At 42.4% G+C, this 123,209-nt stretch overlaps 1 protein-coding gene across 1 annotated transcript; it reads left to right on the plus strand.

The window, feature by feature from the left end:
- The first annotated feature begins 40,311 nt into the window (after window positions 1–40,311).
- TBC1D19 (TBC1 domain family member 19) lies at window positions 40,312–110,718 on the plus strand. Its single transcript, XM_083755007.1, has 21 exons — window positions 40,312–40,529; window positions 45,532–45,604; window positions 46,839–46,884; window positions 48,200–48,275; window positions 50,806–50,880; window positions 51,050–51,113; window positions 53,919–53,965; window positions 56,968–57,078; window positions 59,189–59,261; window positions 60,694–60,732; window positions 63,940–64,052; window positions 77,561–77,635; window positions 81,119–81,181; window positions 88,702–88,786; window positions 91,903–91,947; window positions 94,514–94,546; window positions 96,025–96,134; window positions 98,149–98,240; window positions 100,243–100,358; window positions 101,399–101,469; window positions 108,775–110,718. The coding sequence occupies exons 1-21, from the start codon at window positions 40,431–40,433 to the stop codon at window positions 108,847–108,849; spliced, it is 1,581 nt and encodes a 526-aa protein (XP_083611133.1). The 5' UTR covers window positions 40,312–40,430; the 3' UTR covers window positions 108,850–110,718.
- Window positions 110,719–123,209: the final 12,491 nt, after the last annotated feature.

Genomic DNA, 123,209 nt, shown 5'->3' on the forward strand with positions numbered 1-123,209 from the left:
GCTCCTGCCAACCTAGCAGTTCGAAAGCACAACAAAGTGCAAGTAGATAAATAGGTATCGCTCTGGCGGGAAAGTAAATGGTGTTTGCGTGTGCTGCTCTGGTTTGCCAGAAGCGGCTTAGCCATGCTGGCCACATGACCCGGAAGCTGTGTGCCGGCTCCCTCGGCCAATAAAGCGAGATGAGCGCCACAACCCCAGAGTCGGCCACGACTGGACCTAATGGTCAGGGGTCCCTTTACCGTTATCATTTGTCTGCTGCAGAAAGCAAAGGAACATTTGAATTTGGTGAAATAGGATGAAGTGGTCCCTCCTCACCTGCTGAAGTTATATCACCTTTTTACCTGTTTTTCAGAGAGAGGGGGAGAGAGAGACTGTTGCTGCATTACATCCAAGTTGACCCTTAGAACTGCTCTTCACATTACACACAGAACTAAGGTGATAAACTGATGTACAGTATTGGACTGTATCACTTCGGATTACAGGTGAGGGTTGATCATATGCAGTGCTTTTCCCCCTAAAAATATGTTTAGGGGTACTCTCATTTTGACTCAAGACAATCACCATTTTATAATTCAAATCAGGTAAATAAATACAGTAAATGGACAAAAGTACAAAGATTCACAAAATATTTAGGGGTACGCGTACCCCCAGAAAAAAGCACTGTTCATATGTCTGTATGTTGTCACATGTTGATTATATGTTTGTATGTTGCCACATGTAGAATGTTACCTTTATGAGATACTGAACTGCACTGTATCACATGCAGTCTTTCTGCTGGGTGTATAAATTTACCACATACAGTACATGTCAGTCCCACTATCCTAACACTTTTGGCATACGAAATATTCACTTATCCAAACATGAGGAATTATTATCCAAACATTGTTATACCTACCACCAATTCAGATATCCAGACTGCAAGACTTGTGTGTAGTACTGAGAGAGACTGGATAAATAAGAGTAGTTTTCCTTTCCTCGTTTGCCTTTTGTAAGGTTTTAGTAGGTCTTCTTGCTTCTTCCTTTTATGTGTGTGTGTGTGTGTGTGTGTGTGTGTGTGTCATTTTGGGGTCAAAATTTCATGGGGTCAAAAACAGGGGTCAACAAACTTTTTCAGCAGGGGGCCAGTCCACTGTCCCTCAGACCTTGTGGGGGGCCGGACTATATTTTGAAAAAAATATATGAACGAATTCCTATGCCCCACAAATAACCCAGAGATGCATTTTAAATAAAAGCACACATTCTACTCATGTAAAAACACCAGGCAGGCCCCACAAATTACCCAGAGATGCATTTTAAATAAAAGGACACATTCTACTCATGTAGAAACACTCAGATTCCTGGACCGTCCGCGGGCCGAATTTAGAAGGCGATTGGGCCGGATCCGGCCCCTGGGCCTTAGTTTGCCTATCCATGCATTAGAATCTCCCTATAGGAATCAATGAAATTCGTCAAACTCATTATGCAAAGGGCTCCCCTAACGAATGATTCCCTGAGAACACATTGTGTTCAGATAGCGGGAGCTATGTGTATAAGGATTATTATTCTTTTGTAATAATAACCCAAAAACCATTCATTTAAAATCACCTGATTGTAAGGCAAGTGTTTAAGTCAGCAAGTGGCTCCTCCATCTCCATCTGGGCAGAAAACTGTAAAGTCTGTACTGGATCAAAGCTGCAAATGCTTTAATCAATTTAATTGGTGGATTAAGCTTGTAAAACTTTCGTGGAGGCAAATTGCAATTAGGGTGGCTGAGACTGGAGGAAAAAACTAGATGGTTCATTTTGCTCTAAATGAAAATGTTAGACAGTGTTTGCGTCTGACAAGGAGATACAGATCTTTGTTTGTTATGTCAAATGTTAATTTTGCTTTAACAGAAAATAGCAGACAGTGTTTACTTCTAACAAGTAGAAATAGGTCTTTGTTCGTAATGCAAAATGTTATCACCCATATTCTTCAGTGTCCATAAAAAGCGCTTGTATCAAAGATTTGGCAACATGCAAGGACATTAGAATTTAATTCATTCAGATGACTAATCAACTGAAAGACTTTGGGACAGCCTTAGAAATGTATTAACTGGTGCTTAGGGTGGTCACTTGTGCATTGTCAAGAAAGAGGAAACATGCCACCAGAAAACAGGACAAATGAGGACACAAATTTACATGACAATGGCAATGTATAGATAGTTTTAAGACCCCTTCTTGTCTGTTTTGTGGTTTCATCCAGAATTCTATTAAAATCAAATGTCTCCAAATACAAGACTCAGCCTTTCAAAACACAGTTCTGTCTTCTGTAACGGATGTCACCAAGAAGTTCTTTTTTATAGTTTTTATAATTTTTTTCTGATTTACATTTCAAGACAACCTTAAATCAGTGACTTCCCTTCTCCTTCTGTAGTACATTTTGCATACCATACATCCCTGCGTATTTTACATGAACTAAACCATTCAGCATTCCATTATTACAGCTATCAAAACTTATTTACACTCTTGAATTTATCTTAATGGTACCAGCGTTTTAAAATCTACGCAATGTTCACCCAAATAATCCGTAAACATTTTCCGGTCTTCTTTAAATATATATTCTTCCCGTTCTCTTATTCTATATGTTAAATCTGCAAGTTGGGCGTATTCCATCAGTTTAAGTTGCCATTCTTCTTTGGTTGGGACCTTGCTCGTTTTCCATTGTTGGGCTAACAAAATACGAGCCACAGTAGTAGCATACGTAAATAATCTTTTTTGACACCAGGGAATTTCCCTCTGAATTATCCCCAACAAAAAGCACTCTGTGGGGTTTTTTTGGAAACATTTTTTTTTTCAGTTATTATATATCATTTCCCTATACTCTTTTACCCTTTTACCACATATGATAAAACGGTAAACCACAGAGCCTAGGACTTGCCGATCAGAAGGTCAGCAGTTCAAATCCCCACGACGGGGAAGATCCCGTTGCTCGGTCCCTGCTCCTGCCCACCAAGCAGTTTGAAAGCACATCAAAGTGCAAGTAGATAAATAGGTACCACTCCGGCGGGAAGGTAAACGGCGTTCCCGTGCACTGCTCTGGTTCGCCAGAAGTGGCTTAGTCATGCTGGCCACATGACCCGGAAGCTGTACACCGGCTCCGTCGGCCAATAAAGCGAGATGAGCGCCGCAACCCCAGAGTTGGACATGACTGGACCTAACGGTCAGGGGTCCCGTTATTTAATAATGATAATTTTATTATTCATACCCTTATCTGATTGGGTTGCCCCAGTCACTCTGGGCAGTTTCCAACATTCATAAAAACATAATTAAAAATTTAAAAACTTCTATTGAATATTTACAGATAAATTGTAGGCAGATAAAAATGTTGGCAGGATTATTGTAACAACCTGCAGTTTTATAAGAGTATATATTTAAAGAAGATGGATAAATGAGTAAATTAAATTAATTAGGATATGCAGAAGATATTTTTAAAAAATTAAGGAGCCACAGAAAGAAGGGGAAGTCAGGTTTTGAAATATCAAAACAATTGTGAAATCAGTGAAATGTATAAATCTGAAAAGTATAAATAAAAATGTAAAATTAAAATTAAAAACTTCCCTATCAAGGGTGCCTTCAGATGTCTTCTGAAGGTTGTATAGTTACTTATCTCCTTGGCCCAGGGGTCACATAACTCCATATCCTCCAACATTTCCCTGATGAAAATAGGGACACCCTAAGGAAAAGTGGGGCATTCCAGGATCAAATCAGAAACTGGGACAGCTTCTGTAAATCTGGGACTGTCCCTGGGAAATAGGGACACTTTTTTTTTTAATTTTTTTTTATTGGATTTTCACATTTTATAAAGACACAAACAAAAAACACACATAAATGCTTTCATATCCTTACTTTCATAACCCTCTTTCCCTGACTTCCCCCCCCCCCATACATCCCAATTTCCATGTTTAATTCAGCAAGTTCTTATTCCTCTCCTTAACCTATTCTTGTTATGTTGAAACTTAATTCTTTTTGTTAGGCCCAATTTTATTGTCCCGTTCTCTTATATACATTAGATCCTTTTTCTAAGATCGATCAAGGTTCTTATACCATAAATTTCCCCTTTTTTATATTAAAATATAAATCAAAATTACAAAACCCAAAAATCATTAAAAAAAAAATTTAGATTCTGTTTTCCCCCTCCCTCCCTGCCCAGGTATCTGCCCCTTCCCAAATAACTGTCCTCCCATGAAACTCCTAGCCCGGATTCCTCACATCAGAGGCCTTTAAGTCTCTTTCAGTCTCTCTCTGTCTATTCTGTTGGTAGTCCTTTTTGTTGGTCTTCAGATCTCGAGGGATGTCTGTCGCAGTCAGTTCATCTTCTCTCAGTTCAAACCTAATTGAAGAAACTTGCTGCCAAGGTTCTGCCATGGATCTCCCAAATTCAAAATCATAAAGGCCAGAAAAGAGGAGGAAGTCCCAGTTATGTTTCTTTGCTCTTTTAACTTCCAATGTTCCATAGTATCCGGCGACTTCCTCCTTTGCTTTTCTCCTCTGTCTCGTCTTTTCATAGTTTATAATCCAAAAAGCTTCTTCTTTGTTTCCTGACCGCGTAAATTTCTGTTCAAAATTTTTTATCTGTACTTTTTCCCCTCCGACCTCCTTTTCCACCAGCTCCAAAGATGTCTTTTCTGGTTCAGCTGCAGAATCTTTCAGAGTCAAATCCTTATTTCCATCAGCAGGATTGCTTGTTTTAGAGATCAAGGTCGTGAGTTGTTGTCCATAACCATAGCCTGCTCTTGCAAGGTTCCCACGAGAAAAAAGGCTCTTTCTATTTCTGCTAGTAATTTTCCTTCTGCAGCCATTGTAATGTCACTGGTTCCCCCTAGGGGGATTGCCATTATTCAGAGTTCTTTGCCAACAGTCTTTTACCCTGTTATTTACTTTGTTTCCAACCACTTCTAGTTAAATGTAACACCTTTAAACCAAAGAGATATAAAGTAATACAGTTCTTATCTTTATCCAACCGTTTGACAGCTCGATTGACAGCTGTCAAACTCCTGTTCTTTCACGCTAGGTTCATGCGGGACGCTCCCGGATCCAGGGGGGGGGTGCACAAAGGTTTTCAAAATTCACCTCTTCCCTCCAGCACAACTTAAAAAGAGATAAAAGCTTATTCTTACAAATTAATGGAATCTCTTGTCAGTCTCAAAAAACACGAGGTTTTTTTTCCCGATCTTAGTTTTTCGCTCCTTGCTTCAAATTATCTGTATGTAGGGGGGGTGCGGACTTCCCTTTAGCACATCCCCCCGTTCGTTCCAAGTTAAAAGTATAAATTTCTTTTAAAGTCCGAATTTCCTTCTACTCACGGGGTATTTGTTTCCAGTCCAAATATCGGGAAGAAAGTTGACGCTCTCCGGCAATGGCTTGCGGCTTCACTCCACTGAAGTAGCGGTCTACTCCCAGCACCACGCCGCTCCTCGTACCCTCTCCGCAGCCTTTAAAAAGGCTCTTCGATTGTCGAGGAGGGCGCTTAAGGTGCCCACTGAGTCACCAAGTCCACAGGTAACAGCACCTGTGGTTTCTGAGGGTCCCCGCGTCGCCGGCGCGGCAAGACCCGTCTTCAGCGGAGCCGATTCCCTCCGGAGCTCGGAGGGAATCCGCCATTAGACCGATCGCGTCAACCCGGAAGTCGGAAATAGGGACACTTGGAGGGTCTGTATCTCCACATTATTCTGGATAGATCATCTAGGCCATTTAGTGGCCCTGTGAGTTCCCAGGCGCCATTGTGTGGGACACCTGGTTTCATGAACTGCCTCATTCTCTCTCTCTCTCTTTCTGAAATAATTTTTATTTGATTTTACAAGTATAGAGTTACGATACATATCCATATCTGGAGATTTCTCCGAATCTCTAGACTTCCCACCTTCCCCTCCTTGGGTCCTATTATAAACCTTTTCAACTGCATATTATTATTTCATCATCCAAATTTTATGTCTCTCCATTTTGTCCATGATATCTTCTTCATTACAGCTGTTATTGCAATCCTGCTCATGTTTTCATCTGCTTCAGTGGCGAAGCGTGGGGGGTGCAGGGGGGGCCGGCCGCACCGGGCGCAACATCTGGGGGTTAGGGTTAGGGGGCGCAAATCCACGGGTTAGGGGGCGCAAATTACTTGCCTTGCCCCGGGTGCTGACAACCCACGCTACGCCACTGATCTGCTTACAGTGTTCTCTCAAGTAAATTATAACTTTTCCCCATTCTTTATTGAAGCTTTGGTACTCTTGGTTCCTGAGCTTTCCGGACAGTTTTGCCATTTCGGCAGAACTGCCTCATTCTCTTCTCCTGCTCTGTATCTCCTCTCTCCCCCTAAGTCATGGGTTGCTAACTTGCCATTTGACCTTCTCCTTGGCCTCTAGAGAGACCTTGTTACCAGGCTGCTTTGCTGCCGATGTCCCTGGAAGGTCTCTACCATGGCTAGCTTTCCAAACAAAGACCTAGATACTTCTGGCGAGTCAATAAAGAGTCAAATCCTGCAAGACTAATTAACGGAAGATCCGTTTATAACAATCCTTTGGGTCGTCCCCTGCAGAATGTCTGCTTTCTTCTTAAGCCCTGCTTTTCTCTTGTCACTGACCGATGTCCATCTCACTTTGGCTGCTATTTAAAAAATGCCGAAACATAAATGAAGGCTTGCTAATGGGAACAAATATAACATTTACATCCTCCCGGTCCTACTTATTGCCTGCACAATATAATACTGTATAAACACAGAACACAGTCCAGATTACCTAGGGCTGCATTTTCTTAAGAATAATATAGACAAAAGCATTACTGTGGAGGCCGATAGTGTAATCTACAAAATTAATCCATAGCGAGACTCTGGAAACTTTTGTTCTTGACAGCTGGTGGATCAAATTCTATTATGATGTTACGTGGAAATAATTTAGCCTGATTTATTTTATTTCTCTCCCCACCCCACCCCCAATCCATGGGAACATGCACTGAGGTGGCCTGGAAATAGTGAAAAATTCCATCCTGAATATCTAGCCGTGAAGGTAAGACTGAAGCTGAGGGGGTAGGTAAACATTCGCCCCAACCTCAACTAACTTTACCACACATCCCTCCCCCCATAGCCCCTATTACCTCCCATTTTCTTCTCACTCTCTCCTTCCACTGCCCCATCACCATGGCGGGTTCATTAAAAACTTGGTAATGATGTAATGAGGGTAAAAGGTAAAGGTAACCCCTGACCATTAGGTCCAGTCGTGGCCGACTCTGGGGTTGCGGCACTCATCTCGCTTTATTGGCCGAGGGAGCCGGCATACAGCTTCCGGGTCATGTGGCCAGCATGGCCACAGTGCCACCAATGTTACATTATTAAATAGGTAAAGGGACCCCTGACCATTAGATCCAGTCATGGCCGACTCTGGGGTTGCGGCGCTCATCTTGCTTTATTGGCCGAGGGAGCCGGCATACAGCTTCCGGGTCATGTGGCCAGCATGACCAAGCCGCTTCTGGCGAACCAGAGCAGCGCATGGAAATACCGTTTACCTTCCCACTGGAGCAGTACCTATTTATCTACTTGCACTGGTGTGCTTTCGAACTGCTAGGTTGGCAGGAGCAGGGACCGAGCAGCGGGAGCTCACCCCGTCGCGGGGATTCGAACCACCGACCTTCTGATCGGCAAGCCCTAGGCTCTGTGGTTTAACCCACAGCGCCACCCGCATTCCATTATTAAATAGGACGTCCCTATTTTCATCAGAGAAATGTTGGATGGTATGGAGGTATTTAGCACACTGGTGCCTCCAGGTAGAGTGACATGCCGCTGCCGCATTTTGTAGACTCACGCTAGTTTAAAAAACTGCTGCTGATACACTGAAGATGACACTGATGATGATGATGACTGTTTGTTGTTGACATGCAGAGGGCCAGGAGGCCAGCTGGTAAGCCCCAGCTGTACCGTCTCCATGCATCGGCCCGTGCTCTGACGTAAATCAGCGACCCGGACTTCAAAAGCCAGGGCACGCTATTAGCAGAGTTTACTGCGCCCACAGAATAGGCATGAGGCTTGTGAAGTCATGCTACAGCTACAAATTTATTAAACATACATCAGAACAAAGAAACATGTCGTATCTCTCTCATGTCGTCTCAGAGAGAACAGCAAAAACAAAAGCTATACACAACGGAAGTTCCCAGCAAGCTGTGCTGGAATGTAAACAGATATGTGACACGCAACAAGTCCACATGTCTGATCCTTAAGGTGGACTGGAAATGTCAACACTCTTATTTGTCCTTTCCAGCTAAGTCAGGTGAGACAGAAGAAGTGTGGAAATGGTGCTGGAGAGTCCTAATGGACTTGAGCGATCAGCTTCAGAGATCACTGCACTTCCCTAAAGGACTGGGTGTGCATTCTGAGACTGCATTTTGGTTAATCTCTATGAATTAAAACTCAAGTAGTCTTGGTGGCACAAAGGACCTTCAGTCTGTCAAGACTTACATGCAGACTGCAACCCTGACCTAGGCAGAGCTAGTCTGGCCACAGTTATCTATGCCCTGGTGTTGAATTATGATGCTGGAGGAGACTCTTGAGAGTCCCAGGGACTGTAAGGAGATCAAACCTCTCAATTCTGAAGGAAATCAGCCCTGAGTGCTCACTGGAAGGACAGATCATGAAGCTGAGACTCCAATACTTTGGTCACCTCATGAGAAGAGAAGACTCCCTGGAAAAGACCCTGATGTTGGGAAAGATGGAGGGCACAAGGAGAAGGGGACGACAGAGGACGAGATGGTTGGACAGTGTTCTCGAAGCTACCAGCATGAGTTTGACCAAACTGCGGGAGGCAGTGGAAGACAGGAGTGCCTGGCATGCTCTGGTCCATGGGGTCACGAAGAGTCGGACACAGCTAAACGACTAAACAACACAAGTCTTGGTGGCACAAAGGACCTTCAGTCTGACCTTCATACTGACTTACATGCTGACTGCAACCCTGACCTGGGCAGAGCTTGTCTGGCCACAGTTATTTATGCCCTGGTGTTTCTAAGTTGCAGATCTGCAAAGAGGTCGATGTAGATCTGCCGTTGAAGGCAGTCCAGAAACGGCAGCTCATCCCAGAGCACTGCAGCTAAAGGCTGGTTATTCATTGATTCACTTATTCCATTTATCTTCCAAGGATCTCAAGGAAATGTACTTGGTTTTCTTCCTCCCCATTGATATTGATCCAGAGCAGATTCCAATGTATAGTTAGCAGAGTAAAAACTTAAACACGTTGCAGGATTCCCAAAAAATAGACCAGAGGCAATTGCATTTCATCCAGCAGAGCTTTACTGCTCCTGAAGGCAAATGAGCATAATGGTCACAAATCCAATACAATCAGGATTGACACTGTCCAGTGATTTTTTTTTCCTTAAAAAATGTTTAGGAGTACAGTGGTACCTCAGGTTAAGTACTTAATTCGTTCTGGAGGTCCGTACTTAACCTGAAACTGTTCTTAACCTGAAGCACCACTTTAGCTAATGGGGCCTCCTGCTGCCACTGCACCGCCGGACAATTTCTGTTCTCATCCTGAAGCAAAGTTCTTAACCTGAAGCACTATTTCTGGGTTAGCGGAGTCTGTAACCGGAAGTGTATGTAACCCGAGGTACCATTGTACTTTCATTTTCGTACTCATATTGAAATACTGCCCCTCAATGAGGTCAAATTTAGATTTACAAAATGTTTAGTCGTATGCGTTCCCCCAGAAAAAAATGCACTGGCACTGTCCATAAGAAATCCAGTTGCAACGGACTTAACTTAAATTTACAATAACTTATAATAAGATTAAACCTTAACATTATAGCGTACTATGTACAGAACACAACACCAGAAGGAAAAGAGATAGAAAGAGTAAAGTGAAACCCAGGCTCCTTCTGGCCTCTTATTATAGTCAGCATGACCTTGACAGAAGAGAGAAGAGAACCAGTTTAAGCCATGTGTACTCTGCATCTCTGAAGGAATAACCCAAGTATCATGAACCTTCTGCTTGTTTCTTTCACGTAGAGAAGCTTCCAGAACCCGAGGGGGCCACTAGGGGGCGCATCAGAAGATGGCTGACAATAACATCTCTCCGACCCACACGAGGTAATTTGGAGGCTGTGATGGGAGTAAATAGCCTCCCTACCTCCCCCCCCCCCCAGGATTGTGGGGTGGGACTGCCCTTGCCTGCTGTGCCCTATACCACCCCCGAATTTGTGGGGATGGGGGTACTAGGCACAATGCCCTCCTGTGGGATTTCGGCGCTCCTGGATGCCGTCTCTGATCCGCGCCACTAGCTGCAAGAACTTCAAAAGAAACAATTTGGATGAAGCGAATGCACATATTTCAAGGAAGAAGGGGGAGTAAAGACTGCTAACAGAAGAGATCTCTGATAAAACAAGAAGAGTCGAAGGAGCAAGTATAAATCACGAGAAGATACGCCAAGACTCGGTATGGCAAAGGAACTGATGGGGGAGGGGGGGGAAAACCTTACTTTTTTCTTATATGTGATTAAACAAGAACCCCGCCCCACAAGTCAGAAATGTCGTTTTAAGGACTTAAGCTGTGGATTTAAGGCTGTGTGGAGATAAACCTTCGAACCAAAGCATGTTTTGAGAAGAGCGTGGAATGTATAAGGGCTTTGGAATGACGCAGTTAAAAGTGCCGTCGCCATATTGGGAAGTTCTGTCAGAGGACTTAAGTCTGAGAGGAGAAATAGAGAAATAGAGCTGTTTTTATATCGTGGGTGAAACTCCTCAGTGGGACTTAAGAACGACAATTCTGTAATTAACGATGGAAAGAGCGCTGTTATCTATGAAGGCAATGATATATGGAAACCATCTCGATTCGAGGATTGGAAGAACGGAAAAATCCACACAGGATTATTATTGGTGTTTATCGGCTTAAGGAGACTATCAGAAGAGACAATAAAGAAAAAAGAGAAAATATATGAACAAGAGGTGATGTGGAAACAGCAAGATAAGACTGGATAGAATTATGAACTTTGTTTGGACTGATTTGGACATTAACGCAGTAGCAAGAAGATGATCAGAATCCCCCTTCGGATCTTGAAATATGGGTCCCCTCAACAAAATTTAAAATTCGGCTTTGTAATTCGGAATTTATGTGATATGATTTGATTTGATTTGATTGGCCGGTTAATAAAAATTATTTTAAAAAAGAGAGAGAGAGAAGCTTCCAGAACCCTCTTGAACTAATTAAAATAGGAAAGTTCTCTACCCATCAGATTAATACTTTCTGCGCTAAGAAATGCAAACTGACGAGGTTAAGAGATGGCGACTGGCCCAAGGTCACCCAATGAGTTTCATGGCTGAGTGGGGATTCAAAACCTAGACTCCCAGTCCAACTCATAATGAAACATCTCCCCTGTCTCCTGGTATGTTTCTGATTTCGGTTCCAAGGGTTGGTCTTAACCTTTAAGCAGCTTAGGGACCAAATACCTGTTGGGCTGCCTTCTCCCAAACCTCTTTTCACTTAAATAATCATGTGAGGCCTTTCTTTGGGGGGCACTGTCATGAGAAGTGGAGTCCAGGGAGAGAGAGAGAGAGAGAGAGAGAGAGAGAGAACCTTCTTCATGGTGGTTCCTTCCTAAGAGGTCCACCCTCATGGCTGCCAACAAAAACATCTCTCTCCCCCAGGCTTTTTAGAGCTGCTAACTTGTTTTTTCCCCAAACCTGGTTTTACCCAGTAGCTGAATGGAGTTGCTGCTTTCGTTTTACTTCTTATGCCTTGCACGATGATTTCCTGTTGTTGTTGCTGTTTTTGTTGTTTTTAAATTGTGCTCTTATTGCTTCTTAATACAGTGGTACCTCTGGATGCGAACAGGATTTGTTCTGGAGCCCCGTTCGCATCCTGAAGCGAATGTAAGACACGACTGTGCGTCTGCGTGTCGCGTTTCGCCGCTTCCGCGCATGACGTCATTTTGAGTGTCTGCGCATGCGTGAGCGGCAAAACCCGGGAGTCCGTTGCTTCTGGGTTGCCGCAGAGCACAACCCGAAAACATTTAAGCTGAAGTGTATTTATCCTGAGGTACTTAGCAGTGCTGGAAACTTTTTTTAAAAAAAATATTTTTTATTGATTTTCTTTCCTCATAACAAATATCCAATATCATCACTTAGCATTCGTTTTCCAGTTTTTCCCCTCCCTGTTCACTTCCCCCAACTTCCATTTCTGGTTTGTTACACCAAATGTTACATTCTGCTGTTTATACATAATGTTCTGTTATCACCTGTTATATTTCTTGTTCTCTGTAAATAAAGTTGTAAATGTTTATTTAAATCCTGCCAATGAGTCCAAGGTGTTTTTTTGTTTTGTTTTGTTTCTGCAAAGCAGTGCTGGAAACCTAAATCGATGTCAAAGGTGTGAGAAATAAATTATGTCACTAAATAAAGAAGAGTCGCCGCAAAACTATAAATCACGCCAACTGCATGCCTGTTATTATCCCGTGGAGGGCACCGGTTCATACAGTTGGTGCCTCTGCATGATTCTGGCTGTATCTGGGCGCTCCCAGAAGATTACTTCATGGTGCCGCCAGCCGCAATTCTTCCTTTTCTTTTCCTCTATGGAACAGCTAAACACAATAAAACAAAACAACTGTGAGTGTTTGAAAATGAAGACAGGCTGAGAAGAGAACATCCTTTTTAGTTTGAGAGTTAATCACCTGAAAGTTGTCAGTCTGGCAGGCCAAATGCTACACAGAATCATAGAATTGTAGAGTCAAAACCAGCCATGAGGGTCATCAGTCTGACCCTCTGCGATTCAGGAATCTTTTTGCCCAATGTGGGTCTCAAACTCATGAGGCTGAGATGAAGAGATTCATGCTCTATTGACTGAGCTACCTTGCTGGAATAAAGATATTGCAGCGTTGAGCCTCCCTTTTCGCTGCGTGCATCAGATCACCCGCCCACCCTCCCTAATCTAGGGCTTGTGTGTTTGACCTTGCTATGCCTGTCATGGGGTCATCTGCTTTGAGGCAGGGGCCTGGTAGGAATTTTCCCCACTTGGCTGATTGGCTGGTGCCATTTGGTTTTTGCCTACTGCGTAGCAAATCGTCACAACTTGTAAGGTTGCAGTTAGGCATTGGTTAAAAATTGGTTGGTGGAGGGGTAAGGATTGGCTGTGCCTGCCCCTCCAATGCTGCTGCTGCAAGGGTCTTCCGTTAAAGGAATCCAGGGGCTTGCCCATAGCTGTCAACCGTCCCTTATTTGGCGGAAAACTCCCTTATCCCAGCACCGTGTCCCACTGCTGTCCCTTATTGATGATGTCCCTTAAATTTCCCAGGTTTCAAAGGAAGCAGCTCCTCTCCCTCCCTCCCTGCCGGCCAGGGAGGAGGGAGGCTCCAACTGTGTTGCTTGGCTGCGTTGCTCACCCAATAAGGAGTCTAAGAACGACTGGGGGGTGGAGCTTGCATGCCTTGTGCCGATCAAATCGGCCGCGTTGCCTGGGGATTCGCCTTTGCTCAGCACTTCCAGCGGAGAGGTGACGGTGGTTTTCCTTGCTGCATCCCCTTTGCCGGGTTGCTGCGCTGTGGGAACCACCACTTGAGGCTTCATTTGGCTGCTGTCTGGGCTTTCTGCCTTTGGCTCGGAGGGGCTCAGAAGTTGAACATACCTGTGCCCAGAAAATCCCTTATTTTGGCTATTAATCCCTTATTTTCGAGGCTGCTGGTCCCTTATTTTCAAATCTGTAAGTTGACAGCTATGGGCTCCCCATGCTTTTGTCTGAACCCCTGGCATGGGGCTAGGGCCGTGCAAGAGCCCCTGGGAGCATTCGGGGAAAGGTGAAGGTCTGGTGCCCAGCTCCATTCTCTTCCAGAAATGTTTTCCCTTACTGACTTCCGCAGGCATGCGAATGTCAGTTCTGTCCCTGGGCAGGGACAGATAGCCGTAACCAGTGCCGAAGGAACCACTCACATTATGTATTTTAATAAAGTTGTGGCCAAAATTATGCCAAAAACCTTAAACAAAAATCTTGGTGTGAATTGTGATTTATTTAGGGGGGTGGCTTGGAGACCCCAACACGCAAGCGCCGCTGCTGGCGCAGCGTGTCTTTGGTAAATGAGCGCCCAAAGTCAAAAATCCTTTAGTGAAACAGTAGATATACATTTTGGTAATACCTAGGTGTTAAGTTGTGGGTGGACATACCAGACGACGCAGCGATTCTTCAGACTGCTCTCGTTTATTCACAGGCCAGAACAGAACTGGGCTGAAGTGTTCCGCCAACCTGCTTATATAGAGCTCAACTACAAAGCAACAGTAACAACTTTCTGTAACTATCCAATCACTGAACGTCACTTTCAATTCCTTATTTCCATATGTGGACCTGAGTGAAAACCATCTACAGTATCCCCCTGCTGGCCCTGGGTGAGAACTTCAGTACATAAGACTAGGTATATATGTATTTCGTTTTTCTAGCTTGATCAAAATTATTTCATGACAGGTAAATAGTTAAGAGCTTAGGAGGCTTCAGCGGCGGGTGCCCGGTGCCCCCCAGAATTCGGCGCCCGGGTGCCCCACACCCCTTGTACTCTCGGGTAAAAAGCCCTGGGAGGTCGAGCCAATGATAGGCAGTGCCAACTAATTCTACTTTTGTACTCATCTGTGCAGAAGGCAAGCTCCAAAACAAGCCGAACAGTTCACTGGCTTCCCTCAATGATGAGTTACTGCATTTGTTGTCCAGCACTGAAGCATTTTCCCCAATAAGGGAAGGAGAGTGCCTTCATGGAGGACTACTCTATTTAGTTATATTTCTGTTATTAAGTTTTACCTTCGAAGCAATCCTAATTCCCCTTTAAAAGATCGAGTGTAGCCCTAGATTTACAGCAGAGAATGTCTGGGAAATCTTGATTGCAGGAACAATTATTTTTGTTTTTGTCAGTGTTATATGACCTTTCAGACGTTTATGGAAGCTGGTCATTCTCCAAACTGCAGTGTCGAAATTGGAACTACCTAGAGAATCAATCAAGGTTCCTTTCTCGTCCACCAAAGGACCATTAGAAATCCAGTGCTTGGCAAATATTTTGGTAGATTTTTTGAAATATACTCAGAGTCCTGTAGTGATTTCATGCTCTTTATTGCAGCTTGTAAAACAGTCAGTTGTTGCATTCTAGGATCCTACTTGCCTATTGTTCTAGGATCCAAGCTTAGTACATAACATTTTTATTCAGTAAAAATGGAAAGAAGGTAGACCCCTTGTCCCATTGAGTCCTGGTGTGACATTCACAGGGCCAAGCTAGACCATAGCTGTCAACTTACAGATTTGAAAATAAGGGACCAGCAGCCTTGAAAATAAGGGACCAGCAGCCAAAATAAGGGATTTTAGTCAACCAGTTAAAAGGGACCAGATAATTTTGGAGAGTAGCGCCGGTTTTTTTGCCCTTTGTTTCCAGAGGTTGCTGCTCAAGACACCAGCAGATGAAAAACTGCAATTAAATAACTACAAGCAGCAATCACTTTTCGCGCAAAACAAAGTCCAAGCTACGAAGATGCTGCTGCAGTTCTGTATCTTTTCTCTCGTGCTCCATCTGCAGCTCTCAATTCCATCAGGTGGGGAGGGAGGAAGGGGGGGGGAAATAGCGCCCGAAGTAAACCCGCAGATCAGACCATCTATGCTAGTCTACCACTACAAATCTATGAGAGAAGCGCTTGCGGTCCTTCACTTGTAGCCCTTGGAACACCTGCCCGCGCCTCCGCCTCCTCCTCCTCTTCCTCCTTTCTCTGAACTGCTTTCTCTATGGTTGCCCTCGCTCTCCTCTCAAGGCTCCTCAGCAATTCATAGGCCATGCCAATCTCATCCGGGTCCTTCAGTGGCACAGCCGCAGTATGGCCTAGCGGGAGCGGTGGTGACGGGCAGAGGGGAGGCCCCAGGCAGAGACGCTCTGTTCAGCAGCCGCAAGGAGGATGGTGGCGGAAGGGCCCGAGGCTCCTGCCAGTCCCGTCAGGGAGGGGTTCCCGGGGGCCAAGGCTGGTGAGAGGAGGCCGGAGGGGGCGGGGCGGGCAGCCAAGCAACACAGTTGGAGCCTCCCTCCTCCCTGGCCGGCAGAGAGGGAGGGAGAGGAGCTGCTTCCTTTGAAACCCAGGAAATTTAAGGGACATCCATCAATAAGGGACAGCAGTGGGACATGGCGCTGGGATAAGGGACTGTCCCTCCAAATAAGGGACGCTTGACAGCTATGAGCTAGACACAACAGTAAATGTATCTTTGTACGGCAATTAATGTTACATTAATTAATGTATGTATGTACATTAGCGTATGTTTGTACAGCTGTGTTGTTAAAAAAAAATGCAAATAGCTTCAGCTGCAGGAGAGGCAAAGGGGTAATTTAACTCTTTCCTCCCCTGCTATTATTGATGTCAATGGGGAATTTCTCCCCCCAAAAAAACAGCAGCTTCAGAGAAGGGATGTTCCTTACAACTGCAGCCCGGAAGGAAAGGATCACCTTTCCCCCTCTATTCTGATATTAATTTATTAATTATTTAATTTATTTATTACCTATTACCCTGCCTGTGATCGGTTGGGTTGCAGAATGGTAAGATGTATAAAACAACGGGAATTAACATTGGGGGTGGGGGATGGGGAATCCAATAAAAGCAGCCAGTTCAATCATTCAACATCAGTCCATCTCCGACCAAAACTGCAGACAGGGCATACAGCTTGTAACAAATCAATCTGCAGAAAAAGCCTGGGGTAATAATAGTGTTTTTAATTGGCATTGAAAGATGGCCAACCGTGGGGGCAACTGGGTCTCAGGAGGGAGAAAGCTCCATAGCCAAGGTGCAACATACCAAACGCCTATGAGCTGATGCTATTTGGAAATTTAAAAACCTGACAGTTTTTCGCTCTCTGATTCTGTTATTGTAACAGCACATTTATTTTTGTGCAAAAGGTTCTGCTAATTGTCTTAAAAGGAGACCCAACACTTATTCCACGACAGTTTCTGCGATATTTTGGAAGCCCTGCTTGGTCAGAGAAGATTTTGGAACTAAAAATCGGTGTTTGTGTGTGATAAACTTGGGGAGCAGGGTTATTCCTCTTAATTTCCTGCTTAATCGTCAGTGGTTTTCTGAGCTGTCATGGAACCTGCAAACGAAATTCAATTAGTTGCCATCACTGCAGGATTTAAACAGGTAGCTGGAATTCACCTTATTAAAACCTTGATTATTTTTATATGTTTTGGAAACAACAATGGTCTGATTGTGAGGTAACAAGATCGGCTGGCTATGAAAATTGATTAAAATTAGTAGAAGGTTGGGAAGGTGATTAAAGAAGAAGAATGAAGCTGTAACTTCAGGAATGTAATGGACATATGTTTGTAACGGGGGTGGGAAACCTTTTTTTAAAAAAATGTATTAAATTTAAATAATTTGGATGGATTTGTTAAAATTTGGAAAACTAATACACACACACACAACTTGATTCTTTGTCAAACATTCTAGTGGCATGTTTACAAAAGTGGGCTTGGGTGGACTTAGTATGAGAGGACCAAAGCTACTGGATTATAATAAAAGGGTTAATTTGAATTCATGTAGGTAAATCCGATTTATAGGGTGTTAAAAGGACAGAATGGTGCTGGAGGAGACTCTCGAGAGTCCCATGGACTGCAAGAAGATCAAACCTATCCATTCTGAAGGAAATCAGCCCTGAGTGCTCACTGGAAGGACAGATCCTGAAGCTGAGGCTCCAATACTTTAGCCACCGCATGAGAAGAGAAGACTCCCTGGAAAAGACCCTGATGTTGGGAAAGATGGAGGGCACAAGGAGAAGGGGACGACAGAGGATGAGATGGTTGGGCAGCGTTTTCGAACCTACTAACGTTGGGTTTGACCAAACTGTGGGAGGCAATGGAAGACAGGAGTGCCTGGCGTGCTCTGGTCCATGGGGTCATGAAGACTCCGACACGACTATACGACTAAAGAACAACAACAACAACAAAAGGACAGAAAAACATTTTTACAAGATATAAATAAGCTGCTTATTTGGCCTGTGATGCTCTATGGCCAGGAGGTTCCTCAGCTTAAAGGTAAAAGGTAAAGGTACCCCTGCCCATACGGGCCAGTCTTGACAGACTCTGGGGTTGTGCGCCCATCTCACTTAAGAGGCCAGGGGCCAGCGCTGTCCGGAGACTCTTCCGGGTCACGTGGCCAGCGTGACATCGCTGCTCTGGCGAACCAGAGCCGCACACGGAAACGCCGTTTACCTTCCCGCTGGTAAGCGGTCCCTATTTATCTACTTGCACCCGGAGGTGCTTTCGAACTGCTAGGTTGGCAGGCAGGTTCCTCAGCTTACTTTGTTGCAAAAAAATAAAAATAAAAATAGTGCTTCCTTCTCACCTGCTTAGCCAACTTTCTTCCAGCCAGAAGGGCTTAATTGTTCCTGCTTGGCTGAAGCTTTCAAGTTGCACACACTGTCTTCTTAATGACATTTTTATTTTGTAATGCCTCTAACTTTCTTGAACATGCAAGCTTTCTACCTGGCACCTGGAGTAGGGCAGGCAAACATGGGGTCAGAATGGAGGCCTGGCAGCCCAATAGCAACAGCAGTCAGGGCCTCTGCCCCATTCATTCAGCAATTCCTTCATAGTCTTTCTGCAACAGTTAAATCCATAGTTTATTTAAGCTTTTAAGGAATCCGAGGTTTTTTAGGCATTCACTTACAGGATTTGATGCATCTTAAGGTTTTGAAGTATGCAGCTTCTGGTTTTGTTCTGTTATTATTTAGGGTAAAGGTAAAGGTATAGGTAAAGGGACCCCTGACCATTAGGTCCAGTCGTGGCCGACTCTGGGGTTGCGGCGCTCATCTCACTTTATTGACCGAGGGAGCCGGCATACAGTTATGTGGCCAGCATGACCAAGCTGCTTCTGGCGAACCAGAGCAGCGCACGGAAACGCCGTTTACCTTCCCACCAGAGTGGTACCTTTTTATCTACTTGCGCTTTGACTTGCTTTCAAACGGCTAGGTTGGTAGGAGCTGGGACAGAGCAATGGGAGCTCAACCCATCACAGAGATTCGAACCGCCGACCTTCTGATCGTCAGGTCCTAGGCTCTGTGGTTTAACCCACAGTGCCACCCGCATTCCTATTATTTAGGGTAGTTTAGCAATAATAATAACACCAATGCTTCCCCCCCCCAAAAGAATGTTTAGGGGTACTCTCATTTGGACTCAAGAAAATCACCATTTTCTTGTTCAAATTGGGGAAAATAAGTACAGTAAATGGACCAAAGTACAAAGATTCACAAAATGTTTAGGGGTAGGTGTACCCCCCGAAAAAAGCATTTATGGGGGCCACTAGGTGGCGCATCGGAAGATGTCTGACAATAACATCTCTCCGACCCACACGAGGTAATTTGGAGGCTATGGTGGGGGTAATTAGCCTCCTTAACCCCACCAGGATTGTGGTGGGGACGGCCCTTGCCTGCTGTGCCCTATACCACCCCCGAATTTGTGGGGGTGGGGGCACTAGGCACAAAGCCCTCCTGTGGGATTTTCGGCACTCCTTGACACCGTCCCTGATTCGCGCCGCTGGTTGTAATGATCTTTAAAAGAAACAGTTTGGACGAGATTAATTGCACATACATCAAGGAAAAAGGGGAGTAAAGACTGCTGACAGAAGAGATCTCTGATAACAAGACAAGAATAAAATATGAGAAGATACGTCAAGATACGGTATGACAAATGACTGAGGGGGGAGGGGGAAAAAACCTGCCTTTCCTTTTTCTATGTGATTTAACAAGAATCCCCTCCCCTAATGAGTCAGAAATTAAGGACTTAAGCTGTGGATTTAAGGCTGTGTGGAGATAAACTTTCGATCCAAAGCAATGTTTCAAGATAAAGCAGGAAAGCTAAGAGTTTTGGAATGACGCAGGTAAAAATGCCGTCGCCATTTTGGGAGGCATTGTTGGAGCTCTTGGGTCTGGGAGGAGAAAGAGAGAAATAGAGTTGTTTACATATCGTGAATCAAATTCTCGGTGGGACTTAAGAGCGACAAATGCCAAAATTTACAATGGAAAGAGTGATGTTATCTACGAAGGAGATATATGGAAACCATCTGGACTTAGTGGAGGAACGGGAAATCCACACAGGAATATTATACTTGCTATCGGCTTAAGGAGACTAACAGAAGAGATCGTAAAAGAGAAATTATATGAATAAGATATGATGTGGAAACACCAAGATAAGACTGGATAGAATTATGAACTTTGTTTGGACTGATTGGGACTGATTTGGACATTAACGCAGTAATAAGAAGATGATCTGAATCCCCCTTTGGATCTTGAAGTATGGGTTCCCCCAACAAAATTTAAAAATTTGGCTTTGTAATTTGGAATTTATATGATGTGATTTAATTTGATGTGATTGGCTAGTTAATAAAAATTATTTTTTTAAAAAAGAAAAAAGCATTTATAACAACAACGATGATGATTATTTTATTATTTGTACCCCACCAATATGACTGGGTTTCCCCAGCCACTCTGGGCAGCTTCCAGTGTATACAGAAACATTTTTTTTTGTTTTATTGGTTTTATTTATTTTATAGATTTTCTAAAATTTTGTCGAAAGCTACCTTGAAAGTGAAGGTAGAGTAGTTTGATATAAATATTTCAAATAACAAGTGATTCCAGTCCCTAGCTGCAGACACAGGTCTTGTGGAATGAGTCCAAAGCAGTTCTGTGTGGAGGCATAATAAGATGACACCTGATACTAAGAGAAATTACATTTCAAGTCTGTGTCACGGTGACATTATTTCTGTTTCTTTCCGTGCTATTCTACTGGAGGTTTTTTTGTGCAATGTCAGACAATGCATCTGTAGAGGTTATATTAACTTTGGCAAGTGAGTCGCTTACTAAATTAAACATCTGTGTTCTAAATAAGTATTTATAACTTGGAAAGATTATATAATTTCCTCCCTACATTCAGAAATGAACTATTTTTGCCATAACCTGGTGCTCAGTTTCTGTGCTAAGTAGGGTTGCAGTAAATGTGTAGCTGATGAATCATTTATATTTAGTTTATAGCACTTGGCATGCACATTTAGTTGCGTGTCGAGGCCCGCCAAGACACCCCCAAATAAAGACACAGTTCACACAACATTTTTGTTTTGGTTTTTGGGATAATTTTCGCCACAACTTTATTGCCTTACAGTATGTGAGTGGTTGCTTACGCATTGGTTAGCGACAATCTGTTCCCACTTAGAGGTAGGAACGGAACTGACAACCGCAAGCCTGTGGAAGTCCGTAAGGGTAAACATTTTTGGGGAGAGAATAAAACTGGGTGTCAGGCTCTCACCTCTCCACAAATGCTCCCAGGGGCTCTTGCGTGGCCCAAGCCCCTTGCCAGGGATTCGGACAAAAGCATGGCGAGCCCCTGGGTTCCTTTACCAGAATACCCTTGCAGCAGCAGCATTGGAGGGGCAGGCACAGCCAACCACATCCCCTCCACCAACCAAAATTAACCAATGTAACTGCCAAAATGCGCCGTGAGAGCTCACTGCCAAACCACTCAAAACTGCAACCAATTCCTCAACCCCAAGGACACAGCACTCAACCAGAGGTCAATCACAGCTGGAGAGAGGCCCACTCCATCATCCCTGTAAAAGGGAGAAGCTTTGATGGTAACGTCAGGGTGCAAAATCAAGGCACCCCCCCCCCAAGGCTAAACCACCTTAGCCACAGCTTTATTAGTGCGCTTCTTGGCCACTGTGCTATCCACACACTTTCTGGCCTTCTTGGTGGCAGCTGGGCAGTGGCTACTGCGCCACGCACATCGCTGAAGCAATTGTGACCAAAATATTTTGAGTCCAGGGAGAGCTGCCATCAACTCATCCAAGTCCTCATGGATGCGGGATGCAAATTTATGCACGAGGAACCTGGTGCTCAGCTTCTGCGCTAAGTAGGGTTGCAATAAATGTGTAGCTGATGAATCACTTATATTTAGTTTATAGCACTTAGCATGCACATTTACTTATCAAATCCCTCAGTTTTTGAGATATTGAAGAAGTGGGAGAACATACAGCGTAATAAACAAAATGTACAAGGAAAAGGTAATTTTTAAAATTCCCTGTTATATTGTCACACTAGAACACAAATAGCCCAAACATTAGAAATAAGTGTGTCCTTTTTGCACTAAATATGCTAAAGTTTCGTTGATTTCTCTATTGGATAAAAGCTGCTGCACAATCCCATAATTATTCCTGAATATATTTCTGCTACACTCAAAGCAGACAAAGGAACAAACAAGATTTGTGTAAAGCATCTAAGCAAATCATAAAGGTGGCATTTAGATGCAAAGTGACAATGGCAGTTTGCTGGAAAAGCACTTAAAAGTTAGGTACATACGAGGCTTTTGCCTAGCTTCTGAGTGTCTGTATTCTACGACAGAGATTACGTGGAGGGATCCATAAATTAAACTATTGCTCAGAATGATGTTTTGCGTACATAATTCTTATAAAAGGTAGGCTTCTAGATGATGTGGGTTTTTTTTGTTCTTAGCCATTAGCATAATACTTAGGTCTTCGATTTCAGCAAAAATCTGACGTTCTCCAATTCACTCAAAAATGGTGCCAAACAGTTGCAAATTCTACCCTGTATGGTTTGGCAGTGCATAAAGTACCTTTTATCGCAGGCAAAAAAAAAATCAGCCCTTGATGCCTTAAAGGTAAAGGTACCCCTCACCCTTAGGTCCAGTTGTGAACGAATCCAGGGTTGCGGGGCTCATCTCCCTTTACTGGCTGAGGGAGCCGGTGCAAAGCCTCTGGGTCATGTGGTCAGCATGACTATGCTACTTCTTGTGAACAAGAGCTGTGCATGGAAACGCCATTTATCTTCCCTCCAGAATGGTACCTATTTATCTACTTGTACTTTGATGTGCTTTTGAACTGCTAGGTTGGCAGGAGCAGGGACCAAGCAATGGGAGCTCACTGCGTCATGGGGATTCGAACCGCCGAACTTCCGATCGGCAAACCGTAGGCTTTGTGGTTTTGACCACTGTGGGATGCGGGTGGCGCTGCGGTCTAAAGCACGGAGCCTAGGGCTTGCTGATTGGAAGGTCGGCAGTTCGAATCCCCATGATGGGTTAAGCTCCCGTTGTTCTGTCCCAGCTCCTGCCCACCTACCAGTTCGAAAGCATGTAAAAGTGCAAGAAGATAAATAGGGTCCGCTCCGGCGGGAAGGTAAACGGCATTTCCGTGTGCTGCTCTAGTTTGCCAGAAGTGGCTTAGTCATGCTGGCCACATGACCCAAATGCTGTCTGTGGACGAACGCCGGCTCCCTTGACCTATAGAGCGAGATGAGCACAGCAACTCCAGAGTCGGCCGTGACTGGACCTAACGGTCAGGGGTATCTTTACCTTTTAGCCTATTGATACCTAGAGCTATAATTCATTCTCTGTTCTTATTCTGAGGTTCAGACTAGATGTAACAGGCAGTTCTGTTCTCTCTTCTCTCTGGAGATTTTTTTCTTAAATGAGCAACATCGATGATGACAATGACGGTCTGCTTAACCCTTTCTTGTTCTTGTTGCTTACCTGCTAAAAATTGCACTCTCCAAATTGCTTTCTCCCTGTGTGATAAGAATTACAGAAAAGAAAGAAAGAAAGAAAGAAAGAAAGAAAGAGAAGAGAGAGAGAGAAAGAAAGAAAGAAAGAAAGAAAGAAAGAAAGAAAGAAAGAAAGAAAGAAAGCTCAATGCTGTTTCAGCCTTTGTTGAGCCAAGGTTGTTATAATAATAATAATTTAATAATAATTTATTATTTGTACCCCGCCCATCTGGCTGGGTTTCCCCAGCCACTCTGGGCGGCTTCCATAGAAACCAGAAAACACTAAAATATCATACATTAAAAACTTCCCTGAACAGGGCTGCCTTAAGATGTCTTCTGAATGTCAGGTAGTTGTTTATCGTTTTGACATCTGATGGGAGGGCGTTCCACAGGGCGGGCGCCACTACCGAAAAGGCCCTCTGCCTGGTTCCCTGTAGCTTTGCTTCTCGCAATGAGGGAACCGCCAGAAGGCCCTCGGCGCTGGACCTCAGCGTCCGGGCAGAACGATGGGGGTGGAGACGCTCCTTCAGGTATACTGGGCCGAGGCCGTTTAGGGCTTTAAAGGTCAACACCAACACTTTGAATTGTGCTCGGAAACATACTGGGAGTGAACAATTCTTGCTTATGCAGGCAGAGAATTGCAGTGTTTTATATATTTATAAATTGCTTTTTTATGCCACTTTGCCTCCTAAGAGCTCAAAGCAGTGTACACTATTCTCGCCTGCCAGGTTTGATCATTGCAACAAGCCTAGGCTGAAGATGTGTAATAGGGACAAGGCTACTCAAAAGATTCATAACTGACATTTGGCTTAGCCATGGTCACTTGGATAATCTTGAGTTATAATATATATAGTTAATGTTACCTTCCAGAGAAGGAACATGGGTGGTGCTGTGGGTTAAACCACAGAGCCTAGGACTTGCCAATCAGAAGGTTGGTGGTTCGAATCCCCGCGACGGGGTGAGCTACCGTTGCTCGGTCCCTGCTCCTGCCAACCTAGCAGTTTGAAAGCACGTCAAAGTGCAAGTAGATAAATAGGTACCACTCTGGCAGAAAGGTAAACGGCATTTCCGTGTGCTGCTCTGGTTTGCCAGAAGCGGCTTAGTCATGCTGGCCACATGACCCGGAAGCTGTACGCCGGCTCCCTCGGCCAATAAAGCGAGATGAGCGCCGCAACCCCAGAGTCAGTCACGACTGGACCTAATGGTCAGGGGTCCCTTTACCTTTACCTAACTTCCAGAGAAGTGAAGATTCCACTCCTCAGACTAAATACGTTACATGCATTTCTGCTTATAAAGTACTAATTTATTTGTGAGAGTTTCTAAAAAACGAAGTTTTCCATATAATGCCTGTTCAGCTAAGTAAATGGTAACCCCATAATCGGTTACCATTTTGTACTAACGTTAAAGAGGTACCTGGTGTACTGTCAGGCGATCCCTTTTCCTGGACATTTCCTCACCTCTTTCTCTTAGGAGAGACCTTTCCTTTCCTTTCAAAATCAAATCAACTTTCACCGTTCACCGAGATAACTCATTAATTGCTAATTAAGATCAGCAGACTTCTTCACTGGTTAGAGGCTGGATGCTTTCGCCTTTTGGACAAACCGGGCGAAATTTATGGACCTGTGTATGCGCAATGGTTCAAATTCAAGCATCTGTTAACACAGCGAAGGGGGAAAGCGAAATGAATAGTGGCATGCCTTTGTGTTAGTCTGGAATGCTCCGCTGGCTGGCTTTGCAGATATTAGTGTCAGTACGTAGTCCATTAAGAAATATGTTTAGCAGGCTAGATACCCAACGCATTGCTAACTTTGGTCTGCTGCCCTGTTGTACCATGCATTGCCTTTTTAGTTATAGAACATGTTATTGGAACATTGTCACTCTGGTTATTTAGTACAGTAGCCATGCAGGGGGCAGGGGAGGAGGTGAAATTCAGCATCAAGGGGGGTAGCGGTTGCGCAGGGGGTGAGCTAGCATTATCCGTTCCTCCAGATCCCAAAATATCAAGGCAGGGACCTGGAAGTGAATACCAGGGATGTTCCCACATCTGAACAGCTCATGAGGGAAACAGTACTGAATTCTTCAGATAAATAATTCTATGTGAGAAAATCCAACAACCGGTTGCTAGGCTACGCAATTAGGCAATTAAGAGTGTTTTCCTGTGTTTCTTCTAGCCCGTGCATTTAATTATAATTTGACATTAAATGACTAGAATCCATTGAAATTTGTCCTAGTCATATTCTTAGCCTACGAGTTGTAAACAGGAGCTAAGCTATCATTGCGAGCCAGAACTAGTCATTTTGGCATCTGGGGCAAATATCATGCCCCCAAGCCAGCCCCATATTTTATGAAGTGAAAAATTAAGAGTTGTAATAAACAAGTAAGGTAAAGGGACTCCTGACCATTAGGTCCAGTCATGGATGACTCTGGGGTTGCGGCGCTCATCTCGCTTTATTGGCCAAAAAGAAAAATAAACAAATACCTACCATTTAAATGTTTGCTTAAATTGTGGTAACACAATGATAACAACTAAATAAGGGACATGAGAAAATGAAGATTCTTTTAATGTTTATTATTTAGTAGAAAATCTGAAAACATAATGTAGACTGTTTAATGGCATGCAATAATATTGATAGAATAAAGGATCCAATTTTTATTTATTTAAGTTCCACTTTTCCTCCAAGTAGCTTGGTGGTGGGCATTATTTTCGCCTTCCTCCCCCCTGCCATTTATCCTCCCAGCAACTCTGCATGCCTAGGCTGTGACTGGCTCAAGCTAACTCAGTGAGCTTCATGGCTTAGTAGGGAATTGAACCTATGAACGCAGTTGGGCCATCTCCATCCTGACTCCATTCAATGACACTTGGTGCACAATATCTAACCTATTTGATCTGCAACCTGTGTAATCCAATTGAAGTCCATATTACGGTTTTTTAGAACAAGCAGACTGACAGCTGCAGTCACGAGATTACTTCTGTCAGAAAGCCAAATCCTTATCCTATTTCAAATATGAAATTAATACAATAATATCGCTAAAATCTAGAACTAAAGCCGTATAATTCTATGAATGCAAGTGCTGAGTTTTGAAGGCTTTGAGAGTGAAATTTAGTCTACAGATTCATTCACTGATTAATAAAAACTGGTGCTCTTCACAAAGAAATACCAGCAACGGCATATATTTTCTTCTGTGGTATGTCAACATGCATTATCCATCCCCAACTATACTCTGAAGATTACGTCTGTAGCACAGGGATAAAAATCTCATTATGTTGATACCCGTGAACTGGTTATTTTTTATAAAGAAGGCATTAAATTTTAGGAAGATACGATGCTGTGCTTTCTGCAACGAGATACATAGATATTATAGGGCATGTCTGTGGCTCTATACAAACAAATCAATAAAGCTTTGCAGTGACAAATAAGATTAGGGCTGCAGTTGTCAGCCTGATGTGAAGTTTAAGGCTCTAATGATAGCCTCGGTGCAGGTGATTTCCATTATACACTGAGCTGGTCTAACACTAGTAGTAATTTACTGGCTTGTGGGTGTAAATAAAGGTTGTAGCACAATGCAAACTGAACTGGGGTGTGGAATGTGCTAGGCCAGCCCTGTGCGCAGGAAAAAAAAATGACATTTTCTTCTTGGTTGTGTTGGTCTTGGCCTCATAACTCTACCTGTTATGTACTGAAGTTCTCACCCTGGGTACCGCTCCCTGGTGGTCTGGCAGAGTTTCCAAGTGCCCAACTTATTTAAAGGACTATGTTGTTGGACATGTAATACTGTCGGTCTAATGGAAGTAGGTGAAATGTAACCGATATGCTTTTGTGCGTAATTGAACCATTACGTGTAGTGCTGTATATAAGAAAACCATTACGATTGTAACTAATGCCTTATCTCAGTGGGGAGGAGTGTTATGTACTGAAGTTCTCACCCTGGGCCAGCAGGGGGATACTGTAGATAGTTCAGGTCCACATATGCAAATAAGGGATCGAAAGTGACGTTCAGTGATTGGATAGTTACAGAAAATGGTTACTGTTGCGTTCTAGTGGAGCTCTATACAGTGGTGCCCCGCAAGACGAATGCCTTGCAAGACGAAAAACTCGCTAGACGAAAGGGTTTTCCGTCTTTTGAGGTGCTTCGCAAGACGAATTTCCCTATGGGCTTGCTTCGCAAGACGAAACGTCTTGCGAGTTCCCCCCCTTTTTTCCCCTTTTTCTAAGCCGCTAAGCCGCTAATAGCCGCTAAGCCGCTAATAGTGCTAATCCGCTAAGCCGCTAATAGCCGTGCTTCGCAAGACGAAAAAACCGCAAGACGAAGAGACTCGCGGAACGAATTAATTTCGTCTTGCGAGGCACCACTGTATAAGCAGGCTGGCTGAACCCTTCAGTTCAGTTCTGTTCTGGCCTGTGAATAAACAAGAGCTGTTTGAAGAATCGCTGTGTCGTCTGATATGTTCACCCACAACTTAACACTACCCCTTCTCCTTTAATCATCCGCATTCCTCCCATTGTTTTCACATGCATCTCTAGAGGTTGTTGGAGCAGAAAACAGGAGGGTCAAGCACATATTTTGCATTGGGATGACATTCCCCCATGGCTATCTTGCATTTAGTTTTTTGGCCAAATTTGATCTATTTCAGGCAAGGTGGTTTCCTTTCTGTGAAATGTCTGCTTTGTTGGCTGCACCCACCACAGCAGCCATTCTGTGAATCTTCTTTGGTGATCACTTGTAACCGAGTAAGATTATCTTCCATAAACACGGTTTTAACAATGAGTCCGTAAGTGGCTGTGGAGGCCAATTCTGGATCCACATGTCCTTCCACAGTGGGGACATAGGTTTCCGGGCAGGAGTTGATCATGGTGAGGGTTTGCCAAGCATGCCTTCCTCTTAGCACGTTTCTCCCTTGCGTCCTGAGTTCCAGCATCTTCAAAGCCCATGACACCTTTGGCAAAGGCTGTTCTCCAATTGGATCACTCACAGGCCAGTGTTTCCCAGTTGTCGGTGTTTATACTACTTTTTTTAGATTTGCCTTGAGAGAGTCTTTAAACCTCTTTTGTTGACCACCAGCACAACACTTTTCTGAATTTTTTTTAATGTGCCCACAACAGTTGGGATCCTAACTGAATCCCTTAAACCCAGTACAGTGGTACCTCAGGTTAAGTACTTAATTCGTTCCAGAGGTCTGTACTTAACCTGAAACTGTTCTTAACCTGAAGCACCACTTTAGCTAATGGGGCTTCCTGCTGCCGCTGCACCGCCGAAGCACAACTTCTGTTCTTATCCTGAAGCAAAGTTCTTAACCTCAAGCACTATTTATGGGTTAGCGGAGTGTGTAACCTGAAGCATATGTAACCTGAGGTACCACTGTACCATATCTGATTCAGACAATGATTACAATCCAGGAACTATTCATTCCTTTTCGAGTCAGTGGATTTCCTTCAGCAAGCATATCATTCCTTGATTACATCAAATTCATTCTTCTGTCTTTCTTGAACAATATAAGTCCCCCTCTTTCAGCAAGGACAGATCTGGGGGAGGGGGTACAAGACGAGACTGAAGACCTAGAACCCGCTAGTCGTTTTTTAAAAAACAACAACACCTGCCACCATTGCAGTCCATACTCCAACAGCACATCATGGAAACAAGCCCATATACAGAGTCCAGATGTCTAAATATTTGTCTTCCTATTGATGAAGCTTGCAACAGGCTACTTTCTCAAATGCTGCTAACTCATTAAGACTTGCAGCCCACTGCATAATTGCTGGTGCTGTTCTGCCTTTCCAATGTTGAAGCACAAACTGCTTTGCTATGATAAGCTAGATTCCTTAGTATTGGTACATAATTCGTCAACATATTCTCCTGTTTTAACATTTCCACATCTCTCTGCCTTTCTTTTTTTTAAAAAAAACATTTTTTATTGCTTTTTAGAAATACAGAAAAAAGAATAAAGAGTGGTTATAAGAAGATAGGATATAAATAACAAGTTTCCATATTCTTTTTCCATCTATTCTATAGGACTTCCCCACATCCTCCGAACCCTGCGTTCTCTGTCTTATAAAGCATCAGCAATTTGTTAACTTATTTCAAAACTTATTGTAACTTCCATTTTATCATGTTCCCTATTTTCAATTTTACTGTAGCTCAATTCTTATATGTTTTATATTAAACACAATAAAGTTATTTCATTATTTTACCTCTGAATTCTTGTGTCTTAATTTTCATTTCATTAACTTACATTTGCTGAAGCTAGAATTTCCTGAAAGGTACATTTTTTAACATTCATACAGCTTATAATGTTTTTTCAAATAGTCCTTAAACTTTTCCCAGTCCTCCTCAGTTGTTTCTTCTCCCACGTCTCGGATTCTGCCAGTCATTTCAGCCAGTTCCATATAGTCCATCAACTGCGATTGCCATTCCTCCAGCGTGGGTAAATCTTGTGTCTTCCAATATTTTGCAATCAGGATCCTTGCTGCTGTGGTAGCATACATGAAAAAGGTTCTGTCCTTCTTAAGCACTCTCTGGTCCACCATGCCCAGAAGGAAGGCCTCTGGTTTTTTAGGTAAGGTAAATCTCAGTACCTTTTTTAGTTCATTATGGATCATTTCCCAGAAGGCCTTCACTTTCGGGCAGGTCCACCAGAGATGAAAGAATGTCCCTTCCGCCTCTCCACATTTCCAACATTTGTTGTCAGACAGATGATATATCTTGGCTAACTTGACTGGGGTCATGTACCACCGGTATACCATTTTCATAATATTTTCCTTCAAGGCAGTGCAAGCCGTGAATTTCAAACCGGTGTTCCATAACCTTTCCCAGTCTGCAAACATAATGTTATGCCCCACATCCTGAGCCCATTTTATCATAGCGGATTTGACTGTCTCATCCTGTGTATTCCACTTAAGCAGCAAGTTATACATTCTCGAAAGTAGCTTACTTTTTGGCTCTAACAATTCAGTCTCTAGTTTCGATTTTTCCACCTGGAATCCAACTTTTTTATCTATTTTAAATACCTCTTGAATTTGCGCATAGTGCAGCCAATCTCGTACCTTAGTTTTCAATTTCTCCAAACTTAGCAGCCTCCAATTGTCTCCAGTTTTTTCAATTATTTCCCAATATTCAGGCCAATGGGCCTCCATGTTGGGTCTCTTACGTGCCTTGGCCTCCACCGGTGAGAGCCACCTCGGAGTTTTACTCTCCAATAAGTCTTTGTATTTTATCCAGACCCTCCAAATTGCTCTTCTGACAATATGGTTTTTAAACAATTTGTGCACTTTAGCCTTGTCATACCACAAATATGCATGCCACCCAAACGCATTGTCAAACCCTTCCAGATCCAGGACATCAGTGTTCTCCAATAAAATCCAATCTTTCAACCAGCAGAAGGCTGCAGATTCATAATATAGCCTCAAGTCTGGCAGGGCAAATCCCCCTCTTTCTTTCGCATCAGTTAATATTTTAAACTTTATTCGGGGCTTTTTGCCCTGCCAAACAAACTTAGAAATATCCTTCTGCCACTTTCCAAAACATTCCACCTTGTCCACGATCTGTAGGGCCTGAAACAAAAATAACATTTTCGGCAATACATTCATCTTTACAGCAGCTATTCGGCCTAACAAGGAAAGTTTCAATCTTGACCATATTTCCAAGTCTCTTTTGATTTCTGACCAACATTTCTCATAGTTGTCTTTAAACAAATTCAAATTTTTGGAGGTCAAGTACACCCCTAGGTATTTTACTTTTTTAACCACATTCAGCTCCGTTTCTTTGGAGAACTCATCTGTTTCTGTAACTGTCAAATTTTTTGCTAAAACCTTAGTTTTTTGCTTATTTAACTTAAACCCCGCCACCCGACCAAAATCAGAAATTAATTCTAACACTCTTTTAGTGCTGGAGACTGGTTCCTGAAGTGTTAATACCAAGTCATCTGCAAATGCTTTCAATTTGTATTGTTTCACTCCGACCTCGATTCCCTGAACCAACCGGTCCTTTCTAATCATATTTAGCAACACCTCCAGAACTGAAATGAACAATAGGGGGGATAGAGGGCACCCCTGGCGTGTCCCTTTTTCAATTTTAAACTCCTCTGTCACCACATTATTTACAATCAATTTAGCTTTTTGTTCTGTATAGATTGCTTCTATACCATTTTCGAACCCCCGCCCCACTCCCATCCCTTCCAAATTTTTCTTCATAAACATCCAAGAAATATTATCAAAGGCCTTCTCTGCGTCAACAAAAATCAAAACCGCTCTGGTATTCAGATTTGTTTGTAGAAGTTCCATAATGTCAATAATGTTTCTTGTATTGTCAAACAAATGCCTACCAGGGAGAAAGCCAGCCTGGTCCTTGTGAATCACTTCATTTAGTACTTTTTTAAGTCTATTTGCCAAAATATCAGCAAAAATTTTGTAATCCACATTTAGGAGTGAAATGGGGCGGTAGTTCTTAAGTTGGGTCTTTTCAGTCTCTGATTTAGGTATCAATGTGATGAAAGCTTCTTTCCACGTTTCCGGTGCCTTCCTTCCCTCCATTATCTGGTTACAAACCTCCATCAAAGGTTGTGTCAAATAGTCCTTTAAAACTTTATAATATTTGGAGGTTAGGCCGTCCGGGCCTGGGGACTTGCCAAGTTGAAGATTTTGAATGGCACTTTCAATTTCTTGCTGTGTAATGTTACAGTTCAGGTTTGTTCTCATTTCCAGGGGTATTTTTTGTAATCCATTAGTTTTAAGAAATTGATCCACCTCTGAGACTTTTTGCGGCCCTTGTGTATAAAGTTCTTTGAAGTACCTCTGGAAGCACTTTCTGATTTCGTCGGGTTTCTGAACCATTCTCCCTTCGATCTCTAGGTTTGTAACCGTATTAAGCTTTTGTCTCTTTTTCAACTGCCAGGCTAGCAGTTTCCCACACTTATTCGCCGATTCGAAGGATCTTTGTTTCATTTGTTTAATTTTCCATTCCACCTCTTGGTTTATCAATTTTGAATATTGCGCCTGGAAAAATTTCACTTCTCTTAACACATCCTTCGACTTAGGCCTAGATCTTAATTTTTTCTCTCCTTCTCTTATTTTCTCCAATATCTTCTCCTTCTTTTCATTCCAGAGCCTTTTCTTAATCGTATTTTGTTGTATTAGAAACCCTCTCATGACTGCCTTGCTTGCGTCCCAGATTGTTCTTTTTTCCACGGTAGTATTCAAATTTATCTCAAAATAGTCCTTTAAGGTTTTTTGGGCCTTCTTCACAATCTCCTGATCTCTTAATAAGGTGTCGTTCATTTTCCATCTAAAGGAACCGGTTGTGTTAAGTCTCAATTCCACTTTCAAAGCACTATGGTCGGAGCAGGTTTTTGGGCAGATTTCCACTTTTCTAGTCTTAGGTGCCAGTCCTCTAGTTGTCCAGATTTGGTCGATTCGTGTCCATGTCAGATGAGCTTCAGAAAAGAAAGTCCCTTCTTTCCCTAGAGGGTTCTTAACCCTCCAAATGTCAACTAAGTCCATATTGTCTGTCATTTCAAAAAAAGTTTTAGGTAGTCTGTCGTCTTTCGATATGTTGGCACTTTGTGACTTATCCATATTTACAGACACAACCCCATTCATATCACCCAGCATAATGATGTTACTATAGTCCAAATAATCCAGCATAGTCTCATGCAGCTTCCTGAAGAATTCCGACTTTCCCTCATTTGGAGCGTATATTCCTAATATCAAAAATTTTTCTCCTTGTGTCTGTATTTCAATCGCCAAAATTCGGCCATATTCATCTTTAAATAAAAATTTCGGTGACAGGCTCTCCTTTGCGTAAATCACCACTCCTCTCTTCTTAACTTTGTCCGAAGAAATAAATTCTTGGCCTAGTCTTTTGTTGATTAACACTTTTCTATGGAGACTTGTCACATGTGTTTCCTGTAGGCAGATAACGTCCAATTGTTCCTTTTTCAAGATGTGAAAGACTTTTCTTCTTTTTTTCCGGGGAATTTCCGCCATTTATGTTCCAACTAAGAAGCTGCAGAGACATCCTGAATCAATTGACGGGTTCTACAATGGGGTATCTAAGCTTCCGCCCGATCCCGGGGGAGGTAATGCTGGTCCTGATCCAGGTGGTATAACTCTTGGAGATGGTCCCGGTGGTGGTGGAGGCCAAGAAGCTGCAGCTCCTTTTTGCAGGTCCTCCTCGTGGTCGTGTAGGAACTTCTGCTGGTCTTCAGGTGATTTAATCTTTATTTTCCTTCCTTTGTAAGTAAATGAAAGTCCTTGTGGAAACTCCCACCTATAAGGAATTCCGTTATGTCTCAACAGTTTGGTCAAATCTATATAGGTAGTCCTAAGTTCCAAGAGATATTTGGGTATATCTCTGTAAATTTCGGCCCTTTTGCCTTCTATCTCCAAAGATTTCTTAAAATGTAGGCCTAATATCTTATCCCTTTCTTCTCTTGATCTCAGAGCAACCAAACAGTCTCTGGGCTTATCTTTCTTTACTGATTTTCCCAGTCTAAAGGCTGTCACAATTTTAAAGTCCTTTTCTTCCTCAATTCCCCAGAATTTGGAGAACAAAAGTGTCAAAAATCCCTCTAAATTATTTTGCTCCAGTTCCGGGATAGCCCTTATCCTGAGATTACTGTCTTTACTTTTCAATTCGACCAATGCCAGGTAGGCTTGTTGTTCCCCTACCTGCCTTCTCAGAGGCCTTACCTCTCCTTTAATTTCATCAACCTTTAAATTCGCCTGTTCTGCTTTTTGGTTGGCTTCCACAGCTAATTTGTAGTTTTCTGCCGTAGCTCCTTGCAATTTCTCAATTGCCTGAGTGTGCTGCGAAACCTGTTCAGTTAATTTGCCAATAGAGGATGTAGCTTGGTCAATTTTTGATGTTTGATTGTCCACTTTTTGATTTAAAACTGCCAATTGTTCCAAGATTTGTTTTAAAACTGTTTCAGATCCTCCAGTTGCCATATCTTCTGCAGCAGGCTGCACTAGTTCCACCTCCTGTGCTGTCAGCACAGTTGGGACAGATGATCTGCGGTGATGAGTTAAAGTTGTTTGCAAAAGTTGCCCAGATTTTTTCTCCTTTTCTTTATCTTTGGCTTTAGCTGCTCTTGTTCTCCCTGTGCCGCTCATTCCACACCTGCCTCTGTTCAAGGTCAAATGGTCTTTTGTCCCATGGGAAAAACAAGTCCCAAATATAAACAAAAAGAACCACAAAAAGTTTCAATAAAGCTCAGTTCCCATGCCACAATATTTCCACAATCCTATAGGGGGAGTATTTCCAAGATTCGAAAGAGAAGGGAACTATTTTCCACCATTGAAGTTCCTCAAATCCCCATATTGAGTTTTGTAATTCCCAAACACAAAAGGAAGGTTTCCAGATCTTCTAATCTCTTAAAATCCAGCCATAAAGTATCAATACAGGTCCATGCGACAATGTTTAATGTTAGTATCTCAGTCTATGCAACAATTTCAGTCTCTGCAACAGTCTCTGCAACAATGTTTGACAGCAGTTTGACAGTTCTTTTTCTATGCACTGGCAGCCCGATGACGGGGTTATCTCTTTCAACCCCGTTTAGCCCAGAAATTGGAGGATAGTTCCAAAGAATAAAAGTCTATACAACACACAGTTCTTTCCTTTTTATCTTCAAAATGCAGAGTCTCTCAATGCACCCTTTCTTCCACTTTTACAATCCCTTTCTATATACTTCAGCTCGTTTCCGAGCCCTTGCTTTGATCTAATTAGCAGAGTCGGGAGGCGGACTTCCTGTTACTCGCCTCCCGTTTTCAGCCGAATTCCTTCAATTTAAGTTAAAAAATTTAGGTCCCTTACTCACGGGTATGTTGCTCCAATTCCGATAATTTCAAGAAGAAAGGTCGGCGCTCATCAGCAGCAGCAGCGCGGCTTTGCTTCCACGAAAAGAGCGATGAACTCACAGCGCCGCTCCCCCTTTCACGTTCCGGAGCCTCTTACGAGGCTCCTTCCCCGCTTCTGGGGGGGCTCCAGGCGCCCGCCGAGTCCCACGGCCGCAGGCTCGCTCTGCCTGCGGTTTTTCTTAATGGGTCTCCGCTTTGCCGCAGCGGACGACCCTTTTTCGCGGAGCCCCTCTTCACAGCGCGAAGAGGACCGCCATTGCTGTTTCGCGCCGCCTCCGGAAGTCCACATCTCTCTGCCTTTCTTGTTTCATGGATCTTGTCTGCTTGCAGACCTTTTTTTAGTCTATTTTATTCGTATAACATGTACAGTATGTACAAAAAGGGCATCAGCACACAAAAATAACCGTACAGAAACAAAGAACGCAAAATCATTAAGAAGCAAAAGTACCAACTACTAATACTAGTGAGACAGAACAGAACAGAAAAGAGGAAAAGAAAGGAAAGTTTGAAGGACACAAGGAGGAGACAAAGGGCCAAATAAATTCAATATTTCTTCCAAATAAAATCACACTTGGTTGGAATTAGGCGATTCATCATGTGAGTGTTCCTATAGGTCAAAAGAAAGGTCCTTGGTTGCAAATCCTATGAGACCTGAAATCTAATGTTTTGCATATGAACTCTTCCACTTCCTGGTTTTATTTCTCCATTGCTAAGGTTGGCCTTCAATACTGCGCCTTGTATTCCAGTACAGTGGTACCTCGGGTTAAGTACTTGTTCCGGAGGTCCGTTCTTAACCTGAAACTGTTCTTAACCTGAAGCACCACTTTAGCTAATTGGGCCTCCCACTGCCGCCACGCCGCCGTGTGATTTCTGTTCTCATACTGAAGCAAAGTTCTTAACCCGAGGTAATATTTCTAGGTTAGCGGAGTCTGTAACCTGAAGCGTATGTAACCCGAGGTACCGCTGTACTGTACTAAGTAGCTATATAGACTCTACTTTCTGTCTCCGCAATAGTAACATAATAGCCCTTGCAACCTTTAATTGTACTCTTTTCCGGTTCTGTACTCACAGTTCAAGCTACGGAGTTTTATTCCATTTAAAGTCATTTTGTGAATAAATATTCTAACAATGGTGTTATTATTGCTAACTCCCTAAATCAAACCGTGGCCACATTGGCTTTTATGGGTCATTGCTAAAGTCGTCACCAGTAAAGACCTCAAGAGTAGCATTGAAAATTCCCTCTAATTCAATTTTTATAGGACTACAGTGGTACCTCAGTTTTAGAACAGTCCTGTTTATGAACGATTCGGTTTACAAACTCCACAAAACCTGAAGCAGTGTCATGGTTTGCGAACTTTACCTCGGTCTAAGAATGGAATCCGAATGGTGGAAGGGCAACGGCGGCGGGAGGCCCCATTAGGGAAAGCGCACCTCAGTTTAAGAACTGTTTCGGTTTAAGAATGGACTTCCGGAATGGATTATGTTTATAAACCAAGGTACCACTGTATAAGTGTAAGATATGGGTTCATAGGCACCTGTGCACTGGTGCCTGAATAGATCAGGTAGCAATATCTAATGTTGTGTCAACAGGTCTTCTTGCACAAAGCTACTTTACAGTTCCTTCTTCCCCAGTGTAGCCCCTTATAACCCCAGAAAAGCCTTTCTGAGGTTTTTGGGGACCCCAGGAAACTCCCAGGATGTTACATGGAAGGGATTGCAGAAGGAGGAAAAATCACCCAAAATCAAGCAGGCGGGGGTGGGGTGCAGCTCACTTGATTTTAAATATTCGGGGGAAATCAGAAGCCCAAGGCAGTACAGTGGTACCTTGGGTTACATACGCTTCATGTTACAGACTCCGCTAACCCAGAAATAGTAGCTCGGATTAAGAACTTTGCTTCAGGATGAGAACAGAAATCGCACGATGGCAGCGCAGCAGCAGTGGGAGGCCCCATTAGCTAAAGTGGTGCTTCAGGTTAAGAACAGTTTCAGGTTAAGAACGGACCTCCGGAACAAATTAAATACTTAACCACTGTATAAGTTCCTCAACTAAGTTTATTCAACATTTGTCGGTGACAACAGCTCACTCAAGGGAAAACAAGAACCAAACTGACTGGACAGCACAATAATAATCCAAGCATGAACTGACCATTGACAGTTGACAGTTGAAGTGCATGCACTTACTTGCCATTAGAACATTCGACTACCAACGCTTCTACGATTGGTTAGAACGCGCCTTGTAACATAAAATGTGTTAAACCCGATACATAACACTTGAGCAGAAAGTTGTTGTAAATAAATAAATATTGGCATCATTTCCCAGTATCTTCCTGGTGAGGGCTTCACTTCACTGAACACTTTCCCTAAAATGAAAAACAGCAACTTTGGGGAGGACAATTTATATCTGGAAAGCAGGATTGAGTACCCAGCACCAGGTCCTCCTATCCCATGCCATTTTCCACCTTACAGCTGCTATTTGCCAAAATGTAGAGATGGGAGACATAACTGATCTTGACCCAATTGTTTTAATTATCTTTTAAAAACTGTTTGGTTGTGATGTGGCAGTGGCCCAAAGGGCCACAATAAATGTGATAGTGTACCCCTGTAAATCCTTGAGTGTGCTTCTAATAGAGAAGTTATGGTAGCCTGTTACTTTATGAAACTGATGATTTTGCAAGTTACAGCTAATATACATTAATATAATATAAGTATACAGCTAATACGTGAATCCCAAAGATACAGCTCAAAGCTAGAACATAAGTTGCTACATGGTCAAATGGCTACACGTAGCACAGGTTCCCAACATGCACACTAACACAATGTAACACAACATGGTGGGAATCAGAACTTAATCAGTAGAAAGTGCCAGTGCTTATTGCATCTGTGTATTAAACATGAAATGAGGTAATGATGTATATGATTGGTGGAAACTGAAATGCTTTGTTTGAAATTTTATAAATACCACTGCCTCAACCACTGGGCAGGGTTGCAGTTTTGCGGAACGATCCAACTGTAACCTATTGCTTTGCAATAAACAACATTGGACTCCTAACTCCTCACGTTTCTGAGTTTTATTGGCGTAAACTCAGGAGATAAGCTGTTTTCTGGCTTACAACAGTGATGCTTTTTCATGCGCTTGTTTTACTGTATATTTTAAGTATGGGTGTTTTTAATGTTCTGATAGTATTGGGTTTATTGTGCATTTTAATTACGTATGGATTTTATACTTGATTTCATGCTTGTAAACCTGCTAAAGTTACTTCTGACTAAACCCCACTAGAACCAACGGAGAAGGAAACCATGATGAATTTACAGCACAATCCTAATTCTGTCTACTCAGAAGTCAGTCCTATTTAGTTGCAGGTATTGCAGCTTAAATTCTATTGCTTTTGGTGGATCTGAGATGAAATGGAGACCAGCAATTATTATGGTTTAATTTATAAATCACTTACATGCCATAATGTGCTCTTCCAGATAGACTGCAGCCATCTTTCATTGTGATCAGTCACTTCAATAAGAGGAAATATGAGATAGTGAAAAGCCATGCAGTTCTAAAAATCAAATTGTAGAATCATAGAATTGTCGAGTTGGGAGACTGAGGGTTATCTAGTCTAAACCCTTGCAATGCAAGGAATCTCAACTAAAGCATAACAGAGTTATAAAAGGCACCCACCTGCTTAAAAGTGCAATGAGATGTAGTGCACTTTAACTGAGGAAAATCTCATGCAGTTAATCTGCAAGGGAGGAATGGAGTAAATATGCGAGAAAAAGAATATATATATGGCTACAAACAGAAGGGTGTGATAGAGGCTTATAAAGTAATAAACTGGAGGGAATTAACAGAAAGGAATAGAGACTAATTTTCCATTCTCATAATATTAAAACTTGGGGCCATCCAATAAAATGCTAGCATCAGATGTAGGATATATAAAAAAGAAAGTGCTTATTCACACATCACATAATAGCTTTAAAAATTGATAACTGCAAGGCTCGCCTTTAAAAAAGTATTAGACCAATGATCTATGGAGAAAGTATATGTCAATGAGTATTGGCTATAGTAGCGTTAAAAATAATATATAGTAGCTTTAAAAATATTGTGTGTGTGTGCATACACATACCCTGTTTCTCCATAAAACATTTTAGAAGGACAGGTCATATATATATGAAAAACTAGAACAGAATCCTAAAAGGCACCTGCCTGACAAGCATCTGCCTAAAAATGCAATGAGATGTAGTGCACTTTAACTGAGGGGAATCTCATGCAGTTAATCCACAAGGGAGGAACGGAGTAAATACGTGAAAAAAGAAAAAGCATATATATATATATATGCTATTTCCATATATATATATATATATATATATATATATATATATGGATATATATGGAGATATATATATAGATATATATATGGATATATGGATATATATAGATATGAATATATATGTGTATGCCTGTTGTCTTTGGGCATACAGTGTTCTCGAAGCCACAAACATGAGTCTGACCAAACTGCGGGAGGCAGTGGAAGACAGGAGTGCCTGGTGTGCTCTGGTCCATGGGGTCACTAAGAGTCGGACACGACTAAACGACTAAACAACAACAACATATATATGTGTGTATATATATGGATATATATGTGTGTGTATATATATATGGATATATGGATATATAACAACAACAATCTTTATTACGGTCTAGAGACCCAACAAATCATTACAAATCAAAACACAGTTCATATATGGATATATATATATATATGTATGGAGGTGTTTGTGTGTGTGGATGCTTCGAATTGTAAGCCTGTACATATCACAAGGCCAGTGACTTTTGCTTCCGAGGACTTTCGCCATCGGAACGTTTCTTTCCGGAGGCGGCGTTTCCCACGGAACCTCTTTCCGCCCGCGCCCCCGGCTCCCCTCCGTTGCTCGGCAACGCCTCGGCTTGAGACGGGGCGAGGCGCGTGTGCGTCGCTGAAACCCGTCCGCCCGCTGCGCCAACCCCACCTGCGGCGGCTGGAGGGGCGTCGAGGAGAGCGGAGCCCCCGTCCCCGGCTCCCGGGAAGGGGAACCATGCTCGGCCAGGACGGCGGCCTCTCGCTGACCATCGCCCAGATCGTGCAGAGGCTGAAGGGCTCCGGACTCCACGCCCAGCTGGAGCGACAGGCCCGGGTGAGCTGGCTGCCTCCTTTCTTCTCTCTCAGCATCCTTCCTGCCTCCTCGGTCCCCTCACGCCCTGCCCCTTCCTCGCCCTTCTCCTCTTCCTCCCCTTTAGCTTTTTATATATATAGAATTTCAATTCCCTGTTGAAAATATTTCAGTTAAACAAAATAAAAGTGAGAAGAAAATAAAATAAGAAAGAAAAGCCAGCTTGGAAAAAAACCCCACTGTCATTCCAACACAACAGTATTTAAATGAAATTATTGGGTGGAAACCCCACTGTCATTCCAGCACAACACTATGTAAATGAAATTATTGTTCTTTTTTTCTATATACTTTTTATTGAATTTCCTGTTTTACACTCTAAAGTATTAATTTTTATGTCCATGAGATATCAATGACTTCCATTCTTCTCTTTCCATGGTTCATTTTACATATCATAAATCCCTGCATATTTTACAAAAACGATACCATTCAGCATTCCATTATTACATACATCGAAACTTATTTACAGTTGAATATATCTTAATGCTACCAGCATTTTTAAGTGTACACAATTTTCACCCAGATAATCCGTAAACATTTTCCAGTCTTCTTTACATATGGTTAATTTTACATGGTTCATTTTATCTTATTTGCTCAACACGCAGTAAAAAAAGACAAAATAAACCTTAGGGAAAATACCACCAGTCATAGAGAAATAATAAAAGTTTCATAATCCTTAATCTGTAATGGTCTTTTCTTTATATTTCATTTTACATATAGTAAATCCCTGCATATTTTACAAAAACTATACCATTCAGTATTCCATTATTGCAACCATATCGATATCTCCAGTGCTTTTTTCTTTAAAAAAATCACATTTAGGGGTACTCTTATTTTCCTACTCCTATTGAAATACTGGCTTCCTTCCTTTGTCTTGCCTCTTTCCTTTTTTTCTAACTTGATGCCAAATCTCTCTCCCCCACTCCCCCCCCCCCCACATCTACTATGCAGAACTGTTAACAGCCTTCCTTGACATGCTCATGGTGCCAAAAGAAGATTCTGTTTTGTGTTTTTGTGTAGTAACCATGTCTTTTTTTTCTTTTTGCAAGGATACAGCAATTCATTTCTCCTCCTCAAATTTATTTTATCACCTTTTGGCATCCTTTATTTAATGTTAGTTTTGCTGATAAGGATTCTGAAAAATCCCACTTTGGCCCCTCAAATTTATGCAGCCCTTCCCTCCCAACCGAAGTTCATTTTTCTATTAAAAAAAAAACAAACCCTTGACATAAAGGTGTCGTTTCTGTTTCAAGGAAAGATATAATGATGGTATTTGCTTTAAATACTGTAACTTGGAGGGCAGAGATATAATGTTCCTAAGCATGGAGGAAGGTCCATCAGCAGCATGGATGTTCCATTGTCAGAAGCAGTGTTTGTCTGAACAGCAGGTTTTGGGAACAAAGAAGTGAACAGGGTTATTGTTTGTAGGTTCTTCAGAAAAATCTAGCTGGTTAGTGCTGAAAAAATATGAAACTTAACTATTTTTGCTGTGCAGGATGGTAATAATTCCTTTTAATGTGCAAAGCTTCTTTCAGTACTATACAGGTAACTCGCAAATTAAGCACACTTAACTTGCATACATTCAACTTTACACGCTTGCCTCTTTTTTTTTAAAGAAGGAGGGGGGAGGCATCCACGGAAAAAGGACTTTGGCAATCCCACCCGCCATTGAACTCAATTTGTTTTTTGCCCATACACGATTTGGGCTCTATGGACTATCCTTGGAACCTAAGTTCAGAGTTGCCTGTATACTAATCCTGATAATGTTTACGCAGAAGTAAGTCATAGTGATTCTCCTGCAACTTATATCCCCAATTCCTATCTTCTTATGTTATCCTCACAATAAGAGCACAACTCTTGACACCCCAGTGTTAATAGCTTGAGAGGGTTTGGATGACATGTTGCTGCTTCTCAACTGACAGGACAAGTTAGTTGAATACTGCTCAATACCATGCCTAGTTTGTTCTTCAATTATAATGATTTTTCTATTGGGCACTTTGGACTCAGAGCTGCAGAATATTGCTTGCTATCCCTATTGTAAATAAGTTTTTAGGTAAGCTTATTGTGATATTGATGGATTTTGTACCTGCTGGCTTTAGGCCCCAGTTCTAGGCTACCTGGCTAGAGGATTTCCAAGCATATTGGGTGGGATATTAATTAATTAACTAATATGCATGTGTGGATTAAGGAATACAGGACATAATGAAATATAATCTCACCACTCGGCAATGCCATGTCAGTGCATTCATGGGAAAAGGGCGTCAAGCAGTGCCAGCAGATGCTCACAAAGCTTCAGGCTCCCAGCCTAGTACCGTATAATATAAGCCTCACTTTTTCCCCAAATTCCAACCGTGAAAAGTTAAAGTGCAGCTTAAATTCGCGACCTTACAAAAATGGGCTTTTACAATATTGCTGCTGAAACAGCGATACGGTAAAACGGAACGGGTGTGAGTGCCTGCAGAATTTTAAGGGAGTGGCTTATATTTGGGTACAGTAGTACCTTGGGTTACAGACACTTCAGGTTACATACGCTTCAGGTTACAGACTCCGCTAACCCAGAAATAGTAAGAACTATTCGGGTTAAGAACTTTGCTTCAGGATGAGAACAGAAATCACACAGCGGCAGCAGGAGACCCCATTAGCTAAAGTGGTGCTTCAGGTTAAGAACTGTTTCAGGTTAAGAACGGACCTCCGGAATGAATTAAATTCTTAACCTGAGGTATCACTGTATTGTCTCCCCCCACCCTTGAATTTTAAAGGTGCGGCTTATATTCGGGCCAATACAGTATATATATTTGGTCCAAGAAATTGTTGTAAACATATACGGCTGGAGAAGCCTTAAAAGTCAGTTTTGCTTGATATGTATTTGTTCTTGGATGCCTCAAGCAGAAAAACCAGGTTTTCTTTTCCTTTGTGTTCAGCTTTATAGTCATAGGGTTTCTTCCTCTTTTAATCTGAGACATGTAAATATGGGGTAAACTTTTTGAAGTTGAGAGAATATGTTTGGAAACATTGTCACCAATGTCACTGATGAATCCAAGCAACCTAATAAAATTACGAAGGTTAGGATCTACTGTAGTTTGAGTGGGCTCCCACTCACGCAATGGGACTCTCCCCCATCCTGCAGTCCCCTGTGCACGCCTAAAATCTGTTGGGAAGGGTTGGGGGCCCCTCAAGCAGATTCAGGAGGTACACAGGGACTGCAGCAGGAAGACGAGAAACGGTAAGTCCCTTTGCACAAGCAGATTTATTTTTTTCAAGAAGGTGGACATTACTGGATTATCCCAGAGTAATGAGCCTTCATCTGCCAGTGGTACCTCCAATGCATTTTCTGACCTGTTTTATACATGTTATATATTCTGTTTCATGTTATATATTCTTCCTGCAATTAAGGCCATTGATTAATTTGTGATAATGTTCCCTTAAAATTAGGAGATACTGTTCTTACTGAAGAATTTGTCTAGTTATAGTAGCTGGACCCAATTCTTCCTTCAATGTTTTTCTTCTTAGTTTATTTGTTATTAATGTTTCATAAACATTGTAACTTACAGAGGGTAAACCGTTTGCTGATATCCCTGCAATTTTGTATTCTATAGTTCACTACTTCCTTCTTTTAGTTTAGAGTGCTACCTGCTACCAGTTTTAAGTCAGGGGGTATTTTTTTACATGAGTTGCAATAAATACCTGTTATTGCTTTCCATTACTACAGCAGTAACTACTTACAGTCATTCCCTGCTCTCCCTCATTTGTCTCCTGAAGCATCTGCTATTAGAAGAATAATCTTTTCCTCAGATGAAATCTGTGGTGTAGAAAATGATAATATTTACAGTACACCTTTATGTTGAAATTTATAGAAAATAACACACCCTGAAGCATAATACCTGATCAATTAAGAGATAAAGTAAAATTGTTGTCATTATTAGTTAGTTGCCAGCTGATAGATGCTATATGTTTACAGCACAAAACAAGTAACACTAAGTTGAGTACCAATTTGTGGTGCTTCAAAAGTATGTATAAGAGATGGCTATTAGTAATGTATATGTGAAATACTTTATATATTTGTTTCCTTTTTGATAGCTAGCAACATGAAGGACTCCAGACACTTCAGATAATCTTTGAAGTTATTTCAATTTTCTGATACTCAAAATTATTTATGTATGAGTGAGAGAGCTAGTTTTTAAAAAAGTTTTTTAAGCTATTTTCCATTTCATCAGCTTGGATGTTTTTCTTAAACATGAAAAGTGCTCCCTTCTGGCACATCATTCTTTCCACAGCTAGGATGCATAATTCAATTGACAAGTCAAATCAGATGTCCAGGACATTCAGTCCTTTATAATATCTAATATATGATGGTTCACAACATTTACTGTCCTGCACGTTGTTTTAGTAGCTTACCTACTTAGAAACAATTTTGTTTGGTAAAAAATTGTGGATTGCAAAATTAGAAGGAAAAGTCCTGGAAAGGAAACTGTTTCAGACATTGGGTCACTTAACTTCAAATGGTCACAAAAATACAGACAGAAAAAATTATGGCCATAATTTCATAGGAGCCTTTTCATTGCCGGTTCCCCTTCACACCTTCCATTTGATCAAAGTCAAAACATGCCTTTGACTTTGCTCATAGTGGCTGTGTTAGCATGTCATGTTAAGCCATAATTGATATTTAACTCTAATTTAAAGTGAATGAGCTGTGTGCTGGTTCATATTCATGATGCTCAGAAGTCCCTGCTTCACTCTTACCTTGCTCCTAGGTCTGCTGCACAGACATTTACAAACCTCATGCCTAGGCTAGGAGTCGTTTGTGATGCAGCACAATACATTTGGAAGGTTTCAACATTTGCTATGCCTTAAGAATATTTAGGGTATTGTTTCCCAATATATCTATAGGCGTTTCTATTAAAATTTAAAAATTTTAATTTTTCTAAAGAATGCTTACGCTTCTGACTTTTTTTTTTATCTTTTATGTTAGCTCAGTCTACACAATCCAGAAATTAAGCTAGAATCCTTGAAGGAAGATATTAAGGAATTTCTGAAGACATCAGGTTTGTTCTTTAGTTTGTTACCTTTTAAAGTCTTTTAAGGAAAGCAGGAGTAAACATCTGAAGGGAAAAACAAACAGCCAGTTCTTTTCCAGTTTCCAAGCTACCAGTGGCGGACCTTGGGATCTCAAATTTTAGTGGCAGCCTCTCATCTTCCAGTCTACTTCATAGTTGTGGTGCCCTTGAGGCTCTGTGCCCAGTGTGACTGAATCAGTCACTCGCCCCTTAATTCGACTCAGGAGCTCCTCTGCCTGCCAGCTCGCTTGTACAGTCTTCTAGCCATGTAGTCTTGTGCTGAGGCAGATGGTTTGCATGCTAACAGTATGCACTGATGTCATGTGCAGTGAGGGCCACAACCTTGAGTTGGAGTCCCATGCATTTACTTAGAAGTACCGTATTTTTCGCTCTATAGGACGCAACGGACCATAGGAGGGGGAGAACAGGGGGGGGGAAATTCTTCCCCTCTCTGCTCAGCGCCCCTTCAGCAAAGCAGCAGGAGAAACGGAGCCCCTTCCATTTCTCCTCCTGCTTCGCTGAAGGGGCACTGCGCAGAGAGGGAAAACTGTGCAGCGCCTCTAGCGAAGCGAAGCCTGGAGAGCAAGAGGGATTGGTGTGCACCGACCCCTCTCGCTCTTCAGGCTTCAGGTGGCTATCCGCAAGCCTTTGGAGCACAGCGGGAACTCCTTCTGTGCTCCAAAGGCTTGCGGATAGCTGCCTGAAGCCCCCGGAGCGCAGCGGGAGTTTCCGCTGCGCTCCAGGGGCTTCAGGCAGCTTCAGCAAAAGCAATGCGAAGCCTCCGGAGCGCGGGGGGAGCTCTCCCTCTGTGCTTCGGAGGCTTCGCGTTGCTATTGCTGAAGCCAAGGAGTCTGCATTCGCTCCATAAGATGCACACAGATTTCCCCTTAATTTTTGAAGGGGAAAAGGTGCGTCTTATAGAGCAAAAAATACGGTAAATTCTGTGGGTGCAAGGGAACTTATCTACTGAGCAAATGTGTTTAGGATTGGGGTTTTAGTCTGCAGTCTATAAAACAAATACTATCAGGTAGTACTGTTAAACAATTTTGGAATAAATGAGCAGGGGGCTTGTGCTTTTAGAGTGCTTTTGGTAGTGGAACCTCTGTATGCTTAATTCACTTCAAAGGTTTTTACTCCCAAGTGCACATAGAAGTTTGATGGTATTTTTTTTTTATAATATGAGTTCCTCTAACTTTCATTTTCTAACCTCTTATTTTACCAGGATGGGAAAAGAAGCTGCAAAATGCTGTTTATAGTGAACTCAGTGTGTGAGTTTGTTTTTGTCTGCATTTTTAGAGATGGGGCATAGTCTTTCTTGTCTTCCTATCTGCATGCATTATTTGTAATATCACTTAATGTGTACATCAGAGAAGGCCCAGCCAGATCCTTTTTCAATCTGCAATGGACTATAATTTTTGCTTTGTGTAGAGAATGCCGCAGAAATGAAGAGGGAAATGGCACAAAAGAGACATATTGCTTTTTTGTTTTAATCATCTTAATAAAAGTAGAGATGGTTTTGCTGGCGGATGAAAGGTTGGTCTCTAATTCAGTGTATTTTGTTGAAGTCTGGCTGTAATAGTAGTGTCCAATCAGACTTTGTTTAGCCAATTTATTCCCTATTAAATGGCTCCTATTTTGTCACTCTATAGCTTTTATTTATGTAGACCAATTATAGCACCACAAGCTTCACTCTGAAGCTTGAAATGTTCTCAGTATTAAGTGAGTGGATACCGCAGAGGTTTTGGAGTTATCTTTCACTTAATGCTGGAAGAGTTTTTCAGCCTGGAGGGAGGGGTGGGGTTAGCTGAGAGTTTGATGTAAGCAATGTTACAGTTGTTGTGGGGAGAAGAGGACAATTGCACCCTAACATCTTAGCTATGGGGGTGGGGATATGTTTCCCAAGTCAAACAACCTGGCAATCTCAGATGTCTAGTGGCCTGGTACTATGGCTTGATGTGTTGGGAAATATATACTGAATAGTCAGGACTTGAACCAGCCATAGGCAAACTCGGACCTCCAGATGTTTTGGGACTACAACTCCCATCATCCCTAGCTAACAGGACCAGTGGTCAGAGATGATGGGAATTGTAGTCTCAAAACATCTGGAGGGCCAAGTTTGCCTATGCCTGACTTGAACCATGGTATTAGACATGCTTTGTTTGAACATAATTCTGACAGAGTACCAGGAGAATCTTTTATTGATGAAGTAAGAAATAAATTCACTCCCTGCATCCCCTTTCAAGTATGTTTTGCTGTTTTAAGTTTTTTTTTAATGGATATGCAATCCAAAAAAGGCTGAAATTATCTGGTATTATGACTGCGCCTGTGTCTGAGTGGCCCATCGTGGGTTTGTTTTTCCAGTAAATTATTATATTTTGTTCAACGCAGAGTTAAGTAATGGGATGTAGTAATGTTTCACAAGGCTGGTGGCTGTGAATTGAGGATGATTGCTTGTTATTTCACTAGTGTCTCTGAAAATGATTGTGGTGGTGATGCACTCAATCTTTTATCATTAACTCTGAAGAGAGAATCAAAGTAATAAATGGAGTAAAAACAAAACCTGTTGTTGCTTTCCTCCTCAAGGTTCCCTTTACCATGCCACCCATCAGCCCCTCCTGAACACACCAAAGAATCTTTGGCTTACATGAGGAAAGCCCAGGTTTGCTTTGATTTAATTTTACTATTTGCATTTAAGTATTGTCATACATACTGTATTTGTAAACATTTTTAATAGGGATATGGGTGGCGCTGTGGTCTAAACCACTGAGCCTCTTGGGTTTGCCGATCAGAAGGTTGGCGCTTCGAATCCCCACGACGGGGCGAGCTCCCTTTGCTTTGTCCCAGCTCCTGCCAACCTAGCAGTTCAAAAGCACACCAGTGCAAGTAGATAAATAGGTACAGTGGTGCCTCGCAAGACGAAATTAATCCGTTCCGTGAGGCTCTTCGTATAGCGGTTTTTCCATCTTGCGAAGCAAGCCCATTGACAGCTTAGCGGATTAGCGCTATTAGCGGTTTAGCGGCTTTTAGCGGATCAGCTGATAAGCGGCTTATCAGCGGATCAGCTGATAAGCAGCTTAGGGCTTAGGAAAAGGGGGGGAAAGGGAAAAAACCCCGCAGGAACTCGCAAGACATTTTCGTCTTGCGAAGCAAGCCCATAGGGAAATTCATTTTGCGAAGCGCCTCCAAAACGGAAAACCCTTTCATCTAGCGGGTTTTCCTTCTTGCGAGGCGTTCGTCTTGCGGGGCACCACTGTACTACTGCGACGGAAAGGTCAACATCATTTCCGTGTGCTCTGGTTTCCGCCATGGTGTCCCGTTGCGCCAGAAGCGGTTTAGTCATTCTGGCCACATGTTCCGGAAAGCTGTCTGTGGAAAGATGCCGGCTCCCTTGGCTTGAAAGCGAGATGAGCACCGTAACCCCATAGTTGCCTTTGACTGAATCCAGGGGTCCTTTACCTTTACCTTTTTAATGGAAGTGTCTCTGTATGTCAGGGGTGGGAAACCTGTGGTTTGCAGCTTCCATCACTGCTGAGCATTGGCCAAATTGGCTGGGCCTGATGGAAGTTGGAGGGTGATCAGTTGCCCACCTCTGCTAAATGTCCTCTGAGTGGGACCTATACGCAATATATTGCAAAATGGAGTACTCCAGTTCTGGATTTTTAGAGGAAAAAGCGCCAGAGTAGTGCTGCCAAGCTAGCACAATTGCACCTCTCTATTTTAAAGTGATGGTTCTAGGGCTGACACTATATGTAACATGCAGCTGCATACATGTGTTCTGTGACTTCTCCTGTTGTTTTTTTTTTAAAAAGTTTTTAGAAGGCTATAATGTTGATCAGAGGGATGGAGCAGCTTTCTCCTGCTCTGATCAAGGCTACAGTCTTCTTAACCTCCCTGATCTAAGCTATGGCTTTTTTTTAAAAAAGGTATTGTTTATATGGGGACGCAGGTGGCGCTGTGGGTTAAAGCCTCAGCACCTAGGACTTGCCGATCGAAAGGTCGGCGGTTCGAATCCCTGCGGCGGGGTGCGCTCCCGTTGCTCGGTCCCAGCGCCTGCCAACCTAGCAGTTCGAAAGCACCTCCAGGTGCAAGTAGATAAATAGGGACCGCTTACCAGCGGGAAGGTAAACGGCGTTTCCGTGTGCGGCTCTGGCTCGCCAGAGCAGCGATGTCACGCTGGCCACGTGACCCGGAAGTGTCTCCGGACAGCGCTGGCCCCTGGCCTCTTAAGTGAGATGGGCGCACAACCCCAGAGTCTGGCAAGACTGGCCCGTACGGGCAGGGGTACCTTTACCTTTACCTTATTGTTTATATAGAGAAAAATTTCAATCTCCTCCACAAATTAATAATAATAATAATAATAATAATAATAATAATAATTTTTATTTTTATTTATACCCCGCCCTCCCCAGCCAAGACCGGGCTCAGGCCGGCTAACAAGCAATAATAAAAACAAGTTGAATGAATACAACTTAAAAACAAGATTAAAATACAACAATTAAAATATTGAAACTTTAAAATATTAAAATGCAGCCTCATCACAGGAGGAGAAAGGAAAAAGGAAAAAATAAAGAGGGGGAGGGAATCAAATTGGCTCCAAGCCAAAGGCCAGGAGGAAGAACTCTGCGGAAAGAAATCAGATCCTGCAGGGCCCTGGTCTCATGAGGCAGAGCGTTCCACCAGGCCAGAGCCAGTGTTAAAAAGGCCCTCTCTGGTTGAAGCCAATCTAACTTCCTTAGGGCCCAGGACCTCTAGGGTGTTGCTATTTATGGATCTTGAGGCTCTCCGTGGGGCATACTCAATGGCTTTGGTGAACAGCATGGTAAACCATATCAGTGGCAGTTGGGAACAGTAACTAGGCCAGGCCAACTTGCTGTCAGCCTGTGTGTTCCCCCTACAAGACACTTTGGTGGCAGCTATTCAGTGGGTGCATTGCCTGTTTGAGGAAGTACGGCATATATCATATCATATATTTAGTTTTTCTTGGTGTTTGGTGTTAATTGTCTCTGACTTTCATATTTCATGGTGCTGCAAGTCAGTGCGCTTTTTTGTAAAAAATCTCAAATAAATGAAATTATTATTGTCGTTTTTTTATTTATTAAACAGTTAAGCTAAAAAGCAAAACACCAATTAAAAATTGAAAATAGATGGAAAGATGGAAAGGTTATATTGATTTGTGTCATCCGTTGCAGGGAAACTGGGAAAAACGCATTCTGAAGAGCCTCAATAGTATGTGTACAGAACTCGGCATTCCATTAGCACAAAAGGTAGCTTTGTTAATTTATTTTACTGTGAATGCTGCACTTAGGCAAAGCTAGTCCTAATTTAATGGGGTGGAGGTGGATTTTTAATCCATGTTATTAAATGCTAACAGAAACTTTTGCTTTTTGTTCTTGGTTGGCTTATTGCAAAAGGCTTTTTTTAAATGATTTACAGAGATCAATCAATGAGCAAAAGGAACTTCTAAGTAAATGGAATGAAATGGGAACAGATGAGCCAGGTATGTGAATCCTACTTTATGCAAATTTGACATTATTTAGTTGTGCCCCACTGCTGATAGAGAGGCTTTTTATTATTTATCTGATCCATTTACATAACACTCTTAATTTAGAAAATGCCAGAGTGGTTCACAAATAATAATATAAAATACAGAATCACATAACAAAATTAAGATATAAAAATCACTGCAATGTTAAATCAGCAGCAAGATAAAACATTCCTAGAAAGGTTCCCTGTGCCCGGTTTAACAGCGATTTCAGGAAGATTTGAAGGCCAGAGTTTAAAGGTTAACTGGATTGACCTGCTGTGAATCTATTGTGGTTGGCCTTAGGGTTCCAGTGACCCAGAAGAAAGGTTGGAACCAACCACCCCCCTAGAAAGTGCAGCTCAAGAGCTTTCTTTGCCACAGCCAATGCCATCTGGTAGGCACGATTATGTGCTTGCACCCACACTCTGTCATATTCACTGTAAGATTTCCACTGCCTGCATTCTAGTTATCATCAGCCCTTGCTATTATGCTCGCTGAGAAACCCAGGGACCTGCCCTGGCTCCATAATGCCAGAGACGACGGAGGCTTCTATAAATAGAAAGGGAGGGGAAACACAAATTCCTCCTTTTCCCCCTGCATCCCTCAAGCCACTCCCCATCCTGTTCCAAAGGTTCCTCAACCCTTTGTAGGTGATGGTGTGCAGAGGGAAGGGGAAAGAGTGAAAATCCCCCCCCCCCCTTTCCCATTTCTGTTCATGGAAGCCTTCACCAGTTCACAAAGCCTTCTGTCAGTGAATGTCTGGGACTGGGCAAAGGAGGAATGGTGGAGACTGCCTCTCTAGCCTGACCCTTCCAGAGAAGAAGAAGACAGTTCAGAATTACAACAGGGGTTTGAGGGAGGTCACAGCTCAGAGGCAGATGACGGGAAAAGCTGGAAAATGATGGGAGAGGAGGAGGAGGAGGAAGAAGCAGCAGCAGCAGCAGCAGGGGGGCGACAGCTGACAGTCTCAGGGTCTTTAGAAAGCATTCCAGACTCGCCTTCCCAGAACACGGCAGGCCTTGAAAGTAGGAGAGCAAAGAGCTCAAAGGCAGAGGGCACTTTTCAGCACCCATAGTGATGACACATGAGGAAGTGAGAGACAGAGAGGGTGGAGATTCACTCGGGACAATGCCATTATTCTGTGAATATTGAATAAAAGCAGATGGTAAGGACTTTCCCTTGTATTGTCCGTTCCTGGCACCCCTTCCATGGGGGTTGGTTCCTCTGCCACCTGACAGTGAAGGGACACAAATTAATACATCTCATTGATATCATTCAGTACTTTGTACTTCAGCAGAGCCAGTGTGGTGTAGTGGTTAAGAGCAGTAGATTCGTAATCTGGTGAACCGGGTTCGCGTCTCCTCTCCTCCACATGCAGCTGCTGGGTGACCTTGGGCCAGTCACACTTCTTTGAAGTCTCTCAGCCCCACTCACCTCACAGAGTGTTTGTTGTGGGAAAGGAAGGGAAAGGAGATTCTTAGCCGCTTTGAGACTCCTTCAGGTAGTGATAAAGCGGGATATCAAATCCAAACTCCATCCAAACTCCTCCTGGAGTGTAAATGTGCATGTGTAAGCCTAACAAATGTTATAATAAAAATAATACAGAAGTGCTCGGGCCATTGAAGCGCATTGCCTCCTGATCCACTCCCAAGAGATAGCCCAGCAGGATACCGTGGCATCTAAAGCTGCTGAGAGGTCCAGCTCAGCTAATGGAGTTGCATTTCCCTTTTCCATCTTTGTGTGCAGGTTACCCTACAAGGATGAGAATGTTGCTTCAAATCTCAAACTCAGACTGGAAAGGAGTCTGCTGAAGGTCCAGCTTGGCAGCCCTACAGCGACATGTGGCCTTCAGCTTAATTTCAAAAGCTTCTGGGTCTTACTATCATTAATAATAATTTATTATTTATACCCTGCCCATCTGGCTGGGTTTCCCCAGCCACTCTGGGCGGCTCCCAACAGAATATTAAAAACAATAAAACATCAAACATTACAAACTTCCCTAAACAGGGCTGCCTTCAGGGGTCTTGTAAAAGTCAGATAGTTGTCTATTTCCTTGACATCTGAGGGGAGGGCATTCCACAGGGTGGGCGCCACTACGAAGAAGCCCTCTGCCTGGTTCCCTGTAACCTCGCTTCTCTCAGGGAACCGCCCGAAGGCCCTTGGAGCTGGACCTCAGTGTCCGGGCTGAGTGATGGGGGTGGAGACTCTCCTTCAGGTATACTGGGCCAAGGCTTTTTTTATACTTTCTCGGTGAGATGAAATTTATTAGGGATTCCAAAGTTCACCATTGAGCATTATCAAAGCATCATAAAACAGTGAGCAAGCTTTTGGGTTTCTCAGAACACTTCATTAGACTAGATTCTCTAAGACAGGGCGGAGATTAAGCTGTAGTTAAATCCATGATATCTGCATTTAGTTCTGCACCCTAAGATTGACACTGCAGACTGCTTAAATTAGTGTCTCCTAGGTACTGGCAGAATTCTGGAAGGAAGCGGCAATATCTCATGTAGATGTGGATAACATCTGGCCTTTATGTTAGCTTTTAACAGCTGTCTTTGCACTTCAGCTGATACTTGATGATAAGATTGCATGCTTCAGAATTTGCTTTGAATGTATATTCAAAATTTATGTTGATATGAACACATATTGCTTTAATTAGTATTAGGCGAATTGAACCCCTTTGAGAGTCTGATGAAAGCTGTGAACCACTCCTGATATTTTTTCCCACAAAGACAATTCTTTTTAATCAAATAACTTTATGTATCTTATTCATTTCAGATCTAAGTCTCTTCAGGCCCGTTTACGCACCTAAAGATTTTCTTGAGGTAATAAATAAATAAAATTAGATCTTCAATTATGTATTTATAGATCTTTATACAATAAAATATGAAGGGTCTTATTGGAGTTATGAAGTTCATATAGACTTTGCCAGTTCAAAGTGACGGCTTAAACTACAGGCATGGTTATGGAAGTAAAATGGGGAAACAAGGACTGGGAAATCTCTAAAAGCCGAAAAGGTTTGTGGTGTTCCTCTATGGCAGGTGTAGGGAAACACAGGCTTGGGGGCTGAATTTCCTCTCTGACTGGCCTCAGCATTCTTGCTAGGCCACTTCCTGTTTCATAACCTCCTTGAGTGTTTTTGCCATAAATTCCATAAACTAGGCCGGATTCAGCTAACCTGGCATGCTAGCGGAAGACAGTGCAAGGCTTTCTTCCAGTTCAGTGGGCTTACTCGTCCCCTTCTCCTTCCCCGCCCCGCAAAAAATAGCTCAGCCAGATCTGCTCTGGATGGGCCAGGAAAACCCTCAGAACGGTGGGTGGGGGGAGAGAGACGGGAGATTGTTTCCTCTGGCAATCAGAAATGCTTGCACTGCTGGAACAATCAAATTAGTGCAAAGATGAATTCCACCCAGTAAGCTTTAACTCGTAATTTGGGCACAGACTAAAGAAATGAAACAAAACGTTTAGCAATTCTGTCAGCTTGTGTGTCGGCGTTCAAATTCTGCTCAGCTGTAAGAATCGCAATTCAAGAGTCTGTTGCACAGTGGTCTGTCAATATAAGGACTGCATTTCGTCAGATGGGAATGTTGGCCGCGGAACATGGACAGAGGCCATTTCTGATGATCCTCCTTGCCCCTCCAGTGCCCCTCTGCAACATCCCCCAAATCTTCCCCAAACCTCTGAAGCAGATTGAGATGGAATACAGTGGTACCTCGGGTTACAGATGCTTCAGGTTATAGACTCCGCTAACCCAGAAATAGTACCTCAGGTTAAAAACTTTGCTTCAGGATGAGAACAGAAATCGCACAATAGCGGCGCAGCAGCAGCAGGAGGCCCCATTAACTAAAGTTGTACCTCCGGTTAAGAACAGTTTCAGGTTAAAAATGGATCTCCAGAACGAATTAAGTTCTTAACCTGAGGTACCACTGTATGGGCAATTTCTCCCCTGTATGGCCAACAGATTCCTTTCTGAGGACAGTCACCACTGGATCACACCCATTGCGTCTTGTATCTCTATTCTCACTTGTGTTACTTCATTGTATCCTAGGTCAGTAGTTTCACACTTTCTCTGTTCAATAAACCCCATTCATATTGCCAAGGCAAATTCCCAAACAACATTCGGCTCATGCATTGAGGTGGCCAAGCTTTCTGGATTCCACCATAACACTGCATATGTTGCATTGTTGTACATTGTAGCTGGGATGCGGGTGGCGCTGTGGGTTAAACCACAGAGCCTAGGACTTGCCGATCAGAAGGTTGGCAGTTCGAATCCCTGCGACGGGGTGAGCTCCTGTTGTTCGGTCCCTGCTCCTGCCAACCTAGCAGTTCAAAAGCACGTCAAAGTGCATGTAGATAAATAGGTACCACTCCAGCGGGAAGGTAAACTGTGTTTCTGTGCGCTTCTCTGGTTTCCAGAAGCGCCTTAGTCAAGCAGGCCACATGACCCGGAAGCTGTACACCGGCTCCCTCAGCCAATAAAGCAAGATGAGCTCCGCAACCCCAGAGTCGGTCACGACTAATGGTCAGGGGCCCCTTTACCTTTACCTTTACATTGTAGCTACACACTGCAGGGAGAAGATCAATAGTGGTATTTAGTGGAAATGCTTTTCACGAAAGCTTCCCTGTCATTACAAATCTTCTTAGTGGTTAGCTCTTAAAGTTTCCAAGGGACTTTCATGGCTCCCAGAACAGTTTGGTAATCCATGTCCTCAATCTTTTGGTCCAGCTAGAGGACAACACAGAGTTCCCTTTGGGCACCCCCATTCCCATGTGTTTGCCCTGCCCCCATATTTAAGGTCATATGTCCTCGTTTTACCATGTGGCTTCAGAAGTGAGAGAAGTCTAAATCCAGTTGTGCAAGGATGTGCGCGACATATTTTAATGAGAAGAGAAGGAAACAACTACTAAAATCCAAAATGAAAAGCATGAGCAGAAGAAACCTGAACCAGTGGCTACAAAATTGATTGATAGAGCTTTTGAACATGAAAATAGTATGGTATCTTATTTTCCAAGAACTATTTCCGTATGGCAGTGTAAATCTGTATTAGCTTGCCTAATAAAAACAACAGAACAGAACGCAAGCATATGGATATGCCGTTTGTGAAGGTAAATGAAAGTCTCATATTTAAAAAATTCCCTTGTGTAAATAGGAATGTCTTTCCACTTTAGCATTGCAAATGCCATTAGTTTGGTTGACTCTTTCATAGCTTAATTTGCATATATTAATGAACATTCTGTTGCACTCATGCAAATGTAGATAGAAGGCTTACGTCGCGAGCCTGAACTATTGAACTTTAAATGTTCTTGGGTTGTTGTTTTTTATTTTGCTGATGGCTTGAATTATAATGTAACTATAGCATTTATCTGCTATTAAGGCTAATTAAATCTGTCTCAGTTTAACCTTATGAAAACACTTTGCATAAGTAAACAGTGTTTTGTTATGTCTCTTGTGTTTTCTATTGTTTCTTGACATCTCTTGACATTCTTTGAATGTTAACCTTTTAGTGCTTGGCCTGCATCTACAAATTTATATTCAGTCCGTAATCCTGTATTAACTCAGAGAAATTACTCATGTACAAGCTGGAGTGTTTCATATAAACAAAAGAGACCAGATGAAAAACCTACAGCAGACTCTTCCTGTCTCTTTAACCTTGTCTTTACACAGCACAAGTCCAGAGATGCATGAACACTAAGCTTCCTAGGACCATAGCATGCAATCAGAAATATTTGACAGTGGCTTACTGTGATGAATGAACATGGGAACATAAGAACAGCCTGCTTGATCAGGCCAATAGAAAACACTAACTTCTACTGCTTTTCTTAAAAGGTATTGATGAACCTTCGCAATCCGAATTATGAAAACAGTGAGCAGCCTAGTTTTAGAAACCACCTGGGATTAATTCAGGTGCCATTGAAAGTGAAGGACATCCCTGAACTGGTAATAATAATTATCTTTAAATATCATTCGTCATTCAAAAGCATTTCTAAAATAGTAGAAATAAGTATATACGAACAAAAGAGCTAGATTTTCTTAACTGTGAGATACTGAACATTCACAGTTCCTGTTTGGGCCTTCAGATAGGTTGCATTGTTTTCAGTGGGTGTTCTTGTCATTTGCTTTATTGTGACCACTGCCTGCTTAGTGCTCTGAACAACATTTTGGAGGGGAGAATGTGGAAAGGACAGTTGGAAGGTGGGGGAAGAATTTGAGTTTACTGAGCTCTGGCCGAGCAAAGGACGCAAGTCCTTGTGTTGAAGAAAGAAGCCGAGTGAGCAATTTACATCCAGGGGCAATGTGAGTTTCCTGGTGGAAATTTCCCCACTACTTTATATGTTTAAATAATGCCCTACAGCAGCAGTTCCCAATCAGCTAATTACTGAGGATCCCCTGTTTTTCAAAAGCCAAGCCATGGACCCCCTACTTTTTAAAATGTTGATAACTTTATGGTTGTTACCTCTGCAAAGCAATTTTTTGATGAAAATGTGGGGTAACCCAAAATATGCAAAGGATTTTAGGTATGCTAGAAAAAAACAGACTAGGGCTGAGCTGAGCGATATCTGGTTTTCAGCATTGTGATATATCAGTAGCTAAACATCGCGATATTCCGATATATCACGATGTCTGAAATGGGAGATCAGGCGTGGGCATGAGGGAAGGAGCAGTCACGGAGATCGGATGGGTGGGGTATGTGCAGCTCAGGAGTGGGAATAAGAGAAGGGGCAGCCGCGGAGATTGGATGGTTAGGGGGAGGAGAGGAAGTAGAGTCACCTCACTGCATGGTTTGAGTGGGCGGGGATGGGGGTGCATCTAGCCACCGTCAGCGGAGCAGCCAGCAAAGAGCATGTCCACTGTGGCTGCCCAGGGAATGTAGTGCCACGATGCCTTGAAGTGAAGACAATCAGCTGCCCTGGTCTCCATCAGCACGAGGGGAAGGCAGCGCCTTGCAATTGACTACCCTGGTCTCCTTCAGTGTGAGGGAAGGCAGCTCGGATTGGCAGCGCCACCAGCGGAGATCATTGGTGGTGCCTTGAAATCGACTGCCCTGCTCTCCCCTCGCGCAAGGAGCTACAAAGTGCTGCGTATTGCTGGGTGTCAGGGACTGTGTTGCGGAGGGCTGCACTGAGGAGGAATGGTGGGAGCCTTGCCCTCCCCCTGCTCCTGATCCAGATCCTGAGTCTCCTCAGGAGCAGGAGGACAATATAGATTTGGAACAGTGGTTTGCAGAGGGACATAGTTCAGAAGGCAGAAGCTGGGATATACTGGATGGTGAGCAGCTAGGAAAAGAAACCCTGGAAGGGAGAAGGTTAACAGATTCACAGACAGTATTCCTCCACCACCCTCCCCAAAGCAGAGAAGGGCTCAGAAAGTGGCAGAACAGAAAGCACAGAGGGGACAAGCTCAGATTACGAGACATAGAAATGACGTAGGTTCATAGGGACCGAAGGGGGTGGGCTCTTTCATTGGGAGCACTGCCATTAGTAGAAGATGCGTTCTTTGTTCTGTCGCTGTGATTATTAAAGTTTGTAACTGGTAAGAAGACTCATTTTCCTTTGTTCTGATAATCTACAGCCACAGGGGAGGGAGCCGATTCCCCAAAACCTGACACTGGGTCAAAATCGTTATTGCGGTGTGATTTCAAAACCGATTTTGGCCAATATATTGAAAAATTGCACAGCACTAAAACAGACCATAACATTTGTGATATTACCCCTGATTGGCAACCACTGCCCTACAGAATACTAGGTGACATATTGCTTGGGATGTGGCTGAAATCAAGTTGGGAGTCCTGCTAACAGCATGCTGTGCCCACTGCAGTACTGCTCATAAGAAATCTTAACAGGGTACCCACATAGTTGAGCCTCTCTGCTTTTAATTCTTGATTCATTCCTAAGTCGGAGGACTGGGCTAGATGACAATTGTAGTATACTGGTAAATCATATTTCTAATTGATAGCAATTTGGAGTTTTGTTGACAACTAATTAAAATTTAAAGAAATATCCTTTGCTGATAAAATATTTGTGGGCTTTTTGTACATTTTTTTTTCAAGAAAGAATATTTCAATGAGCTAGACTTGAACACTGGCCAGCTGGATATTGATGATTCTGCACATGTTCCTCCAGGTTAGTGCCTTTGTTTAAAATAGTAAAGTTGTTCTTGGTTCTTACAAGGATTCGTGTGAGATATAGATGCTAACGTCTGTTCCAATGACAATTCTTGTGTCTTTATTTGCACTGTGGTAGGAAGATATTTGGCAAGTATAACCTCTATGGTAATGATAGCAGGAAAAGCCAGAACTTACTGAGCACAGTATCTTCATTCCTAGAGCCTCTCTTGGTTGGAATTTGGCAAAATTTAAAACACTGCTTTTATTAAAGGAAATGTGAGAAGCCTGATTTGGAAAATAGCAGATCCTAGACTGAATGTAAATCTTTTAGTCCAAAAAAGTTAGGACTAATTGTCACTGACATAGTAAGCTTTGGTCTGCACTTCAGAGTGGAGGTGTGGGATCACATGACTAGCAATTTCTTCAGACAAAATCCCTGCATATTGAAAACCAGCTGTCAGGCAGAATGGTTCTGGTAGTTTAGAACTACAGATTAATCCAGAATAGCAAGAGGAAAAGTGTTGCAATGCTTTAGAGATGAACAATGTTATTGCGGCTAGGGCTTTTATCTCCAGCAGCATTCATACTGTGTATAGAATACTCTGTATATCTAACATTATCTTGATTTATCTTTATTCAACTGATGAAGGACAAAATGTGTGCTACAGCAAAGTAGTTAGAGCCTCAAGGCATCTTTTTGTGTTCTATTTATTATCTAACTAGATTAGCATATGCCCTCTTCAGCTCCATTTCTAAATTACAGGAAGCTTTCCTTGTTGGTAATGCATTCACCACTTGGAAATAATACCTGTCTCGTGATGGGAATGAGCAGATAGCCATCAAAATTTAAATGGGTGGAAATTAATAACACTGCTGATGTTCTGTAACTATAGTTGAAGCATCTTTCTCATGAATGAGAAATTGCAGATTTGAAGAACATTGTTTATTTTAGACAAAAAAAAATTGGACCTTAATTTCCCCCCCTAAGGTGGCTTGCAAAAGGAGAGAACGAAATAAAATGATACTTTAAAATAGCGCACTAACAGGCTATACAGGGAAGCTAAGATAAGGACATGCACAAACCCATCTTCTGAATTTCCATCTCATATAGCGTTCTGATAACCGTATCCTTAAACTGCCCTTTAATCCTTTTAGAGTAGAGAGAGAGAACCAGCATTGTTTTCCTTTAAAAAAACAAACTCTTGCTTCAAATTACATTTCGAACGAAAAGGGTAAGGGTTTAAAAAGTAGATTGGAGGCAAACAGGTGTCATTTTTCGGAGAGAAATGTTGCACATGTGGATTATGAATGCACGTTCCTTGGAATTCTGGTGTATGTATGGTGCCAAGCTTTCAGATAAGATGTTTTGATAGTTAAATCAAACGTCCTTCTGTAAAGTTTAAATAGTTTTGAACTCTTTGCACTCTTTTCTTGCTTTACTGTTTTAGAACTCTTTGAAAATGAACATCTACGTATTGGTCAGAAAGGTAAGAATTGGATACTCACTGTAAACAAATTACAAGGGTTTTAAGTTTTTCTGTGGGTTTTCTTTATTTTGTCTGGTATGAAGCGTAATAAGGCTGCAATTCTAAATACTAGAAATTAAGTTCCGCTGGATGCATTGGGATTTCCTTCAGAGTAAACATCCATAGAATTGCACTGTAAATGATGTAAAATAAAATGTAACTTGTACCTTTTTAACGTGATGGAACTGTTAGAGATTTATGGGTTCTAGATAAAGAGTGTCACAGCTGGCAGATTAAAAACAAAGTGTGTGTGTGTGTTTATGACAGCTTTATTCCAAATTGCTGAATTCCTGGTTTGAATTCTATTTTAAAATCACCAGAGTTGCTTCTGTGCACAAAGAACTCTCATTAGTGTTAATGGAGTTTATGTCCCTGCATCAGATAAGAATATAACTTTAATTCTTCCAGGTGGTTAGTCGCTAGTCCAAAACCTAATGAAACACGTAGCACTAAGTCAGCTTGCAGGATGGTTATGCCCTTTCAAATAAGGTCATTATTCTACCAGTTGAAAGGAAATCAACCCTACGCCTTAATTAAAAGGAATCAAACTCACATGGAACAAATTATTTTTTCTCTGCCTTTCCTTTCACAAGAGTGACTGTGAAAGGAATTAGGCCATGCCCATGTCACATTCTCCTCTTCTAAATTATATTAAAAGACAGCATGACAACTATGATAATTTGGGGTGGGAGGGGAGAAAACCCAAAATGACATGCTTCTGATCAGGCAACCACTTAAATTAATATAATATTATTAATATTATGTTGGGAGCCACCCAGAGTGGCTGGGGAAAACCGGCCAGCTGGGTGGGGTATAAATTATAGTAGATGGTGATAATGAAAGTAACCTAGACATCCGTGACCTTGATTTAATAGCATTATTTCAGATCTGTACAAAGCCATTTTTTTAAAAAAAGTTTGTTTCAATTCCTCAAAAAACTGAATTTGGACATGATACAAATATTGGCGGGTGGCGCTGTTGGTTAAACCACAGAGGCTAGGGCTTGCCACTCAGAAGGTCGGCGGTTCGAATCCCCGCAATGGAGTGATCTCCCATTGTTCGGTCCCTGCTCCTGCCAGCCTAGCAGTTCGAAAGCACGTCAAAGTGCAAGTAGATAAATAGGTACCGCTCTGGCGGGAAGGTAAACGGTGTTTCTGTGCACTGCTCTGGTTTGTCAGAAGCAGCTTAGTCATGCTGGCCACATGACCCGGAAGCTGTATGCCGGCTCCCTCGGCCAATAAAGTGAGATGAGTGCCGCAACCCCAGAGTCGGCCACGACTGGACCTAATGGTCAGGGGTCCCTTTACCTTTTTTTACAAATATTGGATAATCACTTTTCACTGAATATTAAATGCAAAAAAGGGAAGGGGAATGGAATGAAATGTGTGGATGCAGGAGGTACCTGGTAGGTGGACAGCAGAAAAATAGGAAGTGTGATTTGTGTTGAGTCATAATCTCACTGTGTGACTCATGCACTGCAAGCTTGACCAAACTAGTCATCAAAGGTATTAATCTTCACTTTTAAACTTCTCAAGCAGGCTGTCAGGGGCTCAGGAGCAGAGGCACAGGGAAGAGGGGAGATGGAGAGCGAGGGGGAGGAATCCGAGGGGAGCGTAGGAGGGGACAGTGGTCCGAGGGATTCCATGAACCTCTCCAGCGAATCGGAAGATTCACAAAAGGGGGCGCCAGTGGCCAGGGGCAGGGGATTCCCAAGGGGAATGCCCCAGGAGCAAGGGGGCAGCAGGGACTCCCAGAGCAGTAGTTGGAAATCAGGACCAGCTTCCCCACCAGAGCAGAGTGGGGGGGAAGAGTCCCAGGTATCGGGGCCAGTGCTTTCCCCACCAGGGAGAGGAGACGAGGCAGAGCTGACCACGCCTCCATCGGAGAGTCAGGCAACGGAGGGGAAGTCAGATCCGGCCAGTGTCACGGAAGAGGGAAGCAGTGATAGAAGCAGTGTAACGGCTAGGAGAAAGGTCACTGGGTTGGCGCGAGAAACAAGTTCAAATGTACAGGAGCGCGGGACAGCAGAGAATGAGGATTGGGAACCGGGTCCTAAAGCCCGCCGGAGGCAGGGGGAGGAGCTAAGCGACTCAGCGTCGGAGGAGTCCAGAAAGGGCAATGCCCCGGTGGGCAGGAGGACCCGCGCAGAAGGTGGAGCAGGGCTAGGATCTTAAACTGGTACGGAAGGGGAGGAGATTCAGATGGGACTTCGCCGATCTAAGGTCTAAGACGTAGGGCTGCACGCTCTGGCGTTGAAATGGAAACTAAACTTCAATAAAGACTTTTGTACATTACATCAAGTTGGTCCTCTGTGAGCTGGGACCTAGAGGCAGCTCTGACACAGGCCTTCTGTTTTCTTTTGTTTTTCCAGCAATGTCCTAATTACTGGGGGCTGGCATCAAAGTTCATACTGAACAGAAGCTCTTCCATGGTCCCAGATAGCCTTTAAGCAGGCATCTGTTACTAACTGAGTTATCTTTGACTTGCTGCTAATTGGGTAGCCTTAATATTCGTGCCACTTGCTTAGCCAGGAAATGCCATGTATTATCTTGGCCGACAGCCCCAGGAAATTATTTCTGGTTTGTGTATACCTTGCCAAGAAGCAGAAAAGCATAAACATACCCACATTAGCATTTTCACTAGTGCTATCCCTATCTACTGCCAGGTGTAGCATTGTCTCTTTCAAACCTTTACTTTGTGGGTCAATACTCGGTTTCTCTTTTGCAATCCAGATGTTAGGAAGAAACAGGTTAAGTGGCTCAACGGTACCTTCCAGAGTAGAGATCTGCAAAACCAAACTAAATCATATAAGCATCAGTATGTTGCATTCCTCTTGTAGCAAGCTGACTGACATTGAGTTAAATTTTTGGTCTTTGTAGCTCAGTATTGTTTGCCATAACTTGCAGTTGCTATCTAAGGTTTCAGACAGGACATTCTCCGCCACTGAATTTCAGCACTTCCCCCAAACTTGCTTTGTGCAATTCAGCCTCCAATTCTGCACAGGCTTCATATTCATATTTGTGGAATAGCCAAAAAAAGATAGGTTTTCCCCCCCTGCCATCTTAAATTGTCTCGGGGGAACCCTTAAGTGAAATGCTAATAAAATATAAAGCTGAAATGTGTTTGTATGTCTTTTGTGTGTATTATTAACACCTGCATTTCTTGTAGTTTTAATAGAGCAGGATAGTGCAGCAGCTCAGCAATATGTCCGGCAGGGATGTCCAAATTTGCTACGAGCTGAGTTGTGGGCCCTGATTCTGAACGTTTCCAGTCAACCCGAGGTAAGTAGCAAAAGTGTAGTAAAAATGTAGACTTGCAGCAGCTACATACCCAATAGCTAAATTATAAACAATGTTTGGCTGCGTTATTAAGCGTGATGCTAGTTTTGGTTTATTGTGCACAAGGTCACACAAGGGTGTTTGTGCTCATTTAACAGTGTTTTTCTGACTTTTTTTAACTGAACCTCTCTTTCCCTAGTTTATTTTGCGTGCTCAGGTGGAGACCCCTGCGCCCCCGAGAGACAGCCCGAGAGCAATGAAACACACATGACAACGTGTTTTGGGATTTAAAATGGCCACAACTTTATTATCAGTTTCAAATGTAGGAAACCTTGGCTTAGGCATTGGGCTTGTATCCCTCTCAGACCCCCAGTCCGGGGGACTGAGGCACAGCAGGGTTAATCGGATCGGAGGGGGCACTGCAAAACACATATTTACACAGCAAGCCCCCCCCCCCCCCGCAGAACTGATTTATTGGCAACCTATCACTGTACGGCCAGTGACTCCCTTCACACAAAACCCTTTAAGGGGGAACCCTGAAATGCCACCGCGGGGCGTGTGTGTTTGGATTTGATATCCCGCTTTATCACTACCCTAAGGAGGCTCAAAGCGGCTAACATTCTCCTTTCCCTTCCTCCCCCACAACAAACACTCTGTGAGGTGAGTGGGGCTGAGAGACTTCAGAGAAGTGTGACTAGCCCAAGGTCACTCAGCAGCTGCATGTGGAGGAGTGGAGACGCGAACCCGGTTCCCCAGATTACAAGACTATCACTCTTAACCACTACACCACACTGGCTCTTGTGTGACCACTGCACGCCCCCCTTTAGGAATGATAGAGGACAAGATTCTGCCCAAGGCCTAAAACCACCACTCGAGACCATGAAATTGCGGTCTCACCACCAAGACAACCTACAGCTGAAAAAAAACCCTCAGCATCCTGACAACCAATCCTGCAGGCAACTCCTGATACTGTCCAACCAGAGTTCATTCCCTAAGGTGGTCAGGTGCACCCCGTCAGGTCTGAATAATTCTACCCTGCTGGGTTTGATGTCCTCATGGTGAACCACTTGGCCGCCAAGACGTATAATCGCAGAGCGGATGGCCCAGTTGATTTAGAATCATAGAATCATAGAGTTGGAAGAGACCACAAGGGCCATCGAGTCCAATCCCCTGCCACTGCGTAGTTCAGTCTGGAAGGTTTAAGGGCACCCTCCCATTGCAAGCACGGAAGACGTTCGGACCACATATTACTGTACTGTGAAGTTGGAGTGGCAGCCCTGCAGGTGCTCATCCACTTGTGGAGCTGCCTTCCTAGAGCTCCCATGACTTTGCCCTGCCTCATTCCCATCCTCACAAGTGCAGAGGCTCTGCAAGGATGCTGAAGCTGCTTTCACTGCCCCCGTGCCTCGCTCCCCATAGGCCATGGCTGCTGTGTTACGCTTTCCGTGTGTGTCCTGTCTCTACAAAAGTCGCAGACCTGGCTGCCATTTGGTTTTTTTGTATATTAGATTTTGTTGCGATCGCATAGAAATTATTCAGTTTGGTTTTGTATTTTTTTAACATTTTATTTAGTGTTTATGACTTTTGTTGTGTTGTTTTTATGCATTGTTTCCATGTTGTAAGCCATCTTGAGCATAGTTTGAACTGTGGAAAGGCAGCATACAAATAAAATTATGTCTGTGTGTATGTAGAACTGTGTACAGTGGTACCTTGGGTTACATACACTTCAGGTTACAGACTCCGCTAACCCAGAAATAGTGCTTCAGGTTAAGAACTTTGCTTCAGGATGAGAACAGAAATTGTGCTCTGGTGGCGCAGCGGCAGCGGGAGACCCCATTAGCTAAAGTGGTGCTTCAGGTTAAGAACAGTTTCAGGTTTAGAACGGACCTCCTGAACGAATTAAGTACTTAACCTGAGGTTCCACTGTAAGTTGAACATTTCAAATAAGAGAAACCTATTCCTTGCTGTGAAAAATTGGCATGCCATGGAATGACATAAATGACCTCCCCTCTGGAGTAGCACCACTTCTCTTGCCTCCCCAATACTTTTTCAGCTTCTGTTCTTGTCTCTGCTGCCCAACATTTTGCTTCAGTATTTTTTCTGAACGTGCCACCTAGCCTGTGCTTCTATTCATTTGCCTTGCTTTCTTCCTCTACTGCTCCAGATAATTTCCCGAGCCTTCTTGCCACATCACGCCTTCTTCCTATTGGAAATGGGCTTCTCCATAGGTCTTCTTTCCTTTCTTTCTACAGCACTGTGGGGTAGCTGCTTCCTTCTGCCTTTGAATATGTGCAGGTCTTCCTCATATGTTCCTGTACTCACACGGCCTCCCTGCACACATTAGGCAGTGGCATAAGTATCACATTCAGCTATCGCGTAGGGCCTGTGACATCATTACTGATAAGCCACACAACTCCCCTTCTTGCATATTCTGTTTCGTGTGTGTGTGTTTGTATCTTCTTCTTCTTTGGCGATCACTCGTAGCCTAGTAAGATGTCTTCCATAAACACAGTTTTAACAGTGAGTCTGTAAGTGACTGTGGAGGCCAGTTCTCGATCCACACGTCCTTCCACAGTGGGGACAGAGGTTTTCAGGTGAGAGTTGATCACAGTGAGGGTTTGGCAAGCATGCCTTCCTCTTAGCGCATTTCTCCCTTTTGCCCTGAGTTTGAGCATCTTCAAAACCCATGGCACCTTTGGTAAAGGCTGTTCTCCGATTGGAGCGCTCCCAGGCCAGTGTTTCCCAGTTGTCGGTGTTTATACTACAATTTTTAAGATTTGCCTGGAGAGAGTCTTTAAACCTCTTGTGCTGAGCCACCAGCATTACACTTTCCATTTTTAGGTTTGGAATAGAGTAGTTTCTTTGGCAGACGATAATCAGGCATCAGCACAACATGACCATATATTTAATTGGTTTGCTCATTTTACTTTACATTTGCTCATTTTGCTTTATGTTTACTGTTTGGTTGATGTGCTGCTCTACCTCTGTGCTGCAGTAAACGTTGCCTTAATTTTTCTTTAAAATGCTCAACACAGCCTAGCTAAACAGATCATGACTTTATTAGTCTTTATTAGTCAGCGTATCGTGCTACATGCTTGATACTGTAGATATGAAGATATTATTTTCAGTTAATTGAAATTAAGAGTACTGTAAGGGATCGACAGATGATGAATAAGTGGCATGCATGGGTGCATGAGAGAGAGAGAGAATTTATATTATTCCTTGTTATATATGATTGGGAGTGGGTTGACAATAAGATGATAGCTGTATCTAATGATGAAAACAGACTTCAGTATTTTAAAAGCACTATTGGAAAAGATTTTGCTAAGCTTAGGGGAAAATGTTTGGCTTTTTGGTGCATATGCTTACATCAGACCATCAAGAATAAATAATCCAAGAAGAAGTAATGGATTATACATTGTTGAAAGAGAAAACGCTGCTTTTGTCATAATGAAAAACATTGTACCAATGTTGTGATGGCTAATTAACTCTGAATTGTTCCAAATTATTCTGACAGTTAAAGCCTTGCTTATTTCCTCTTTTCTAATAGTAAACAGATGAGAGAGATTAATTGTAATTGGCTGACTTCACTACATACCACAGTAGTGGTACTATATTTGTGGTATTTTTGTCTTAATTTGTCAAGTAAAATATCTAAAGAAATGGTCAGTTCAGAGTGCCACACAGCAACTACTTGAAACTGCTCCAACAGTGCCCTAGCTCACTGCCATGCAGTTCTGTCTTATCAGATGATCTGCCCTTACTTAATCTTGCCAATCATAGCTAGAAGCTGTTTACAGTGTTGTGTAGACAAGCAACCAAGTATGAACCTTGCCCATAGCAAGAAATGTTACGGGGTAGGGAGCTAACGGTTATGGTGGAGTCATTGTAAGTCAATGTGAAACTCCCAAAACCCAATATGTCAGCTCGCAAACTGTTTTTTCTGTGGACCAGTTGAAAATTGCCAGAGTCTAGGCCATGTAATATATATATTTTTTCTTTGCTGAACGTATTAAAGTACACATCTAGGTTACCATAGTCTTTTAGGGGAAATAAGTCAACTGTTCCAGCATTTATATTATGAAGATCATTTCCCCAAGACTAAAGCCTCCTTAGCCTGTTTGATAATCTTGCTCTGATTTTAAAAAATAAATTGTGTTAGATGGGATGAAGATTTTCTCAACTACAGTCGTACCTAGGTTTTTGCCTAAAGGTTTCCCCAAGACTAAAGCCGCCTTAGCCTGTTTGATAATCTGGCTCTGATTTTTAAAAATAAATTGTGTCAGATGGGATGAAGATATTCTCAACTACAGTTGTACCTAGGTTTTTGAACAGCTTAGTTCTCAAAAGTTTTGGCTCGTGAATGCTGCAAACCCAGAAGTGACTGTTCCGGTTTGTGAACTATTTTTGGAAGCCGAAGTCCGACGGGGCTTCCATGGTTTCCGATTGGCTGCAGGAGCTTCCTGCAGCCAATCAGAAGCAGCACTTTGGTTTCCGAATGTTTTGGAAGTCGAATGGGCTTTTGGAATGGATTCCGTTCGACTTCCAAGGTACGACTGTACTGTGAAGCCTTTTCACAGACTACTGAATGGAACTTGCATACCTCCAGTGGTCCATAGTTTGAGAACTTCTGGCATGGCTAATCTGATAACACAAGAAGAATTTATTTGGATTAAGACCAAAACCCTTTCTAATCCCATCAGTCTGTTTCCCACAGGAGATAACCAGAAGCCAATGGGAACCTCAAAATCAAGACATGGGGGTAGCAGTAGACTCCTGCTTGTGTTTTCCAGCAATTGGCAATCAGAGGATCTGTGATCCTCGCAGAAGCATATAGCTACCATGACCTTGATCAACTTATCCTCCATGACTTTTTTCTAATGCCCCTGGAAAGCCACCGAAACTATGTCACCACATCTTGAGGGAGCCAGAGAAAGAAATATTTTGTTTAATCTCTCCTGAATCTTCCACCATTCCGCTTTATTGACTAGCCTGGATTCTAGTATTTTGAGAAGGGGTGAGTCACTGCTTGCATAATTTTACAAAACTCTTTCACTTACTCAACTCCCCTCCCCATCCTAAAAAATTCAAATCACACTAGCTATGGCTATCAAGTATATTTTAGTATGATAATTTTGACTGTCATAGATATGTATATTTATTGCACAATTAAAAATATATATTTATAGTGTAATTTTTAGAAGCAGTTAAATCAGAAAGTATGTCTTTCTAATTCAGCCGTACTGTTAAGTTTTGGTCCTAGAATTCTCCCTTGTGCCATTTGTAACTGACTAAATGGCTGAGCTGGGGACGCAGGTGGCGCTGTGGGTTAAAGCCTCAGTGCCTAGGACTTGCCGATCGAAAGGTCGGCGGTTCGAATCCCTGCGGCGGGGTGCGCTCCCGCTGCTCGGTCCCAGCGCCTGCCAACCTAGCAGTTCGAAAGCACCTCCGGGTGCAAGTAGATAAATAGGGACCGCTTACCAGCGGGAAGGTAAACGGCGTTTCCGTGTGTGGCTCTGGCTCGCCAGATGCAGCTTTGTCACGCTGGCCACGTGACCCGGAAGTGTCTCCGGACAGCGCTGGCCCCTGGCCTCTTGAGTGAGATGGGCGCACAACCCCAGAGTCTGTCAAGACTGGCCCGTACGGGCAGGGGTACCTTTACCTTTACCTTTAAATGGCTGAGCTACTGTTTCTTTGTTAATGTATGTCAGTTTCCTTCTCCATTTTTGTGCGGTAACTATGTCTACAGAAAAAGCCAGGATTCATAGCAGCACATAGTCCAGGCATGCTCTGTAGCCTCTTTACTTAGCTTATCTACAGGGCCGGATTACCCATAGGCGCTAGGGGTGTGGGGCACCCGGGCTCCCAGGGGCGCCATGCTGAGAGTCCAGGGCCAAGATTTTGAATCTGGGGAATGAAGATCCAGGCCAGGCCAGACTTTTTGAACCTCTAAATCTTACTTAGAGAAATAGATTTTGTTAAGACACTGAAAGGTACAGCAAAAGCTTTTTGGGAGAAGTGTGTGAACATTCAAATACACTCATTTCAGAGGAGAACATCTAATTTGAACCAATTTGTGTTCCACGAAGTTTAGGTACAGATGCCAATTTGCAGTTTAGAACAACTTTATACAAATAGGTTGTTTACAGGGGCACAAATATAAAAATAAGCAAAAGGCTAACGTACTCATGCTACAGACTTCTTTGGATATATGAGCACAAGTTCATAGGACACGTTGATGATGTATTTGAAAGGCAGGAAGTACCGTACGTATATTAAAATCACATGGAACTCTAGAATCTATTAGGGTTTTTCTCTATGTCTAATAATAGAAAATGTGTCCACGTTCCAGGAATCTGAATATTCAGTTGAACCAGTCAGTTTGTCACTGAAATTAACAACAGAACACTGAAAGCGCCAGATGTATTGTTCTCAAAGAATTATAGCATCTCAGGGAGTTTGTGCATGCACACCTGCTGGCAGTATTGCAAGTCTTAGCCTGATAGGAAAACACTAAAAGTGCATATTATGTTGTTAGGTATGATTGAATGCCTAGAATAAGGAGCACTCTCTGGTTTGTTCCTTTCAGATTTCATGTCATACTGTCTCTTGAAGAATTGATGCTCACTAGGGCAGCTTTGAGGCAGGCTGGTTGAAAGCAGTCTCTCCTTCTGTGGCTATTATGAGATATAAATAATCACAACAAATTGTGTGTTGTGAAAATATACACATTTTATTTTATTTATTTTATTTTAAAATTTTATTTATGCTTTTCAGATTTATACATTTCACCAATTTAACAATCATTTTGAACATTTCAAAACTTGACTTCCTTCCCCCTCTTTCTGCAGTTCCTTAAATTTATTTTTAATACCTTCTGCATATCCCAATTAACTAAATTTTTTCATTTATTCATCTACGTTAAATATATACTCTTATAAAACTGCAGGTTATTTCAGTAATCCTGCCAGTGTTCTTATCTGTTTACAGTTTATCTGTAAATATTCAATAAACCATTTGCATTTTTTTTAAAAAAAAGTTTGTTACCTTGTTTTCTTATTCTTCCGGTAAGTTCTGCCATTTCTGCATATTCCATAAGTTTTTGTATCCATTCTTCCTTTGCTGGGACTTCTGCTTCTTTCCAATTTGGGGCGAGTAATGTTATTGCCGCTGTAGTCGCATACATGAATAAGTTTCTATACATTTTAGGTCGTTCCGTCCCTATAATTCCCAAAAGAAAAGCTCCTGGGGGTTGTTTTTTTACAAACGTTATTTTAAACATCCTTTTCAATTCATTATGTATCTTTTTTGGTCAATAGTCAGGATGATTTATTTGTTGGAACCAACCATTTACCAATAATACCCCTTGCCAAATTTCCCAGATGTATCTATTTTATAAATATTTACAAGCCACACATTAAGTGTATCAATTTGGCTTACATAATACAAAATACAATGGTACCTCTACTTACGAATGCAATCCATTTTGGGGTGCGGTTCGCACCCCGAAAAGTCCGTAAGTAGAGCGCCGCTACTGCGCATGCGTGAAGCGTGCAGATTGCTTCTGCGCTTGTGGCGAACCTGGAAGTGTACTTCCGGGTTTACCGCATTCGTAACCTGAAAAGCCGCAACGTGAAGCAAACGTAACACGAGGTATGGCTGTAGAATAAAAGGTAAATGGACCCCTGACCATTAGGTCCAGTCGTGACGACTCTGGGGTTGCGGCGCTCATCTCGCTTTATTGGCTGAGGGAGCCGGCGTGCAGCTTCTGGGTCATGTGGCCAGCACGACTAAGCCACTTCTGGCGAACCAGAGCAGCACACGGAAACGCCGTTTACCTTCCCGCCGGAGCGGTACCTATTTATCTACTTGCACTTTGACGTGCTTTTGAACTGCTAGGTTGGCAGGAGCAGGGACCGATCAACCCGTCACGGGGATTCGAACCGCCGACCTTCTGATCGGCAAGTCCTAGGCTCTGTGGTTTAACCCACAGTGCCACCTGCGTCCTTTGCTGTAGAATATCAGCCCATAAATATCTGTAACACATAATTAAAAACATCAATACATGCTAATTGGTTAAAAAGATAACTTCATCTTGTTTTCAGCAGACAAATAGCAATGGTGTAAAGGCAATGGCCTTGCGGGTATGTGGTTCCTGCATGTAGGAGATAGGTCAACTGGATGGAGCTGTATTCTCCAAAGGAGCAGGTACACAGTCTGGCATCCTCCTTGATCTGCCTCTGTCACCAGAGGCCCACATGACCTCTGTGGCCAGGAGTGGTCTGACCATGACAGGATCCCCAGAGACCCCTCTATTTCCAGATTACCTCCCGCCCACTTGAAGCAAAGACCAAATCATGGGTATGTCGTGCTCTGTGCATTCAGCCGGGAACAACCTGAGACAGTCCTATGGTTGCCGTGGAGCCATGAAATCCCGAGCTAATCCAACAGCAGCCTCAGCTTGGCATGGATGTTGAAATCACCCAGAGTTATTGTTCGGGATTCCTCCAACACCACATTTGGGATACCTCAGCCAGCCCAGTAAGGGAAGCTGTTGAGCGATAGTAATATCATTGCATGTGTTTTCATTAAGAATATCTATTTGATTTTCTGAGAGGATGCCCCTGTTTTTATTTTTATTTTAGTTTCAGTGAAAAGTAGAATTCAAGCGAAGGAGCTATGGATCTGCTATAACTGCATTTCACGGAGCTTTAAATTATTGAAAACACACACAGTATAACAAGATATTTGTCATGGTAATGAATAATTCAAATTTAGTTTCTGGAAACCTGATGAGATTAGATTTGTATTTCTACTGTACTATAGACTGACTAGTCACCATGAAGGACTTCTTTGGGTTGTTATCTATACCGTAATTTATTTATAATTGTGTTTGCTGTGCTTCTTCAGTTTGAAATTAATAATAAAAGCTTCCTTCATGTGATAAGCAGATAATATATATTTATATAACTTTTTTATTTGCCTTTTGCCACGTAATGCCACCAAAAGTGACATTGAAACTATGAAACTCCTGGCATTATTTTATGTTATTTTTGGGAAACAAAGTAAGGTGTGTGTTTGGGGTTTTAAAAGGTTTCAGGGAAAAGCTGTAGTTTTTTGGCCAGCATTCCTTTTGTACAACAGTACCATTGCATGAGTAAAGCTCCCCAGTGATTCTATGTTAACTGAAAAGTGGGACAGCCTATTCAATTAAACCACTATTCAATCTAAACCACTGAGCCTCTTGGGCTTGCCGATAATAGAAGGTCGGCGGTTCGAATCCCTGCAATGGAGTGAGCTCCCGTTGCTCGGTTCCAGCTCCTGCCAACCTAGCAATTTGAAAGCTCACCAAAAGTGCAAGTAGATAAATTGGTACCTGTCTGGCGGGAAGGTAAACAGTGTTTCCATGCACTGCTCTGGTTTTGGTGTTTCGTTGCTCCAGAAGTGGCTTAGTCATGGTGGCCACATGACCCGGAAAAACTGTCTGTGGACAAACGCCGGCTCCCTCGGCCTGTAAAGCAAGATGAGCAGCACAACCCCAGAGTCCTCTGCAACTGGACTTAACTTTCAGGGGTTCTTTACCTTTTAAAGGACCCCTGGATAGTTAAGTCCAGTCAAAGGTGACGATGGGGTTGCTGCGTTCAGCTTGCTTTCAGGTTGAGGGAGCCAAAGTTTGTCCACAGACAGATTTCTGGGTTATGTGGCCAGCAGGAATAAACCACTTCTGGCAGAACACCGTGACGCAAACCAGAGCGCATGGAAATGCCATTTACCTTCCCGCTGCAGAGGTACCTATTTATCTAGTTGCACTGGCATGATTTCAGACTGCTAGGTTGGCAGGAGCTGAGGCAGAGCAACAGGAGCTCACCCCATCACAGGGATTTGAACCACCGACCTTCTGATGGGCTTGCCGAGAGGCTCAGTGGTTTAGACCACAGCGCCACCCGCTCCCTATAACTCATATAAGGCAGTTTAGAATATTGACTAGTTAAAAGTGCACACATATCAGACCTTCTCTGAAGTATTTCACTTGTGTGATTTCATCAGCAGCTGATAATTGGTTCTGCCCCCTAACCCAATACTTAGCATTTTGCTTTTCCTCTTGTTGTTGTTTAGTCGTGTCCGACTCTTTGTGACCCCATGGACCAGAGCATGCCAGGCACTCCTGTCTTCCACTGCCTCCCGCAGTTTGGTCAAACTCATGCTGGTAGCTTCGAGAACACCGTCCAGCCATCTCGTCCTCTGTCGTCCCCTTCTCCTTGTGCCCTCCATCTTTCCCAGCATCAGGGTCTTTTCCAGGGAGTCTTCTCTTCTCATGAGGTGGCCAAAGTACTGGAGCCACAGCTTCACGATCTGTCCTTCCAGTGAGCACTCAGGGCTGATTTCCTTAAGAATGGATAGGTTTGATCTTCTTGCAGTCCATGGGACTCTCAAGAGTCTCCTCCAGCACCATAAGCCTTTCCTCTACCCATCCACTATTCTGCACCTGACTCCAGTTGCTGGGTTTGGGGTTTCTAGTAAGCAAAGTGGATTTTGCAAACCAAATATGGCCAGTGTCATGGAATAGAGCCTCGGAAGCTGTCGGTGTAATGGCCCCCTAGTGCACAAAATAAATGCCCTTAGTTATAGACGCTATGCTGAGAGAGGTAGAACTTGCCACAAAGATGCTGGTGTTTTTGTTTTTTTGCAACATTCCTACCTATGTAGTATGTAGACATTGTTCTTAATTATGAAGCTTGTATAATATTATGTTATAGGTTCATATTTTGGATCTTGGCTCTTTCCCGTTAATGCAGGGTTGCGGTAACATCCAATGACTCACCACCACATATTCTTAGAACTTTATTTTTTAAAAAACTTGTAAATTAAGCCGTGTCTATAGGGCACCGACATAGTGTTGCTTATTCATGTGATATGCTATATAAATAACAAATCCACTTTCACATTCATGTGAAAACTTTTTAAATTTCAAAAACAGGAGATCAGTTCATCATAGTTCAACATACCCGTATTTTTCACTCTATAACACGCACCAGACCATAACACGCACGTAGTTTTTAGAGGAGGAAAACAAGAAAAAAAATATTCTAAACGAAATAGTGGATATATGATTTTTGTGGTTCATGCTGTGGCCACAGACATGTGATCTGACAGTAAGTCTGGAGTAGCCCAATGCAAAAATCCTGAGGATCCATGTGGATCCATGCTTTGTAACCACGGAGGAGGAAAGGAAGGGGAACCATGGATCCTCTGCTCACGACTGCAGCAGATCTCCCCCCGCCACCCGCAGGCATTCGCTCCATAACACGCACAGACATTTCCCCTTACTTTCTAGGAGGGAAAAAGTGAGTGTTATGGTGCAAAAAATACGGTACGTAACTTGTATTCTACTTATACAAAGCCCCATTCTATGGACAGGTTACTGTGTTTGGGAGAAAGGCTTGTATACCTGATAAGTAGATTATTTATATATATTCTGAATGTATCTAGTTCGCATTCCTTTTCATCGTTAAGTCTTGTCCTTTGCACTGTTGAATTTTTTACATCTTCTTCCATCTGTGGAATGATGTGCAATTGCCTATCATCAACTTCAAAATCCTAAAATAGAACAAAATGTGTTTATGGAAAAAGCAGATAATTTAATACAATAAACACAGTTGTGATGTGTATATTTTACAACTATTATATTTTCATATGCTGCCTTAAAAGGAGAACCAAGTTTCTATTATCTTTCTCTTCCCCCCCCCCTCTTTATGCCAAAGTGCTTGCAGTGACCACCTCCAAAACTATGTTAGCCATCATGACATTTGTATGCCAAGTCATTAATTGTATTCTTCCAGCTGTGGCTTCTGTCTCCCTGATAGGATCCATGTGAGCTGTGTTTATGGCTGTATCTCTGCTTCTAGGTTTTGCTTGGCTAGAGTCTGCTTCTAGCCAGCTATGTTTGTGAAGAGGCTATAGCTTTGCATAAATTATTTAGAGGAATACCACTGACGTTCTTGGGAAAAATTGTTAACTGTTACCCTCCAGTTTCTTGCCTCATGAATTTAGCAGAATTCTTTTTCCCCTGCAGTTTTATTTTATAGGCTCTTTAAGTTTCACCCTCTTCTGTTGTATACTTAGAATACGATTGATTGATTGTTTGATTGATTGATTGATTGATTGATTGAGGGATGGATGGATGGATTGCTACCCCAATGTATGCTGACTTTCAGAGCAAAGCCCTCCAGGGTGGTTCACATAAAAAATAATAATTAGTTATTTAGAAAATCTCCATTTTGCTGGCTGGCAATAATGCATTTATTATTACACGGGTTGCAAAATTTGCCTTGGCTGCAAGTAAGTTGAGAGCTAGGCACCAAGACAAGTATCATAAGGGGGAGTGTGAGACATGGACTGCTTAACTTATGCAAGAAAGATTTTTGCATTTTTGCATGTTTGCTTCGCTGCTGTTGCTGCTGCTGTTCAGTTTTAAATCAGTTATTTGTATCCTACGCATTGTTTGTATCCTAAGCTTATAGCTTTATTTGTATCCTAAGCTTATAGCTTTTAGCAATAAAGATTCATTCATTCATTCAACTGAGAATATTTAGAAAATATATAAAACCATTATACAGATCCAAAACTATCAATAGCATGTTAAAACAATATAGAGCTTAACACATGTTGTTGTTTAGTCGTTTAGTCGTGTCCGACTCTTCGTGACCCCATGGACCAGAGCATGCCAGGCACTCCTGCCTTCCACTGCCTCCCGCAGTTTGCTCAAACTCATGCTGGTAGCTTCAAGAACACTATCCAACCATCTCGTCCTCTGTCGCCCCCTTCTCTTTGTGCCCTCCATTTTTCCCAACATCAGGGTCTTTTCCAGGGAGTCTTCTCTTCTCATGAGGTATTGGCCAATTCTCATGAGGCCAAAGTATTGGAGCCTCAGCTTCAGGATCTGTCCTTCCAGTGAGCACTCAGGGCTGATTTCCTTCAGAATGGATAGGTTTGATCTTCTTGCAGTCTATGGGACTCTCAAGAGTCTCCTCCAGGACCATAATTCAAAAGCATCAATTCTTAACACCTAATTAAATGCATCTTGAAATAAAAATGCTTTTTAAGATCCATTTAAAAACTTGCAAAGATGGAGCCACATTTTTTTTCTTTTATATTGTCCTTTGGCTCCAGGAGGAGTTAGTTACTAGAGTTACCACACTTCATGAAGACTTGATAGTTTTCATTGCCTGGTTGTGCGGAAGGAAGCGACTAGAGGAAGTATCATATTTGGATGTTTGAAAAAGATTTTAGTTTTTGATTGACTTATGCACAAAGTATATCCCATTTATTTTAATGGGATATACTCAACAGTATCTTTCCGATTGTGTCCTGATATCCTTCTTTTCAAGCTGCTTACTCCATTTTCAACTTTAACATCATATGGTCTTAAAATAAGCAAAACACCACTATGAAGTGTGTCATTTGTTTTAAGTCTCACACAACGAATAATATTTAGTATTATTTCGTTCCAGGATGTTTTGTACTATGAACAACTGAAGTCTAATGTGATTCAGCATGACCTTTTGGTGGACAATTTGATTTATAAAGTGAGTATTTCTAATTTATATATCGCTATCTGTTGTTGATGTGGTTTGTATCATCATCATCATCAATTTTTACTTATGAGTCTCTTTCCATGAGGCATCCTGAAACAATTTGCCCAATGCAGATGCCAACTGGAATAATGATCTCCATTTAGAAGGTTTCTCTCTCTGTCTCTGTACAATGGTACCTCAGGTTAAATGCTTTATTTGTTCCGGAGGTCCGTACTTAACCTGAAACTCTTCTTAACCTGAAGCACCACTTTAGCTAATGGCGCGTCCCGCTGCTGCCGCGCCGCCAGAGCACGATATCTGTTCTCATCCTGAAGCAAAGTTCTTAACCTGAAGCACTATTCCTGGGTTAGCCGAGTCTGTAACCAGAAGTGTATGTAACCTGAAGCATATGTAACCCGAGGTACCACTGTATCTGTATCTATTTGCTGACTGACCACAGTGTCAGAATCTCTATTTTACTACAATGGTACCTCGGGTTACATACACTTCAGGTTACAGACTCCGCTAACCCAGAAATAGTGTTTCAGGTTAAGTACTTTGCTTCAGGGTAAGAACAGAAATCGTGCTCTGGCGGCGCAGCGGCAGCAGGAGGCCCCATTAGCTAAAGTGGTACTTCAGGTTAAAAACAGTTTCAGGTTAAGTACGGACCTCCGGAACAAATTAAGTACTTAACCCGAGGTACCACTGTACTTTCAAATGAAAAACAACTGTTATAGTTTGTGAAAGGTTTCATCTAAAGTTGCATGTATCTGAAGTATATCTGCAGTGGTTCAGTGCAATAGTTAATATTTCTGCTGCTCCCCCTGCCCCCGTTGAATTATTTTGGAAAGGAAAAGAAAGAACAGGCGGGTTGGGCAAGCTTCCTTTTTGGGACACCATTAGCAGTGGCATTAGCCCAGCTTCTTCCATTTTTCCCTTAGGCTTCCCCCCGCCCTTGCCGCTATCGCAGGTTGTTTTTATCTTGCAAGTGTGGTGGCAGCCTGGCCAATATTTTGCATCCTTCACAATGTCCTGTTTCACAGTGTTTGCGGGTGGGTTGATCAGCCAAATCAATAAATGGTGGAGAAACTTCTGCAAAGTGGACGGATTTTTCTGATGCGGAGAGAAGATATTCAGATAATTTCTCCGGAAAGAAATGTTGCCTCAACTCTTCCAGCATAACAATTATATGCACAACTTGCTCAGGAGGAAACAGAATTTGAGAGTCGATTTCTATAAGCATGTGAGAAGATAATAATAATAATAAGAATAAGAATAAGAATAATTTATTTATACCCCGCCCATCTAAACAGGGCTGCCTTCAGATGTCTTTTAAAGATAGGATAGCTGCTTATTTCCTTCACATCTGAAGGGAGGATGTTCCACAGGGTGGGTGCCACTACCGAGAAGGCCCTCTGTCTGGTTCCCTCTAACCTTACTTCTCGCAATGAGGGAACCGCCAGAAGGCCCTTGGCGCTGGATCTCAGATTTGGATTTGGGGTTGAATAGAGAGAGGGTCTGAGGACAGAGGTGCCTGGCGTTCTCTGGTCCATGGGGTCACAAAGAGTCGGACACGACTAAACGACTAAACAACAGAGAGAGGGTCTGTCTTAAATGTCATCCTTCAATACAGCCCTGATTTATGAGAGTCCTTCTGAAGCTACTTTTTTTTAATGCAAAGCCTGCCTTAATTTACAACCAACAATAACAGCATCCATGGACTCCTATATATTGTCTACTTTGGCTGTTAGTCAGACATCTGTACTTTTGTCATGAATGGATAGGAAAAGCATGGCGAATAGAGTGGGGAAATGGTTTTTGGCTCTCTGCTGAGTTCAGAGTGTGTTAATATAGATTAGTGTTTTTCAACCTTTTTTGGGCAAAGGCACACTTGTTTCATGAAAAAAATCACGAGGCACACCATCATTAGAAAATGTTAAAAAAATTAACTCTGTGCCTATATTGACTATATATAAAGTAATTCTCTTGAATAGGAATCAAATAAACACAAAGAAAGTATTTTATAATTACTTTATTATGAAATAGTAAGTAAACAGAAATATGAAAAATTATAAAATACTTTATTTTTAAATCTTTCGAATTTTTCAATTTTTCCCACGGCACACCAGGCAACATCTCGCGGCACACTAGTGTGCCGCGGAACAGTGGTTGAAAAACACTGATGTAGATCATCTCTTTTTCTATCATATTACTTTGGGATGGGATATAAACTTTATGAGTCTGACTCCTCCCCTGATATGCTCCTTTGCTGTGTCTCTGGTGGTGTTGTACCAGTGTGACATTCTGCCACAGCAGTGTTACATTAGAACAAACTGTGATGTATCTTCACAATTCACTGGCTCAGACTATTTAGGTGGTTTCCTGTGATTTTCCAGAGAAATGGCATCTGGATCATAGGTTTGTGTAGCTATTTTATTCAGTACACACACACACACACACACACACACACACACACATATACACACACACACACAGTGGTACGTTGGGTTAAGTACTTAATTTGTTCCGGAGGTCTGTTCTTAACCTGAAACTGTTCTTAACCTGAAGCACCACTTTAGCTAATGGGGCCTCCTGCTACTGCTGCGCTGCTGGAGCACAATTTCTGTTTTCATCCTGAAGCAAAGTTCTAAACCTGAAGCACTATTTCTGGGTTAGCGGAGTGTGTAACCTGAAGCGTATGTAATCTGAAGCATATGTAACCCGAGGTACCACTGTACACACATATACATACATATACATACATATATATACACATATACATACATATATACATATATATAAATTAGACACTGTAACAATTTACAAACCACCAAGAACAGATTCCTTGGCCTCTTCGTGTGTCAGGTGTGATAGGAAGGGCATACAGAAATGCAAACTGTTTTAGAAATGCATAGTTTTACTGTTGTTTTTCAGCTGGGATCCGCAAGCATTTTTGGTATGGCATTGCTGGGGGCTGGACTGATGACCCTCGGGTCCCTTCCAGCTCTAAAATTCTTTGATTCCATGCACTGTCTCAAACTTCTTCAAAACCATTCCTCAGTTCTCAGAGAGATTGCCACGTGCCATGGCAAAGGAAAGCTTATTGTCTGAGAAATACAAACCTAGAACTCTCAAAGGGGTGCATGATTAGTTTTTCAGTTCTTTGATGACTGTGGAATGCAGTTAAAATGTTAATTGGGAGATAATTTGCATTCCCCCTCCCATTGAAAGAGTGGGGAAACTCCCATTGATGAAAACTAATTAGAATTGACGTGTTCAAATATAGCATGTGGATATCAGTGCCTAGTGTTATGATGATACTAATAGATTTTTTTCTGTGTGCAGGAAATGTGAAGTTGACAACAGGTGGAGTGCATAGTTATTAACTCTGTAGCATGACAACAATAATATCTTGTTATGCTAATGCACCACAGGAGCTTCCCAGCTGGAAAATATACTTCTCAGCTTCAATTTTTTATGGTTTTTCATTTACAGGATGTGAAGCTGACAGCCAGCAATGATGACTACTACTTCGTGTTTGAGGATTATTTATATCAGGTAAGTAATTACTGTTATTGCAGCAGCCTGTCAGTGGGGAAAAGTGACATGCAAATTAGGTACAATTTGTTCCAGGTGTCTTTTAAGCCCAGTAAAACTGGTAGTGAATTACAGTTGCACTAAGCTGACCAGCAGCGGAAACCTATGCATGCCTACTCAGAAGTTCTACTATGTTTGGTGGAGCTTTCATTCAAGGAAGTGTGTATACGATTACAGCCTGGATGACTTAGTGCCTCAATTAAATTGATCCATCAGTCACTGTCCAGAATCACTAAGCTATTCCTGTGCATGGCTAACTTTTACCTTCAGCCAGCAAAGTAAAAGATATGGACTATGCAGAATTAGACAAATTAACAGGAAGGATTCAAAACCGGTGGAACCAGAAATTTACCAAAGACTGGAGTAAATTTACGAACTATATGAAAAGTATTTGGGATGATCAGACGACATTTCTAGGTTTGCAAGAAGTTCTCTGAGGAGTATTGTTGGAAATATTGCAAAAATGGAAAAGGGGAGATGATAAGTTAAGAGAGGTAAAGACAATATAAAATTAAGTAATGCATAAAAAGAGGTTAAGACAGAAGATCATCGGAGGTGCTGGTGGAAGTCCCAAAAAAGTATATTTGTAATAATTTGTGTGGTACGTTTTATAATTTGTATGTTAAAATTAATAAAAATGTATAAAAAAGAAAAGGAAAAGGAAAGTTAAAGATAACTAGCAGGCTAAGTCAAACTCCTATTCAATTTGTCGTTTTGTGCAGCCACAATGTTTGGATGACTGGTTTCACTAAGTTAGCCCTAGCTGATAAGGATTTAAGACTCTCTGAAAATTGAATACCCTGGGAAGGGTTACACTTTGAGATGCTAGATTTTTCTGTACTGTCCATTGATGTGCACTGGCGAATACTTATAGCACTAATTCTGGACCTCTATTGATTTTCTTTGGCCATATGGCATACTCTTTCAGAACACTGTGAATTTTCTCATACCCTCTCCTCTTTGGAGTATCCTTGGTATAAGAAAAGCCAGATTGAGGGAGCAGAAAGTGGAAAGGCAGTAATTTGTAAGAGAATGCGATGTGTACAACTGAGAATTAATGGAGGTGCAGTAATGATAATATAATAATAATTTTAATTTATTTATACCCCACCCATCTGGCTGGGTTTCTCCAGCCACTTTGGGCGGCTTCCAACAGAATATTAAAAACACGATAAAACATTGAATATTAAAAACTTCCCTAAACAGGGCTGCCTTCAGAGGTCTTCTAAACGTGGAAATGCTCCTTCAGGTATACTGGACCGAGGCCATTTAGGGCTTTAAAGGTCAGCACCAAAACTTTGCATTGTGCTCAGAAACGTACCAGAAGCCAATGTAGGTCTTTCAGGACTGGTGTTACATGGTCTCGGCGGCCACTCCCAGCTTGCTATCCACATTAAACAACGGTATGGATGAGCCCTAAGCTATCTAGCTTATTAAGAGCAACTGTGGAGAGATATTGAAAGATATTGGTGCAGATTCTGCATGCCGAAACCATGTACACATTGGGGTCCTATGAGACTTGCAGGAGAAAAGTAGTATTGTTGATCATGATTTATAGAGAGAGCTACAGATATATATGGTGCTACACAGAATGACATGAGCAAAAGGGGTTGGTGGACTACCCCAAGGACCTTGCAACCTAAATTTTGTCACTGATGGCATCATAAAGAAGGAAGGGAAATGGGAGGGTAAAAAAATGTGAGCAAATGTAGTTAGATGTGCTAAAACCATGTTTCAGCTGGAGATGAAGATTAAAAGGCAAAGAAAAGGTGAGTTTTGAGAAAGGTGTGAGATAAGAGTTTTGGGAGGAACTCCCAGAGAGAAATGCTAGTTTTAAAATATGATAGTATTAAGCAACCTCTTGTCCTAAAACTCTGCACAGGAAATGTTGTATTCTTATATTTATATGTACAATACTGTTTCCGACCTTGAACACTTAGGATGGGGAAGTGCTAGTCTTAAGTAAACAAGCATCCGTAATTTATTGCCTTTGCTTCTAGTAAAGGAGAGCCAACTAATTTGTGTGGACTTGCATATATTGTTTCTTTTTAATCTCCTTAAATTGAAGCTTATTACATTTGCAAATTTCCTAATGTGTATTTGATTGCAGTGTCTACATAAATGTCATGGGGGAGGCTTCACATTTCCGTGGCACTTTCAACTCGATTAGTCACAGCTGTTAGGGTGGGCTTGTCATTTTGTCGATTATAGCTACATAAAACAAGCTGAAATATATTGGTGGCTGAATGTATCCCTCCTTAGAGGACAGACTGATTTGTTTAGTCCTCTGAATGCTAGAAATTAACAATAATCAGGACTCCTGTTTTGTGTGTGATATGTATGATGCTGTTTTTTTTAATATTAAAAATCTGCAGCAGAATTTATACCTCCCTATCCATCTTTACTAGTAATGCTAATGTACTAATTGAAAACTCATGATCTGAGCACGAGTCCTTATTTAGTCAAAGCAGCAGCACCTATATACAAGTATTAGCAGGTTCAGGGGAAGCCTGCAGTTTGCAGAAATACAAAAAACGTTAGTTAAAAATAACCTTAATGTGGGGAAGAACCTCAAAAATAGCCCAGTGTGTCCCCATATAGATGTTTTGCCATATAGATGTTTCAAAACAAGAATGTTTTGATCATGTGCCAAAAAAATACAGCAAAAGCACTTCTCTAAATGTCTATTAACAGGGAGTATCAAAGTGTAGGTGCCACAACACTAAAAGACAGATTTGAACAGGTCCCAAGTTACCGGTTTTATATACCTACAGTAACGTTACTGTTGGTACGTGGGTGGCACTGTGATCTAAACCACTGAGCCTCTTGGGCTTGCTGATCGGAAGGTCGGTGGTTCGAATCCCCACGGCAGGGTGAGCTCCCGTTGCTCTGTCCCAGCTCCTGCCAACCTAGCAGTTCAAAAGCACACCAGTGCAAGTAGATAAATAGGTACCGCTGCAGCAGGAAGATAATCAGCGTTTCCATGCACTCTGGTTTCCATCACGGTGTTCCGTTGCGCCAGAAGCGGTTTAGTCCTGCTGGCCACATGACCCGGAAAGCTGTCTGTGAACCCCACAAAGAGTGCATGGCAGTAATCCAATCTTGAATTCAGCAATGCCTAAACTGCTGTGGTCAAGTTATCCTGGTTGTAGCTGTTGTACCCAGTGCAGCTGGTAAAAGGCACTTAAACCACTGAGGCTGCCTATGCCCCCAGTGACAAAGGTGGAACCAGAAGAACCCTCATACTCTGGACCTGCTATTTCAGGGGAAGTGCAGCCCAATCCTGGGCAGGCAAAATTAATCCAAAAATGTGTTTCATAATTAAAAGGAGATTCTGGACTGACAGCAGGTAGAATGAAAAATACTTTCCAGTCAGTGGTCCTTTGACAGTTTTGACTGATGGAAGTCTCAAACGCCACTTTCTGAATCAGTTAGCTCTGAAATGCTAACGACAGTGCGAACTCATCTCTGTCAGAGTAAATAATCTCATGTCATTCAAAATCCTGGGGATAAATATAGATAAGTCAGTTACCCGTAAATTGCTCTCTGCAGGGCAGTACTAAGTTATCATTTTGCAAAAATGGTGTGTGTCCTCGTTCATCTAATTCATCAACGAAAACACTGACCAGTGCAGAGAACAAACGAATGGGCAGGAAATGAACAGAATTAAACTTTCGTGTAGGTGTGGTCACTCCTATACCTCATAGCAGGCAGCTATCTAAGAGTAAAAATTCATATTAGAAAGTGAAAACTGGGGCTCTAACTGCATATGCCTTGTGGGGAGGGACACTTAGAATAGAGTGTCGTTTGGTGGAAGGGGTTGCTGAATGCTCCCCCCCCCCCCCAGTTCCCCTGGAAATGTTACTCTATCCTTGGAGACATGTTGTTGTTTTTTGCTCTTTTTTGTTTAGCCAGGCCTGCCTATGGAGAAAACGGCCTAGTGGAATTTTCAGGGAACTATTGGCTGGCACAGCAAGTACAGTCGTACCTTGGTTCTCAAACGCCTTGTGACTCGAACGCTTTGGCTCCCAAACGCCGCAAACCCGGAAGTGAGTGTTCCGGTTTGCGGACATTTTTTGGAACCCGAAAGTCTTCCGCGGCTTCCAATTGAGTGTAGGAAGCTCCTGCAGCCAATCAGAACCCGTGATTTGGTTTTCGAATGTTTTCCGAAATCAAACAGACTCCGCAACGGATTCCCCTCAATAACCTGTTCGACAGTGGAAGAGCTGTTCGACAGTGGAATTTGCTGCCAAGGAGTGTGGTGGAGTCTCCTTCTTTGGAGGTCTTTAAGCAGAGGCTTGACAACCATATGTCAGGAGTGCTCTGATGGTGTTTCCTGCTTGGCAGGGGGTTGGACTCGATGGCCCTTGTGGTCTCTTCCAACTCTATGATTCTATGATTCTATTCTAACCAAGCTACCTTCCTCCTGCCTACTTGATTCTCCTTTGCAAATCTGCTTCCCACATTCACCTTAACCATCAGAGGACACATGTTTAATGTATAAGCTCTGATGGGAGCAACGCTTCATTCTTTGGGAAGAATGAAGGGACTTGTCTTTCCCATCTCATTTTGGCTAAATACAGACATTTGTGGTACTACGGCATTAGGTTTGATTCAGCACAAACACCTTGATAACTATACAGATATAATGAAGTCTGTGTGCGTGTTTTAGCTGCAAAGAAAACCACCAGTTTTCTTAATGTCTCATTACAGATGTTTCTCTGTGTCTCATACAAGCAAATGCAGTGATGAGATTGGGGAGAATGGATTGCATGCGACGTCTGGACTGATCAAGTCATATCCTCCCCAGCTTCTTTAAAACTAAGTCATTGCTTAGCAGAAGAGGTAGCCTTGCACTGCTGACTGTTGTTCAGATTCATTTATTTATTCATTTATAGGTGCCATCAGACTATCACAAAGCAAGGGAGTTATATATCAGTGTAAAACAGCCAATAGCAATGGACACAAACCAAAATAAAACACAAACTTCACATTTTGAATTTCCTTGGTGAACGGCAGTATTCTCTGATGGGTCCCTATCTGAACAAGTGCTAACGTAAAATTAAATTTACACGAAACATAAATAAAGTGACGTAAAACCTGACTATTCTTGTTTAAAGAGTTACAGTTCTCTTGCTAAAGAGCTATTCTTGAATTGGCAGGACTTTGTGGCTTGCCCAGGCCTCTCTGCCCAGGGATGGGTCATCTCAGCTTTGCTTATTGCTAGAAATATAAGGCTTTCACTGTTCTTGGGGAAATCTGAGAATGTAAATGGCAGGAAACAGGACAGGAAGCAAAAGTGTGTGCATCTGCATTCTGAACAACAGCCAGAACTTCACTTTTCTCTTTGTATTCACCCCAGTTGTTCTAAATTGGCTTTTAATTTTTCCTTTTTATTAGTACTTTGTTGAGTGTACTATGTTTTGACAGTTCAGATAAGATCAAAAGCTGGTAATGAATAGTGTTGGTTGTAAAGTGTGTGTTTAAGATAAAGGCCCTTTGTCATCTGAAAAAATGTTAATCTGCAAAATAGTAAGCTGCTCAAGGAGGTAAAAACCATATCTCAGCCAGAAAATTATTAGGTCCTCTGTCAGAAGCGCAGACATTTTCCCAAGACATTTTTGCTTTTGACAAATGTAATTATTGAAAGGCTGTGTTTACAAAAAGATTAAACAAAAAGGAGCTGTCTGAGTGGATGATGCACAGGGAGACATTGCCATGGCACTGAAAGCATTCTAGGTAGAATGCAGATCCATATACAGTGGTGCCTCACAAGACGAACGCCTCGCAAGGCAGAAAACCCGCTAGACGAAAGGGTTTTCCGTTTTGGAGGCGCTTCGCTAAACGAATTTCTCTATGGGGTTGTTTCGCAAGACGAAAAAATCTTGCGAGTTCCCGCGGTTTTTTTCCGCTTTCCCCCCCTTTTCCTAAGCTGCTAAGCCGCTTAACAGCTGATCCGCTGATAAGCCGCTTAACAGCTGATCTCTAAAAGCCGCTAGACCGCTAATCCGCTAAGCTGTCAATGGGCTTGCTTCGCAAGACGAAAAAACCGCTAGACGAAGAGAATCACGGAACGGATTCTTTTCATCTTGCGAGGCACCACTGTACTTTTGCTTCCTGTCTGCTATGCAGCTGCATAGATTTTTCCAAACTTTTACAGCAAAATTAAATGTAATGCAAAAGATCCATGATCAGATCTCCCAGTTTCCTGGTTTTCTTAAAAGCAGCTAGCAGGGAACCTCAGATTGCAGAAGTGGGGTTAATATTTTCCATCCATGTCTCTGTCCGTCTGTCTCTCCCTCTCCCTCCCCCCCACCTGTTATTTGTCCAGCTGGGGGAAACACAGGTGAAAACAGAATTAGATTTCTAGGAATGCTTCCAGCTCTTCAAAATCTAAACAAAAGAACTGTTCTTTTAGACAACTAATGCAATTTTGAGGAGGAAACACAGTTTATCTTGCCTTCATTCTACCTAGAATGCCATGGTAATGTTTCACTGTACATCATCCACTCAGACAGTTCCTTTTTGTTTAATATTTTTGTAAACGCAGCCTTTTGATAATTATATTTGTCAAAAGCAAAAATGTCTTGGGAAAATGTCTGCGCTTCTGACAGAGGACATAATAATTTTCTGGCTTTTACCTCCTTGAGCAGCTTACTATTTTGCAGATTAACATTTTCTTCGGATGACAAAGGGCCTTTATCTTAAACACACACTTTACAACCAACATTATTCATTGCCAGCTTTTGATCCTATCAAAACTATCAAAACATGGTACACTCAACAAAGTACTAATAAATAGGAAAAATTTAAAGCTAATTTATAACAACAGAGGTGAATACAAAGAGAAAAGTGAATTTCTGGCTGTTGTTCAGAATGAAGGCAAGATAAACTGTTTCCTCCTCAAAATTGCATTAGTTGTCTAAAAGACCAGTTCTTTTGTTTAGATTTTGAAGAGATGGAAGCACTCCTGGAAATGTAATTCTGTTTTCACCCGTGTTTTCCACAGCTGGACAAATAAGCAGGTGTGTGTGTGTGTGTGTGTGTGTGTGTGAGAGAGAGAGAGAGAGAGAGAGAGAGAGAGAGAGAGAGAGAGACATGGATGGAAAATATTAACCCCCCCTTCTGCAATTTGAGGTTCCCTGTTAGCTGCTTTTAAGAAAACCAAGAAAATGGGAGATCTGATCATGAATCTCTTGCATTACATTTAGTTTTGCTGTAAAAGTGTGGACAAATCTATTGTCTGAATTAGATATACTTTGCTCTGAATTGGCGAGACAATTTGCATGTTATAGAGAAATTCAAGGATTTAACTCACCTTTCTCAAAGTGTCCAGTACAACTTGAGAGGATGAAGAGGCTAACCGAGTCAAATTTATTTTCCTGTATTTTTATTTTGCAGGAAATGGCAGTTTAATGTCAAACTTCAAGGTGATTTTATTCATTGAACAGTTTCTGATATTCCTGTTGTTGTTTTTACAGGTATTACTTTGTTTTTCACGAGACACTTCAGTGTTGGAACACTTTGCGTACAATAGTGCTACTCCACCCAAGTCATACGTTCGAGGTAAAGAAACAAATATTTATTGATGGTATTTATAAAAGATTATTGTTGGTGACCAGCCTTTGACTTCGACTAGTGATCGTCAACGGCTGAGCAGGACTCAAAACCAGATTTCTCTGGTCCAGGTCTTAGCACTACAATGCAAATTGTATTTGTGGCTCACCACAAATAACCTACTTTTGTGCTGCCTGCAAAAACAGGTGGATTTTTTAATTGGCTTTTTTGTTGCGGGGGTTGAGCACTTGACAGCATAGCTAGTAGGCTACATTTGGGGTGGCAAGTCTTGTGTTGCACAAGTCTGACAAAGAGCGGAACTAGACATTATGTGTAGTTCTGTGTTTCTTTCTCCATGCTTTGCCTCCTTCTATATACTGAGGCTGCAATTTGAAGCTGAAGACCAGGGGAAGAGGGTCATTCTAATAGTTCCCTCTTGCAGTGCTTTTCTCCTGACAAGTCTCACCCACTGATACTGTTATCCCTGTGGAGGGAAAAAATAACATGTACCCATACTGTTTTTGATAGTGACTGCAAAGGACGCTGGCTGTGTGTTTGTGCTTTCTTTTCAGTTGCCTACCTGTGAGGCAGTTCAACACTTTAAACAGCTGTACTGTATAATAGGATTTCTCTCCCCGCCATAAAAGTAGGAAGTCTACAAATGTATATTTCCTGGCCAACAGAATGCTTGTGACTTTGTGCCCAACTGTTACTGCATTTTAAAAATGCTAATTATGTTTTATAATACAGCTTAAAAAAAATTCCTACAGGATTCAGTGTTGCAGATTGGATTTTCACTGCTAAACATTCTGCAATGAACAGTATTTATGAAAGATTGATTGATTGATTGATTGATTGATTGATTGAATTTATATACCGCCCTATACCCAGAGGTCTTAGGGCGGTTCACAGAAAAGACGAAAACAGATCAAAAGCAGAACTAGAGAGCATTTTCATCTACCATAAAACCAATCATGACTGTCATCTTTTACATTCTCTCCAGATAATAATAATAATAATAATAATAATTTATTATTTGTACCTCGCCCATCTGGCTGGGTTTCCCCAGCCACTCTGGGCGGCTTCCATAGAAACCAAAAATACACTAAAATATCACAGATTAAAAACTTCATAGCATCATAGGTCCCTGCTTAACTTCAGAGAGAGAAAATGCCCCTACAGTGGTACCTCGGGTTAGGTACTTAATTTGTTCCGGAGGTCCATTCTTAACCTGAAACTGTTCTTAACCTGAAGCACCACTTTAGCTAATGGGGCCTCCTGCTGCTGCCGCACCGCTGGAGCACAATTTCTGTTCTCATCCTGAAGCAAAGTTCTTAACCCGAGGTACTATTTCTGGGTTAGCAGAGTCTGTAACCTGAAGTGTATGTAATCCAAGGTACCACTGTGTTTTAAAATTCATGTAGGCATATGCTAAAACAGCAGTTTCGCTCAAATAATGCTTCTCCGCTCTAGATTTAAATAATGGGTTTGATCCTCTCAAAGCAAAGCACTTTTTAAGTCCTGCTAATTTCTTTTAAGCCTTACTGAAACTAGGCAGGAGGGATGGGGGAGAGGGAATGACGCTTGGCTTTGGCATGGAAATCTGTCTTCACAGAAAGTGAAGGCAGGAAGGCCGTTTTGTATTGTGCTGGGTAGAACAGCCTAAGATCCTCTTCTTCCAGTAGAAGGTCTCAGCTGATTCCCCCCCAAAAAACAGAGTGTGCTCTGTTCCCCTTGATGCCCCGAAAGAAAAAGTGGTGGCCCTTTAACTGAATGGGCAGCAGGGTTTTCACCACTTTTTGCTCCCTTCCTCTGCCTGATGTGACCCAGGGCATAATTGATCAGGACCTCACACTTCCTTTCCCTAACAGCTGCATGGAACTTTAATTTGATCAGGGAAGTGGCGTTGCAGAGAGGGCTTAGTCCTTTTCTTCTTAGCCCTGATATATGGCATTTCCTTCAGAAGCTCATCTGGGTGAAGAGGGGAATGGAGGCAGGTTTGGGTCCCGTATCTCTGCGCCGCTGTGGAGAGAGTATGCCAAAAGAAGTCAGCTTTTCCCTTCACTTAAAATTGAGCAACGGCAGGTTCAAATCCTAGCTGCAAAGGAAATGTGATGGGAAAGATTCCCTGATGAGGATTTCCCAGCGACATTTTTACTCCAAAGTTGCTGCATCAGCTGCTAGTTTAACTGCGATTGTGGGAGGGATGTTTAAGTCCCTTCCCACCTCCGAAATAGATATGAAGTAGGATAATTACAGCAGGGAAATGCCGTAGAAAGAAAGTGTTAAGCACCCAGTGATAGTTTGCCAGTCAAACTACCAGCCTCACACAACTGTTTTAAATTAAATCTACCTAGCTATGAGAGAACCGAACCATCAATCACATCTGCTTTGGTGCTCAGTATTTGAACTGTTGTTGCTAAATGGCAAGTGAATTGAGAAAACCACTCACTCACTTGGTCTGTGAGCTGCCCTGAGACCTCCAGGTACAGTTGTACCTCGGGTTACGTACACTTCAGGTTACATATGCTTCAGGTTACAGACTCCGCTAACCCAGAAGTAGTACCTCAGGTTAATAACTTTGCTTCAGGATGAGAACAGAAATCGTCCTCCGGCGGCGCGGCAGCAGCAGGAGGCCCCAATAGCTAAAGTGGTGCTTCAGGTTAAGAACAGTTTCAGGTTTAGAACGGACCTCCGGAACGAATTAAGTACTTAACTCGAGGTACCACTGTATAGGGTGGTATATAAAATCATTCAATCAATCAATCAATCAATCCTGTCCAACTTGCTTGTCTGCGTGCGAAGTCAGAAATGGGAGCAGGATTGTTTCCTCAAAATTCATATTAAGAAATCCAGTAGGTGGCTATTAAAAGTTTGAGTAAGACATGTTTCACGTATTTGCATAGATCTCATTCATTGTTCATTCTTTTAGAAGATTATTTTGTAGATTGGTCTGTTTTACAGCTCTGTAGCCTTACACCATAATCATTCCTAACCTCCCACTGCCGTTCCACTTTCTTAACTCTACATTTTCTACATTTTCTACATTTTCAATTTGGAAAAGTCTGTGTTTTCTTCCCGCATGTCTGTTACTTACTCTTTTCCATTGACTGTTCTTTTCACAGGGAAACTTGGCATGGAAGAATATGCTGTCTTTTATCCGCCAAATGGTAAAGCAGTTATCCTGTTGCCTCCTCTAGTGGGGAAAGGGGAAACTGCAGTAATTTCTAAGACCACGAATTCTCCTGATTTATGTAATGGACAACTGGAAACACAACAGGGTTTGCCAGGAAGAGGTTTCCCTCTTTTCTTAGAGAATTGACCATGTTTTATCATGTTCTAGCCACTGTTTGGGCATGCTTAATCCCACCGTTGTCTTTGGCTGAGCATATTTTGCATATGCTGTAGTACAATTTTTACAGCATGAGCTGGCCTTTCTGCCACTAGCTCATGGTTTGGAGTTGGAAGTCTGTGGGAGCAGGCTTGCTGAACCCTTTCCCAACTCACCATGTGATTTGCAATTGTGCAAGTGAGTTGCACAATTTGCAAACCGGGCCCCCCGTATTTGGGGGACTGGAATAGGGCAGCCCTGCGCTAAGACCTTCTAGCAGTTGGTCCCTTACCTTTCCCGCCCCTACCTGGCCACAGTGATCCATGTGATGGTCACCTCCAGGCTTGACTACTGTAATTCGCTCTATGCAGGGCTGCCCTTGAAGTTGTCCCAGAAACTCCAGCGGGTGCAGAATGCTGCAGCGAGGTTCCTCACAGGGTCTCTGCCATGGGAGCGTATTCACCCAGTGCTTTTCCAGCTGCATTGACTCCCGGTGGAGTACAGGGTCAGATTTAAGGTGCTGGTTTTGACTTTTAAAGCCCTTCAGGGCCTAGGACCCTCGTACCTATGGGACCGGCTCTCCTCGTATGCCCCACGGAGGACCTTAAGGTCCATATATAGCAACACCCTAGAGGTCCTGGGCCCTAAGGAAGTTAGATTAGCCTCAACCAGAGCCAGGGCCTTTTCAACACTGGCTCCAGCCTGGTGGAACGCTCTGTCTCTTGACACCAGGGCCCTGCGGGATCTGATCTCTTTCCGCAGGGCCTGTAAGAAAGAGTTGTTCCACATGGCCTTTGGCTCAGAATCAGTTTGATTCCCTCCCCCTTTTTCTTTTTCCTTTCTCTTCTTATGATGAGATTGCTCCCTAATTGTTTTAATATTACAGATAGGTAGCCGTGTTGGTCTGCCATAGTCAAAACAAAAAAAAATCCTTCCAGTAGCACCTTAAAGACCAACTAAGTCAGTTCTTGGTATGAGCTTTCGTGTGCATGCACACTTCTTCAGATACACGGTTGATGGACTTCCATTTCATGCGGCTCAATGTGGTGCCTTCCATAGTTCCAGTTACAGATAGGTAGCCGTGTTGGTCTGCCATAGTCAAAACAAAAAAAAATTCCTTCCAGTAGCACCTTAAAGACCAACTAAGTCAGTTCTTGGTATGAGCTTTCGTGTGCATGCACACTTCTTCAGATACATGAAGAAGTGTGCATGCACACGAAAGCTCATACCAAGAACTGACTTAGTTGGTCTTTAAGGTGCTACTGGAAGGAATTTTTTTTGTTTTAATATTGTATCTTAATCTTTTAAATTGTATTTTAATCAACTTGTTTGTATTATTGGTTGTTAGCCGCCCTGAGCCCAGTCTTGGCTGGGGAGGGAGGGGTATAAATAAATTATTCTTATTCTTATTATTATCATCATCATCATCAATGGTGCTGCACCAGAAGGAGAAGAGGTGTATTTGCAAGGCAGTATAATACAACCCCAGAAAAATAGCACCAACACATCCTTAGAACTCCTTCACAGTTGAACTGTCACAAGTGGCTCCACTTCTGAGTTTTCAGTAGGAAACCAGGCAGAGGGCCTTCTTGGTGGTGGCACCCTCCCTGTGGAACGCCCTACCATAAGATGTCAGGCAGATAAAGAATTACACCACTTCTAGAAAACATCTGAAAGCAGCCCTGTTAAGAGAAGTTTCTAATGCCTGACATTTTATTATTTTTTATATTTTGCTGGAAGCTTCCCAGAATGGCTGGGGAAACCCAGACAGATGGGCGGAGTGTAAACAATAAAATAATAATAATAATAATTATTATTATTATTATTATTATTATTATTATTATTATTATTATTCCTAATCGCAGTGGGAAGTGCAAGACACAGAGAGAACACTGTGTTTCTGCATGTGTAGCGAGTGTATGCGGTGAACATATATGTGCAATGATTGTGTGCACATTGTGGACATGCAGCACTTAGGGGGGTGGCCAACTTTAAATTTGGCTCAAAAAAAGCCATCAACTCTGAACTAAAAGAAGCCTGCGGAATTTCTGACCCTTTACACTGAACGCAGCTCGCCAACCATCTGTTGTTAGGCTTGTTAGGCCTTCTGTTTTTGGCATTTGAAGAAGGAGATTTTATTGAGCCACTGGTTAGCAATCATAAGTCAGAGGTGGACGGCATTCTCCTAGCTGGGTCACAAGTTCATTGATCCAGGAGAGCAGTTATTAGTTCAGTCTCTAGAGGTAAAGATATGTTTATGCATATGAAAAGAATCAAGTTCTGAAATATTTTGTGGAATTCTCCCTGGGTGTACTTTTGTCTGGGGGTTTTTCCCCTACAAAGCTTAAAGAACTGTGGAATCATGAACAGTCCTCACAGTAAACTGGAGCGTCTCTGTTTTGCAGGTGTGATCCCTTTCCATGGCTTTTCGATGTACGGTAAGTGACTCTTCAGTACTAGCACTGGAGCTAAAAATTGGAAGTTTGATTAATTGAATAAGTAAGTCAGTTTATATTGTTGCAATACAATATCTGTCTGTGTTTATCATAGCCATCATACCTGGAGGTTTGGTGGGGATTAAGTTGGATTGCTGGTCTTAGTTCCAGCACTTCAGTAGGTGGGATTTCTGGAGAATGGGGCCAGGGAGTTGTTTGAGCTGTCGGGCTCCTATGCTTGGCTTGCATCTCATAGCCTTAGGACCCGGGGAATCTTTGTCAAGTGGTGGGGCCTCTTGTTCATCGTTGGAGGAAGAAGAGTCTTCTTCCACAGTCTGCCCCTGCCCAGGAGGCTAATTCTGATTTTTTTATTAATTTTTCTATTGTTGCTGTTCTTGTTATTATTATTAATTAAATGTTAGTCACTTTATTTTGCCCAAGATAACTCAAAGCAACTTACAACCAACCAAGTAACCAACCAAACACCCCCCCCCCACACACACAGATACATTAAAATGAAGGTTAAAAAATACAGTGGTGCCTCGCAAGACGAAATTAATCCGTTCCGCGAGTCTCTTCGTCTTGTGGTTTTTTTGTCTTGCGAAGCACGGCTATTAGCGGTTTAGCGGCTAGTAGCGTCTTAGCGGCTATTAACGGCTTAGCGGCTTAGCAGCTTAGCGGATATTAACGGCTTAGCGGCTTTAAGAAAAAGGGAAAAAACTCACAAGAACTCGCAAGACGTTTCGTCTTGTGAAGCAAGCCCATAGGGAAATTCGTCTAGCGAAGCGACGCAAAAAACGAAAAACCCTTTCGTCTTGCGCGTTTTGCGTTTTGCGAGGCATTCGTCTTGCGGGGCACCACTGTACATTTAAAACACCCAACCAACTTCTAAAAGGCCACAGATCGTTAAAGGCCACAGGCCTAGTTGTAGAAGAAAGTTCTTGTCTGGTGTGTAAAGAGATATAATGATGGTGTCAGGAGGGAGTACACAAAGAAGGGCTTCAGGTGATGATCGCAGGTTCTGGGCTGCTTCATATTTTGCAACCAGGTTGGGGTTCCATGGAAGTACTTACCTATGGAATAGTATTTATGTGGCGACCCCAGTTTCTTCACTGGTTATTTTACCAAATAAATAAAATTGTGTGACTTTGTATGTGCAACCCATGCATTGGTCCTGATTAACAGCATTGTGCCTTCAAGCAAATCTGTCTCAGCTGTGAGGCTGGCATTCCGAAAGTAATCACATGTTTAAAGTGGCCTGTTGTTATTCCACTTGTCAATAAAAAGGCAATACTTGAATGACTATTAAGAAAAGACACGATTATTCCATAGCTGCGGCTGCATTAACATACGTGTTGTTCTTATTTCTACCTCCACAAAGAACTGGTGTTCGTTCAGAATACGCAGGTTTTGTTTGACATGCATCTTGTGATTTTAACAAGTAGTGGTGTTGCGATAACAAATGTCTTTCATCCTTTCAGTTGCTCCACTTTGTTTCCTGTATAATGAACCTTCCAAGCTGTATCAGATGTTTCGCGAAATATACGTGCGCTATTTCTTCCGACTTCATTCCATCTCTTCTCACCCGTCCGTAAGTTTGCTTTGAACAAATCTGAACATGCAAAATGCAACGAACTAAAATATGCCTGTCTCTTTTTACCGTGCCTGTTCTAAAAACTCAGGACCGCTGTCTATGCAAACCTTCGCTTTGTTTGACTTGTACAAAAATATTTTAAAATGTAGACCTCTGTGTTGATAAAATCTCTTGCGTATTATACTCTCTTGCTTTATATAATCTCTTCCTTTATACTGTCAGATTATTGGCCTGTTTCATAAGGATAATAGAATCACAAGTGTTGGAAGAGACCTTGAGGATCATCTAGTCCAGTCCCCTACAATGCAGGAACATGCAGGTGTCCTTTTTACGGATCGAACCTGCAACCTTGGTGTAAACCATGCTCTAGCCAACTGAGCTATAGAAGCAACAGTTTAAAGTCTCAGCTGGATGTCTTTTCCAATCCTGCTGAGATTCTTTAACTAGAGATCTGGAGTTTGAACCTGGGACATAATAATAATAAATACTTTATTATTTATACCCCGCCCATCTGGCTGGGTTTCCCCAGCCACCCTGGGCGGCTTCCAGCAGAATATTAAAATACAATCTATCATGTCATTTTGCACGCAAAACTATGCTACCATGTGTTGGTTTAAAAGGCAAACACATTTCTTGCGGCCTAAGCTTTTTTTGGAGCTAGGGTCCACTTTGTGAGATTTGTAAAGCATTGTAAAAAAAATTGACAGATGTATACGTACAGGGATAGAAAATAATTTCAGAAACGGGAGTGAGTTTGGAAACGAAGTCTCGCAATCCTTGGGTCATGTTCAACCGCGGCTAACATACTGAGCCTTCAATGACAACATCCTCTTCATTTTGAGATTGTAATTTAATTACCTGATGCAAAATTACCTAGGTTAATTTTATCCAGCGTTAACAGGAGTTGACTGCAACTTAAAACCTAGGCAGGGAGAAAGGTGTTATGTCTGAATCGGGCCAGAGTGTTTCCGACGCGTTAAATGTTCTGGAGAAGTTTGATATTTTCTATCCAGGGGATTAATTTAGGTTGGCTCTGGGAGGGATTCAAATGAGTTTTTGCATTCATGAAACAAGATTTCCTTTGTGTGTTGCCACAACCCCTAAATCTGCTCTGGAGCATTGAGAGAATTTCCAGCACAGGTTTATGGGGTACACAGTGAGAAGATAGGGAGGGAAAGCCCTATGGGGGGAAGATTATTAAGTTGTTTTTGTTTTTGTTATGTATTTTATGTTTTTATATTGTGATTTTATGTTGTAGATGCCCTGAGACCTGCAGGTATAGGGTGCAAGGCTATGTAAATTCTGTGATTTCACAGGGACTCAGAAAAAGCATTAGGTACTAAATTTGGCTTCCCAAGAATCTTTTAGCTTTCATTTTGAAAAACAAAACAAAGCAAGAACATAATTCTCATGCTTTTGGTTACAAATAAATGCTGGAAGATGTAATGTCTACTTAATCCTAGGAAGTAGAGTGGAATCCCAACTTCCTCATGACAGACAAAACCAGGAAAAATTATGTAAAACAGTAAAAATGACAGTATAACAGGAAAAAAGGAAGCTTTGCTATATTGTAAAACTAATATCAGTCACAGAATTCAGTTTTTCTTATTTTGCTGTGGAGTGCGCGTAGTGCTGATTTTGTGGTTTAATTTAATTTAATTTTTAATTTAAAAATTAAGAAAACTCATGCTGAAATTAAGATTATCATTATACGTTAATTTTGTTGGCCTTAAATTCCGTTTCGTAGCCCTTCATTGCATGTATCTAGGAAAGAATCTGTTGTCTGTGTCTGCAGCCGACAATGTTTTAATGTGAAAAATTCCACAAGCTCACTTTATCAAATCTTACTGTACTACTTTGACTTGTTGTATGTATGTTTTCAATCTATGCATGAACTACATTGGGTATTTTTTCACTATCTATCTTTAAACTCATTAGTAGTAAGAGGTACACTTGTTGTATGGTTGTGCTTTTATAAAAAGTAAATTATTATACTATTTCTTTTTTAAAGGGCATTGTATCATTATGTTTGCTGTTTGAAACCCTTCTCCAAACCCATCTACCACAGCTGTTTTATCACCTTCGAGAAATAGGAGCACAGCCGTAAGTATTTTCCCTTACCTTTAAAAACTGACACCATCATCATCATTATATTTGCATGCCAACTTTCTGTAGTTAAACCCATGCTTGAGGCAGCTTACAACTTAAAAAGGTTTACTAAATTACAAATACAGTGGTACCTTGGTTCTCAAACTTAATCCGTTCCGGAGGTCCGTTCCAAAACCAAAGCGTTCCAAAACCAAGACACGCTTTCCCGTAGAAAGTAATGCAAAATGGATTAAACCATTCCAGACTTTTAAAAAGAACCCCTAAAATGAAAGCAATAATCAATGTGCTGTACTATAAAATAAATAAGACAGTATTATAGATGATAAAAATTTAAATTATTTTTTTCCTGACCTGCACTGAAGATAATAATAATAATAATAATAATAATAATAATAATAATAATAATAATTTATTATTTGTACCCCGCACATCTGGCTGGGTTTCCCCAGCCACTCTGGGCGGCTTCCATAGAAACCAAAAAACACTAAAATATCACACATTAAAAACTTCCCTGAACAGGGCTGCTTTAAGATGTCTTCTGAATGTCAGGTAGTTGTTTATCTCTTTGACATCTGATGGGAGGGCGTTCCACAGGGCGGGCGCCACTACCGAGAAGGCCCTCTGCCTGGTTCCCTGTAGCTTTGCTTCTCGCAATGAGGGAACCGCCAGAAGGCCCTCGGCGCTGGACCTCAGCGGGCAAAAAGATGGGGGTGGAGACGCTAGTCATTGTTTGGATGGGGGGCTTTTATCCATTTCTGCAGTCACACAATCAATCAATCAATCAATCAATCAGTAGCTGAACTGGGTTCCACATGGTCACAAAAACAAATGAACCGAAAAAGCCTCAAAAACAAAAAATGCAAAATAAATAGCAAAAACAAAAGCACCAAATATAAGCTCCAAATATCACCTCAGAACACTGCAATCGGAAACAGATGGCTTGAATTACAATGGGGGGACGCAAATTAGCAGTGCAACAGTTAAAAACAGAAATGGAAGGTTTCAATTATAATGGGGGACGCAAATTAGCAGTGCAACAGTAGAAACAAGCTCAGGACTCAAAACGGAGCACGTTTGACTTTTGAAGCAAAGTTTGCAAACTGGAACACAGACTAAGCTGTTCGAAAACCGAGGTACCACTGTATAACATAGCTAGTCATAAACAATTGAGAATGTTGACAATAGGATCTAGGGAGGGGATGATGGGAAATCTCGAAATTCAGAGAAATCTCTTTATATGGCTATGTATTTGGTATTGTTATAACTTTACACTTGTAAAATTAAATAAAAACGATATACCATATTTTTTCATGTATAACACGCCCCAGTGTTAAGTTTTTGGAGTCTTAAAATTAAGAAAATGGGGGGAGATTGCCCTCGTGTATAAGACTACCCCTCTTTTTAACATTATTTTTAGTAAAAAAAAAAAAACCTAGTCTACACGGAAAAGTACAGTATATCACTCCTCCCTTGGGATCCACAACGGAATCAGATGTGGGTAGGAACACTAGAAATGTCACAATTCAAATACAGGTTAAAAAAATTAAGAAGCGGGTCCCAAAACACATTTTTGGGTAAAAGATTATTTTTCAGGTCTGAAAAAGACTCCTGCTTCAAGGTACAAACTCAGAGTAACAAAAATCAAGGTTGACATCTTTGCTTACCTGCGTGGAGACACATAACATTTGCTGTTACCCTAAGGAGAATGCATTTACAATAGATGCTAAACAGTACTTTCTTTTTCGATTTTGACTATTGAAATACTGTTAAGCTCAGGAAGCAGATAGCAAATAGATTCTGAATGAGTGAACTGAGTGTATCATGCCAGCTTTAGCATTAAGAAGAATTACTTTCTTTAGTTGGCTTTGGCTTTAGCTGTGCTCTTTTCCGTAAAAGGCTCAGAAATCCACATAAGCGCATCTAAGGCAAATGGCAAATCCACTGTGATTGTATGTTATGGGGAAATATAATAGGGTGTGTTTTTTCCCACTCATAGTCTAAGGATATCATTTAAATGGATGGTACGAGCATTCTCCGGCTACTTAGCTACAGATCAGCTTCTGCTTTTGTGGGACAGAGTTCTGGGATACAACTCTCTGGAAATTCTTGCCGGTAATGAGAACATATTTTGTTGATGGGGTTGACATTCTCCCTTTTTAAAAAAAATGATACCAACACAAGAGGCTTCAGTTTCCTCATGTGCAATTGCATGGTTTCAGTAGCTATTCAGTGTCTTAAAACTTAGAATTTTGGAAGCGGAGAGTGGCTGGGCCTCTGTCCTGTTCACTCACTTCTGCTATTCTGAGAACTGGCATAAAAGTAAAGGGACCCCTGACCATTAGGTCCAGTCATGGCTGACTCTGGGGTTGCGGCGCTCATCTCGCTTTACTGGCTAAGGGAGCCGGTGTTTGTCCGCAGACAGCTTCCGGGTCATGTGGCCAGCATGACTCAGCCGCTTCTGGCGAACCAGAGCAGCGCACGGAAACGCCATTTACCTTCCCACTGGAGCAGTCCCTATTTATCTACTTGCACTTTGACGTGCTTTTGAACTGCTAGGTTGGCAGGAGCAGGGACCAAAGAACGAGCTCACCCCATCGCAGGTATTCGAATTGCCAAGCTTCTGATCAACAAGCCCTAGGCTCTGTGGTTTAGACCACAGCGCCACCCGTGTCCCATTTATAATACAAATACTAATACCAATCATTCAAATACTGCATTTTGTAATTTAAGTAGTCCCCCACGTGGTAGATTTAATGTTGTGATGATTTTCTTTATTTCTGCGTTGCAGAAGCTTATTAATTTCAATTATATTCTGGTCAAAATAATAACCCCTTATACAACAGCTGCAATATTAATAACTTCTATTCGTGTTGACACATGATTTATAGAACTACAAGTAAGGCAAAGATCACATTTAACTTAAGAAATTCTTAATATATTTATTTTGTTGTGCACTTTAAATGACTTTCTCGTACTTCTTTTCTTTAAAACGAAACTGTCACAAATTGACTAGAATGGCGCATTTAAGCTGGCTATATAGTATTTCCCAAACTAAGTGATTACTGAATTGAACGTAAAGAATAGCTAGACCAAAATATCTGTAGCAACTAATTAGTAGGCCGCCAGTCTAAATATTGTGCATTCTTTTTCAGTCCTGGCAGCTGCTGTGTTTGCTTTCCGAGCTGTGAATCTAATGGAGGTGACATCACTGGCTGCAGCTGAAGTAAGGATAAGTTTCAGTGGGAGAAAATGGAAATAGTTTGTGACATCTTGCCAAACACAGTAATTTAAGCTTCGTGTGCACATAGCATGCAATGTGAGGCTCTCTGCTGAAATTCTTATCTCGGCTAAATATTCAAAGGAAGTTATGAAAATATATGGCTGACGCTCATGATACTCCTATGACAGATACAAAGAAGAATGTTTAAACTGGGTTATAAACACTATGAAATAATTGAATTATTTTTTTCAATTACACTTAGGGCCTTTCATATATTTTGAGTGTACACTTTTTAAAATGTGCACCACTGTTCTGAGAAGAATGATAGAATACCTAGAGAAATTCCTAAATCTACTTTAGGGCAATACTTTTATTAGGCCAACCAAAGCGTGGAAGTTTTCGAGTCCTGCTGAACTTCAGTCCGGGCAGAGGCTGAACAAGGCAAGTGCAGAGGATAGAAATTGGCTGGTGGTGAAGCTCTGAATCTTCATCTGCTAAGAGACTTCCAGAATATTGGAGGAAGTAGCAAGTATTCAAATGAGGCTTTCTCCCTTGTTGCTTTGTTTTACCATCTAGCCTGATAAAGGCTATTTTGGGACATGTTAGTTTCCTTAATAAATGGTAAAGGGACCCCTGACCATTAGGTCCAGTCGTGGCCGACTCTGGGGTTGTGGCGCTCATCTCGCTTTATTGGCCGAGGGAGCCAGCGTACAGCTTCCGGGTCATGTGGCCAGGATGACTAAGCCGCTTCTGGCGAACCAGAGCAGCACACGGAAACGCTGTTTACCCTCCCGCCGGAGCAGGACCTATTTATCTACTTGCACTTGACGTGCTTTCAAACTGCTAGGTTGACAGGAGCAGGGACCAAGCAACAGCAGCTCACGCCGTCGTGGGGATTTGAACCGCCGCCCATCTGATCGGCAAGTCCTATGCTCTGTGGTTTCACCCACAGTGCCACCTGCGTCCCTTAATAAATGGTACTGCCCTAATAATGGATTTTGGAACCCTTTTCCTGGGCCGGCCAACATGACTACTTTTTAACTTTTTTGGAAAAAAATATGTTTACTACGAACCATTTCTGCTATGTGTAGATTTTCAAAAGACGCTCTCACGGTGCAGTTCTAAACACCTGCTCAGAAGTAATCTCACTTCTCGCAGGGAAGGAACCACCAGAAGGCCCTCGGAGCTGGACCTCAGTGTCCAGACTGAACAATGGGGGTGGAGACGCTCCTTCAGGTATACTGGGCTGAGGCTGTTTAGGGCTTTAAAAGTCAGCACCAACACACTGAATTGTGCTCGGAAATGTACTGGGAGCCAATGTAGATCTTTCAGGACAGGTGTTATATGGTCTTGGCGGCCACTCCCAGTCACCAGTCTAGCTGCCACATTCTGGATTAGTTGTAGTTTCCGAGTCACCTTCAAAGGTAGCCCAAGTTAGAGTACATCACAGTAGTCCAAGCGGGAGATAAACCGAGCATGCACCACTCTGGCGAGACAGTCTGCGGGCAGGTAGGGTCTCAGCCTGCGTACCAGATGGAGATGGTAGACAACCGACCTGGACACAGAATTGACCATGCTTAATTTTACACATCAAAATTATGTGCAAATGTTGTAACCTCTTCTTGTAGGGGAGTTTTTCCAGCTTCCTTAGCATTTCGGTTGCTAACTATCACCAATATCCTGGTGATAGTTATTACGAGTTTGGTCACACCATTGTTTTCTTCTGCTTTCCTAATGATCCATAGTGTAGAATCCACCTTCTTCATAGCTGCTGCAATACCATGTGGATTTCTTCACCTAGCTATAACCATGACCCTAAGATCTCATTCCTGCCAGTCACTGCTGGCTCAGTGTATATTATTATTATTTATTGAATTCATATACCACCCTATGCCTGGAGGTCTCAGGGTGGTTCACAGAACAAAATCCAAGTATAAAACCACAAAATTTATAATCAAAATAACAACCCAATAACCCCCCAACCCCCATATTTTAAAAGGACAAGGGTGCCCAAACTTTTTTCAAAGAGGGCCAGATTTGATGAAGTGAACATGCATGAGGGCCGACCAAAGTTGTTGACTTTTTTTAGGACTGAAGTTTTTTTGGGGGGGGGGATTTTACCCCAGGAAATAAACTGCCGGGGCAGGATTAAACTGACTGGCAGGCCGGATTAGGCCCCTGAAACGGACTTTGGACATGCCTGGCATAGGATATCTATCAAATCAACCAAAGGCCCAGTTAAAAAGAAACATTTTCCCCTGGCACCTAAAGGTTTATAATGAGGTTAGGGCCTTCTCAGTAGTGGCGCCCTCCCTGTGGAACGCCCTCCCACCAGATGTCAAAGAGAACAACAACTATCAGACTTTTAGAAGACATCTGAAGGCAGCCCTGTTTAGGGAAGCTTTTAATGTTTGATGTATTACAGTATTTTAATATTTTTTTGGAAGCCGCCCAGAGTGGCTGGGGAAACCCAGCCAGATGGGCGGGGTATAAATAATATATTATTATTATTATTATTATTATTATTATTATTATTATTATTATTATTATTATCATCATCATCATCATCATCATCATTATTATCATCATCATTATTTTGCCCCAATGTATGACACTTTATACATACTTGCACTGAATCACATTTTTCCATTTTATTCCCCATTTGTCCAAACCCTAATTCTCTCTAAGAGCAGTGGAGCTACCAACAGGAAACTGGCATTTCCTTACTGTATCATTAAAGGTCTCCCTTTTTGTTTCTCTCATCTTACCTGTATTAGTCACCTTGCCTTCAAAGGAATGAACTTTGTCCTGAAGAGCTAGTTTTTCAGTTATTGCATCATGTCGACACAAGTTGTACCCAACAGGCAGATAGTTGTACATGTGGCAATCTGGGTGACGTTCTAATTTCGGATTTTCCTTTTGGGGATTTTTTTTTAAGCTGAGTCCAGTGCTGTGAGGTTTGGTGAGGTTTTCTGGAAAGCTTCCTGGCCCCACTGTGTTGGCAAACTTGCAAAAGTTCTTAACTTTCCCAACTCCTTAATTCAATGCTTCATCTCTAGGGGTCCAGCTCATCTGCAGAGCTCTCTCCAGACTTTTACTAAATATGGCTAGCTTTCCCCCAGTTAGGTAAAATGACTGGCCTTCAAAAAAGGGGTGGCGCTGTGGGTTAAACCACAGAGCCCAGGACTTGTCAATCGGAAGGTCGGCGGTTCGAATCACTGCGACAGGGTGTGCTCCCGTTGCTCGGTCCTAGCTCCTGCCAACCTAGCAGTTCAAAAGGACGTCAAAGTGCAAGTAGATAAATAGGTACCATTCTGGCAGGAAGGTAAATGGCATTTCCGTGCACTGCTTTGGTTCGCCAGAAGCGGCTTAGTCAAGCTGGCCACATGACCCGGAAGTTGTACACCGGCTCCCTCGGCCAGTAAAGCAAGATGAGCACCGCAACCCCAGAGTCAATCATGACTGGGCCTAATGGTCAGGGGTCCTTTTATTTGGCTAGTTTACAGCTGCAAAGCTATTCAGGTGGCTTGGCTGCTATGAAGCTCAACAGGCATGAACAAGATTACAGCTAAAGATGATTAAGGTCATATCCAAACACATTCAGTCCCATGGAAGAATGGGGCAGATTTTATTGTGAATGCCTTTGGCTACATGCAATAAATTGATTGATTATGACTTAAGAGTAGACATACATAGGTTTGTACTGCACCTGTGTTAGAGCCCAGAAACATGGCTCTCTTTCACCTCGGCTAAACTTTACAGTTTTAGTTTTCAGTTTTTTAAATCTCCCAGGAAATCAGCTGAACTATATTCTACTGCTGAACTAAATCTGTACTTGGAGCTTTTCACTTCAAATATGCTAACTTTACTCTTTCCAGACTTTGCTTCCGTTAAGGCTTATCTGTAGCTAATCTGTCTTAATTGCTAGAGTAGAGGTAAAAAATTGTAAATTGCTGCAGGATTACCTTCTTAGGGCTTTGTTCTTAAATCTGTTCTAACCCTGGTTTAACTTTAATGTAAAAGTAGAGGGACCCCTGACCGTTCGGTCTAGTCACGATAGACACTGGGGTTGCGGTGCTCATTTTGTTTTACTGGCCGAGGGAGCTGGCGTACAGCTTCCGGGTCATGTGGCCAGCATGACTAAGCCGCTTCTGGTGAAAAGAGCAGCAGCGCACGGAAACGCCGTTTACCTTCCCACCGCAGTGGTACCTATTTATCTACTTGCACTTTGACATGCTTTTGAACTGCTAGGTTGGCAGGAGCAGGGACCGAACAATGGGAGCTCACCCAGTTGTGGGGATGCTCTGTGGTTTAGACCACAGCACCGCCCACATCAGCTTTAATGTAGGTTGTGCTTAATTTATATGTGCACAGGTGCTTATCTTGTCCAACTCTTGACATTTTGCCTTTGGGCTGTGATATTACAAACAAAAAAATATAACTTGAGGTAGGGACGTGGGTGGCGCTGTGGGTTAAACCACAGAGCCTAGGACTTGCCAATCAGAAGGTTGGTGGTTCAAATCCCCGCGACGGGGTGAGCTCCTGTTGCTCTGTTCCAGCTCCTGTCAACCTAGGAGTTCGAAAGCACGAAGTGCAAGTAGATAAATAGGTACCGCTCTGGCAGGAGTGTAAACGGCGTTTCCGTGCGCTGCTCTGGTTTACCAGAAGCGGCTTACTCATGCTTGTCACATGACCTGGAAGCTGTACGCTGGCTCCCTCGGCCAGTAAAGCGAGATGAGCGCCACAACCCCAGAGTCGGCCACAACTGGACCTAATGATCAGGGGCCCCTTTACCTTTACCTTATGAACTAATGAGCAATGACAGCAAGAAAATTTTCATATACAGTCGTATCTTGGATCCAAACACCTTGGTACTCGGACGTTTTGACTCCCGAACACAGCAAACCTGGAAGTGATCCAGTTTGCAAACTATTTTTGGAAGCCAAAGGTCCGATGGGGCTTCTGTGGCTTCCGATTGGCTGCAGGAGCTTCCTGAAGCCAATCAGAAGCCGCACTTTCTGAACATTTTGGAAGTCAAATGGACTTCCGGAACAGATTCCATTCGACCTCCAAGGTACGACTGTACTACGGCCCCATTCACACATAACATGGCAGATTTCTAACTTACTATGGTTTTCTGAGAATCAGTTCTGTGTTTATATGGGCTGCCAGGTGGCTCTCACTTCGCTCCTCCCCTGGTAAGAACAAGACAAACCTTGGCTTTGTATTATCTCTGAGCCAGGGATCATACTGGCTCTCTTAACAGGCAACAATTTCTAGCCAAGCTACAGCTGTGGTTTGTTGTTGGCTTGCTGTTCATGACTTATTAAGGAGCAAAAAAACCTCCACAATATGGGCTTTGGAAATACCCCTGGTTTATCCCACTCATATTGAGAGGCGGGGGGAAATGAAATGGGAGTGATCAGGCTGTACACAGGAATGCTTTTGTTCTCAGTTAACAGTGATAAGCCAGAAAACCTCTGTGTGTGAGAGAGAGAGAGAGAAAGAGAGAGATAGAGAGACAGAGACAGAGAGAGAGAGAGAGAGAGAGAGACACTCTTTAAAACATTACTAAATAATAGTGGATCGTCCTGAACCCCTGAGCAAGGTAATATTAAAGAAAATGCAAAACCAGTTCATAACCAATCACCTTTTTTCTGTGTTTAATGCTTCAAGAGTTATCCACACATCCGCTATTTGCCTAACTCAATTAAGGGAGCTATATTTAAAAGGTTCATCCATACTCATTCTGCAGGACATAAGTCGTGCCCTTATGCAATTTAAAACTTTGAGCTGATGAGTACACTTTCCAGTATTTGCATCGTCATATATTTTCAGAAACCACAGATGCTCATGGTGTTTGGTTCTTCCTCCCCCCTCCCCTTCCTAGTTTTGTAATATTGCTTTTTTTGTTGTTGTTACTAATACATTTTTAAGCCCTTTTAGTCCCCAAGTGGCCCACATTTGATTAGGTTTATTAGAACATTTTTTTAAACAGCAGTTTTTTTTCATTTACTTTATGATTAGAAAAAACTGTTGTCCCCCAAAAATAAAAATGGCATGGTATCAATACAGAAACAGAAGCTCCCTATCTAAGGCAGACAATCTAAAGTTCTGCTGTGGGGGATCCATGGTCATCCTACAACCTTTGGCTATACAGATCTCATATATTTCTAATGGAAAGAAATATCATTACCATGGAGTCACCACAGAAAAGTCCCTAATATCAGTAGTGATCATCTCTATTTCAGATGGTGATGCCACCTGCAAAAAGGCCATATTCCAAAACTAAAAAAATGGGAGACAAATGTCAGAGGATATGGTTACTTAAATATCCAAGACTTGGGCTCTAAAGCTTTAAAGATTAACACCTTTGTTGCCATGAGAAGATTAACTATGATTTATTATGTTTCCATAAATGATCCTTCCATTCATCCCTACCCCCCAGCCCGTCCCACTTCTTAACAGTTTCGTGATATTGTATAGATTGCACGGTATAACCTTTTCTGTCCAGGCATCATTTTCGTCTGAACAAAATGTCCCTCAAAATATTTGGACTGGGGAGAGTGATCTTTGCATTTTGCTGCCTTTATGAAAGTGGGTCATCTGTACATGATTATACTAAGCACTCTTACTTTAATATAAGATTTTCAAAAATAAATGTCGCTCTCACTGAGAAGGCTCACTGTGAAGCATTCTTACAAATCAAGACTTATTCCGCAAGTACTACTCCAGACAAGCAGGATAAGGGTTCCTAACGTACAATTATTTTTAGATACAAGGTGAAATGTTAGACTGTCTTCCGCACCCATGATACCGCATATATTTGAATGAGGCCTAAATCCTAAAATAAGGATTCAGTGCACTTGATCCCACTATGTATAGGACTCTCATAGTACAGTTCAGAATTAAAGAGAATTTCTGTAGATAAAAGCCAAAGCAAGTATCGTATTTTTTGCTTTATAAGACTCACTTTTTCCGTCATAAAAAGTAAGGGGAAGTGTGTGTCCGTCTTACGGAGCGAATGCAGGCTGCGCAGCTATCCCAGAAGCCAGAACAGCAAGAGGGATTGCTGCTTTCACTGCTCAGCGATCCTTCTTGCTAATCTGGCTTCTGAGATTCAGAATATTTTTTTTCCTTCTTTTCCTCCTCCAAAAACTAGGTGCGTCTTGTGGTCTGGTGTGTCTTATAGAGCGAAAAATACGGTAAATTAAGGAGATGTCATTAGTTAATGGTGCAAAAAAAATTTAAAGCGGCAATTATTTCTTAATTATAAACATAATGTGATATTTTCCCCTTTTATTCCAGGCTGTACTTGCTGATCTTTCGACTCTGAAAGTTATGCCTCTTCTTCAGATTTTTCTGTTCGCCACCGGCACTTGATGTTCCTCAGAGCTGCTGTGCTGCACTGCTAGACTTTCATCAGACGCTAATAATAAACTATGCAACGCTTTCATTAAAATCAAGCTCAAACGTTAATGGGTGGAATTCTGCAAGAGTTAAAAATGCACTTTTGACATGGAAACGCCCCCCCCCCAATGCTTTTTGCATATCAAGTTAGCGCTGCTGCATGCTGCTGAATTTTAGCCAAACTGCAGTACCTGGATGTAATGCAAATCACATAACAGCCAATCCACCTAAGTGATAACCCCAAATGCATGTACAATTAAATGCACCAAAAAGGAAATAGCATATAATAATACTAGAGTTCAATTCTGCCTTTCTGACGCTGTAAGGTGGGGAAAGGATGTCTTCAGTTATGATCTGTTATCCAGTCACACCATCCGTCATCTTAAAAGTCCTGCAATACTTGAAAAAAAGTATTTCTGTAAAGTATTTAACTTTAAAAGTGTAATAATAACACTTCCTTTGAAAAATCGCAGCAATACCTCTCTTTGCAACCTTTCTATATCATTCCTGATGGAAGAAGCATCTTGTTTTATTGTTCTTGGCTGAAGGCCGAGGACGAGTTTAGAGTTGAAGGTGGTATGATGGAGGCATCTTTTTTCTGTGACGTACTCCCTTTCCCCTGCTGTTCTCTTTGAACCAACAGGTCTTGTAAGTTTTTGAAACACCTCCAAAAACCTCAAAAACCTGTTCGTTTTGGAGCTGACAGCAGGACCGACCGGCAACAATTGTCCTTATCATAGAACCTTCTGTGCTGTGAAAGAAACTAATCTTTCTCCTCCAGCCCTTACCAACTTATTCTCAACCCTTTATCCGTGGTGATTCTGCTTTGCAAAGCTTTATATTACAGATAAAAATGCTTCAGCACAGCTTTCTTCAGAACCTATCAAAGCCTTTCTGAACATGAGCCAAAGCAGTTGCTTGTGAATGACGTCAATAGTTTTCTCCCCCCTAGCTCCCACCTCCTCTTTAGGAGCTGAATGTGCTGCATCTGCCATTTCCCTAGCCCCTGCTGGTCCAGGAACTTGTGTATCAACTCGCTGAGTCTAAGCTCGTATTGCTGCGTGACTTGAGTCGCGCTGCCGTCGGGACAGACAGTCTTTTACCGATGATGATTCGTTGCCCCCCCTTTTCTCCAGGGATTCCAGTAAGCTTCCCTAAAATCCTAATTGATTACCAGGTTGTTCTAATTTAACCACATACAGCTGTTGGCCAAGATTGGATGTTGAGACCTCCTTCACGGTAAAGCTGTATCATTGATATGCTGCGTTACTTTTGGCCAATTTGTCTCACGAGGTCCACTTTGCTCTTGCAATTCCCAGCTGCCTAAAGACGTAACTTGTAATACTTTTTTTTCCCATCGAAAGGAAGTTTTATGAACATTCCTCGGCTCCAAGTTGTTGTCTGTCATTTGCAGTATTCGAATCTTTGTAGAAAAGAGAACGGCATGGCTTTTGAGCAGATCCACAAAATGTGTTTTTTCCCCAGCATAGACCTTGCTGCAGAGAAACTTGCACCAGGGACTTGAGAGTCACTTGTCCACCTGATATGTGTGGCACTCTCATCATCCAGATTTTGAGCTGTCAGCAAAGCTGAAAAATGATTTCAGGTCCAAATTTAAATTTATGCTCTGTTGCATGTAAGATGGTGGCAACCTACACTGATATTTGCCCATTTTCCAAAAGTGTATTTTAAAGGTTGAGTTGAATAATTTAAAAGTGTTTTATTTATTGTACTGTACACAGCCTTTCTGTTGTTGTAAAGCTTCCATTACATTGACCTTGGAGCTTAATTCCTCCTTTTGTTAACTGAAATAATAAAAATGGTGTTTTCTTTCATAATATATATGCTGGCTGCAGAATCTGTTGTTCAGTTTTGGGATACAGTGGTACCTCAGGTTACATACGCTTCAGGTTACAGACTCCGCTAACCCAGAAATAGTACCTTGGGTTAAGAACTTTGCTTCAGGATGAGAACAGAAATCGTGCTCTGGCGGTACAGCGGCAGCAGGAGGCCCCATTAACTAAAGTGGTGTTTCAGGTTAAGAACAGTTTCAGGTTAAGAACGGACCTCCGGAATGAATTAAGTACTTACTTACAGACCACTGTGAAGCATTCCCCATTTTTACACCTTCCATTGATAAAACCTCTTTTGTGAGGTGAAAATACATCCCTATTGTCTCTCTCTACAACTAAACAGTTCTGCATACAAGCAGGTTTTAAATTGGGATGTTGTGTACTACAGCATCCATCATCCCTAGCCATTGGCCAGGCTAGCAAAGGCTAATGGGAGTTGGGATCCACACCAGCACAAGTTCCACGCCATTGCTTTAAATCCTGTTAGAATGCAGTCAGTCCCAAAAGTGTATATGCCATATAGCACTTTTTTAGCCAATGTCACCAGTGGTGCAGTGGCAAAGTTTGAAGTCCAGGAGCTCATCACAACAGACTCCAAAGGAGAGTCCAGAGATAAGAAGCAGCCTGACTGCAATTCTTGGACTACTGCAGTGCGCTCTACATGGTGAAGGTGACCCGGAAACTGCAATTAATCCAGAATGCGGCAGCTAGACTGGGAGTGGCTGCTGGGACTGGGAGTGGCCGCTGAGACCATATAACACCGGTCCTGAAAGACCTACATTAGCTCCCAGGAAGTTTCCAAGCACAATTCAAAGTGTTGGTGCCAACCTTTAAAGCCCTAAATGGCCTCGGCCCAGTGTACCCGAAGGAGCGTCTCCACCCCCATCGTTCAGCCCGGACACTGAGGTCCAGCTCCGAGGGCCTTCTGGTGGTTCCCTCACTGCTAGAAGCCAAGTTACAGGGAACCAGGCAGAGGGCCTTCTCGGTAGTGGCGACCGCCCTGTGGAACGCCCTCCCACCAGATGTCAAGGAAATAAACAACTACCTGACTTTTAGAAGACATTTGAAAGCAGCCCTGGTTAGGGAAGTTTGTAATGTTTGATGTTTTATTGTGTTTTTAATATTCTATTGGAAGCCGCCCAAAGTGGCTGGGGAAACCCAGCCAGATGGGCGGGATATGAATTTATTATTACAGTGGTACCTCGGGTTAAGTACTTAATTCGTTCTGGAGGTCCGTACTTAACCTGAAACTGTTCTTAACCTGAAGCACCACTTTAGCTAATGGGGCCTCCTGCTGCTGCCGCGCCGCTGGAGCACGATTTCTGTTCTCTCCCTGAAGCAAAGTTCTTAACCTGAAGCACTATTTCTGGGTTAGCGGAGTCTGTAACCTGAAGCGTATGTAACCTGAAGCGTATGTAACCCAAGGTACCACTGTATTATTATTATTATTATTATTATTAATTCCATACCCTGCCCATCTTGCTGGATTTCCCAGCCACTCTGGGCAGCTTCCAACAGATGATAATGATGATGATGATTCTGTACATCATTCCCCAGAAGTAAGCATCACTGAACTCAGCACAGCTTGCTTACTTCTGACTGCACTGGTCGTCGTCGTCTTCTTCTTCTTCTTCTTCTTCTTCTTCTTCTTCTTCATGTACGTTTGTTAGCTGCTTTATCTTGCCCAAGGCAACTCAGAGCGACTTACAACCAAAAAAATTGAGCCAGTTTGCATTGTATGAAGTAGCCCCATAGTAGCCCTATAGGTTTCAATCCTATATAGACTTAACCTGGGGTAAGTCTAATTCAGGGTTTCCCAAACTCGGGTCTCCCAGCTGCCCCCGAACCACAACTCCCATCATCCTAGCCAGCAGGACCAGTGGTCAGGGATGATGGGAACTGCAGTCCAAAAACAGCTAGAAACCAGAGCCTGGAAACCCTGGTTCTATTGAACATCCTTGGGTTCTGAATAAACATGCATAGAAATATAGTGGTACCTCGGGTTACATACGCTTCAGGTTACAGACTCCGCTAACCCAGAAATAGTGCTTCAGGTTAAGAACTTTGCTTCAGGGAGAGAACAGAAATCGTACTCCGGTGGGGCGGCGGCAGCAGAAGGCCCCATTAGCTAAAGTGGTGCTTCAGGTTAAGAACAGTTTCAGGTTAAGAACAGACCTCTGGAACGAATTAAGTACTTAACCCGAGGTACCACTGTATCGGGAAGTTTTTAATATCTAAAGTTTTTACAATTTTTTAATGTGCTTTGAGCCGCCCAGAGTGGCTGCGGAAACCCAGCCAGATGGACAGGGTATAAATAATTTATTATTATTATTATTATTATTATTATTATTATTATTAGGGGGGAAAGTATTTGACCCCTGCTAAATTTGCCCGTTTGCCCTCTGACCAAGAAATGACCAGTCCATAATTTTAATGGTAGGTTTATTGTAGCTGTGAGATACAAAATAACAGGAAAAACCCCAGAAACCCAGAAGACAAAAGTCAGAGATGGATGTGCTTTATGCATTATTATTATTATTATCATCAGCCACTTCGATTTTTTTATTAAGTGGTATACAATTTGTGATAGCTTGCTTGTACGAATGAGTCCTCACGGGTCAAACATAACATCTCACAAAGCTTTTGCAGCTCACACATTCAGCTTTGAGACATCAAGTATTGAGGAAACCAATTGATGAGAAACCAAGTGATGTTATCTGCATGCGTGACTATATCTCCAGCTCCCATACGAAGATAGTACAGTGATACCTCTGGTTACGTACTTAATTCGTTCCGGAGGTCCGTTCTTAACCTGAAACTGTTCTTAACCTGAAGCACCACTTTAGCTAATGGGGCCTCCCGCTACTGCCACACGATTTCTGTTCTCATCCTGAAGCAAAGTTCTTAACCTGAGGTACTATTTCTGGGTTAGCGGAGTCTGTAACCTGAAGCGGATGTAACCTGAAGCGGATGTAACCCGAGGTACCACGGTATGTGTGGCTGAGAAAACAAAGACAGGGTTTGGAAATTGGAAATTTCTGCTTGCACCTGTGTCAGTAGCACCGTTCGGTTTCGAAACAGAGACCCGGATCCAAAATGCTCGATCCAAGAATGTGGGGTGGTGTGGACGGAATGCTTAGAAAACTTGACTAGTGTAGAGGAAATTTTCTAGGGCAGAAGTGATGCTGCTTGCGCACCATTGTTCAGGGTTCTCCCTCCTGCGTATGTTGAGTGGGGACCCTGTTGCAACAGTTTTCCTTGAATAAAGATCAGGCTTGCTAGCCGCTTTGCTTCTCAATTTACTCTGGTTGGCCTCTGTTATTTCTCCTACCGATAGCGAACCCACTTACGGACTCTATACAGGCTTTGGAATACCCCATAAGGGAAAGGGAGCAGTTTTTCTTATAATACAGCCTAAGGGGGTCATTGCTCCTGTTCTTTGAATAGAGGTGTGGAAGAGAAAAGCTTCCTTTGCTAAAATTCCTTCTTCTGCACAACTACTGATGGCACAAGCCCACTCATTTTACCGGCAGAAAGCTTCAGACTAGTTTCCTCTAAAAAGGAGTTAGGGATGCTTTTCGTTCCGGTTTTATTTGCATCATGAATCAAGGGCAAAATTCAGAGATTTCCTTCCAGCATGCCCCAAAAGGGGCTTCAGGCAATGTGTGTGTACAGTATGTGGTGTAGAGAAGAGATGGTTTTTGCTCAGAGGAAAATAATTAAGAATCCCACAGATTTTGAGCAAAGCTAAAATGGACATCCTCAGGTTGGCGGCCAGTGGCCATCCCATAATTTGTCCATGAGGTGTTATGGTTGATTGGGAAAGGCTTAAGGAAGTGATTTCCATTAAGAAAAGCTTTGTTCAGCTTCCTGTGTTTTTGCTGGTGTCCCACCATGCAATTTGAATATAATGATGCCATTCAATCGGTTGAGCAAGTTATTTTTTAAGTGCAGCACAGCTAACAATTACAAATGGTACATATACAAATACGAATAAAGGTTCTGTAAGCATAGATGCAAATTCCTGGATGCCACTATTGGGCTGGAGTGTTTGAGGGTTATTTTGTTTTGTTTGGGAGGGGGTTGTTGATGGTGCTTTTTTGGATTTTTATGCTAGATTTTGTGAATTATGTGGAAATAGTTCCATTTGGTTGTCCATTTTTAAATTTATTGTTTATGACTGCTTTTGTCGTGTTGCAGTTAAGTATTTTTTTTCATGTTGTAAGCCGCCTTAAGCATGGTTTGAAAAGCTGGCACACTAATAAAATTATGTATGTGTGTATGTATGTACTTCAGATTCTCCCTCTGCCAGGCTAAATCAAGTATCCTATTATTCTTTCTTTCTTTCTTTCTTTCTTTCTTTCTTTCTTTCTTTCTTTCTTTCTTTCTTTCTTATTATTATTGTTAATTATTCATCAAAACTTTTATCGGCATCACATACAAACATCAAAAACAAATCAATACAGAATTACCACTTCCCCAGTGGCACAAAACATTTGCTGAAAGAAAGGAGGCAGAGCAGTCTATTGTCACCTCTCTAGGTCTCCAGGGAGATCAGACGTCTGCAGTGTATTTTGACGACAAAAAACAAATAGAGATATTTAGCCACTAACTTGGTGAGCTCCTGATCATTCCCCAGTGATAGAAAATGTATGACCTCTGACTCTGGTTTCCATTTGGGGATACACAGTTGATCTAGAAATTGCTGATGGAGATCAGCATATAGTTTACAATTAAGAACCATATGTGTAAGGGTTTCCACCAGGTGGTCTTCACATGGGCAAGGTCTTTCTCCTTCCATCCTGCCTGAGAACCTTCCCCAAAGGAGGTTGGATGGATTTGAATTAAACCTGGCCAGCGAAAATGCCCTTCTTTCTTGAGGGTTAAGCAGAAATTCAAGGTAATTGTGGTTAGTTTCATGTGCCCAAGAAAGTTGAAAATAAAGAGGGGAACATATTTATTTAATTTAGATACCACCTTATACACGGAGGTCTCAGGGCGGTTCACAGAATAAAATCAAAATATAAAACCACAAAATACATAATTAAAATAACAACAACAACCCAATAACTGCCCCCCTCCCATCTCAAGTGGCAATGGAATTCCTACAGCTGTCAAGTGCCTAAAAATTGCATGATGAAATTTTAACTCCTTATTTCCATTCCAAATTTCAGGTAGAGACCACAGGTTTTTTTGTGTGTGTACAGTTGCATACTATTTTGAGGTACAAATTACAGTAGTAGCAGGGCCCAGGTGGGCACCTTAAAGATTAAACTGCAAAAAGGGGGAAAGGAAGGTATTTCAAAGGCAGTTGTAGGTATTTTATTTTTAAAGTACTCCATAAGAACTATAGCAATGTTGACACGGGGCAAACAGAACGCCCTCTTTTATGGAAGCAGAGGCCCAGTTAATATGAAATAATTGCCATTCCATCTGGCTAGATACCAGAGATACACTTCCTTGTGAGCCATAATTGCATATAATCTAGGATATTGGGTTGGGGCCTGGCTGATCCTGCTGTCATTCCTAAATGACATAAAAAAAAAAATGCTTTTCAGGTTTATACATTTCACAAATTTTACAATCATTTTAACGTTTCAAAACTTGACTTCCCCCTCTTTCTGCAGTTCCCTAAATTTATTTTTAATATCTTCTGCATATCCAAATTAACTTAATTTGCTCATTTATTCATCTTCTTTAAATATATATGGTACTCTTATGAAACTGCAGGTTATTACACTAATCCTGCCAATGTTCTTATCTGTAAATATTCAATAAACCATTTCCATTCTTTTATAAAAAGTTTGTTTCACCATTCCTAAATGACATTAGAATCCCTGTCCATCAGAATATTTATAGCCAAAAGACATCGGGGGGGGGGGGGGGAGAGATTCTTTTCACCTTGCTTATTTTTAGACCACTTTTGCACAAAATTGTGACCGATTGTGGTTTGCAATATATCCAACAAACAACAACAATGAAAATAACTTTTTAAAAACAATTAGAAATAATATCAGTACTATAAGTGAATACAAAAGAAAAAAAAATCAATCCATACAACATTGTTCAAAAGGGTATACATATAATCCAACCTCGTTTCGTAGCTTAAATGAAACAGAAGAGAGAGTAATACCAACGAACAAACACTATAAAAGCACAGTAGAATACAAAATGTTATGTACTGAAGTTCTTACCCTGGGCCAGCAGGGGGATACTGTAGATAGTTATGCAGATAAGGGATTGAAAGTGATGTTCAGTGATTGGATAGTTTTAGAAAGTTGCTACAGTTACGTTGCACTGGAGCTCTATATAAGCAGGCTGACTGAACCCTTCAGCTCAGTTCTGTTCTGGCATCTGAATAAACAAGAGCTGTTTGAAGAATCGCTGTGTCGTCTGATATGTTCACCCACAACTTAACACAAAACACCACCATGTTTCCAGATCATTCAATCGTATAGTTCGGAGACTCAAATCTCTCAACATCCAAGAACCAGGCTTCATTTCTCACCTAGAACAACACAGACATTGCTACCAGCTCTCACCCAGAGGAGTCTAATGCCCACCATTATTGCTGGTTCTCATCCCATGCGGCAGACAATTACCGGTACCTTTCTTCCATAATCTCCCACCAAGCGAAATTCATAGGGTTACACTTCCTCTGAAGGAGCAGGTTCGTAGCTTGGGGGCTTTCCTGGATCCTTTGCTGTCGTTCGGAATGCCTTCCATCAGCTTCAGCTGGTGGCTCAGCTACATCCCTATCTGGACAGAGATAGCCTAACTACTGTTGTCTATGCTCTGGTAACCTCAAGGTTAGATTACTTCAATGTGTTATATGTAAGGCTGCCTCTGAAGATGGTTCGGAAACTTCAGCTGGTGCAGAATTCAGTGGCGCAAGACGGTTTGAGCATATTACACCCATCCTGGTCCAACTGCACTGGCTACCAATTAGTTTCCAGGCTCAATTCAAACCTAAACGGCTCAGGACCACAATCCCTCAAGGAACGCCTCTTTCCATATGAACCTACCTGGACCCTGAGATCATCTTCTGAGGCCCTCCTTCGTGTGCCTCCTCCTCAAGATGTCTGGAGGGTGGCAACAAGAGAACAGGGCCTTTTCTGCAGTGGCTCCACGTCTGTCAAATGCTCTCCCCAGAGAAGGTCACCTGGTACCTTCACTATAGACCTTTAGGAGCCAGGCAAAAGCATTCCTTTTTAACCAGACCTGATGGACATCCTATACCCTTTTAAAATGTGGTTCTTTATGTGGGCGGTTATTGGGTTATTGTTCTTATTTTGATTTTATAGGTTGTGATTTTATTCTGTGAACCGCCCTGAGACCTCTGGGTATAGGGCGGTATATAAATTCAATCAATCAATCAATCAACCAATCAATCAATCAATCAAATCCATCTAGGCCAGTATTTCCCAAACTGGGGTCTCCAGTTGTTTTTGTACAATACAGTGGTACCTCGGGTTAAGTACTTAATTCGTTCCGGAGGTCCGTTCTTAACCTGAAACTGTTCTTAACCTGAAGCATGACAGATATGCAAATTGGAAATTCAGGTCTCTGACAACATGAGAGGAAATTCACTGAAATGGATTCACAAATGGTATCAGACTCCAGCTCAGCTATCCAAAATGTTTTCTTCTGGACCACCAATATTTATGAAGGGATGTGGAAAAGTTCTGAGAAGTGGTTTATGTGGAACAGCAGTGTGGTGTAATGGTTAAGAGCGGTAGATTCGTAATCTGGGGAACTGGGTTCACTTCCCCGCTCCTCCACATGCAGCTGCTGGGTGACCTTCGGCCAGTCACACTTTTCTGAAGTCTCTCAGCCCCACTCACCTCACAGAGTGTTTGTTGTGGGGGAGGAAGGGAAAGGAGATTTTTAGCCGCTTTGAGACTCCTTTGGGTAGTGATAAAGCTGGATATCAAATCCAAACTCCTCCTCCTCCTCCTCCTCCTCCTCCTCCTCCTCCTCCTCTTCCTCCTCCTCCTCCTCTTCTTCTTCTTCTTCTTCTTCTTCTTCTTCTTCTTCTTCTTCTTCTATTGTCCACAACTGTCGTAGCTAAATATGTCTGAAGATGAGAACAAGGATATATTGTTGAAGGAACTGATTATACATATGGCGCTGGTAGATTCATTAGTTATGGGAAACTGCAAAGGACCTTTCACTGCAGAGTTCGTTTCAATTTAAGTGGAATATAACTTTCATAGAAAAGATCACTCATCAGCTGAAGCTTTGTCAGTGTCAAGACACACCGGACTCTCTTTATATGATTTGGCAATCTTTTTTGACCTTATGTCATGACTTGCATATCTCAAACATCCTGCACTTCAGGTGTGGCACATTTGGCAATACTTCTGCCAGTTACAGCTGGACAGAAAACACCATTAATAGTTATAGTCTTATCTGTGCAACTGTGGAGGGCAAAAAAATTTAAGAACTCTAAGAAAGCACATGCGTAAGACGTTGCACTATACTGTTTGTTCTCTATTCTGGTTTTTATTGTTCATCCCGGTACTGGATAAAATAAGAAAAGAAATAAAAATGCTTATAACAAAGTAAAAATCAGAATAATTAGGGACGCGGGTGGTGCTGTGGGTTAAACCACAGAGCCTAGGGCTTGCCGATCAGAAGGTCGGCGATTCGAATCCCCATGACGGGGTGAGCTCCCGTTGCTCGGTCCCTGCTCCTGCCAACCTAGCAGTTTGAAAGCACATCAAAGTGCAAGTAGATAAATAGGTACCACTCTGGCGGGAAGGTAAACAGCGTTTCCATGCGCTGCTCTGGTTCCCTTTACCTTTTTACCTAATGTAAGAGGGTGATAAGTTTATTAGTGCCAGGCACTTCCTAACTCCTACGTGGACTCAACTAAAAGCAAGAAATAATGTGAAACAAGACAACAGCAGTTCCTTTGCCTCCATAGAGTTCTCTGAGAATTCATGTCACAATAACGTCAGTAGTTCCTCATGATACGACACAGTGGGTATTTGTGAGTTAAATGGGATCAACCATTCCATTGTGTTGCAGAGGGTTATGCGATCTTCTCTTGAGGAACTGCCGGAGTGAAGCACATATCCTTTTGCTTTAGTTGCTAATACAGTGGTACCTTGGTTCTCAAACTTAACCCATTTCGGAAATCCATTCCAAAACCAAAGCGTTCCAACCCCAAGGCGTGCTTTCCCATTGAAAGTAATGCAAAACAGATTATTCCGTCCCAGACTTTTAAAAACAACCCCTAAAACAGCAATTTAACATGAATTTTACTCTCTAACGAGACCATTGACCCATAAAACGAAAGCAATAAAGAATGTAAGGTAAAGGTAAAGGGACCCCTGACCGTTAGGTCCAGTCGTGGATGACTCTGGGGTTGTGGCGCTCATCTCACTTTACTGGTCAAGGGATACGATGTTTGTCCACAGACAGTTTTTCTGGGTCATGTGGCCAGCATGACTAAGCTGCTTCTGGCAAACCAGAGCAGTGCACGGAAATGCCATTTACCTTCCCACCGGAGCAGTACCTATTTATCTACTTGCACTTTGAGGTGCTTTTGAGCTGCTAGGTTGGCAGGAGCTGGGACAGAGCAATGAGAGCTCACCCTGTCATGGGGATTTGAACTGCTGACCTTCTGATTGGCAAGCCCTAGGCTCTGTGGTTTAGACCACAGCGCCATCCGCATCCTCTAATAAACAATGTACTCTACTATAAAATAAATAAGACAGTATTGTAAAGGTAAAGGGACCCCTGACCATTAGCTCCAGTCGTGACTGACTCTAGGGTTGTGGCGTTCATCTCGCTTTATTGGCCGAGGGAGCTGGCGTACAGCTTCCGGGTCCTGTGGCCAGCATGACTAAGCCACTTCTGGCAAACCAGAGCAGCGCACCCGTTGCGGGGATTCGAACCGCTGACCTTCTGATCGGCAAGTCCTTGTCTCTGTCGTTTAACCCACAGCACCACCTGCTGTATTGTAGATGATAAAAAATAAAATTACATTTCCCCCCCCTTACCTGCACTGATGATAGTCATTGTTTTATCCATTTCCGCAGTCTCACAATCAATCAATCAATCACTCAGTAGCTGAACTGGGTTCCATGCAATCACAAATACAAATGAACAGAAAAAGCCTCAAAAACAAAAACGCAAAATAAATAGCAAAAACAAAAGCACCAAACTTCATCAGTTCCAGAAGTCTGTTTGACTTTTGAAATGTTCAAAAACCAAAGTGCAGCTTCTGATTGGTGCAGGCACCCTGGAAAAAATAGCCGAAAGCCACATCAGACCTTCAGCTTCTGAGAAACGTTCGAAAACTGGAACACCTAGGTCCGGGTTTTCGGCGTTTGAGTACCAAGGCGTTTGAGAACCAAGGTACCACTGTATTCCTTAAGAATTGTGGCATAAAGGCCAGGTCTTTCACTGTGGCACCCCCATCCCCATAATTCCTAGACCTGTATCTAGGAGATGAGTGCAACAAAACAATCATATGGGAGCGAGTGATTTCAGAGAGCCAGTGTTCCTGAATGTTTAAAGGTAAAGGTAAAGGGACCCCTGACCGTTAGGTCCAGTCGTGGACAACCCTGGGGTTGCGGCGCTCATCTCGCTTTATTGGCCGAGGGAGCCGGTGTACAGCTTCCGGGTCATGTGGCCAGCAGGACTAAGCCGCTTCTGGCGAACCAGAGCAGCGCACGGAAACACTGTTTAGCTTCCCATCGGAGCGGTACCTATTTATCTACTTGCACTTTGACATGCTTTCAAACTGCTAGGTTGGCAGGAGTTAGGACCTAACAATGGGAGCTCACCCCGTCACGGGGATTTGAACTGCCGACCTTCTGATCGGCAAGCCCTAGGCTCTGTGGTTTAACCCACAGCGCCACCCGCATCCCTAAATGTTTAGCCCGCTGCAAAAGATGCAGCTATATATGTTTGTGCCCAAACAGCATTGGCTTCGGCCATTGAGAAAGGCTCCCTTTCTAGCACCCAAACTTCTCTGGGTTTTTAGCTCATCATTGCTACAGAAAAAAACCTGCTCCTTTTCCCTTATGGGGTACCCAGGAACCCGTATAGAGTCCTTAAGTGGGTTCTCTATCGGTAGGAGGAAATAACAGAGGCCAACCAGGGAATATTGAGAAGCAAAGCAGCTAGTAAGCCTGATCTTTATTATACTGTTGCAACAGGGTTCTCACTCACCACATGCAGGAGGGAAGAGGAACTCAGAACAATGGTGCGCAAGCCCTTATATAGACTTTTAAAACTGCCCACCCTGTAGCTCAAGACCACCACTCCAAAACATCATACATACATCACGGATGATGTATGTCTACAGCAGAAATACTGTCAGCCAGGATACCTGACAATGGCCAGTGATTGCATAATTGGGCAGCCTGGCTATTCTTTTGTGATGGTAAATAGTTTAATTCCTGAATCCCGGTCACAGGCTCACCCTATTCATACACAAAGATGCCTTAAAGACAGGTAACCAAAAGGCAATGGAGAAGCTTCCCCATTTCCTTCCTCCTTGCAGACGAATATTTGAGGTCAATTTGGGAGAGTCAAAATGGTTTGGGAGAGTCAAAATTGCTTCAGGATTGCTATCCTGTACTATTTCAGACACGTGGTTTATATGCTTACCGGTATGTATGTGTTTGCCTTGTACATTTATGAACGTTTATTTTATATTTTGGACCTTATAATTCTTATACAGTGGTACCTCAGGTTAAGTACTTAATTCATTCTGGAGGTCCGTTCTTAAGCTGAAACTGTTCTTAACCTGAAGCACCACTTTAGCTAATGGGGCCTCCTGCTGCTGCCGCGCAGCCGGAGCACGATTTCTGTTCTCATCCTTAACCTGAAGCACTATTTCTGGGTTAGCAGAGTCTGTAACCTGAAGTGTATGTAACCTGAAGCGTATGTAACCCGAGGTACCACTGTAACATCATTTATCGTCTCCGTTTCAAGAGTGCTTTCTGGAAGGCTCGGCTGACAGTGTGAGTTGCTTTAAACTCCTGGGATGAACAAGCCAGAGTGCCAAACCCCATAGTTAAGATGGAGTGCATAGTGTACAAGGAAATGAATGAGATGATAGTGCAAGACAGAGAGAGATAGAGAGTCACCCTTCATGTTCTAAGATGCTGCAGCAATTTGGGGGCCAGGGTATGTCCTAGATAGAAAGCATATAACATTTTAAGCATTTGGACACTGAAAACTGCAAGAAAGAGCGTACTGTTTTGCGGGATATCAATTCTCCACGTCGTTTTTCTCCAGATTTGCCTGGTTTGACCCTACCCCTCAACCAGCATCTGAAATGTTGGTCAAGGCATGACATTCTCACAGAAAGCATTCCCTTAATATATTTTTTTATACTTTTCAAATTTATACATTCACTGATTATACAATAATTTAGACATTTCAAAACTTGACTTCCTTCCCCCTCTTTCTGCGGTTCCTTAAATTTGTTTTTAATATCTTCTGCATATCCAAATT

The sequence above is a fragment of the Podarcis gaigeae genome (assembly GCF_964106915.1).
Source record: "Podarcis gaigeae genome assembly, chromosome: 9".
Classification (NCBI taxonomy): Eukaryota; Metazoa; Chordata; class Lepidosauria; order Squamata; family Lacertidae; genus Podarcis; species Podarcis gaigeae.

Bases quoted from the DNA above. Each gene is read 5' to 3' on its own strand.
- TBC1D19 (XM_083755007.1), top strand. From the start codon at position 40,431: ATGCTCGGCCAGGACGGCGGCCTCTCGCTGACCATCGCCCAGATCGTG. The intron at 57,079-59,188 runs GTAATAATAATT...TTTTTTTTCAAG, and splicing joins TGAAGGACATCCCTGAACTG to AAAGAATATTTCAATGAGCT. The intron at 101,470-108,774 runs GTAAGGATAAGT...CTTTTATTCCAG, and splicing joins CATCACTGGCTGCAGCTGAA to GCTGTACTTGCTGATCTTTC.